Source organism: Lolium rigidum, chromosome 6 (genome assembly GCF_022539505.1).
Source record: "Lolium rigidum isolate FL_2022 chromosome 6, APGP_CSIRO_Lrig_0.1, whole genome shotgun sequence".
Taxonomy (NCBI): Eukaryota; Viridiplantae; Streptophyta; class Magnoliopsida; order Poales; family Poaceae; genus Lolium; species Lolium rigidum.
The window spans coordinates 265,666,828-265,811,006 of NC_061513.1; the positions used below are offsets into that span (position 1 = coordinate 265,666,828).

General features: G+C 44.3%; 1 protein-coding gene, 1 long non-coding RNA gene, 7 other non-coding genes and 2 pseudogenes across 9 annotated transcripts in view; 1 reads left to right on the forward strand and 10 right to left on the reverse strand.

Moving 5' to 3' along the window:
- Positions 1–21,496: 21,496 nt before the first annotated feature.
- Positions 21,497–21,592, reverse strand: LOC124668833. The gene has a single exon (XR_006991910.1). It is a non-coding gene; the product is annotated as a small nucleolar RNA Z101 (small nucleolar RNA).
- A 94-nt stretch (positions 21,593–21,686) lies between these two features.
- On the reverse strand, positions 21,687–21,762 carry LOC124668859 (annotated as a pseudogene).
- A 72-nt stretch (positions 21,763–21,834) lies between these two features.
- Positions 21,835–21,932, reverse strand: LOC124668834. Its single transcript, XR_006991911.1, has one exon. It is a non-coding gene; the product is annotated as a small nucleolar RNA Z101 (small nucleolar RNA).
- Positions 21,933–31,392: 9,460 nt separating this feature from the next.
- Positions 31,393–98,043, forward strand: LOC124668071. Its single transcript, XR_006991547.1, has 5 exons — positions 31,393–31,446; positions 32,115–32,195; positions 96,665–96,791; positions 97,764–97,844; positions 97,935–98,043. It is a non-coding gene; the product is annotated as an uncharacterized LOC124668071 (long non-coding RNA).
- Positions 80,419–80,514, reverse strand: LOC124668839. The gene has a single exon (XR_006991915.1). It is a non-coding gene; the product is annotated as a small nucleolar RNA Z101 (small nucleolar RNA).
- Positions 80,759–80,856, reverse strand: LOC124668835. The gene has a single exon (XR_006991912.1). It is a non-coding gene; the product is annotated as a small nucleolar RNA Z101 (small nucleolar RNA).
- A 15,050-nt stretch (positions 98,044–113,093) lies between the features above and the next one.
- On the reverse strand, positions 113,094–113,187 carry LOC124668842 (annotated as a pseudogene).
- A 1,641-nt stretch (positions 113,188–114,828) lies between these two features.
- On the reverse strand, positions 114,829–114,926 carry LOC124668837. Its single transcript, XR_006991914.1, has one exon. It is a non-coding gene; the product is annotated as a small nucleolar RNA Z101 (small nucleolar RNA).
- Positions 114,927–116,547: 1,621 nt separating this feature from the next.
- Positions 116,548–116,643, reverse strand: LOC124668840. Its single transcript, XR_006991916.1, has one exon. It is a non-coding gene; the product is annotated as a small nucleolar RNA Z101 (small nucleolar RNA).
- Positions 116,644–116,876: 233 nt separating this feature from the next.
- On the reverse strand, positions 116,877–116,974 carry LOC124668836. The gene has a single exon (XR_006991913.1). It is a non-coding gene; the product is annotated as a small nucleolar RNA Z101 (small nucleolar RNA).
- A 26,564-nt stretch (positions 116,975–143,538) lies between these two features.
- The window catches only part of LOC124664079 (protein REVEILLE 6-like), a 1,621-nt gene continuing 980 nt past the window's right edge, over positions 143,539–144,179 (reverse strand). Inside the window, exons 5-8 of the mRNA XM_047201681.1 lie at positions 144,058–144,179; positions 143,840–143,961; positions 143,670–143,729; positions 143,539–143,592 (exon numbers count right to left, since the gene is read on the reverse strand). The exon at positions 144,058–144,179 is cut by the window's right edge and continues 13 nt beyond it. Of these exons, the coding sequence (XP_047057637.1) occupies positions 143,539–143,592; positions 143,670–143,729; positions 143,840–143,961; positions 144,058–144,179 (358 nt within the window). The remainder of the gene's footprint in view (positions 143,593–143,669; positions 143,730–143,839; positions 143,962–144,057) is intronic.

Consider the following 144,179-nt stretch of genomic DNA (forward strand, 5'->3'; position numbering starts at 1 on the left):
AGGTTTATTTGACATTCCAGATCATTGTGTGCTAACTTGCAGTAACTTGATTTGGGTAATTTTTACTATTTACTTACTAGTACCAAGATATACGCTGTTGCAACCTAAAGTCAAAGTTCAATTAGCAGTTTTAACACCGATCACGGTCGTGAATTAGTAGTAGCATATTCACCACACATTTGTTTTTATTACCAGCAGCTTATTTCCTATTAACACTATGCAAGTCATTGGTGATTTTTTTTTGAAAAATAGGCAAAATCTTTTTCTTATCCATTAATTAAGAAAATGATGCCTAATTAATTAGCGAAAAATCGGACTAAAACCATACAACAATACCAACAATCACAGGGGCATGTCCATACTCACCACATGGGAAAGCCCACCCAAGATCCAAGAAACACTGGACTATGCTAAAACACCACTCGGCAAGATCAGATGGCCTTCCACCAAATAGAAGATGTTGTGAGTGCTATGAGAGGAGCAAACATAGAACACTCCGATAAGATGAGAGAGCCATCTCACCTAGGATCTGCGCCAACACGACACCAACGACCAGCATCAAGAGTAACCTCATCGTCTGCACGATACGATGTCGACGCCCTCATCACTGCCAAACTATTGGAGCAGCCGCCCCCATATCCAACTGCTCCGCTAAGCAGAGCAGACCGCCAGCACCACCTTCCGGGGCTCCGCCCCAACATACCACTGCTCTCTCTCTCGAGCCACGATGTCGCATGACCCAATCGCCTGCAGGCAAGGCATCGAAAAACTTAAAAAGGAGGCCGAGCTACGCGTAGCCTTTTATTTGTAAACTTTTAAATTTCATATTTCAAAGTTTCCAAAAATCCGAAACAAAATTTTAGAGATAGTCAATGATGTATACTACAATTACAGTTGGGCATGGGCAGCCGGGCCCGGACGACCTGGTACGAAAATCCCGGGCCGGGCCAGGTCGGGTTTGACTTTTGAGCCCGAACATCGGGCCGGGCCGGGCTCGGGCTTGCAGTTTTTACGATTTAGGCAAGGTTTGGGCCGGGCTTGTCGGGTCGGGCCGGGCTTTTGCCAGTTCGGGTCGGGTTCGGGCTCGTTTTATAGGCCCGACGGTCGGGCCGGGTTCGGGCTTGCCATTTTAGCTTCAGGCTTTTTCGGGCTTGGCCCGAAACCCGGCCCCGCCCGAGTTTTGCCCAGGTGTAACTACAATGGTGTAAAATCTCAATACAAACTACTTTATATTCTGGGCTACACAAAAATGACAAATTTTAATAAATTTTATAGTGAATACTGCATATTTCAAGACTATAAAATTTATCAGATTTTGTCAATTTCGTATAACCCAAAATACAAATCTTATACAAATCAGTTTACTTGAGATTTACACTGCATTTGCAGCAAAGAGGAGGTCAGGGGACCACCGCATTTGCAGCTGCAGGTAGCCGCACCGCACGGGCACGATGCTACGGCCGGTGGTCGAGCACTGCTACGACCAAATTGAGCCTTCAGTCGCGTCCCCCAAACCGTCCCCAAACGGATTTGGGGGGCGCCGGACAAAAATACGTTCCCAGCCGCGTCCCCTAAAGACTCTTTTTGTCCGGCGCGGCCCGATACGGTGTTCGGCGCCCCGAGCCCGTCCCCGCTACATAGGAGACGCTCGGGAACGCCGGACACATTGAAATGCGAGGCGAGGCGTGGTGGGACCGACGCGTCAGCGACTCACGGAAGGACGCTTAACCGCCGCCTACCTAGGGACGATGCAGTTGCCGGGAAGTGGAACCCTCGCATTGGCAACCGCGTTGATCGACGCGCGAACCTGCGGAAGAGCAAACGCCGGTCTCTTCGATATCTGTGCCGCCGTTCATCCGCGCTCAATAAGACCCGTACGTAGGCGCTTTCGGATCTTCAACCGGCTGCCATTCATCCAAGCTTCACGATGAGCGACCTCTCCTGGCTTCCATCAGACACCTCCAGCGAGGGCAAGCCTGCAGGATGACGCCATTGGTGGAACAGAGTCCGGACGCCCAGCAGCGGTGATGATTCCCTGCCGTCGGACATCGGCGAGGAATGGGAGTCCGAGGAGGAGGAAGAGGCTGAGGAGGCGGCGGCGGTCCGGACGAAGGCGGAGGCGAAAGCGAAGCGGAAGGCGTAGCCTGTGAGCTCCGTCGACGACGAGGAGGACACAAGTTCCTCCGATGCGTCGGACGACACCGCCTCTTCGAAAGAGGTGACGAGCAGGAAGCGCCACCGTGAGGACGACGAGGCGGGGCCATCAAAGAAGAAGTAGTTTAAATTTTTATATGTAAATCTGTTTATATTTTTCAAAGTTTTTATATGTAATTTGTGTATGTTGCACCGCTTTGAATATTAGCAGTGTTATTTAACCTACACATTTCTTCTATGTACTAAATAAAAAAGTATTTTAAAGTTTGGAGGTGGCGTTTGGGAGACGCGGCTAGGGAGCGACGTCCCAAACACGGCACGAATGAAACACGTCCCCCAAATGTTCGATCCGGATACTTTTGGAGAACGCTTTGGGGGACGCGGCCGGAAATGCTCTTACTCTTCTCCAATTTCTCTGCCCAGGTAGTCCTTTCTTTTCCCAAATTATTTGTTAGAAATTTGATAGAATGGAGGACGTTTACCAAATTTGTTCTTCAATTTTGCAATTGACCTGTGTTTTCGTTTAGCCTGGCCCGCCCAAGATTTGTTGCCAAGCTCCACCATGTACTGGAAGCACAATCCATTTTATTTTGAGATTTAGATAAAATGTGGAGAAAGAAAGAGCTATTTTTTCATCTACCATATCAAGCGAAAATTTCATGTAATAATTAATAAATCAAGGATCCACAACATGCCGCTTATGCGTGTGTTCAAAATCCATACTACACTTTTTTGCTCACGAGATGCCCTTCCGAACTTCCAATCTTTGACCGCGGGGTCATTTCACTTCTCACCAGGCAGGCGCGTAAATAATTTTTTTTCCAGGGAGGCCGGGTAAATAGTTTGTTACGAATCGTGGATATTGTGCAAATAATATCTTTATGGGGCCCATGGCGCCAGCTGGTTATTCCTTCTCTCTCTCGTCTCTCCCAACACTCGACTCTTCTTCAACCTCTCCTCGCAAGAAAGAGAACTAGAGAAGGAGAGAGAGGGACCAATGGCGGACGACTGGAAGATTCTGGGTCGGGAGGTTCCGGCTGGTCTGCTCCGCATCGCCACCTCGGAGCAGGCGCTCGCGTCCCTCGACGAGGCGCTAGCTGAGCTTGACGTCCGCGTGGTGATGGCGCGCGAGCTGTGCCTCGGACCGATGGCCCGAGCTCTCGCGGTGCGCGCCCGCGGCCCACGGCCGGACGGGATCACCCCGGCGAACTTGCTCCAGGAGGCCCTCACCGAGGTCCGCAGACTCAGCGCGACGCACGGCGAGGTGGCACGCGCCTTCGACCTGTACCGCGCCAACGTCGCCGACGCCGGGGAGCAGCACGCGCTCGGGGACGTCATCGACGCGCGCCGGTCCGAGACCATGCGCGCCGCCAAGGAGGCGCTGGACCACCTCCTCGCCGCGGCTACGAATTCGGAGGCGGCGGCCGACTCGTACGCCGTGGCCCAGGGCGTGCCCTACGAGTCACCGCTCTGGGGCGGCCGTACCTCTTCCGCGGAGAATCTCGCGCGCCTTGCGCTCCAAGACGCCACCACCGCCCACGGAGCGGTGACCAGGATGCTGGATGTGCTCACCCTCGAGTTCTTCGACACCTTGATGCTGCTCAAGGCCGCGGAGAAGCAGCGGTGGAAGAGGCTCGCGTGGAGCGTGCCAGGATCCCTCGAGCTCGCCGCTAGATTGGACGGAGTCGTCCAAGACCTCCGGTCCCTGCACAGCCACCTCCGCAAGCTCTCTGATCAGCTTCGCGTCAAGACCAGCAACATGCCGGCCGCCGGCGCGTCGGGGTCCTCTGCTCCCAGTGTGATAGCCGACCTCGAGGCGGCCCATCGTGAGATCACGCGAGTCATGGCGCTCCACGCGGCCGCCGGACACATCCTGACGGTCTGCGCTCCCTACCTGGACGTGGAAGGCGACACGGTGCGGACGTGGAACAGGCACCGCACCGACGCCCTCTGTGCCGGCCGCGAGACCATGCGGCGCATGGGATGCGCGGCGTCTGCCTGCATGGCGCTCGACACAATGCTCAGCGGTGCCAAGCTCCGGCGAGCGGACGCCGAGCAGCTTCTGTGCCAAGCCGTGCATCAGGTCGGCTACGCGCGCGACGCCCTGCGACGGATGCGTGACGCGGTCACCATGCAGAACTCATCTGAGGATTCATGGAGACCCGAGCCCGCTGCCCGCGCCTGATGTGCGAGCGAATTGCAGTTCCACAGTCGAGTATTCCAGAGCTACTCTATGAACTTCGTCAGTATCTTCGTCTACTTATCCTCGAACTTGCTTTGCTGCGAATTTGCACTCTGCATTTGTTCCTTTACCGTTGATACTGTAACTGTCCGTGATTCTGGTACTGTTCGTTCGTGTTTACAGTATGTTCCTGTTACTGTCAGTTGAATGTTTGAACCGTCCAGTGAATCAGTGAGCTTCTTTCATGATGTGTGTTGATTGTTCTTAACGAAAATACCAAGCACATTTCAAAACATCTCTAACCGTTCCCTTTAATTTAGAGGACTTGCCCTCCCGCTTTCACATAAATTCTCTTTTTTTTTTTTTTTTTTTCAAATCAAATCATTTGAGCCAAAGTATCGATATTAGAAATCAAAATAACTGTAATAAATCAAATAATTCATTATTACAAACCAAATTAAATGAAATAAACCATTTCTTGAAATCTTCGTTCAAAATCATAACCATGGCCATCTCCAAATCTTCATCTTCGTTGCCTTCCTTCTCCGACGAAGAATCGTCCAAGATCATCACTCTCAACTGCTTCAACTAAAGCCGGAGCGCCTTTTGGTCAAGCTCGGTGCCGAACAAAACGAAAATGAAAATGGAAACTCAATGCGGCATTGCCTCAAGTACCTCGGGTGCGCCGGAGATATGCGCAACAGACGGCGCAGTATAGTGAGCGAGAAGCGGCGAGACGACCGGCGAGACAGCGCGACGACTAGGCTACCACGCAGCGGCTGCCCAAGGCCATCGCTCCACGATGACCTTGAAACAAATCCTCCGCTAGGAGAATTCATCGGGAAGAGGTGTAGCTACCATCGATTCTGGCCACGAACTGGTCGTCGGCGGTCGATCTACACCATGCAATGCTCCGACGGCCTTTTTGCCGAAGAAATCAACCTCGCCGCAGCCGGGAATGAGCTTGAATCGACGGCGGGGTCGATCTCAATGTGCTGGCTCTCGTGCTCAATTCCGACCACGGCTAGCTCTGGCGAGTGGGGTGAAGGAGGGTAATAAGTCGCCGGTGTTTTCGGTTGGCGGCGGAGGCTACTGGTGGTCGATGGTGAGAATGTTGGTCGGAATATGGCGGCGGAGGTGTGAGGCTTTGCAACGGAGGGGACGAGAATAATGTTGGTCGGGGCCGCCGCGAGCGAGCAAATTTGGGAGTCGCGGACCCGATTCCTAAAATAATAAAGTCCTCTAAGAGCATCTCTAGCAGAGCCCGTAAAAACGCGAACTGAAAAAGTGGAGTTCAGTTCACCGAACTCGTGTTTTCGGATCGTAAAATGGTTGGCGCAGAACGGAGCCCGTAAATCAAAACTGTAAAACACCGAACCCGTAAAAACAGGGTTTATGAAAAACTTTGCATATGATCGAACAAACGACACAATCAAATGCAAACAATTCATGCATAGTTCATTGTGCAGACATCAAATGACACAATCAAAGCAAACAATTCATAGTTCACCATCTCCTCTCACCGTCGGCATCAAACCGAGGTTGGCCCGCCGTGACCATCATCACCAGCACCTCCTGGAGTCACATCGCCACCACCAGTTGCCTCTTGACGAGCTAGTCTTCGTCTTTCCATGATCTCCGCCGAGGCCTCCTTCCACCACTCTAGTTGTTGCTCATTCATGTCCTTGGTGTTCATCATCATGATCTCCCTCTCTTCAGCCAATAGTTGCTTCATTGCTTTGGCCTTCTTTACATTGATCCTCATCTCCTCCAACTTGGCCTTGTTCCTTGCTTCCTCTCGGTTGGCTTCAAGCTTTGCAAGGCTCACCTCCTTCTTCGTCTCGATGATGACAAGCTTGGTCTCCAAAGTCTTGGACGCTATAACCTCCTTGGACTTCATCATTTGATCAAACTTGTCCCTCAACAATGAAACCTCCCCCCTCGAGCCCGAGCCTTTCCTTCACCTTCTTGTTCCCCTCCGGCTTGTCAGCGTTCCGGCCCTCCTTCTCATCCTCGGTGTCGTCGAGCGCAACCATTGCAGCTTTCTTCGGTGCTACTTCTTCATCCCTCAATTTCCACTTGGGGAGGTGCTGAAGCACATCAAAGCAATGACGCATGGTGAATCTCTTGCCCTTTCTGTCGGCCATGTCCCTGTACCTCGCATCGGCAATGGGGTTCTACATTTGCAAAACCAACCAAGAAATCGTCAATATGTCACCAAAGCGAAACTACAATTATACAAACCAAATATGCACTCACATATTCGTCCACAGTTGCACCGCTAGGCGGAGACGCCGGCTCCTTCTTGACGCGCACCGGCGTCGAAGGCGACGTCGCCTCCTCCCTCTTCACCGGCGCCAAGGATGACCTTGACGCCGATCCGGAAGACGACGAGCTGGCAGCCATGCGCCGTGGCTGCCAGACGCTTCCCCGACGGCGGCTCGCCGATGCTCTCGATGCCGATAGAGGGGCATCGTGAGCACCGGGAAGTTGCCGCCCTCGATGTGCGCGAGGACGTTCGCCAACGTCCTTTCCGGCGCGCTCCACCACCGTCGGCGGCCCGCGGCGTTGTTGCGCGCAGGCGGAGGCGGCGGGCCGTCGTAGGCCGCCAGCTCCCGCTCCCACCGCCGGAGGAAGTACGAGTTCCACCGCGTGTAGTTCTCGGGGTGGTGGCGCGGGTCGGCGCGCTCCTCGTCGGTCATCGTCATCCTCGCCTCCTCGATGGCGACGTCGAGGGCATGGCCCCGCGGCGGCGGCGGGATTGGAACGCCGCCGGCACTTAGCCGCCTCCGGGAGGCCTCGTGTCCGGCGGGCGGGGTACCCCGCCCGGTGGAGGAGGTGCCCCTCCCACGCGTGGAGCGACCGGCGGGGGAAGCCGTTGTTGGCTGCGCCGTCGTCGTCGTAGAACGCCATCTTGAGAGTAGAGGGAGAGTGGAGGGAGAGTGGAGCACGGGGTGCGCCTCGCGGCGAGCGGACCGGCGTATATAGGCGTGGCTGGCGCGGGGATTAAATGCCGCGTGGATTGCGACGCGTCCGCGGCGAGCTGACCGGCGGCAGCCTTTAGTGCGCGCGGAAGACGATGCGTGCGCGGAAGACGACGACATTAACTCGCCGCGTGGCCGGCGAATGCAGACCGGCGGCAGGCTTTTACAGCGCGCGGAAGACGATGCGATGAGGACGACGATCGGTTTCTCTCGCCGACAAGTTGGGGCCACCAGACGCGCGGGAAGTTTCCTCGCCGTTTCGCGCGCTTTCGTTTCGTCCGGAGTCCCCGAGCGCTCCCCGGGGGGCCGGGGATGTCGTGGGATCGCCGGATGAATTTAGGCCCAAATCCGGACGAAAACGAGGAACCGGGGGCGCGACTGGGCCGAATTACGCCGTCCGGATGGAAAAAACGCTCGCCGGGGGCCTGTTCGGGGACGAGTGGAGATGCTCTAATGTGTAAAGGCAGGGAACAAACCGCTCCTTCATATAAGTTCCTAAATGGTTCAGCTCCTCAGGTAAATAAAAAACAAGACTCGTACATAGCCTAACAGCGAAAGGTCACCATGCTATGGTTCCTGGGTTTAAAACTCAACTAACGCCCTCTATACTGGTTTGTTATCATCCTAATAATTTTGTACTAACAAATTCAGAATACACAAAAAAGAGATGAACAAAGAAATTCGACGACCCGTCCCATGTATATATGTTTTCCAATCTACTGTCTAGTTACATTATATAACTCATGTATAATAATGCTATGGCAAAATTTCCTACTTTTCAATCTTCTTCACAAAAATAAACGATTGTAAAGCGTGTATAAAATTTGGGGTACTACAGTGTGGGTGTGTGGTTCCATTCTGTAAGCTGAGTTCAGCACTATGTATCGTTTTCGCCGTTGGTGGCTTTGTTAATTCAAAGTTGGTCACTTGAGTGCCTTTTATCTAAAAAAGTATAAGTTTCATCGATATTTCACATTTTGGAAGTATGTAAAATGAAGCCTATGTACAACTGTTACGTGATTTTTGAAAAAATGTACAACTATTACGGTTTGCTCTATGGTGAGCATAGCTAGCTAGTATACGACCAGGTTTGCTCTAAGATGTCTCGAATTAGAATGAGGACATCTCCAGCGGCGCGACGCAAACGGACGCTGAGTGACCGTTTGTGTCCGCCGTGACCGAAAATGCGTCGTGCACCACCTCCAGCGGCGCGACGCAAAGTGATCGGGCCGTCCGCAGAGATGCAAACCTGGCCCAAATATGCGCCAGGTTTGCGTCTCGGCGGACGCTGCGCGGACGCGCAAAGTGTCCGCTCGGTCCTCGCACGGGCCCGCCTGGCAGCGGCACAACTGCTTCGTCTTCCGCAGCATTACTTCCGGGCGGCGCGCTGCAGCCTTCGCAGGGCCGCGTTAATGGCGTGCCTCGGCTTCCGCGAGCGTGCGCAGCTAGTAGACGTTGCACTGGCAGGTCATTGAAGGCGATATGGCGTCAGAGCCTTTTAAATGGATGCTGCCGGCGTGGTTGGTGGAGCGACGGAAGCTCCGGCGACCACGGGAGAGGGTGGCGGCGCCTGCGAGGTAGCAACGGTGGCCGGCTGGGTCGATTCGAGACTCATCGAGGAGAAACCGGACGAAGGCGGCGCAGAGGAAGGTGAGGGCGCACAGATCGGCGGCGGTGGCGGTGGTTGGGAGGAGCTAAAAGTTCCCTCGCGCGCAAACTAGGGATTGTGTTCAGGCTGCTTTCGGTTCGCTCCGTCGGCCCCTCGTCGATCGCCTGCCTTTGCCGCACGTAAGTGCTGTGCTGATTGATCTCTCCTGTAGCTAGCGTTCGTGGACCTTAATTGGGTTCTGTATAATTCGTGGAACTATGAGTCTATGATCCTTCATTCCTTATCCTGTAATCACTTGTTGCGGTTATCTCTAGATGCTACTGAAACTATGATCCTTATCCTGTAATCACTTGTTGCGGTTATCTAAAACTGCAATCGCGTACGGTGCAGCTAGTAATTCCTTGATTTGGAATTTTGGATGTCTGTTGATTGGTCCTAGATAGCAGCAGCTTATTTCCTGTCGACAGAATGCTTCCCATGAATGGATGATATGCAGAATGCTTTCCATGCTTGTATCATGTGGCTGGTTTATCTGACATAATCCCAGTGTTAACTGTGCTAACTTGCAGTAACTTGATTTGGGTGCTAACTACTCCTACCATGATACGTCGTTGAAACCTGGAGTCAAAATGCAGTTTGCAGTTTTAATTGCGATCAGGAGGCGATACAATCGTGAATTAGTGCCATGTCCATGGTTTTAACCACACATTTGGTTCTGATTTGCGCTGCCAATTATGTTGTTCCTGTACCGCTAATTGCAGCTAGCAGCGAGACGGCCATTGAGGCATCGTTGAATGACATCCCGCCGATGCCGCATAGGACAAAATTGCTTGATTTAGATTGCAAAATCTTGCAGCGCACGAGACGCATACTATTCCAACAGCAAAAAAAGAAAAGCAGAGAAAGACGGACCGCGATTAATTGGTTGGCTCGCTCGCTGGACGACGTACGGCATCCATCGATCCATTTTGTAATCTCCTCTCTTTCTTTTCCCACCTGCTCGCGCCAAGCCGGACTCGATCTGCAGCTCCATCGATTCTGTGCAAACAAGATAAAAATCAATCCACTACGTTATTAACTGATAATAATCAAGTGCACGCGCGAGCGATGGACAATCCAGACTAACCACCCAAATAACGGACGGACGGTTAGAATGAATGAAACCGGCTATGATCCATGGATCGGGCGAGAAGAATGAAATCGGCAGCATGGACGGACGGACCAGCGGTGGAGCAGAGTCTCCTCTCCTCTCCTCTCCTCTCCTCACCTCACCTCACCTCCCCTCCCCTCGCCGAGCAAGAGTCAAAGTCTAAGTCACACGCGACGCACGCGTTAACTCGACCTCATCTCATATTTATAGACGCTGAGGCTAAAGTTATGGGCTCATATTTCGTTCGAAATTTCGGGGCTCCCCTCCGCGCCAGTTCTTTTCCATCTTTGCCTCCCCTAATTTTGTTTCCAATTAGCCGCCCTTGATCACATGGAAGCACACCCGGCCGTTTAGATGCAGCGTGCCCCGGATTGGTAACATGGAACCGTGGAGGGTAGGAGCCAATTCTCCTTCACCGTAATTAATTACCTTATTTTTCTTTCTCCTAATACATGCATTGTCCGTGAATCATGTACCTTCTTTTTTTATGGAAAGAGCTACCCATAATCAGTTCCGGTGATTTTGTTTGAAATTTTAAGACTCCTCTCGGCTCCACTATTTTCCATCTTCCTCCCGCTAATTTTGTTTCCAATCAGCCGTCCTTGGTCGAAACACAGCCGATCCGTGACGGGTATGCGCTCATTCTACTTCACCGTAACTAATTGCCCATCCTTTTTCTTTCTGATACGGAAAGACCTAGCACTGTACAATGAACGAATGAAAAGCCACTTCCTGTGCTATCGGAAGGACGGAAGCAGACACAACCAATTATGAAAGAGTTGTATCTATTCCGCCGCAAATGCTGAAAAGAAATTCAATGAGCGTCCTGGCCTGTGATATCCTCATATCCATACACTACAGTGACAACCTAGGACTTCACTTAGGGGTATGCCACACAATTTATTTTTTGACACGCATCAATATTTTGCATGGAAAAACATAGCTCGCTATTTCGGCGCTAATAGCATGCTATAGTGTTTTTAGACAGCTCACGCTACATCATTTCGGCGCTATAGCACGCTAACATCGTATTTTCGGTCGACGCTATTTTGTTATAGCGCGCTATTTTTTCCTTGATATTTTGAGATAAATGACTCGTATATTTGCCTTGACGGTGTGTGAGGATATATATCTGTTGAGCTATCAATAGTAGCTTCACTAGACCTTGATCGACTAAGTTTTTATGTATTAATGAATTTTCTCATAACTCAAAAGTCACAAAAGAAAACTTTATCTATTAGTTGATCATGAGCCAGGTTCTTCAACCAATTTGACTCGTGTGTAAAAGTTGCTAGTTGGATTAATAGATTTTGAATGACACATTAAAAAGAATAAAGTGCTAGAGGATACCCTTTAGATCGATTTGAGTATTGAGGAGTCAAATATGGCTTCTATAGTGATGGCCTATTCCATTTGAGGCTTAGGCACAGATACACAAATAGAGCTAGAAGATTATGATTCGTCGGTACATTGGCTGCCCTGAGGATGCGGAAGAAGCTGAGGCGAGAGCTGCCCTGACTAACTATCTTCGGCCATTAGAGCAGCTACAGTAGTACTAGTAGAGCCAGGAGATTAGATACATGCACACAAATAAAGCAGGAGAATATATATGGGCCTTAAGTACGTATAATTATCTCCAGCCATTAACCATCTACAGTACATACTAGTAGTACAGCCGGCCATCCATCATCTACTTATCAGACGAGCCGTGGACGTCTTCCTTTCTCCCGCTACAGTAGAGCAAGGGCGATTTGTGCGACCCCTCCGTTCTTCCCACCTCGCCGCCGGGGGATCGGTGGATTCCTCGCCCCCGTATGCTGCTTCGGCGGCTGGGGGGTGGGGAATCCCCGATTCCCGGTGTGTATATAGTGTAGGGCTAGGAAGGCGGCCTGCCGGCGGCGTCGTGGAGGCGGTGGCGCGGCCGGAGTGGCCTTTTGCGGCGGAGCCTGTCCCCTCTGGTGGTGGTGCTCTTCGGGGTGCTGCGACGAGGCGTCCGCCTTCTCCGCGTCTGCAGGTCTCTGGATCTGGCCGGCGCGGCATCTCCTCACCGGATCTCGCGTGGCGGCGGATCTGGAGTTCGAGTTTGGAGAAGAAGCTTGCAGGTTGGTGCATCGCGGCGGTGTCGGCGGCTCAGGGTGTCCGTTCTTCGGTAGTCCGGCGACTTCCCAGCTGCAGAGGAGCTGTCTCCCATCCATGGCGTCGAGTGGAGCAGGTGCAGTGGCGCGCCACCGGGCCGCTCTGGTCATCGACGAAGCTGGGTTCTAGAGAAGGACTTCCTTGTAATTTCTTTGTTTCTCTAGATGTTTCTGTAATGAACGGTGCATCAATATAAGTTTCTTTTCTTCGCAAAAAAAAAAAGTACAGCCGGCCATCCAGATGCGGCGTGCCCCGGATTGGTAGGAGCCGATTCTCCTTGACTGTAATTATATTTTTCTTTCTCCTAATACATGCATTGTCTGTGAATCACTTACCTTGTTTTTTACGGAAAGAGGTAGCACTGCATAATCAGTTCCGGTGATATTGAAAGAATGGAAGCAAAAGCAACCAATTATCGAAAGGGCGGAAGCCAAGGTTAGGGACTCAGATTTCGTTTGGAATTTCAAAACTCCCCTCGGCGTCACGTTTTCCATCTCCCTCCCGCTAATTTTGTTTCCAGTCAGCCGCCCTTGATCACAGGGAAGCACAACCAGCTGTACATATGTGACGTGCCCCGGATTGGTAACATGGAACCGTAGAGGGTAGGTGCCGATTCTATTTCTCCTAATACATGCCTTATCCGCGAATCTCGTACCTTGTTTTTTACGGAAAGAGCTAGCACTACATAATCAGTTCTGGTGATATCGAAAGGACGGAAGCAAACACAACCAATTATCGAACGGGCGGAAGCCAAAGTTAGGCGCTTAGATTTCGTTTGAAATTTCAAGACTCCCCTCGGCGCCACTTTTTTCCATCTCACTTTCGCTAATTTTGTTTCCAGTCAGCCGCCCTTGATCACAGGGAAGCACAACTGACCATCCAAACTGAGGCACGACCAGGATTGATAACGTGGATCCGTGGAGGGTGTGCTGATTTTACTTTACCGTAATTAATTGCCCATCCTTTTCTTTTCCATAATAAGTGCCTTCTCCGCATATCACGTCCGTCTTTCTACGGAAAGAGCTAGCGCTGTATAATCAACGAATGAAGCCACTTCCGGTGCTATCAGAAGGTTGAAAGAGACACAACCAATTATGAAAGAGTTGTATCGATTTCATGGCCAATGATGAAAAGAAATTCAATGAGCGTCCTGGCCTGTGATATACATACACAATGTATGTGCTCTATCCTTCCTAAAATAGGATGCCTATTATATTTTTACAAAGTTGAACTTCTCAAAGTGCCACTATATAGAAAAAAAATCAACAATTATAATATCGAATCAATATCGTTAGAACCATCATGAAATATATTTTTGTATTTTGTCCATATCAAGTTGTAGATGTTGATTTTTTATAGTTCCTTAAACCTTAAAAAAATTAACTTTAATAAAAAAGTTGGGGATCCTAGCTAACTTGGGTAGGAGAAAGTACTAGCAATCATTACTGATTTTCATGTACCTCTAATTTCCCAGACTAGACGAATCAATCAATTGGGTACTTTTTTATTAGGAGAAATAGAATCGGCACCAGGCAGGACAAAACGCCATCGCTTGAGCTAACAACATCACTTGAAGAAATAAATAAATGTGGAGATCATCGCTGCAACTATAACACATGCATGTGAATTCAGTCTACAGCTCTACATAGCTGCTCCAGACAGTCACGGCAATCAAATATACAACGAACATCACAAGGATCAATGAAGCTTAAATAAGCTAGCTAGTAAATAAGAAACGGGTGATTCATCTTAAAAACTCAAATACAAGAAAATCGAAGAAGCTATCTCAAACTTGTTCTCAACGGCCCAAGTTGGGAAGAGAATACAACTTTGATCGATATACACATATGTATGACAGACATAAATACTTGTAGTATTGTTTTGCTATCCCTGCTAATAATTGCTTAATCGAGCAAGTCTCAACCAGCTGGAAGCAAACACAGTATTGGCCTCGTCTAACAAGTAGACAGAGACAACTCCAATATCTACATGTGAGGCTTCAAAATCAAGGAAAATACATCATCTACTATCAACTGGAACATAGCGACTAGCAACAAATGAAAGCCATCCATCCACGGGGACACAGTGAGACACCATACAATCAACAAACATAAAAGGCAGCTGCTGCAAGGAGGTGGATGTTGGGACGACATGCCCACAAGTTAGCACCACTGAGCGAAGGAGTTGTCCATGTACGATCATCTGCACAACAACAAACAAAGACAGACCCAACTACATGGTACAAGAAACTATTATTCGACACAAACAAGATATACCAGGCAATGCCCAACATCAACACGGGTACAAAGTATGTTCAGTAAGTGACAATCATGATTGTTCATAACTCGTAAACTAGCATTCGATGACTGGAAGGTGTTCCAGTGAAATAATAGTACCACTCCTGTATAGAATGAGCTTACTAGTATTCCTTCATCTTACCAAAAATGGAAAGGGCTTCCTCAGTTTTGATAAGCATCAATCTGTTTGCTGATGACTTAGGAGTACAAGCATGTTATTGTCAAGAGCATATACTAAATTTACAAACTCATAGCTTTTAAATCTAGAGTAGATATTCAGAAACAGCAAATGAGAGATAAATCTGCACCTAAATATTGTAAACTGGTAGTACTAGACTTCACAACTTGGCTTTAATAGTAAAGCTGGCTCACACTAGTCATAGCAACAAATTTGATACTTCCAATCACCTAGTATTAAGTAGAAAGAAATTGCACAGCAACCACAAATTATAAGTTTCACAAGTTTCATTTGCATAAATTTCTTTCAGCTGAAAATGTTTGGGTGTGTAGGTGTTATTCAGAAAATTATTTATATTGGTATTTGTAGCAATTTCATATGTATCACTCGGTAGTTACATACACATACTAAGAATAAAGCAGATGGCTTCAAGAAAAGACACTCATTACCTCTATCTGACTGCTGATAGCATTTTCATATGCCTTTTGTAGTGCATTTTCAGTGTCCCTGCTGCTTGTTGTTGAACCAACTAGGCCATATGAAAGAAAAGGCGGAGGTTCTAAACGATGGGCCACTAGAAGTACTTGCTCCTCCTGATTGTGAAGTTATTGGTGTAGAATGCAGAGGTCCTAAATGCCTGGCGATTGAACAAAACGTAATTATCAGCATTAGAATGTATGGGACAAATTAAATACCTTGTTTCATAGTCTATCAACAAAATAGACAAACTTATCACTGAAGTGAATAGAAACACTACATTATTCAGTGTTTCGGAGCATAAAATGAACATGAGAAACCTCACAAAAGATAAATAACTAGATTCATTTTCAGTTCACCAAAATTTTATAACAGAGCACCACCTAGTAGAACTAAAAAATTGGGATGAAATAAGCAAAACTGACACACATGCTGACAAAATTCCACTAAAGATGTCATGTTATCAACATCAACAACGAGCTGTTGTTGAAGAAATTGATAATGAAATGCTAGCTCCAGGACCTAAATACATGTCGACTCATGCATTTATGTAGATAGAAAAAAGAAAACCTTTAGCACAATGCTTCACAGGTATAACTATATGTTTTCCTTTGTAGCAACTACAAATAGCAATCAAAATGCACTCAAGACCCTGAATTGCGCTCAGTACTGTAGAGAACAAAACACTGCTATCGCTGTTGAATCAGAGCAGTGCGTTCCCCTCATATAAGCCCACCACTCAATTTTTCCCACGCCAAAATTTAATCTAATCAGAGCAGGGGATGCACAGAAAGTGGAGGGGTTGTGGAAAGAGTAGTATGCGCGGACCTTGGAGGTCATCCTCGTCGAGACTGAAGTCAGAATCGCCCAACCCAGTGCCAACCCAGAATCACCCTGTGCTACAGCTTCCAGCAGTACACGCCGCAGCAGCACAACATCATCTCCACCCAGCTCCTCATCACCTCCTTCGCGGCACAAGCAGAACAAAAACATCACCAAACTGATCTGATGAAGAGAATTTCTACTGAAATCACATAGAACTACCTCCTGATATGGTGATGACACTGCATTTAAGACACAAAAATTACATTCTAGAAATGGAAAATAGTGCATAAGTTCTTCTATTTAATAAATGTAGATGTAGCTCATTTCTCACTGAATATATACACTGGATTCAAACAAGAAGCTCATGATTCAATCTTTTGATATAATTTACAAGGAAACTTGATCAAGCTGAACCACATCAATAAATCTTTTGATATAAAAGAATGGCAACCCTTCTGATTACACATGATTTTCTTTATTTTTACATAGCGTGATTTTATCTTTACCAGTCAAACGAGGGTTTTGTAACTAGATGCCAAAGTAACACAAATGTTTCCCTTTATTTATTTAATTTTATAAGTGGGAACATACCTAATTATTTTCTATGCTCCACGAGAATACCATTCCCTCGTAGACAAATTGTAAAGTTCACTCGGCGTTGTTGGGTTCAGGAGATATCCCTAGATCTCCCTAATTAGCCCATGAGGAATAGAAACAAGACCCTTAGATGTATGATGAGCAATAATAGAATGTACTGCCATAATATGAGGAAAACCAATATATACACAACAAAGAAGGTAAGTTGGGGCTGCATCAGCTATTAAATCCTTTCGACATGCCTGGAATTTTTTTCGGTTTGCAGAGCTGAACTCGTAGCAGTTCTTCCGCATGTTACCACAATAGCAAGTAAATCTAAGTCAGACCCTCAAGTCTTCCAAGGCCGTACTGATCAAGCAGCAATCTCAAATTTAATTGATTCCAGACTTATTTAATACAAAGAATACCAATTTATAGAATGTTCCACTTATTTCATTAATTTAGTGAACAAATGAAAACATTAATTGCAAGGCAAGTATTCAGTCACAAAATTTCTCCGCACATTTCCATGCAAATGCTAGTCATATCTCTCTCTGTCCAAATTAATTTACTATGAAACTGGGAACTTGAGAAATATTGCTCAAGACTCAAGAAGCAATAGATGCCTCGACAATGACATCTACGGATTAATGCATAAATCCAGGCAATGCTAGTACTGAAATCAGTTGGCTCTCCTAGCAGTGTTTATTCATTCAGAGCCCACATTAAGCACTCAGTATTACGTGTCCATGTCGATTCATGCAGCAACTCGGATCTTGATTCCTCGCTGAACACAAGTATTAAATGCAGCTAGTATAAACTGTTAATCCCCACTGGACACAAGTGTAGACGTATAAAACCTCCATTCCAAAGAGATGGAATGTATTTCAGCAGAGCAAAACTGATCCAGCGGCAAGTATGAACTACAAATCATCTGATAGTATCAACTATGTGTGTGGTTAAAGGAGAGTGCTTTACAGCAACCACATGTCGGCTTTGAAACTTTGAACAAAAAAATGAGATAAACATGCAGCAATAGCTCTCAAAGCATGTCTGGCTGCAAGATCTGAAATTACAGGCACTCATCATCATTGTATTTCAGCCTTCGCCTCTTTAGCATAAAATTCAGATATCTAACAAAAATAGCTGCATAGAAGATTGAAAATACTCTCTAGATCTAACACTGATATGATTAGTGATGATTGAATCATCTCTATCTACTATGTATTTTCCACTCCCTTCTCTTTTTTGGTAGAGTATGAAGACGAGTGTAAGAAAAGCTCTAAAACACAAGGACAGAATAGTAATCAGCAAATGACTAACAACGAAAACTACCAAGTTTTTTCTCCTAGATACAAATTGTATCTCATGATACTGCTTGCCATACTACTACATAAGAACAATTAATTCATCAACTAAGTAACATGAAAATCCACAAAAGAGAAGTTTAAAACAAATGAAATGAGATTCAGCGGGACCATAGAAGCAAATACATCCACTATATCGAAGAAAGCAATTCAAACTTCACGTATATTTGAGGTATAAATACCGAGAAGAGTCCATCCATTTGGTGCTGACCTAAAACCTTAGAAATGAAAGCTCAAATGAAGACAAAAACTTGAGAAATGACAACACACAACAACTAATACAGTGAAGGCTACCTTAGCTGCAGTTATGGATTTTGCAGTGAATGCCCCAAACAAACTACGTTCAAAGTTCAGCTCTAGAATAAAGAGCCACAAAAAAATCCAATTGAGGACTAGCATCTCTTTCGTTCATTTTTTCCAACGAACCAATCTACTGTATTTACACTCATTCATGGATTAAACCCATGGAAGAAAAGATGATAAACCCAAGAACTTGTATTTTTTCCAATGAACCAATCTACTGTATTTACACTCTACTGTATTTACACTCATTCATGGGTTAAGGTGTGCACTTGTGGTATCAATAAAACACATTGAAGAAAAGATGATAAACCCAAGAACTTTACCTAAACCACAGAGACGGGGAAGAAGGCCACCACTATCATCGCATGGCAGGCACCATCACACAACACCGAGGGCAGAGGTGAAGGAGGAAGTAGTCAAAGCTAAGGGCCAACCGGGCCTGCATAAAAACTGGAAAGGCTTAAATCATGACCATTCATAGGCAACAGAAGGAGAATTGATAAACAGCGGCTTAGGGGTACAAATCTATCTTTCGAGATAAACAGCAGCACATGCAGAAAGATAAGTCATATTAAGCAAACATATATTGTGTGTAATAAAAAAAAGCATTCAACTACATATCAAATATGCTAGCTACCTGAGGAAATTAGTACAAGGTAAATAATACACGTCCTGTACATAATTCATCATTGAGAGTTACACATGCATATACAATACACCTAAGTACGGCATGAAGGTTATTCTACCATAGGATTTGTTCATGAGAAACAACACGAGATCCCATCAAACTTAAGAGGCACTAAAGCACTAAAAACATAGACAATATGATTTATAAACTAGTCAATCTGCTACTAAATCATGTGTACTGCCATGTGAAATTAACCCAGCCAACAAAGCCACTTGGCATAACAAAATAAAGCCCACATTTGGTGCAACATTCTTATAAGATCATATACAACCAGTAGCTTATAAGATCACTGTCAAGGATATGAAGGCAGCAACCTATCTTACCATACAAGACAAAAACATCAACTGAAGAAGGATGCTAACGCAAGATAAATGTGCACATAAAATTTATAACAGTAACAAATTTGTCAATATAATGCGGAACATAGAAGTCAGGGTCCGTGATGGAACAATGAACACAAACTAGAACAACGTCGAATTATGGAGCTATTCTCCCAAAACAAGACCTGATCAAGACCACAGTACTAAATATTAGAATCGAGAACTATATAACAACAAGCTGGGGCAACTAACAAAAAATCATTAAGTTAATTGGCTAAACAAGAATACTAGCATCAAGACCTCAAATAACCAGGCATAGATATTAGATTTCTAGCAATAGAATTTATAAAGCTAGATGGCAAGATAGCCATCACAACCATAATTCGAAATACAGGTGATGGACGGAGCATAACATAGCGCGAACGCAAGGGAGCTGGAGATCAAAGGGGTGAACCTAGAGCTCACCATAAAGGTTTTACCTAGGCCGCCCTCAACGCAAAGCTGAATCACCTCCACCTGCACCAGAAGAAGTGGAACCTGCTGCTAATAGAAACGACATCAGTAAAATGTTCATTACCAATGATTGCACACGGAAAAAACTAAGCAACTAAGCACCATATCAAAAGGCAGCATATTTAGTGGCCAATAGCATCCAACCATCAACAACTAAGCAACCATTAACCCCTCTAAACAAAAAAAAGCTCAAGACTACAAAAAAGAAACACTTACGAAAAGAATTAAGGTTTAGCTTTCATATTGGAATCCAACTAAACAATGTTATGCCATTTCCTGCGAATGTGCACAAACAGCCCAGCCACAAGGCAATAATGCCATTTCATGCGAATCATCATGTGAAATCTACCCAGCCAACAAAAACACTTGGTATACCAAAATAAAGCCACTAGCAGCTAAAATATGATACCCAACTACACTATCAACCAAGTTTTGGAATAAATAAAATGATCCGTAAAGACATGGAAAGAAAAGCCTCAAAGCAAACATAAGAAGAAAGCCTATAGTTTGAGGAAGCCGCTTAAAGATACAGATACTGCCGGCATATAATGTAGGAAAAAAGTATAATATATTATTAACAGGAAAAAAGGTGCAACGGGAGATCTAATGCAAAACATGAGCACTCAACAACTTCATGTGTTTCTAACAAAGAGAAAGGCACGATAAAGTAATGTCAATTAATCCATTATGACATAGGGTGGAGATGGTTCAACATCATAGTGTTAGGGACCTAGACCTTAACCCCTAAATTATTCACTACTTACCATGATAAACTGTAATAGTAAATCAATGGCACACTCCAAAATTTGATAGCATGAATGATGCAATAAGACAAACACCAAATCTTGTATCTCACTTTGCCAAAGTGGCTCATTGTCCCTTGTAGCAGTTTTCCCCTTTCCATTAAGATTATAGCCACCTCAAAGAGTTCCCAAAAGGAAAAAAAAATTGAGGGAAAGGCAAAAAAGACAATGCAATGCATTTCGAATAAATGCACGTGCGACTTTTAATGTTTGTCACTTACAAATACATGATGAAGTGTCTTGTGAAAGATAAATAGCCAAACTAAAAACTATTGACGAAATTTAACAACCAACCATTAATACAGCAGATAATTTAAGAAAAATGGAGATTTGCTGACTACTGATAAAAGAATAGCTCAGCTAATATAACATTCAGACCGAAATGATACACAAGATAAGACATCAAATAACTAATACAAATTCGATTAGCCATCATCAAGCTACCAGCATACAGAGCTGATGAAGCAATTTTTTAAGAGAGAAGAGAAGGCGCCAGGAGTCACCTAGTGGTCCATAGGCGCTCTCGTCCCTGGTGTCGTCTGAGCTAAGCAAGAGCAAGTTGTTGTCCACCCTAAACCCGTCGCTCACCGCCTATCACCCCTGCCGCCTCAGGTTAGCAGCATCCCTTCGAAGCTGCTATAACATAAGCAAGCACCACATCAGTACTAAACTTCAGAAATCTGAACATGTACATTTCCTATGTAGTTGGACATTAGTAGTAGTAGCTTCATTAATTAACATCAATGCACATGAACATTCATCCACTTGATGATGTGCTATCAATGTTTAGAAATAATTCAGATGGTAACCAAGAAAGAGGGAAATTTAGCTACACACAATAACTAAATAATCCGAGAACTTTGAGATCCTAAAGTGAACAGCTTAATCACGGATAATTCTCAATAAAAGTTTTTAAAGAAAGTACTCCTCAATCCTCATGCATAAGATCTCCAAGGTGAAAAGAGTGACATCACAGAGATGCCTCGGACGCGAATTACCCATAAAACTTGTGTCACCTCATCTACATCAACAATGCTCCTCTAAAAACAACAAGACACAATTTACATAGGCAAAGACATAGAAGGAAAGAAAAAAAAACATCTGTTTTTTTCCTCGTGGAAATGGCATGATAAGATTTCTTTAGTATTTAGGCCATCATATCAGCCAATCAATCAAATAGGGAAATTAATCATTTCATCCGTAGCCCATTAAACCACAAATAAAAACATTTATGTAAGGAAAGTACTAAGAACACAAATGGCATCATCCAGAGGGAGGCATCAGATCTCCAAGGTGAAAAAGAGAATGACATCACAGAAATGCCTCAGACGCAAATTACATAGAAACTGGTGTCTCCTCATCTGCATGACACCACTTTCATCCAAAAAAAAAACAAACCATCAAATTCAAGGAGACAATCTAATTAACCAGCGAATTTTTTTTCATGCAAAATAAAGAATTGAACTAATTGGGGGATGTGGTCAAATAAAGATAATACATGATCATTGGACATCATACCCTCCATCGACAAAATAATGTCATCTTCATCTTGCCCAAACAAATCAAACAAGGAAAGAAAATAACACAAAAGAATAAAATATTATCAAGGATGCATTGCAACTCCAAGGTGAAAAGAGTGAGATCATAGACACAACTCGTGCATGCCAGAAACAACTCTAGTTTGCCCTACAGGGTCCCGTGATGTAAACTATAGAAGCAAGAATTTGGGTTAGTAAGCAAGATAGCATCTAGTTTACCGTTGCCTGAACTACATTAGAATAAAGTGGTTCTTGATTCCCAATTCCATAAATGTTGGAGAGAAACAAAATACCAAAAACATTATGTACTCTTAAAATCAGTACACGGGCCAAGTCCTCAACAGAATTATCCATCAGAGTACAAGCACTAACCTGATTGTGGCATTGCCGTCTCTCAACTTCTCTACGCATATGCCAACCTCTGGGATCATCACAACCCATTCTGCAAACAAGGAAACAATAGTCAAATTAGATCATCAATAACAATATGCACATGAAGCAAAGCACATAGAAGCTCTCGAAAGATGCATTGTAGGTTTCAGCACTTCTTCAGTTGCATTCACTATCCAAGAATGGAGAACGCGTACCCACTATCCAACAGGACCACGTATATCCACTATCCAAGAAAGCAATTCAAACTTCTCGTATATTTGAGGTCTAAATATCGAGAAGTATCCATCCATTTGGTGCTGAACAAAAATCCGAGAAATGGTAGCTCAAAAGATGAAGAAAATACTTGAGAAATGACAACCCATCAACAACTAATACAGTGAAGGCTACCTCATCTGCAGTTACGAATTTTGCACAGAACACTTAAAACAAACTGCGTACAAAGTTCAGCTCCAGCATAAAGAACCAAAATGAAAATATTTTCTAGTTGAGAAGGATCTCTTTCGTTCATTTTTACCAACGAACCAATCTGCTGTATTTAAACTCATTCATAGATTATATTAATTCAAATATTTGTCTATTGCAATCTAGCTCCAATCTCAGCTAGCATTGGGTCAAAATAACTACACATGCTAGAATGCCAATCGATGTGACACAATCACTCTGCAACCGCCGTTTCAAACTGTCAATCAACTTAGGTAGCTACTGAACATACATAGGCAATTAAGCATCACATGATCATCAAGTCCTCGAAAATTCAATTCCAGCAAAAGACACTACTATACAAACCACATTGCTAGGCACAAGTAACCAGGTTCACAGCCAGCACAACAACAACAAGACATGCCCAAGATGCAACAGCTGATCATATTTTATTACTAGAACTACTGGCCGGATCAATGTGAGCCCAAAAAGGCATACCCTGAAATCTATATACAAAAGCAACATCATATTTGCCAGAACAACAACAAAAATAGACACAAAAAAGACGAAAACCACAAGGATAGCTGCTACCTTCTAGTATGGTGGTGGTCTTGCTCTCGCTGGAAAAGAACCAGAGTCAAGGGGGTGGCTGTGACATGAAGGTTGAAGACGTAGATGGCACCTAAACAGGCTGTAGCGGACGCAGAGCATCACCACCACCGTGGTTGGGGTGCGGTGGCGAGAGGCGAGGTAATCGAAGCCCAAGGCCGGTTTGGCCTAAAACCGCGCACGAGACACATTAGGCTGCAGCTTTCACAACATCAATAGCCGGAGCCAGAACGGTCACGCCAGATCTGGCAGCCATGTGTACCTCCTGGCCAGCTACAAACCAACTTCTTAGCTGATGCCCTGCAAAGGATGGAGGAACATAACCATTGATTAATCGCGAGAATCGCAAGAGTGCCAGATAATAACAAAGTTTCAAGTTCTATTCACGTCCATCCAAAGTATAAGATAACTCTATAGTTTATGCTTCTACATCTGAGGCCAGCCATATGGGGGTAGTTATTCTATTTCTGTGAGAAACCATGACAGATTTCTACCGACGGAAGAAGACAAGTAAAAATGATGCATGCTAACAAAACAATAGTAGATGTGCAAAAAAACAATAGTACAAATGCAATCCGTGAAGTAGAAATAGCCATGCTCTACAGAGCAGCATGTAGGAAGTGTCAATCTAGGCCAGCAACACGAAACCGCCAATTGCTGAGGAAAAAAAAGTATCAACATAAGAGTCTCTAATAATCAGCCGTAGGTGTCCATTTAAGCACTTGATAGCTCTTTGAGAACAGATTACTTTTTGTTTTGTCGGAGGCAAAGTTTAATAAGGTGAAATGTCTGATGATCCAAAACAACAAGATACACAATATCTAGGTTGAATACAACGCCATTTTCAGACTGAAAAAACCTACAGAGAAACTTTTCATGAAACGAAAGGAACTTGGTCATGCTCTAACATGGACTCCTGGAAGAGGAAACACATAGTCCACAAAAAAAAGGCTGAGGGTACAGAAACATAACACCTGCAACCTACTAGTGCCATAGTTGATAAAAATGGCATGGAAGAAAAGAGAGAAAAATGTGTATTAAAACAAACGCATTCATTGCAGAGATATCAGCACCAAGTGGAATTTAGTCATAGCAAGATTGTTCTGCTAGGCAACAAGACCATTCAGCATATAAAAGAATAGATCCTCATGTCAACAAAGTTATATTTACATGTTGGAAACATTAGTGAACATTAAGTATTATGATTTGATTCACCACGTGATGATGAGATAGCAAAGATAATGGCTGCAAGGAGGAGATATTAGAACATATCTTCAGGAATATTTGTGAAGTTGATTTGGTATTTACTACCCCAAGGTAAAAACTCTGACAACTACTTCAAAACTTATTATCTCATCTTAGTACATTCTTGCTTCTATTGGAAAAAGGAATAACTATTAGCCAGTGTGGTTAAAGTTTTTGCATGAAAGATAATAAGATTTAGGTAGGCAGGTGTTCTTTATCTACATAGATACCCTCGTATCTTCATGCTAGTTTGGTCAAATGAAAATACAGGCTTCCATCGAGTAAGTAGCAAACCTTTCCTGCAACTTAGTTCTACATTTGCGCTTGATTAATTCTGATTATGTGGAGACACTGTTTATTTTGATGAAAATAAGTAAGTAGCAATCACTTTCCTGCAACTTAGCTCTACTGCTCATGGTCCAATGTAGGCCATGTTATTGGGCTTAGTTCAAGACTACAATCATGTTTAACTCATTATTTATTTCTCGTTCATTTGTCCATACCAATTTAGTAGTTACTAGACATTCTCATATTTCCATTACCATATACTTGAAAATTTCTTCGATGCTTGAATTACTTTAAACGGTAAAGGATAAATTAACCAAGTATATAAAAACACTTGATCAAGCCGTGTATACTGAGAAAAAATAGAAGTATATCATGGTGTGTAAATCTGTAGTGTTAAAAAGGTGGATATGCGAGGCATGTTTGGGACACCCCTTGCCTTATTTGTCTCAGTGTGGTCATTCCTCCAAAGCGATATGTACATATTTGTCCTCTACAAATTTGGGGCATGTTTCGAGGCAAAACGCAAAACGAGTCTTAAAACTAGTCGCAAAATTCAGCATGGGCGAATACATGGAAGTTGTCATCACATGACAAAGCAATGCGAACATACACGGCGTCGGAGTTAGGGAGGCAATGAGAGGTAAAGAGAGACCTTCTGAGTCAAAGAAGACAAGGGCAGCATGCTGTAGTGGAAGCTCGAAGCAGCTCAGGTGCACAGTACCACCACCAAAACACAACCGGAGGGCACCACACCACCACCAGTAAAGCTACATACCCTGAGCAAAATAGAATCAAAGCATGCATTAAAACGTAGATTGAAGCCAAGAGGCTAAACTAGCAAACCATTATAAGAGAAGAACTAAAAACGTAGAAAATCTAAACTGTCAAACAATTATAAGAGAAGCCCTAAAAATGCAGAAAATCTAAGCCTTAAAAGTACATGCGGAGTTATTACATTTCCAAGACATGATTATATAAAGCCACTCTTCAGTCCATTAATAATTTCCAAGAAAACAAATGAATGCTAAGAATTGGGCATTGATGTGCATTACAATTACAGAACATTTAAAGTTCTAGAAAACACCACATGAATGCATCCATATTTCTTGCAGAAGCCATAAATCCCAGTGGCAAACTATCAGAACATTTTAGACTCAATGAATTGTGCCTATTTTCTGTAAAAAGAGGTAATTACCTAGGTACAAATAGTTCCACAATTCACATATGAAGGTACAGATGGAAAAAATTATGATGTTGTTTTTCATGGAAAAAAAAACAAGAAACATACAAGTTTGGGATATTAGTATACATCTAGAGGCACAGCATAATATAATTTAAAACAAAAACTGAAATATTAAAAGAGCAACCATGCGCATGCAACAATTCTGTCAAAGCCTGAAAGTATAAGTACAGTAATTGGTTATTTCAAGGAAAAACAAGATTGCATCAAGCCACTCTTCAATTTCATTCATCCATGGTCGCGAGAGCAACACATACACTTGAACAAAACGTGCATGGCAATAGTATGTCGTGAACCAAATTAGAATAGAATAGGGGCACCGGTAACCTTGTAGGGTAGGGCCTCGGAGAAGTGTGAATGGCAGCTGCCGGAGTGCCTCTATGTGCTACGACACTTGCAGCTCGCCACCGTGCCTCCTCCCGGTTCGCCTCCGACACCACATCCCTCTTCATGTCTCTTCTTATATGCTTCAAACCTGAAAATACATTTTATTAAACACAAAAAACAAGTAAATTAGCCATATACACATCATGCATACAATAGCTCACACTATTGCTGGTATAAATTATTTTCATATAATGGAAGATAACAACTTGCTTGTAAATCCGTTGTAATGCAAATCAGTTTGAGCAAAGGAATAGCTTCAGTCCAAGCAAGCATTTTAAGAAATAAATCATAATAATCCACTTGCTCCGGTAGCAGAGGACATATAGCAAGAAGGGTATACATATTCATGTCCAGAATTTTTCAGTCGATAGCAAAGTTAGAAAGTTTTATAATGCCAACATATTCACAAAAATGTTGAATCAAGTACTCATAAGCACACGAATCCTACAGCTGAGTTGCAAATATTAATCCTGTAGCTTTTTGAACGTGATGACTACAAATGAAAAATAAAATATGGGTAGGCAGAAGAGATAGCATTACATCCACAGTGCCTCAAGAGATAAAGTTTTAGTAGCGAAAAATTCCAACTCTACTATGAACCTATTTTCTTGCATTTGGCAAGAAGATAATGCACACAAAGTGATGAGCATGTGCAGCAAGCATATCACTACCAAAGCACTAGGGGTGGAGATCACATCGACCCCACCGTACTTGATGGTGATGCCGTTCCTGTCGTAGGAAGTCCTGGTCATCCAGGGCTTAGCAGCAGGACGTTGATGTCTCTGACATCATTGCGGAACTCGTGGCAGAGGTGGTGCGAGCAGCCACAGAAGCCCTTCCTGCTGGTGATGCCAAATTGGATATCATTTTAGCAAGTACATAGAAAAAGGGATTTGAGTGGAGCGGAATTGGGAAAGGCAAAAGATAGTACCTTCAGACACCAACGTCTACGAGGTCCTGAACATCGGCGGGCGTGGTGGGCCTGACCTTTTGCACGACGCCACCCAAAACATGTCCAGACCCTACAAGAATGGAACCAGGAAGACGAACTCAAAGGCAAAGGACATAAGAGGAATATTTACATGTTGGAAACATTAGAAAACATTGGGTGTTATGATCTGGTTCATCATATGATGATCAGATCAGATCAGATCAGATCAGATCAGATTGTTAAATGGACAACAAGGAAGAACAAATAAAATAACTTATTATGGTGTCGTACAAGTACACCATATATGTGAATTGTTTGAAAACGGAAATTGTTAACCATGATGAAAATTTATGCTATATATAATCTGGGAGGCCCTAAATATGATCAGACACTAGTGAAGCGTGATCAAATCCTAAGATCTGGGAGGCAACATATCAGCTTTTTTATACAAAAGCTTATTCTGTAGATAAAACTTCCAATGTTTTGGCAGCATACATGCATTAGCAGCTATACATGGTTAGAACAAAGCAACTCTGAAATGTCGAATCTAAACAATAACAATAATACCGTAGCACATCCAGGAAAACTCCTGAACTTACAACCGGCAGGCAACACTCGGGATCCAATTGCGAAACAGCGCAATAACGATTTTGTCTGCAACCGGACAGAGTTGTGCGAGATGTAGCGGTTCTTGGGCTGGGGAGGGAAGACGAGAGGAGTGGTTTCTCACCAGCGGCAGCGGGGGCGGTCTGCAGACGACCGGAACCGAGGCGATGGTGCGTTGGAGCGGCCTCTCGTACGAGGAAAGGAGGGCGCCGTATCGATCTCCTGGCAATCAAGCCCGCCGGGGCTCCTGGGCGCGGTGTGGATCGACGGCCGCGCAAGGCCAGGACTGTCGTCCTCGACGCCGGCTGCTAGCTAGGGTTAGAGATTGGAGACGCGGGTGATGCAGCGTTGGCGAGGGGAGGAGGAGATGAGAGGATTCAGCCGGGAGGAGGTGCGTCGGCGGGTGTGGAGCTAGGCTGGGCGGAGCGACGGCGACGGAGGAACGGGATCGAGGAGCCGGGAGCCTTTTTTGTTGATTGATGAGATGAAATTGCGGGAGCCAATTAAGGCGTTGGGTGAGGGCGTGATTTACGTTTTCCTTTTTCTTTGTCACATCACATGTGTGTCTCTAGGGCGTTGGATTACCAGTGGATGGCCAGATCGGGGAATATTTAAAGTACTACCACTGTCCAAAAAAAAGATGTCTCAACATTTTCAAATTTTGGATGTATCTATATACTAAATTGGGTCTAGATACATCTAAATTTTAACTAAGTTGAGACATACTTTTATGGGCGGAGGAGTAGTTTAAAATATTAATTTGAGCACGAGTACGGCGATTGATTGTTAGAAGAAGAAAATAACTCGGTGAGATGGTCATGGTCATCACCGGGGTCGAGGATGAAGAACCATGCCTGATGCCAACACTCGACACCTGCGGTTGTCGTGAACATTCCAACGTCGCGGGCAAGAAGAAGCTACAAGCCCACATCCTAGTCATAGTGATGCTAGAGAGGCATCCGCAACTATCTTGATCAAAGACATCGTCAATACCACTATTGCTTTTGTCGTAATCATCAACATGGTCATCTCCACCATCTTCTTCATCTAGACCAGTTTGGCATTGTTTTTGTGGCCGTCATGGTGTGCAACTCCCCTCCACCGCGCTGAGGTTGATCTACCCAACAAGCTAGCTCACACGCTAGTTTGCTACAACAGCAATACCACCGACATTTCCAACTTGCCACACCCATCCGTATTCCTCAGCGCGATAATGATTTTTAAACCGGTAACCCTACCAAAGATCTAGACCAGCTTGATGAACTCGGAACTTGTTGTGAAAATTGAGTTTACTAGTTCCACCAATTAATCAGCTATCAACTCCGTTACAAAAAATAGCATAGTAGACTGTTCCACTCAATTTGGTAGGATCACAAAACATAGTATATTAATTTTTACAATCGTAAATCTTAGATTCTACTTAGTAAACAGCTTCACTCAATTTGGCTCGTAAAGTCGTAGAATCATGATTCACTAGTCTTTCATTGTTGTTTGTGTTAGAATAAGTCATAAGAACATGGAAAGAGTCCAAATTCTTTACAAATGTTTGCTCGGTGGCCCTCAAAGTGGGAGTTTAGTTCAAAATCATTCCATGAGATAGATTGTTGGAGTGATTTCATGTGTTCCTTGTTCTAAGGCTCTCCGATAAAAAAATACGCCAAAGTTTCATCCAAAGAGGTGATTTATGTCCTTCGGTCTCTGTTAGTTGTAAAATAATGCCAATTATATGGTGAGAGAAAGTTGTGGAAAAGTGGTGGCGGTAAAGAGAGAGTCGGAGAGAGAGAGATAGAAGGGAGAGAGAGAAAAGATAGAGAGAAAAATATGTCAATAGAAAGTGGTGGGTAAGAGAGATATATGATGAACTCAAAAGGTGTTGATTTACATAACAGTTCACACAAAATAGGAAAAAGACATATAAAAACAACTTTCCGAGTGACATACAGGGACACTTGGCAAATACTTATCTATGGAGAGGTTTGCCGAATGTCAACTCCCTCGCCAGCGGTACCGAGCTAGAACACGGGTGCAATATTGCAAGTGCAATTAAGGTGTAGTGATATCCCTGGAAGACACGGTACAGACATAGCAAGATTAGTATTAGCGGTATCAACACCTTCTTTCGGGCAGGAACCAGGCCGAGCCCGATGGGTGGGCATCCCCTGCTACACAGGCATCATTGTTTACCACCACCCGAGAAGCAAAAGAATAGAGAGTCAGGGCAGAAAAGACAAGCATATAGTAGTATAATGACAAGGGCCGGCGACGGAAGCTCGGGGAGGACGCCACTGTTTCCATGCATGCATGATTGCACTTTCCTCGACCAATCTCATCATAATTCGGTAAAGAAAATGGTATGATGAGCGAATCGTGTATCATGGTAAAGCACAAGAAGATCTCAAGCACAAACTAGTGGTAGCGGTAACTAACTAAACTTGAGCACATATAATATCGACGCCGTTGTCTGATGGCTTTGACGGTTCTTTCGATCTTTCTTTCTTTCCAAACTGGTGAGAGACATCACTCACCGAACCTTTTAACATGAACAATCTATATGGAACATTGCTAGCTAGTTGCGTAACATGTGGAATTTTTGTTGACCTGAATTTGCATTCACACTTCTTTGTACTAGTGCTAAAAAAAGTAGAGGTTCATTATTTCCTGTGGTGAAACGTAGGTGCTACAACAGCAAAGTTATATCGCACATGGCGCGGAAGACGCGAAGACATGCAAATTAATTTCCATTGAGCGGGAGAACTCTAGCAGCAAAAAACTCAGTCGAAACTTTTTCGAGCGGAGAAGGAGTCCAACTGCAGGCCCAGTAGCCCAGCAGCCCGTTTTGCAGCACCCAAACCCTACCGCCGCATTTCTCCCAGTTCCTTCCACTCCAGCGACGAGAGAGCCGGCGGCGGCGCGGCGCAGCGCGGCTGGGCTTGGTCGCCGGAGCGCGCGTACGTGCATCGAAGTGCGCGGCTCCGTCGACCTAGCCTTCCCCGCGTCGGGGGTGGCTGCTGCACGCCGGCAAGGGTGCGCCGGCCACCAAGACGCGAGCCTTGGAGTGCCGTATTCTCCCATGCGGAGCGCGGGGAGCCTTCCGTCTTCGCATCCTCTGCAGCAGGCCGGCGCGGCGTCTAGCCGATGGTGTGAGTTGCCTCCTCCTACTCCGGCTGTACTACCCCATAGCGCAACCGGCGACCTCGTCCGCATCCATCGACCCGCTTGCCGTGCAGGTGAGGACACCTGTTTCTGTCACCTCTGATTCGCTGCACACTGTTCGCCGATCTGAATTTGGTCGTAGTGGACCTGCTGCAAAGACCTGGGATTCTTATTTAGGACTTATAATCTGTGTCTGCTAGGAAGTCTAGATCAGTAGATAATTGTTTGCCGACAAATTGGGACTTCTGGGTGCCCTTTTGTGAGTTAGATGCACATCACATGAACATGAACGTGATGTGAAAAAATAGCTAGGTTCAGTACGTGTTGGTTCAGTATTTGTTGGTTGAGTCCAAAAGATCATACGTGTATAGTTAGACAGCATTGCGTAGCATCTGGACATAAATCACACCTATTTTTCTGTCAGTTTTGTAGATTAAATCAATACAAGTTTCTTTATTTTCGTAGCTATACTTGGCAGTATCGTAGATTAAATCGGTACCACATCAGTATTGCAGCCTTGTAGAAGCTCTGGGCAGGAGGTTTTGCATTGCCGATTGCATTGTTTCTATTCACATAAATGGATGCTCCATTTTGATAGGCTAGGGCATTCTGTTCTCTGAGAACAGATGCTGCGAACTGGGGAAAGCAGTAGTGTTATTGCTCTCTAGTATATAGGTTATTTGTGTAGTTGTTTATTCTTGTTTTTTAGATCAAGAACTTGCCAAGCATATACATCCGACAGGTTCATCATCGGGAGCTGCAGCTCGTATGGGTTGCAGCGATGCTCATCGCCTGCAAGTACGGGGAGATCTAGGCACTGAAGGTATGGGCACAAAAGCCTTTTCATCTCCTCGTCTTTGTTTGTGAACGATCTTTCCACTCTGAACCTCATCTGCATGTGTGTGTTTGGCAGGTCAATGATGCGCCCCTGGAGCCCACCACTGTTCTCAGTCCGGTCTTAAACTGGGGGTGGTCTTGCACAGCGCATCTCCACGCAACCCTGGCCTACCGAGATCATGATCGGCTACAGTCTGTCTCAGGTGGGCTCTTCTCCTATGCGCCGAGCTATTTCCATCGTGTCATGGCATTCTAGGGATATGGTTTGCATAGCTAGGATCAGGGCTTCGTCCCGATGCGTGTATGGCGTTGCATTATGTGAAGTATTTGATTTGCTTGTCCCTGTATTTAGATGATCGTAAATTTAGGTGTTTGGAGGTTCGTTTGTTGAAAGTCTGCATTTTTACAAAGCAGCAGGCTTTAGTGATTGGCAGTCTAGTGACTTCTGGTTAAGGATCATGGCTCATGGATATATCGTGTTAAGGATCATGGATTCCATGATTTCTTATCTTGTATTAAGCATGATCTAGTGTTAGACATGAACTTCTAGTTGTATGATTATTTTTCTCCTATTATTAGATGAGCCACTGTTTTTAGTGGTTTTGGTTAAATCATGAGTTGCTCTGGTTGTGTATATAGACTTGTTGTTTCCATGCCTGCAATGGCCACCAAGAGCACTGGGATATCAGAGAAGAGCTGCAAGCTAGGGAAGGATGTAGTGTTATTCCGCTCTAGCCTAGATTATATGTGTAGTGGTTTTTTTTTTAAGATAACTCACCCAGCACAAACACAATCGATAGGATCCTCGATAGGAGCTGCAGCTCGCCGGGGTCGCAGCGATGCACATCGCCTGCTAGTGCAAGGAGATCTAGGCGCCTGAGGAATGGACACCGAAGCCTTTTCATCTACTTAGCTCATTGATAAAGTGTGTGTTTTTTCCATAGTAGCTTTAATTGTACTCGTTTATTTTATAATATGCAAATCTTCTTCTAATATGTGAGGTGCATAAGAGTGTGCGGTGCGGCTGCTGCTGGGCAGGCCGTGGCATCAAGTCCACTGGCGCCGCAACCACGGTGGTGGTGCTATCTTGGATTCGGCCACAATTCTCTCAGGTGATTCATTGAGTTGATGCCCTGTGTGTGGCCGTCAAGTCATTCAACATTTAATTAGGTACTAATTGCATCTCCTGGTACTGCTGAAGCTATGCCACTGGAGAGGTGCAGCCAGTTTCTTGTACTGGTGTATTCATGTTGCCATTAGCTTTGCTTTTGGAGTTGCATTTAGTAGAGCTGATAGATGGTTAAGGATTTAACCTTTTCTATTGTGAAGTGCTAATGCTTACTCAATGGGATTGTTGTTCTCCAGCTGGATTGTTTCTGGCATTTGTGACGGACAAAAAATAGAGCTTCAATCTGTCTATCCTTCTTTCCTTTTGCTCTAGGGACTGTTTCTTAAGGTGTCTAGTTGGGTTTCTTTTGTGGTTAGTCTTCTGGGAGTCCTTTAAGCCTTTGGTTATGTTTCCTGATGTTAAGCTTGGGTTCTCCAGTGTTTTAGATTAAAAGCATAATGTTTTCTTGATGTAAAACACTTTGGAAATATTATCATTGTTATTATGTTTGTTGTTGTCTTTCAATTACGGTGACCTGCATGTTTATTGTTTTTGTGCCAATTTCCAATGTGTGTTGCAGCTCATGCTTATGTTCCGTGCTATTTCCAAAATTGAAAGGTTCGAATATTGGAAGTTGTACTGAAGATCCTGCACATTCTGACCTTGTTTTCATTTGCTGGCAGGATAACTTGGGTGCCTTCCTCCATAGGAGATGCTGCTGCGGTGACACCGCTTGTTCTGGCCCCGGCGATGCTGCTGCCTATAGAAGACGACACAGTTGTAGCGCCTGTAGTATTCATTGGCTTGAAGTTGTAATGATCCAGATCGACCACTATTTGCTTTATGATGTGAATTGAAGGTGTGTGCGCTTGAGTTGACATGTCTATGAGCGGAATGCTGTATTTAAATGGCTTATGATCTGCATGCGTGCTCTCTATGTATCAATTCTGTTTGAGGATAATGTCCAAGAAGGAAGTTGATTCATGCCGAAAATTTCTAGCAATTCATTGATTGATTGATGAGGTAAGCTAGGTTTTGTTGACTAGATGTTTTACTCGTCCAATACGAATCTGACAGAGCTCCAGGAGGCAGCTTGTCAAATCTGGATCGATCCAATTATCGCATTTACACTTTGGGAACCAAAAACTAGAAGAAAAGAAGGTAGAAAAATGTATTTTGGCTTGTTCCGTGCATACTTTGTCTGAAAATTTACACTGAAGAAGCTAAATTGAACTATAAGTGGGACCCACCTGGCACACTAGAGAGCCCAGCACAGCACTTGCCGGTTTTAGTGAGAAGGAAGTCCGTGTCGTGCGCGGCAGACCGCGGAAGAGGAATCCTTCTCATCAGTGGTTGTGAATGACTGACTTTTTCAATCCTTTCGACCTTGGTTCTATAGCGATCGAACAAAATCCGCTCCATCACAAAAAGACTGAACTAATAGCGAGTAATTATTATAATAATAATAATAAGTAATACAACAAGGTTAGTCGACGTCACCTCAATCGCGGGTTGAAAATGAAAGGGAAACTTTTCTTCTGTTTCCGAAGAAAAAGAAAAGGAAAGGCCAAATACGGAAAAGAAGCGACATTTGGAGGACATTTGGAGGAAAAGAAACGAAAAAGGCAAAATCATAAACGGAAACGGAAAAGAAAACGAGGGAGCCCTTTCCGACGGAAAGGGAAACGGCAGAGGAAATTCCGGAAACATAAATAAGGAAAGTTTCCGGAAATACAACCTAGAGAGGCCTGTGCATTTAGTAGGCCTACATTTACACGTAAAACTAGGCTTGGCCACGTATCAAGTTCACTAATTAATCTAACCGTAATCACTTTGTATAATTACGTGTGCATGCAGCCGTTAAACAATGTGTGTTACTTTATGTTGAATTGCCGCTTGTCGAAATTAAGTGATATATCTTGTCTTATTATTATTTTTATTTATGTGTGTCTTTTAGTCTACAAATCAAGGTATTATGCCGCATTTTGTTTTGGCAAATATCCGATGATTTCCGTTTTCATATTCGTTTCCGGGGTTTCCGATTCCGGCAAGATAGAGGGAAACAAAAACGATAAAACATGTTTCCGTCCGTTTCCGTTTCATTTTCAACCCTACCTCAATCGATCTCCTTGGTCAGACTTGACCCTGCAAAGAAATAAATCTGATTATTGATCAGAACGTCAAGATTAAGAGAAATTACTGGAACATACCAATTTTGGGATACATACCTTATTTTTGTTTTAGCTGCAAAGTAAATTGGCTGATTCATGTTTGAAACAATCATGCTAAGGTGAAATCTGGGAAGAGGTACTTTAGGCCAGGAAAAACCGCGTCCCTCTCCTCGTCGCTCCCGCGGGCGACAGGAGAGGACCCCCGCGCCGCCGCCCCTCTCGTCCCCACCCAACCCCCCTCCTTCCCTCGCCGCCGCCCGGAAGGCGACGCCGGCCAAAGGCTGGTCGTGGGCGGCGGCGGGGCCTCTCCTCCCCCGCGCGTGGTGAGATCGGCGCGGGCCGAAATCGCCAGGCCAGGGCGTCTCGCGGGCTGGGGCGCGGCGGCGCTGTTGCTGCGGCGACGGCGTGGCGACCAGCGGCGGCGGCTGCGGGTCCTGGCGGCTCCAGGGGCGGCGGCGGGCGGGACCTGGCTCCCGGGCTCGGCGGGTTGGCGGGCTCGATCTGGGCCCGCATGGGCCAGCTGGGGCGCCTCTCTCTGCGAGCGGCGTGTGGCGGCAGCTGGTCCCTTGTCGGTGGTGGTGGCTGTGTGGAGGTGCTCGGGGCCGTTTGCTCCGATGCTTGGTGATGGCCGGCGGGTGTCGGCGTCGTCCCTCCTCTCCCCGTCTCGTCCATCAGCCTTTTGCGGTGTCTCCGCGGAGGCTGGCATCTTCTCGGCTTGCAGATGGCAGCCATGAAGGCGGCTCGCTCCCTACGTGGGGGGCGGCCGGGGATGGGCGGGGACCTCTGGCTGCGAGAGTCGTCCGCCTCTTTACTCGGCCATCATCTCGCGAGCGGGTTGTCCGGCTGGGGCTGGCGGATGCCATGGCTTCGCGGATGGCGGCCATGGTGGTGACGCGCTCCCCACCCCCGGGAGCCGTCGTGGCTGGGTGTTGAGCCCCTCCGTCTTGCCGTCGGTGGCGGCGGACGCCGCTTCCGTCCGTTCCGATGTGCCCCATGGTGATGCGGATGGCGGCCATGGGTGCGGTCTCTTCTCCGATGTGAGGTGAGCCGTGGCGATGGTGGTGGTGGCTTCTTTTGCCGGTTGCTAGGCTCCGGTTTCGGGTTCTTGTCGGAGCTCTATGGCATGTTCGGCGCAGGTGGTCTATGTGCGTGCTCTCGGCTGGCCTACCCTTCGGGTATATCGGACCCGAGTGGGGTTGGGGTTGCCCTCGGTGGTGCTTTGTCTTTCGACTACGGCGGTGACCCCTGCGTGCGGTGTGGGTGCTCCATGCCCTTCGGCTCCATCCGGCGGCACACGAGGCATCGTGGCGTCGTCTCGGCTACGCGCGACCTTTCGGCCACACCCTCGACACAGGTGGTGTCGGTGCGTAGTGTGGTCTCGGATGCGCGCCGCCCTTCGATTACGTCGATGGTGCAGTGTCGTTGTTGGGTCCCTCCGCCGTGTCCGTCAGGCTCTTCCTTGTGATCGCCGAGCTTGGGTCGCGATGAGTCTTCTCCTCAATCAACCGTCCCCCAAGGTTTTGCGGGGTGGCCTTTCCTTCTCCCCGTTCTTGTGTTTTGTTGGTGTGTGTGTGTTTTCCTTTTCTTCTCCTCTCTGTAACCCCCGTGTATTCTGTTCATTTGAACCTATCTTGTAGAGGCTGAAAAGCCTCATGGGCAACTTTGGAATATATTCAGGTGGGGATTCGTTCCCCCCCGGTGAAAATTCGAAAAAAAAAACAATCATGCTAAGAAAGAACCATTGTCCGTATACTAAGGTAGTCTGTATACCAAATCGGATTGTATTAATTCAGCGCATGTATATGAACTTTACATGATGAGTAGGAGTCCAAAAGGTGGGAAGCTTATTTCTCTGTTTTGTTTGGTTAGGTATTACTGATATGATCAGCTGCCGAACGAACTGAATTCATCTGCAAAAATTCTAAAATTGGAAAGAAAAGAGACACGATCCCATCTAGCTATGGGCTTCGATCCGTCCGCGCACGTGCAGGTCGAAGCGGCGAAATGGAGGGCACGCACGAGCACAATCCGCCGCTGACGTCACGAACGCGCGCCGCACAAGGCAATTAAGATTGAACGTTTCCGTGCGCTTGATCGACCGACGTCACCTCAATCCAGCTCCTGGAGGCTCTTGGTGGAGCAGGAGCGCACGCCCCGCCAGACCGTGGACGCACCGTTTCACTGGCCACGATGATGTTCAACCATACGCAGTTTCACTTTTCACTCTGGCCGTGGCCCGTGGGTGAATTGGCCGTTACAGCCAGGCTGGCCGGCGGGTATTTAACCAGCGCCGGAGCACCGGGACGCGATCGAGAAGCCGGCCGGCCGCCGGAAAAGTGCAATCAGACCCACCGTCGCAACGCAGCGTACAGCAACGACCACCGCGCGCGCGAGAGAGAGAGAGATGGCGGCGGCAGCGGCGGCTGCGGCGACGGCGGCGTGGAGGGCGCGGTTCGTGCAGCGCGTGGAGAGCGCGCACGAGCACCTCCGCGACCTCAACGAGCGCCTCGTGACCCTGGACGCCTTCTTCCTCCACCCGCTCTCCGAGGAGGGCACGGAGCCGGACCCGGAGGCGGAGATGGCCGCCCTGCGCGTCAAGCTCGACCTGCTGATGGGGTCTCTCAGGGCGGCGGCGCAGGTCCTCAACGCCGCCATCGTCCACATGCAGGCGGCCACCATCCTGGCGATCCACGGAGGCAACACGGCCAGCCCGTGGGTGCCCATCACCTCCATCCACAGCCTCGGCCCGCACGACGCCGCGGTCAAGGCCGCCATGGCCATCCTCGAGACCTCCCACGACCTCATGACGCTCAGCGCTTGGAAGCTCCTCGAGTGGAGCCGCGGCCACCTGTCCATGGCCATCGCCCTGGTCGGCAGCCATGGCATCCCGGACGGGATGGGCGACTTCGCCAAGTGGGAGTACGACACCGCCCACAACGTCCTCCGACACGCCATGCACAGCACGCAGCCTGCGTTAGCTCACGCCGCAAACGCCCTGCAGCTACTTACTCCTTAGATCGCCATTGGCCCCTCGTCGATCGCCTGCATTTGCCGCACCCAAGTGCTCATCTCTCCTAAGCCAGCGGTGTCGGCATCGTTTTCGTCAATCTGCCGGTGTCGGCATTAGTTTCTTTTTCGTTTCTTTTTCTTGTCGTTTGGGCTTGGTTGTGCTGCGGCCCCAGCGGTTTCGTTGTATCGGATGGTTGCTATATTAATATAGCGGGGTGAAAGCCTATTTCGAGGAACCATGATACGTCGTTGAAACCTGGAGTCAAAATGCAGTTTGCAGTTTTAGTTGCGACCAGGGGGCGATACAACCGTGAATTAGTGCCATGTCCATGGTTTTAACCACACATTTGGTTCTGATTACCGCTACCAATTCTGTTGTTCTTGCAGCTAGCAGCGATTCGTTTCTGTAACTAGTTTCCTGACGGGAAATTTCCCTAACTCTGTTGTTGGTTTATCTTACATCCCAGAGTTTCATTGTTCTAACTTTATGTATCATCTTTACTAGAGTATTTTTTGTTGGAATTTTTTTTTTTTTTAGTTCTGAACTACCATCGATCAGAGATGGAGATACAATTGTGTTCACGCACATGTCTGTTGCTGATTAGGAGCAGTTTACTAACAGCATCCATGCGTGGGTGATAATATAAATTTTAGACGTCCCGATCCTCTGCGATCCGAGATGTTATTTTCTGTCTGAATGAAGTAGGAAGTACTACTCTTCTGAACTATGGTGACTAGCACCACAACTTCACCGAAGCACTCCAAAATATGGGCCAACACCTACAAATATTATTTAAAAGTTGTGACAAATTGCCGCATCGCCGGCATAAACGGAGGTGTGAATCATTGGACTGCGACCTTTAGGACAATAAAGGTTTATATTTTCCTTGGTCATGTTGAGGAGCTGCTGCAACATGTAAATAATATGGTCGAATGGAAGCGGGTACCCTTGTCGTAGCCCCCTCCCATGCGCTATAGGGTCCCCCGGCACCCCATTGAGGAGCACATGAGAGGAGGCGGCGATAAGGAAGGTTGCAACCCAATTTCGATATCTAGCGGGGAAACCACACCTTTGCATGAGGTCAAGCAAGAAGAAATATGGTGCTCATTACAAAGCTATTGTATTGGTAATCACTTGTCATGGGGAAAGGGCCTCCGCGACAAAAACACTTGTCCTCGACAATGGTGCTCATTACAAAGTTTTTTCACGCAAATGGCAATGCTCGTAGGAGGAAGAATTTCTTGCATACACTAACAGGCCACACGCTCTGGCCTCTGGGACATGCCGTACCAGATGAGCGGGGCATGGTCAAGCGCCGAGTATACCTTTCTTGTTGAGATAGAAAATAAACGATTTTGACTACTGGCGGCTTTTCCACGCTACGTGCCAATATGGCGAGGTTTGGATCAATCCATGCATACTATTCCAACAGCAAAAAAGAAAAACAGAGAAAGACGGACCGGGATTAATTGGTTGGCTCGCTCGCTGGACGACGTACGGCATCCATCGATCCATTTTCTAAACTCCTCTCTTTCTTTTCCCATCTGCGCCAAGCCGGCCTCGATCTGCAGCTCCATCGATTCTGTGCAAACAAAATAAAAATCAATCCACTACGTAATTAACTGATAATAATCAAGTGTGCGTGCGCGAGCGAGGGACCATCGAGACCTAACCACATGAATAACGACAACTTAAAAATACTTGCCTGCTGGATGCATCGGAATGAAAATGCTGGCTCGCCTTCTTTGCCTGAGCGACGACCGGTTATAATGAAACCGGCTATGATCCATGAATCGACGATGGATCAGCAGGCGAGAAGAATGAAATCGGCAGCATGGATGGACGGACCATCGGCGGAGCAGAGCGTCCTCTCCTCTCCTCTCCTCTCCTCTCCGAGCAAGAGTCAAAGTCTAAGTCACACGCGACGCACGCGTTAGCTCCACTTCATCTCATATTTATAGACGCAGAGGCTAAAGTTATGGGCTCATATTTCGTTCGAAATTTTGGGGCTCCGCTCGGCGCTATTTCTTTTCCATCTTTGCCTCCCGCTAATTTTGTTTCCAATCAGCCACCCTTGTTCACATGGAAGCACACCCGGCCGTCCAGATGATGCGGCGTGCCCCAGATTTGGTAACATGGAACCGTGGAGGGTAGGAGCCAATTCTCCTTCACCGTAATTAATTACCTTATTTTTCTTTCTCCTAATACATGCATTGTCCGTGAATCATGTACCTTCTTTTTTATGGAAAGAGCTACCCATAATCAGTTCCGGTTATTTTGTTTGAAATTTCAAGACTCCCATCGGGCTCCACTTTTTTCCATCTTCCTCCTACTAATTTTGTTTCCAATCAGTCGCCCTTGGTCAAAGCACAGCCAATCCATGGAGGGCATGCGCTGATTGTACTTCACCGTAGTTAATTACAAATCCTTTTCTTTCCGATACGGAAAGACCTAGCACTGTACAATCAACGAATGAAGCCACTTCCTGTGCTATCGGAAGGACGGAAGCAGACACAGCCAATTATGAAAGAGTTGTATCAATTCTGCCAAAAGAAATTGAATGAGCGTCCTGGCCTGTGATATCCTCATATCCATACACTACAGTGACAGACCTAGGACTTTACTAAGGGGAATCCCACACAATTTATTTTTTGACACGCATCAATATTTTGAGATAAATGGCACATATATTCGCCTTGACGATGTATGAGGATACATATCTGTTGAGCTATCAATGGTAGCTTCACTATACATTGATCGACTAAATTTTGATGTATTAATGAAATTTCTCATAACTCAAAAGTCACAAAAGAAAACTTTATGTATTGGTTGATCAAGCATGAGCCAAGTTCTTCAACCAATATGATGTCCATTGACTCATGTGTAAAAGTTGCTAGTTGGATTAATAGATTTTGAACGACACATTGAAAAGAATAAAGTGCTAGAGGATACCGTTGAACGCATATAAATCTGCCTTTAGATCGATTTGAGTATTGAGGAGTCAAATATGGCTTCTATAGTGATGGCCTAAACCATTTGAGGCTTGGGCACAGATACACAAATATAGCTAGAAGATTATGATTCGTCGGTACATTGGCAGCCCTGAGGATGCGGAAGAAGCTGAGGCGAGAGCTGCCCTGACTAACTATCTTCGGCCATTAGAGCAGCTACAGTAGTACTAGTAGTACAGTCTTAGATACACACACAAATAGAGCCAGGAGATTAGATACATGCACACAAATAAAGCAGGACAATATATATGGGCCTTAAGTACATGTGCTAATTAATCATATAATTATCTCCAGCCATTAGCGCATCTACAGTACATAGTGTACTAGTAGTACAGCCGGCCGTCCAGATGCGGCGTTCCCGGGATTGGTAACGTGGAACCGTGGAGGGTAGGAGCCGATTCTCCTTCACTGTGATTATATTTTTCTTTCTCCTAATACATGCGTTGTCCGCGAATCACTTACCTTGTTTTTTACGGAAAGAGCTAGCATTGCATAATCAGTTCCGGTGATATCGAAAGAATGGAAGCAAACGCAGCCAATTATCGAAATGATGGAAGCCAAAGTTATGGGCTCAGATTTTGTTTGAAATTTCAAGACTCCCCTCGGCGTCAAGTTTTCCATCTTCCTCCCGCTAATTTGGAGATCATCGCTGCAACTACAACACATGCATGTGAATTCAGTCTACAGCTCTACATAGCTGCTAAAGAGAGTCACGGCAATCAAATATACAACCAACCGAGAGAAATACACAGATCGTGGAAATAAAAAGGCAAGTTCGTGCATGCATATAGATACATACCTCCTGTGATGAAATGGCTCCCTGAGATCCATCCTCCGCCGACGCCATCGACAGGCCACAACTGCTCGACAACCATTGCGCATGTGGACGGACGACCACAGCTTGGACTTGTACGGAGAGAAGAAAAGCAAATCGACCGGATGGCCAGCCTCTCCTCTCCTCTCCTCTTCTCTCCTCGACGAGTAAAGAGTCAAAGTCTAAGTCGTCACACACGACGCACGCGTTAGGACTACACTCCTCCTTGTATATATAGGCACCACACCGCTAAGGCTAAGTCTCTGTTTTCGTCCAAAATATGGCGCCGACTTTGCATCTCCCGCCCTACTTTTCGTTTCCCTGGCCATCCAAAGCGCAAAACAAAGTGATGATCAATCCAGCCAAAGGGATGGACGGCTAACGTGCATGCGCAACAACGGATCGGTGACGTGGCCTGCCAAACCGAAAAATTAACAGCTCATCCGTAAAATTAGGCATTCATTGCCGATTGATTTGGTCGTCCTAATATAGCGTAGCTGCTTCCAAAAATTACTGCCTTTCCCTATCTGTTCTCTGCGTTTTTTCCCTCGCGTCTTAACTTTTCTGTTTCCTGAAGATGCGGCGCACGTGACGCACGCGTTAGCTTCACTTCATCTCATATTTATAGACGTGGAGGCTAAAATTATTGGCTCAGATTTCGTTCGAAATCCCGGAGCTCCCCTCGGCGTCATTTTGTTTCCATCCGTCTCCCGCTAATTTTGCCTTGATCACAGGAAAGCGTAGCCAGCCGTCCAGATGCGTAGCATGCCCCGGATTGGTAATGTCGAACCATGGAGGGTAGGAGCCGATTCTCCTTCATGTAATTAATAACCTATATTTTTCTTTCTCCTAATACATGCCTTGTTCGCGAATCACTTACCTTGTTTTTTACTGAAAAGACTAGCATTGCATAAGGGCATGTGCAGTAGTTTAGGCGGTAGTTGTCCGCAAACCTTTTCCACGTCACTTTTAGACATTACAACAGACACCTTATACAGACTAGTTGAATGCCCGTGCGTTGCTACGGTCTCTAAATTTTTCTTTTGGTCGTCGCACATCTGACACATGTACATGAAACATCCTCTTTTTTACAGATATGAAACATACCCACATAGTATTTCAGAAACATCAAAATTTTCACTTCTCATAATTCTACATCATATGCACCACCATTTAACATCATATGGGCAGAAAACTATAGAAAAGATACATGCATTTTTATATTTCTGAAAACAATAAATCAAGAGTGACATGCACCAAACTTCATTTCAGACCAATGATCGATGACGATCGACTTCTTCCTTCTTTCTTCCTGCATGACAGTAGGTGTCATCGTCCTCATTTCTTACTTCCTTTCCACATACTTATCGTCACCGGGCGGGCAGTCCTATTTTCTCAGCAAGTCCGTTATTAGATATTAATAAGTAGTATGTAGACCCTAAATTCATATATAAAATAGAACAAACTGCTCTAGAGCACCACCGCTATAATATATCTTTTTTTTTGTGACTGCTCTTGTGAGTCCAATAACAGTTTTGAACAAAATGACAATTATTTGCATATGCTTACTTCCAAGAATAAGCGAAAATTTTCATACATTGAACAAATAACAACTTTCCAGTTTTCATACCTTTGAAGGTGTGAGTTAGTATCTCAGTACGAGAAATGCTAGCCCTTAACCTGAAATTTTATATACAAGGAAGTAGTCTGACACTAACACTAATGCGAAAGTTTCGATGAATTTATACATGTCTATATTTTGAAAAATAATTTCCACCATACTTCTTTCCGTGTCCATTTCATAAGCACATTGTTGTGTTGGCTACTCATCCTAATAGACAGCTGGCCTCTTCACGGAGACTGATGTAATAAGATCAATCAAAGGAAAAACATTTATTTGAATTAGCTTTTATGCAACACTGTTCTCAACTTTTGTGTCAGTCTAGCAACAAAAATTAGGCACTGAACACTTCCTAATCCAAAAACCAGTGAATGATACTACAAATATCAGGAAAGGTACAAGAAGACTAAAATTTGCCCTCTCAAAAAGACTAAATCTTTTGTTTTTTCACTCCCAGTATCACAGCAAGATAGATGCTTCCCACAATTTTTCAAGCTAAATAAGGTAATAGAAAATTTTGCATACATGAAAACTAAACTCCCTGGTAAGATTATTGTAGAGATTTATGTGGGGCAAGAAAAAAGGATATTTGGTGCTACTACCCAAGGGGAGAAGCGATATACACCATCCCTCTAGCAGTAAATATATGTTATTCATCTTGAAATCTAAAGTGTAATCTAAAGGGTGTTTAAAAACATGCAAATACATTTTTACATAAATCACAATTTACGACATACATGGAGCAGCCATGTGAAAACTCTAGTGTAAAATTTCAACTGAAAAATATCAAGCAATTTAAGTGTACCTTCGATGGATTGCATTGGCATTAGATTAGTACTGCCTCTGACCACTTTTAATCGACGTGGCCACCGTCCTACCTACGTGTATGCAACCTCCGTGTGGATTAAAAGCAACCGGAGGGAGTGTCAAGTAAGTTGCATAAATATGATCTTTGACTCCGTTGGCTGGAATAAATCGTCGGCGCTGAGCAAGAAATTATTTTTCAGTGTAGGTAATCTGCGAGCACTTCGGAGTAATTTCGCCCTGCTAGGAAGAGTCAAATTCTTTTAGTCAAATGAAGCTGTTAACCACGTCAAGTATGATGAGAAGAAGGAAGATGTGATGGATAATACTACAGCTTTAGGAAATATTAGTCCAGCAACCATCGGTACAGAGAAATTATATCTATGAGGCCTCTATTTGCATGTAATGTAGCGATTGACAACTAATCGTTCATAAATAACTACAGACAGATTATTGAATCACCTGAGGTAATTATCGTCTACCAATGGATTGATCATGTCATTGCTAGAGAAAATGCAGCTGCTAGCTTTGTTCAATTCCCCGCAAGACTGCATCAGGCATTAGTGCATGTGGCCATCACGGATAAATTTATAACTCTTTAGGCTGAACACGTGAGTTTCGTACCAGGCTGAACATTCGTAAATCTGAAGTGAAAGGAAGAGAGCACATAAAATGTATTCTTGAAACAGAAAAACGGCATAAATCAGTATCTTCATCCTTGAACTTCCAATCTCCGTCATAGGCGTTTCTGAAAATAAAATGCAAATTCCATTACCTCTGCTTCTAGAAATGAAACCTCAACATCAAACACATCAGCAGTCAAACTGCTAGCTGCAAACAAAAAGAAGAATGAAATGTACCTGTATTATACGTGGGCAGCTATTAAAACTAAAGGAGTTACTTTTGGAATGAGAAATCAGAGCATTAATAAAGTCCACGGTCAAGGCTTTTATTTGAGCCGGCTATTGGATCCACCATCTGAACAAATTTCCAGGTATCTAATCTACAATAGGAGCATTCAGAATTTCAGATCAACACTGCTATGAGTACCGAAGAGATGACCAGAAACAGAGCACCACTTTTAGCCTTTTCTTAGAACGTCCCAGTAGCTTTTTGCATCAGCGTTGTTTGCAATCAAATGGAAATAAATCAAAAAGAACGCATGAGAAGTACAGGAAAAGATGAACGATGGTCCAGTAATCAAGGAGCATCAAAGGTTGAAGATAGAGAACATACCAAGAGAATGATCTATCGCCCGCCCCGTGAAGGCCTATCATGCCTTTCTTTCTGACGCATCCGGCAGCTCTGTAGCTCGCCGTCGTTGAGGCGGTCCAGGCATGCAGGATGAACGTCCAATGACTGGAGCCGGCAGCTCGCCGTTGTTGAGGCGCGCAAGAATAAGAGGCGGTAGAAAAGCAACGGCGTCATCACGTGACACCAGGACTCCAGGAGGAGGGAGACGTACGTAATCCTCAATCGCAGACACAGTCACAAAGAGAAGATGAGTGCATCGATGCTCATGCTCGGAGGTCCGCCACCGTTGCCCCATCTTGGTCGTCCCCGTTGGCCACCAGGGCCACGCTCGGTGGTTCGCTACCTACCCTGCCCTTCGCTCTCTGTCCCCGCCCTCGGCTTGAACCCCCTGCCTTGGCTGCTCTCCGTGGCGAGGTCGTTGTCCCGGCCGGCCACGGGAACGAGCGCAACCATGCGTGTATGCTCCCGCATCCCTTGTCCGTGATGTGCTCTGAGGTCACCGGGAGGAGGGGCACCGGAGCGTCGGAAGACCGGCCGGAGGTGGGAAGGGCGCTCTCTGGATAGGGATAGACGGGAGAAAGGCGCACACGAGAGAGATCTGAGGAGATTTCCTCGGAAGGGGGAGTGATGGTTGTGAGAATTGTTTTCTTTAGGTAAGGAAAGATATTTCTTAATTAATTTCTGTTAATTACTGTGATTGATGATTGATACTACAAAGGAAAGCCAGGATGACTTACCATGAAATTGGATCGCGTGAATAGAAAAGTAGATTGGATGGATGGATTTTGAGCGGAAAGGTGAGATTATATTGGATGGACAGGATGCTCCGAATCTCCTACACCAAACGCGTTGTACGACCTACGACCAACTCCAATATAATAGTAAAGATTATGCGCGGTTACCAACACATTCTTGGACGAGTACTCATGACCCACCACAATCTGGGGTACTAGTCGAGGGCATCTGTACAACAGGATGAAGAGACAATCTACACGGGAACATACCTTCTATAATCGGACTCGTGCGGTTTTCCTTTCTCTCCCTTCCACGTCGTACAAACTCCTATGTGGCACATGTCATAGACAACTGAGTAGAAGTTGTTGTACATGCCCTAATCAGTTCCGCTGATATCCGAAGCAAACGCAACCAATTATCGAAAGGACGGAAGCCAAAGTTAGGGGCTCGGATTTTGTCTGAAATTTCAGGACTCCTTCTACACTTTTTTCCATCTCTTTTGTTCCAATCCGTCGCCCTTGATCACAGGGAAGCACAACCAACCGTCCAGGTGGAGGCGCTAAGTTAGGGGCTCGGATTTTGTCTGAAATTTCAGGACTCCCTCTACACTTTTTTCCATCTCTTTTGTTCCAATCCGTCGCCCTTGATCACAGGGAAGCACAACCAACCGTCCAGGTGGAGGCGCTATCGGGAATGGTAACGTGGATCCGTGGAGGGTATGCGCCGGGAACCAGATCCTCTGACGTAGCCCCTAAAACTGCAGAGGGACGTTCACGGCTGCAGTCCGTCCGATCCCACCCTAGTATAATCGTATAATCAACAACCGATCCCACCCTAGTATAATCGTATAATCAACGAATGAAGCCACTTCCGGTGCTACCAGAAGGACAGAAGCACACATAACCAATTTTGAAAGAGTTGTATCTATTCCGCCGCAAATGGTGAAAAGAAATTCAATGAGCGTCCTGGCCTGTGATATCCATACACTACGAATGCGCTAGTATCTTCTTCCTAAAATAGGATGTCTATTAGATTTTTACAAAGTAAAACTTCTCAAAGTGCCACTATATAGAAAAATAAAGTCAACAATTGAAACATCGAATCAATATTGTTAGAATCACCATGAAATATATTTCTATATTATGTCCATATGAAATTGTAGATGTTGATTTTTTTTATAGTTCCTTAAACCGTAAAAAGTTTTAACTTTGATAAAAAAAAGTTTGGGATCCCGGTTAACTTGGGTAGGAGGAAGTATTAGCAATCATTACTGATTTTCCTGTACCTCTAATTTCCCAGACTAGACAAATCAATCGAATGGGTACTTAGAAGTTAGAAATCAGCTAGCAACACCAGGCCAAGGCAAAACGTCAACGCTTGAGCTAACAACTTCACTTGAAGACATAAATAAATATGGAGATCATCGCTGCAACTACAACACATGCATGTAAATTCAGTCTACGGCTCTACATAGCTGTTCCAGACAGTCACGGGAATCACAGATACAACCAACATCACAAGGATCAAGGAAGCTTTATAAATAAGCTAGCTAGTAAATAAGAAATGGGTGATTCATCTTAAAAGCTCAAGTACAAGAAAATCAAAGAAGCTATCTCAAACTTGTTCTTAACAGCCACAGTTGGGAAGAGAATACAACTTTGATCGATATACACATATGTATGACGGACATAAATACTTGTATTGTTTTGCTATCCCTGCTAAAAATTACTCCATCGAGCAAGTCTCAACCAGCTGGAAGCAAACGCACAGTATTGGCCTTGTCTAAGACGTAGACAGAGACAACTCCAGTATCTACATGTGAGGCTCTAAATCAAGGAAAATACATCATCTCATATCAACTGGAACATAGCGACTAGAAAAACATGAAAGCCAACCATCAATGGGGACACAGTGAGACGGCACACAATCAACAAACATAACAGGCAGCTGCTGCAAGGAGGTGGATGTTGGGACAACATGCCCACAGGTTAGCTATAGCCCAGCTGTGACCAGGGCCCGAGTGCTGGAGGCACCGTGGCTGCTGCACAACTGGCACAACCTCAACTCGTCCATCACCTGCACAACAACAAACAAAGACACACCCAACTACATGGTACAATAAACTATTATTCGACACACAAACAAGATATACCAGGCAATGCCCAGCATCAACACAGGTAGAAAGTATGCTCAGTAAGTGACAATCATGATTGTTCATAACTCGTAAACTAGCACTCGATGACTGGAAGGTGTTCCAGTGAAATAATAGTACCACACCTGTATAGAATGAGCTTACTAGTATTCCTTCATCTTACAAAAACAGAAAGGGCTTCCTCAGTTTTGACAAGCATCAATCTGTTTGCTTATGACTTAGGAGTACAAGCATGTTATTGTCAAGAGCATATACTAAATTTACAAACTCATAGCTTTTAAATCTAGAGTAGACATTTAGAAACAGCAAACCAGGGATAAATCTGCACCTAAATATTGTAATTTGACTAGACTTCACAACTTGGCTTTAATAGTAAAGCTGGCTCACACTAGTCATAGCACCAAATTTTATATTTCAAATCACCTAGTATTAAGTAGAAAGAAATTGCACAGCAGCCACAAATGATAAGTTTCATTTGCATAAATTTCTTTCAGCTGAAAATGGTTGGGCGTGTAGGTGTTATTCAGAAAATTATTTATATTGGTATTTGTAGCAATTTCATATGTATCACTCGGCAGTTACATACAAATACTAAGAATAAAGCAGATGGCTTCAAGAAAGACAGTCATTACCTCTGTCTATAGCGTTTTCATATGCCTTTTGTAGTGCATTTTCAGTGTCTCTGCTGCTTGTTGTTGAACCAACTAGGCCATATGAAAGAAAAGATTGAGGTTCTAAACGATGGGCCACTAGAAATACTTGATCCTCCTGATTGTGAAGTTATTGGTGCAGAATGCAGAGGTCCTGAATGCCTGTTGATTGAACAAAATGTAATTATCAGCATTAGAGTGTATGGGACAAATTAAATACCTTGTTTCATAGTCTATCAATAAAATAAACAAACGTAAATACAATGAAAGACACTATCTCACTGAATAGAAACACTCCAGTATTCAGTGTTTGGGAGCATAAAATAAACATGAGAACCTCCCAAAAAACAAATAACTAGATTCATTTTCCATTCACCAAAATTTTAGTACAGAGCACCACCTAGTTGAACTAAAAAATTGGGATGAAATAAGCAAAACTGACACAGGCTGACAAAATTCCACTAAAGATGTCATGTTATCAACATCAACAACGATATGTCCTTGTTGAAGCAATTCAAAATGAAAAGTTAGCTCATTTATGTAGATAGAAAAAGAAAACCTTTAGCGCAGTGCTTCACAGGTACAACTATATGTTTTCCTTTGTAGCAAGTACAAATAGCAATCAAAATGCACTCAAGACCCTGAATTGCGCTCAGTACTGTAGAGAACAAAACACTGCTATCGCTATTGAATCGGAGCAGTGCGTTCCCCTCATATAAGCCCACCACTCAATTTTTTCCCACGCCAAAATCTAATCTAATCAGAGCAGGGGATGCACAGAAAGTGGAGGGGTTGCATGGGCAGACCTTGGTGGTCGTCCTCATCGAGACTAAAGTCAGAATCGCCCAACCCTGAATCACCCTTTGCTACAGCTGCCCGCAGTCCACGCTGCAGCGGCACAACATCATCTTCGCCCAGCTCCTCATCACCTCCTACGTGGCACAAGCAAAAAAAGAACATCACCAAACTGATCTGATGAAGAGAATCCTACTGAAATCACATAGAACTACATCCTGATATGGTGATGACACTACATTAAAGACACAAAAATTACATTCTAGTAATGGAAAATAGTGCATAAGTTCCTCTATTTAATAACGTAGATGTAGCTCATTTTTCACTGAATATATACGCTGGATTCAAACAAGAAGCTCAAAATTCAATCTTTTGATGTAATTTACAAGGAAACTTGATCAAGCTGAGCCACTCATTAAATATTTTGATATAAAAGAATGGCAACCCACCTGATTACACATGATGTTGTTCTTTATTTTTACATAGCGTGATTTTATCTTTACCAGTCGAACGAGGGTTTTGAAACTAGATGCCAAAGTAGCACACATGTTTCCTTTTATTTATTTAATTTTATAAGTGGGAACATACCTAATTATTTTCTATGCTCCACGAGAATACCATTCCCTCGGAGACAAATTGTAAAGTTCTTGTTGGATTCAGGAGATAGCCACAGATCTCCCTAATTAGCCCATGAGGAACAGAAACAAGACCCTAAGATGTATCATGAGCAATAATAGAATGTACTGCCATAATATGAGGAAAAGCCAATCAGCATATATACACAACAAGAAGGTAAGTTGGGGCTGCATCAGCTATTAAATCCTTTCAACAGGCCTAGAATTTTATTCCGTTTGCAGTTCTTCCGCATGTTACCACAAATAGCACAAGTAAAACTAAGTCAGACCCTCGAGTCTTCCAAGGCCGCACCGATCAAGGAGCAATCTCAAATTTAATTGATTCCAGACTTATTTAGTACAAAGAATACCAATTTATAGAATGATCCACTTATTTCATTAATTTCATGAACAAATGAAAACATTAATTGCAAGGCAGGTATTGAATCACAAAATTTCTCCCCACATTTTCATACAAATGCTAGTCATATCTCTCTCTGCCCAAATTAATTTACTATGAAACTGGGAACTTGAGAAATATTACTCAAGACTCAAGAAGCGATAGATGCCTGGACAATGACATCTACAGATTAATGCATAAATCCAGGCAATGCTAGTACTGAAATCAGTTGGCTCTCCTAGCACTGTTTATTCATTCAGAGCCCACTTTAAGCACTCTTAGTATTACATGTTTATGACGATTCATGTAGCAACTAGGTTCTTGATTCCTCGCTGAACATAAGTGTTAAATGCAGCTAGTATAACTGTTAAACAAAGCTCTAAAACACAAGGACATAATAGTAATCAGCAAACGAATCACAACGAAAACTACCAAGTTTTTTCTCCTAGATACAGATTGTATTTCATGATACTGCTTGCCATACTACTACATATGAACAATTAATTCATGAACTAAGTAACTTGAAAAATCCACAAAAGAGAAGTTTAAAACAAATGAAATTAGATTCAGCGGGACCACAGAAGCAATTACATCCACTATATCGAAGAAAGCAATTCAAACTTCACGTATATTTGAGGTATAAATACCGAGAAGAGTCCATACATTTGGTGCTGACCTAAAACCTTAGAAATGAAAGCTTAAATGAAGACAAAAACTTGAGAAATGACAACACACAACAACTAATACAGTGAAGGCTACCTTGGCTGCAGTTATGGATTTTGCACTGAATGCCCCAAACAAACTGTGTTCGAAGTTTAGTTCTAGAATAAAGAGCCAAAAAGAAGAAAAAAAATCCAAATGAGGACTAGCAGATCTCTTTCATTCATTTTTTCCAACGAACCAATCTACTGTATTTACACTCATTCGTAGATTAATGGTTCCTTGTGTATGGATCAATTAGACGTTCAGAGCACTAACCATCGATGGATGAACATATGGCTCCTCACTAATTCCAACAAGAGCACTTGGGTTAAGGTGTGCACTTGGGTTGAGTTGTGGTACCAATAAAGCACATAGAAGAAAAGGTGATAAACCCAAGAACTTTACCTAAACCACAGAGATGGAGAAGAAGACCACCGCTATCATCGCATGGCACGCTAAACTCGGCACCATCACACATCACCGAGGGCAGAGGTGAAGGAGGAAGTAGTCAAATCTAAGGGCCAACCAGGCCTGCATCAAAACTGGAAAGGCTTAAATCAAGATCATTCATAGGCAACACAAGGTGAATTGATAAACAGCAGTTTAGGGGTACAAATCTATCTTTCGAGATAAACAGCAGCACAGGCGCACAGGCAGAAAGATAAGTCATATTAAGCAAACATATATTGTGTGTAATAAAAAAAGCATTCAGCTACATATCAATATGCTAACTACCTGAGGAAATTAATACAAGGTAAATAATACACCTCCTGTACATAATTCATCATTGAGAGTTACACATTCATATGCAATACACCTAAGTACGGTATAAAGGATATTCTACCATAGGATTTATTCATGGGAAACAACACAAGATCCCATCAAACTTAAGAGGCACTACAGCACTGAAAACATACACAATATGATTTATAAGCTAGTCAATCTGCTACTAAATCATGTGTACTGTCATGTGAAATTAACCCAGCCAACAAAGCCACTTGGCATAACAAAATAAAGCCCACATGTGGCGCAACATTCTTATCCCCATCAATACAACCAGTAGCTTATAAGAGCATCTCTAACAGAGCCCGTAAATCCCGCCGGAACCAAACTTTTCCGGCGGATTTACGGGTTCGGGCTGAAATGCGCGCAGATCAGAGCCCGTAAACATGGGCTGGCCCGAATAGAAAGTTCGGGGGCCCGAGAAATCCCCCGCACGGCCGCTATTAAAAGGGATCGCGGAGGGGAGTTCGGTTCGCAAACCCTACTCCCCTCCGCCGCCGCCAGTCCCCCGCTCCGACGAGCAATCCACCCGCACCTAGCCACCTATTCGACCGCCGCCACCGCGTGATGGCCTCGCGTGGAGGTGCAGGCAGCCGAGCCGCGGGATTGGGCGGCGGCGATTCGCCGCCGCGTCCGCCAGTCTTCCGCAGCGAGGCGGAGCGGCGGAAGTGGAACTGCAGCGAGGGCGCGCGCAAGCGGAGCGCTCGCCGGTTGACCAACCGGGGGCTCACGCCCCCAGGGAAGCTCGCCCGCTACAGCAACCAGGCCGAGAGCTCCTCCTCCGGGCAGTCGAGCCGCGCACCGCGGCTGCCCGTGGCGGCGAGCTTCGAGGAGGACGAGCTCGTCCCCGCGCGCTCTCCAACCTTCTCCGCCGGGGACTACGTCCACGGTAGCGACGAGGAGGAGGCGGTGATGGCGCAGACGTTCGCCATCAGCGAGGCGGAGGCGAGGGCCCGCTTCCGCCGGGAAGAAGCCGACGCCGTCCGCCAGGTGCGGGAGTACGAGGCGGCCCGCCGGGAGGCCCGCGTCCGCAAGGTCAAGCTCGAAATAGTCGAGCTTGACAAGGACGACGCGTAAAGGCCGACGCCGTCCGACGATCTTTGCCAGCAACGGCACCGCCGCACGCGCCATAGCTAGGCCGCATTTTGCTAATTTACCTAGGTTATTAGGTTGCCGGTGACAAACAATGATCATCGCTAATAGTAATTTGAATTCCCCGCACTATGTACTATCAATTTCATCTATGAACTATGATCATCGCGAAAATTTACCCGCGCCAATTCGAATTCCAGTTTTCAGTTTCATTTTTACGGGTTCTAATCTGCGTCGGAGCAAATTTCGTCAGATCTTGCGTTTTCGGTGAACTGAACTCGCACTTTTCGGTTTGCATTTTCTCGGTCTCTGTTAGAGATGCTCTAAGATAACTGTCAAGGAAATGAAGGCAGCAACCTATCTTACCATACAAGACAAACACATAAATTGAAGAAGGATGGTCGCCGGCAATGGGCGTATGGTAGATTCTGGGAGGACAGATGGATCGCTGTCACTCCGTAAGCCAAATTGTCCCCAAGCTATACGCGTGCATCCCTAAAAGACGAAGAAAGGCAACCTCCATCAGAGAGGGGCTGCTCGACCACAGCTGGGCGCGTGACATCCACGGCGTGCTTGGCATTCAAGAGCTGGCCAGTATCTATTACTCTGGACAAGGGTGGAGTCAACTATCCTCACGGACCAGCCTGATCAGCTCGTCTGGCGATGGAGCGCAAACGGTGCCTACTCCGCAAAATCCTGCTACCTAAGCACATTCCAGGGCTCCAGTTCTTGCCACGCTTGCAAGCTACTGTGGAAAACTTGGAAGCCTCCGCGCGTCAAGTTCTTCCACTGGGCGGAACGGCTGCGACGGCGTGGGCTACAACACCATCCTCGGTGCCTACTTTGCGACTAGGAGCCTGAGTCAATGCAGCACCTTACCTTGGCTTGCCCCTTCTCGAGGCAGGTACGGTATGATACATTGTCCTGGCTACGGCTCGCCTGTAGGCCACCTGACAACGAGCTGTCCCTCAACGACTGGTGGATCGCCGCGAGACAGAACACGCCGAAGCCAATGCGAAAGGCCTTGCAACTGCAACGCTGCTCGTGCCTTGGTTGATCTGTAAGCATCGCAAGTCGTGTGTCTTCGACGGAGAGCGACCATCAGTCCAGAGCGTCAACAACAAGATCAAGGCAGAGGCGGCGCTTTGGGCCAGGGCTGGGGCACTTGGCCTTCGCGCCATTTTGCCTGTAGACTGGGATGTGCACTAATTTTCTGTTAGCGGCACATTGTAACTCACCTACATATCAATATGCTAGCTACCTGAGGAAATTAATACAAGGTAAATAATACACCTCCTGTACATAATTCATCATCGAGAGTTACACATGCATATACAATACACCTAAGTACGACATAAAGGATATTCTACCATAGGATTTGTTCATGGGAAACAACACAAGATCCCAAGAGGCACTAAAGCACTAAAAAGTAAAAACATACACAATATGATTTATAAACTAGTCAACCTGCTACTAAATCATGTGTACTGTTATGTGAAATTAACCCAGCCAACAAAGCCACTTGGCATAACAAAATAAAGCCCACATGTGGTGCAACATTCTTATCCCCATCAATACAACCAATAGCTTATTAAATCACTGTCAAGGATACAAGACAAACACATCAACTGAAGAAGGATGCTAACGCAAATAAATGTGCACATAAAATTTATAACACCAACAAAATTTGTCAATATAATGCGGAAAATAGAAGCCAGGGTCCGGGATGGAACAATGAACACAAAGTAGAACAACGTCGAATGATGGAGCTATTCTCCCAAAACAAGACCTGATCAAGACCACAATAAAATCATTAAGTACATTGGCTAAAGAGCATCAAGACCTCAAATAACCAAGCATAGATATTAGATTTCTAGGAACAGCATTTAGAAAGCTAGATGGAAAGATAGCCATCACAACCATAATTGGAAATACAGGTGATGGCCAGAGCATAACATAGCGCGAACACAACGGAGCTGGAGATCAAAGGGGTGAACCTGGAGCTCACCATAAGGGTTTTACCTAGGCCAGGCCACAACGTCCTCAACGCAAAGTTGAATCACCTCCACCTGCACCAGAAGAAGCAGAACCTGCTGCTAATAGAAACGACATCAGTATAATGTTAATTACCAATGATTGCACATAGAAAAAACTAAGCAACTAAGCACCATATCAAAAGGCAACATATTTAGTAGCCAATAGCATCCAACCATCAACTAAGCAACCATTAACCCCTCTAAACTAAAAACAAAGCTCAAGATTACAAAAAAAAGAAACACTTAAGAAAAGAAGTAAGGTTTAGCTTTCATATTGGAATCCAACACTAGTAGGAAAACCCTTATAGGCGAAGCTTAGTTCTGTGGCGCACCGTTTTTGGTGCGCCACAGAAACTTATTTTGTGGCGCACGAAGCTCGGTGCGCCACAGAAATAGCTTAATTTTGTGGCGCACTGCTAAACCGTGCGCCACAAAAACTTGGTGGGCCCCACACCCTGTCACCCCCAATCATTGGTTTTACAATTTCTATGGCGCACAAACCTCGGTGCGCCACAGAAATTACTTCTTCTGTGGCGCACGGCGACAGTGCGCCACAAAAATAAGGTATTCTGTGGCGCACTGTATTCTGTGGCGCACTGTATTCTGTGCGCCACAGAAATAAGTTATTCTGTGGCGCACTGCGGTCGGTGCGCCATAGAAATAAGCTATTCTGTGGCGCACTGTGGTTGGTGCGCCACGAATTAGCGAACCAGATCTACAAAAGTGAGCAACCTCCCACCTACCACACTACACAAGCCATTCTTCTTCCTCCATCTAGCTCGTCCCCCCTTCTCTCTCATACCATTTTGACTCCACTTTTCACTTGCTTGGGTATTTATTACACTTACTTTGGTTGATACTTAATTGGAGTTGAGGAGAAGGCTCTCCATACTCTCTCCTCCTCTCGAAGTCATCGATCGCGGTCTCGTCTCGGTATCGAATCTAGAAGGTGAGTAGTTGGAGGAGACATACATATGCTTGGAGGAGACATGCATATGCTTGTAGATCTTGTGTGGCCGTCGTGTGTATGGATGCTTGTTGCAGGTGAAGCGCTTGTGTGTGTGCCGGTGTGGTGCATGGATGTTTGCCGAAATGTTGATTCATTTCCGTTTCGGCAAGTTTTGCACTACCCATATGTCCTACTTTGAGGAGAGGTCATGCCGAATTTTTCCACTCCATGTAATACCTTGAGGAGAGGTACGGCCCATGCATGTGTGTGCATTTGGTGCGGTTCTAATTTCCTGTTCTATGTATACCATTTGCGAGGCAAGCATGGTCCTCTCGATGAGTTCCGCTCGAATCTCTAGATACAAGATAGACGCGAAGGAGGACATGATTCGGAACAATAGGCGCCGGATAAGATGTCCGTGTCGATCATGCAAACTCGAGCGCTGGATCAACCCCGATTCCGGACAACCGGAGGAGCACTCGCCGAGGCGCGGTTTCATGCAAGACAACCAGGCGCGGCCGGCCCCATCAAATGGTGCGCATGAAGACCATGTCGAGCGAGACGACTATCATCATGAAGAAGACTATCATCATGCCGACGGGGACTATCATCATGAAGAAGAAGTCGACGGAGAAGATCATCATGAAGAAGAAGATGCCGGCGGAGAACATCATCATGATGAAGAAGAAGATTCCGGCGCGACCACGCTAATTTCGGCCTTGCGGGACTCTCATGTTCAAGATCTGCTCCTCCAGGAGACGAGCAACGATAGAGTTGCAGCTAGAGAGAGAGCCAAGCTGTCGCAAATGGAGAAAGACGGGATGACTCCGATCTTTCCTGGGTGTCGTCCGCAGGATACGCGCTTGCATGTAACGCTTGATTACCCGCAGATGAAGACGCAGAACAAGTGGACCGATTCCAGCTTCAGCAAGAGCTTAAAATTCTGGCACGATCGTCTCCCGGAGGGGAACACATTGCCAAGTAGTACCGAGGAGGCCAAGAAAGTCGTGTGTCCCTTGACCTACCGCACGAAAAATACCACGCCTGCATTAATGATTGTGTGATTTATAGGTGCGAGTACAAGGACAGAACCACATGTCCGGTGTGTGGCCACGGACGGTACAAGGTTGGGAACAAGAAGGTACCTCGAAAGGTGGTATGGTACTTTCCTATCACTCCCCGTCTGCAGCGGTATTTCGTGGACCCTAAGGAAGCAAAGCTCATGCAATGGCACGAGGAAAGGCAGAAGCCCGAAGAAGATCCGGAGATGGGCTATATGCTGACACACCCTTCAGACGCTGGACAGTGGCAAACATTGGACATCGCCTTCCCTAGGTTCGGGGGCGACGCAAGGAACATCAGGCTGGGTATGAGCACCGATGGACTCAATCCGTTCGGCAACCAGAGTAGCACGCATAGCACCTGGCCTGTGTTTGTATGGCCTTACAACCTACCCCCGTGGCCGTGCACCAAGCAAAGGTACATACACCTGAGTATTCTCATTCAGGGGCCGAAACAACCAGGTGTCGACATGCATTTGTATCTCGGGCTGCTGAAAGAGGAGTTAGACACGTTGTGGAAGACGCCACCCCGTACGTGGGACGCCTACACTAGAACTTATTTCGATATGAGAGCCGCGTTGATCACGACGGTCACGGACTATCCCGGTTACGCATATGTATCTGCCCGTGTGGGCCACGGATTCAACGGCTGTGTGAAGTGCATGGACGATACCCCGCATCTACAACTACCAAGGGATCCCGGGTCCTCGAAAACCGTCTACCTGTGTGCTCGAAGGTGGCTTCGCTTGGATCACCCGTGGAGAAAACGCGGTGATCTCGTTCAATGGTAAAGATGAGCCCGATGGACCCCCACGCCCGAGGAGTGGCGCAGAAATCGATGATCTTCTCGAAAAATTGGAAGGAGTGCCCAGCGCCGGGAAAGAAGCGGCCGAAGCCGTAGCCGCTGCTCGGTGTATGGAAAGCGAGGTCTCGTTTTCCACGACTTGGAGTACCGGAAGGTCCTCCACACGCCCCACAGCCTCGATGTCATGCACATTACGAAGAACGTTACCGAGAGTCTCGCTTGGCACTCTTTGCAACTCGGAGAAGTCCAAGGATGGACCGAAAGCAAGATACGATCTTAAACATTTTGGCATCGGGAAAGATCTTCAAGCCCCGATATCGACGATGATGATGATGATGATGATGATGATGATCGACGGAAGGGACTCAACGTCTCCGTAAAAGGGCTAAGAAGAACGCGGTGCAGCTTCCCGCTGCTCGCTTCACAACGAGTCCGGAGGAGCTCGAGCAGTTTTTCAGTGCCTCCTAGGAGTGAAAGTTCCTCACGGCTACTCGGGGAATATAAGCAGATACCTCGGACGTAGCGAAGAAGAGGTTCACCGGGATGAAGTCTCACGATTGCCACGTGCTAATGACGCAGATACTTCCCGTTGCGATCCGAGGCATAATGGACGAGCACGTCCGTGATACGCTGTTTGGCCTATGCAACTTTTTTGACGTTATCACCAGGAAGTCGATCGGCGTGAGGCAGCTCAAGATGCTACAGGATGAGATCGTGGTGATACTATGTGAGCTCGAGATTTACTTCCCGCCCGCATTCCGTGATATATGCGTCCATCTCCTTCTCCATGTCGTTGAAGACATCAAGCAGCTCGGCCCAACGTTCCTCCACAACATGATGCCTTTCGAAAGGCGTAACGGTGTCATGAAAGGATACGTTCGCAATAGGGCCCGTCCGTACGCAAGCATGGCCAAGGGGTTTCTAACCTACGAGTGCATCTCCTTCTGCCGAATTATCTAAGCACCGAGGACGACGAGGATCATGTTGGTCTACCACCCGAGACGCACCTCGGGAGGCTCGCCGGAGTCTGGCCACCGCGAGGGCTACCGCTCAGTCCATGTCGGCATTGAAAATCGACGCGACGACTTTGACAGGGCTCACCGGGTCGCGCTACAACACTTAAAACTGACCGAACCTTTCGTGCAAGAGCACAAAAGCATGGTCGAGCAGAATTACATCGATATGGGCCGGCCGAGGAAGATGGGAGACGTAACCAAAAAGCACAACTCCAGCCTTCACGCGTTGGTTCAAGCAAACTCAACCGGTTGAAGCACGTAGAAATACGCCTTCTACCGAAGATGAAAAACTCATATACACCTTATCACAGGGACCCGCGCATAACGTAAGGACCTATCGTGGGTACGACATCAACGGTTACGTATTCTACACCGAGGAAAAGGACAGAAATAGTGAAAATCAAAACTCAGGAGTAACTATGCTGTCATACGCCGATGACGAGACTAATGTCAAGGAAAGATTTTTTGGAAGGATCGAGGAGATATGGGAGCTCAATTACCGTGGAGAGACGGTGCCAATGTTTCGTGTGAGATGGGCCAAGAAGGTCGAAAAAGAAGGCCGATATTTCACAACCATGGTTATACCCGATGCAAAATCGAAGAACGCATCCGCGAAAAATGAGCCATGGGTACTCGGTAGCCAAGTTGACCAATGCTTCTTCATCACCGATCCGTCGAGGCCTAGCCGTGTTGTCGTGAGGAGGGGCAAGAGGACCATCATAGGAATGCAAGGAGACGCCAACGAGGAAGACTTGGACAAGAACGGTGACCCGAAGATGGAGGAGGAATTCGACGTGCACTTCGACATGCCTACTACTAGTAAAGTAAGAAGGAAGACCTCCCTACCCTCTAAAGGTTGTCCATTCACGCGAAGAAATCTCAAGGTGGCCGGTATAAAGTATTCAACCGCCAACAACCGAAAGGGCAAGAAGATTGCGAAGAGACGCTAGAGCTCGGAGCCGGGACGAAGAAGATCTTTTTTTGGTGTATGTGTGTGTGACAAGTACATGCATGTGTGTGTGAGAGAGACAAGAACATGTGTGTGTGAGACAAGTAATTTGTAATTGAAAATCTCTAGTAATTATTATTAAATGTTGTGTTGTTTCTTGAAAATGTAACAAAAACATTTTTAAAAAGGGAAAAAAGTAGGGGCAACCAGGGTTCGAACCTTGGTTACCCAAGCCTACCAGTGGGCTTAACCACTGGGCTAATGTTGTGTTTCTGACAGAACACAGCATTAGCCCTGTTTGTTTACCAAGTCAGTAAATTCTGTGGCGCACCTAGTATCGCATGCGCCATAGAATTCCTTAATTCCGTGGCGCATGTCCCGCTTGGTGCGCCACAGAATTAAGGAATTCTATGGCGCATGCACAACTAGGTGCGCCACGTATTCCATCGACTTGGTGAAATGAGCGGCTTCGCTCTTCCCCCATCTCTCTCTTCCCCATTCGTATCCGCGTGACGAACCCTAGCTTCCACCGCCGCCTAGCACTCGCCACCGCCGCCTAGAACCACCGAGCAGGAGGAAGAGGAGGAGGAGGAGGACCACCCCGCCCACGCCGCGAGCAGGAGGAGGAGGACCACCCCGCACACGCCGCGAGCAGGAGGAGGAGGACCACCCCGCCCGCGCCGCGAGCAGCAGGAGGAGGAGGAGGAGGACCATCGCCTGCGCTCGCCATCACCGCCTAGCGCCGCCGTCGGTGAGATCCCTCCCTCTCCCCTCGTGCCTCCCTCCCTCTCCCTTGTGCCTCCCTCCCTCTCCCCTGTGCCCCGGCCCCTCCCTCTCCCCTGTGCCCCGGCCCCTCCCTGCCTCTCAATTTGGTTCTCAATTTGCTTAATTTCTTGCCGGTGATGTAGTTAATTTTGATTGAGCAATTGACAATGTTGCATATACATATAGTCAAATAGAATTTTGATGGTCAGTATGAATTTTGATGTAGTGCTGCTATAGCTTATGTGGACATTCAATTTATGAATTTTGATGTGTTAGTCAAATAGAAATTTGATGGTCAGTATGAATTTTGATTTAGACAGATGATAAGAATTTTGAAAATGTTTAAAAGAGGGTTAACAGATATATTGGCAGTAGCTACTGGTCACATGTCAAATGTTTAAACCTATGAATGCCTATGATCCTATAGCACCCCAATTTTGCTTCCCCCAAATAATGCATTGGATGATGCTTTCATGAATATATTGGCGTAGCTACCGGTCACATGTCATGATATACCGTTATCGCTTGGGGTTTCAAGATAATAATGCTACTAGTACATGAAATGCTGCTGTTTGAATTTAGAGATAAAAAAGCTACCGCCTACTATTTGAATGAACAAGCTACAACCTACTATTTGGGAATAAAAATAAAAATGAACAAGCTAATGTTGTTGTTGTTTCTCTCGTCTCGTAAATGATGCTCATGCTCACATGTTGGCAGTAGCTACCGGTTGGCTTGCTCTTGGTTATGAAGAAGCATATACTCGCCTTTTAAATTTAAGCTTGTATTCTTGGTTATGAAGAAGCATATACTCGCCTTTTTAAATTTAAGTAATTATCTACCAAAAATTTAAGTAATTATGAGTAATAGCATTTTCATTTGAAGACACTAGCATTTCCATATGATGCTCAAGCTTCTGCTATTTAATTATCTCTGGAATTTTATATGTTGATGTTCTTTATTGCTACTGCTAGCTAGGATTTGTTAGGTTTTTTAATACAAATGAAAAAATGAACAAGCTAATCATGAAATGATACTCGCCTAGTTGATTTTGAATGAAATGCTACCGCCTACTATTGAAGTCATTTTTCTAAGTCATTAGCTACCGCCTTGGCTGCACTAAATATGCTAACAGTTGGTTAAAAAGATGCTCCAGGTTTGTTGTAGTGCTCCAGGTGATTGCTCCAGGTTTTGTTTGATGTATTGTAGATTCTCCAGTTAATTTGTTGTAGATGCTCCAGGTTAATAATATTTGTTGTATTGATGCTCTAGGTTAATAATGCCAGCTGTATTGATGCACCAGGTTTTGTTTGATGTATTGTAGATGCTTCAAGTTAATTTGTTGTAGTGCTCCAGTGTTAAAAAAATAGGAACTATATATGTCCAGCAATATATGTCCAGGTTTTCTCGGTTTATGGTGGATATGGTGGATATATGGTGTATATGGTGGATATTTTTGCAGGGATTTCATTGAGTTGCCCATTTCTCCCGAAGCGTTGATTAACTTCCGTTTCGGTTGAGAAATGGGCACTCCTACGTAGAAAAATTAGCAAAAGTCATGCCGAATTTTCTGGTTGACTTTTGTACTAACTTGTTGCCTCTTTTTAATGAAGTGCAAATAAACATGTCGGGCAACACTTCTAAGCCCAGGAGCCGTAACGATGAAGCGAGAGAGGCCAACAAGGACTTCCGGGAGGGCTACGAGCAGCCCCGGAAGGCCGCCGCCGAGTCGCCCGACGATGAGGAAGAGGGCCGGGACGCCGCCTCCGAGGGAGAGGGCCGGGACACCGCCTCCGAGGGAGAGGGCCGGGGGGCCGCCGCCGACACCGGCGACGATGACGATACCTGGGACGACGCCGCCCAGACCGGTGAAGAGACGGCCGGTGAAGAGAACGCGGCCAACCGCACGGAAGGTGATAGCGGCGGCAACCCTCAGGAGGGTAAGAAGAAGAGGACGGCGAGGAGGGCAAGGAGGGATCGGAGGCCGCAAGTGCTCGCCAACGTCACCGATCATTTCACGGTAGTCTCCGAAAGTGGCCTACCCTTGGAGCCTTCGTGGGTTGCCAAAGGGTACGGCATGCAACTAGGGTGCATCGTCCGTGAAACCGTGCCGATCCTAACTCAGGACCTCAGAAGCAAGGAGAACGAGGCTATCGTCCAATCCCTCCTCCATAAGCTTCACCAACGATACACGTTCCCGGAGCCGTTAAATAAGAAGGTGGACTCTTTAGCTCTCACGAAGATGAGCACCGCCTTGAGCAGCTGGAAGAACCGGCTGAAGGGAAAGATCGAGGCCGGTGAAAGCTGGGAGAGGATAAGTAGCAAAGACCCGTCGCTCTCCTTAGAAGACTTTAATGCATTCAAGTCTTACTTACGCAGTGACGCTGTTAAAAAATGGACCGCCCGGGGGAAGAAAATGCGGGATTTGAACTTAGGGACCCACCATTGCGGAAGCGGCGGTTACCGAGGAAAACAGCCCACTTGGGACAAGGAGGATGCCGAGATGGTACGTCCGGGGAAAGAAAACCCCTGGCACAAAATCCAGGATGAACAGAGCTAGGAACTTTGTCCGCTCCCGCTACTACTTAGACCGGAAGACGGGGAATTTATTACGGATCACGAAGACGTGAAGGGTTTCGAGAAGTACCTGGTAAGGATAGTTCTATATTATTTCGCTCATCTTATTAGGCAATGAAGCCAAATGGGCTAACCTTAAGTTCCTTTGTCTAAAGGATGAAGAGTTGACGAAGGCTGGCCCGTCGTCCCAGGGGTCGACGGAACCGTGGGACACGCCTTTCAACAGGGCGATGAACAAGTACAAGGAGAGGGAGCCAGACAAGCCACCGACGTCGGCTGGCCGTGTGTCCGGCTTTGGCACAAGTATGAAGCTATCCGAGTACTACGGATCGGATGCCAAGACGAGAAAGTTGGAGAGGAGGTCATCGGCTAAGGATAAATCCGAGGTTCGAGGAGCTGAAGAAGAAGGTGGAGTCACTAGAGAAGCTGGTGGCCGAAAAGCCTCGTGGAGAACACGGAGATGATGAACAAGTTATTGGACGAGAAGATCCGGCAGATCATCCCCCCTGGGTTGATTGAGGGGTTAGCTGCTTGGAATGCGGGAGGTCAAGTGGGGCCGATACATGTGCCCAGCCTTAGCGGCAGCAACTCAAGCTTCCACGTGTCGCCGACGGTGCCGCTCCACCCGACGCCGGTCGGGGCTCCACCAGACGCCGCCGCAGCTCCAACCGCCGCCGCAGCTCCAACTGGTCGCATCGATGCCCCCAACCGCCGCCCTTGTATCGACAGTAGCCGAGATCGACGCCATCAAGGAGGTAAACTCATTAGTTACTCCTTCGCGTCATCTTCTTTAACTATATATGCCTTTCGTGATCGCCATCTCACGATGCCCAACATGGCGCCCCGACTCGTGATGAACAATGCATACTTCGCAAACGGTGGAGCCCGGCGGCAAGTTGGTGGAAGTTGCTAGCGGCTTTGTCATGGCTTCCCGCGTTATGCACGGCGCTACATTGACGGAAGACGTGGCGAAGGTCAAGTTGGTAATGGTAGTGCCGGAGTACCGCTACGCCATCCCCCCTTTCAACCTCCGGCACAGTAAGAAGGCGAGGTTTTGTCCCTTGGGGATTGCACCTCATGGCTTATGAAATGGCCGAAGAACCGATTCGTCCGGGGGGGTCTTCCGAGTTGTAAGAGAAGCACCGGCGCCACCTCCCCTATCATCCGGCCCAAGATCGCCAACGCCGACGACACCCTTAAGGAAACGGCGGTCGCCGCCCCCACTACCCCGAAGGAACCGACGGTCGCCGCCGCCACCCGGAAGGAACCGACGATCGCCGTCACCACCGGACGCCACAAACAAGTTGTTGGGAGCGCTACCGCAACGACCGCCTACTAGACGCACGGTACGCCAAGCGGCGGCATCGCAACCGCCACCACCTAAGGTCCAGGACATGGCGCCACTTGATGGCAATGATGTAGATGATGATGATGACATCGATGCCTACATCAACACCGGCGCCCGCAGCCAAGATATGTACATGCCTCCTATGGATGAACAAGCCTTCCGCACACACGGCGATCAACTTAGTCGTCCCCTACAGTCACGAAGCAGCGCCTCGGTCTTCACGGGTCTTTCTCAAGACACTCCTCCGGAGGCTGGCAATCCAGCTCAAGTCAAGCCTCGCTACCGTTTTCAGCCCTAACACGCTGCGTAAGACGATCATCGGGGATCCACCCAAATCAACCCCAGCAACCTCGGAAGCACCACCAAGCACCCGAAGCACCACCATCAGCACCACAAGCACCCCCGAGAGGTCAAGTGAAGAAGGGAAGGAAGAGAGGAGCCAAGAAGGGCGCATCTTCGAGCCAGCCTCGCTCCTAAGAGGATCCGGGCCGACGACATGGTACCACCTACACCGGATGGCTTGCCCCGGTGTCATGAAGCTGGTAAACCTATACCGCCTCCGGACATGGAACACCTCGCAAGTGGACAAATGCTCCCTTTGCAGCACTCTATTCATTATCAAGAGAGCGTCCTTCTTAAAGAAAAGGATCCAAATTACCCGGTGTTCTCGGTCAAGGTGCCGTCCAACCAGAACTTCGTCAATGAAGACCCCGCGGATATCTTCTTCATAGCGTTCGAGGACGTCTTCAATCTATTTCACTCGAAACGGCTCGACTATAACTTGGTCCGCCTATACGCGATTAATCTTCGGATGAAGATCAACAGAGAGAGACCCCGCCACATCGCGGTAGCGGATCCCTACTACATGCGCGATAGCCAGCTCCAGGACGGATCAAGGACACGGACCAAGGCGGTGCGGTACCTCCGAACTTCATGCTCATGCACAAAGAGAGCAACACCATTCTTCTCGCCCGTCTTTCCCGAGTAAGTACACATCCGCTCACGGCCGTCGTAACTTATGCTTTCTTATATATTTCTTCCATTGCCGATCATTTCCAACATTCCATTTCAATTGCATGTGTTGAGCAGGGACAAATACTGCACACTCATCATCCTAGATCCAAAGTGGTCACTAGCCCAGGATTTCGACTCGTCGAGTACGACGACGAAGAAAGACTACACGAGAATAAGGGGTGTTCTCGATGAGGCTATCCTTGGCTACTCCAAAAGTGGAGGCACCTTCGACAAGAATGGGCAACATATCAGGCCGGACACTAAAAAGATCGGGTTCAAGCACGTGATCAACTTCCCTTGTATCAAGCAGCCAGCTGGCAGCATTAAGGAGGCCTTCTATGTCCTCCATCACCTTAAAGGGTTTGTCGAGGATGCAGAGATGATGTCTCCGCCACCTAGTAAGCGAGACCCCATTAAAATGTCGAGGGAAATCAGTGATGATGATCTTAGAGAAGACTTCCATCGCATCCAAGTAAAGCTCTGGAAATTATCTTACAAGATGTATCCAACGGATCGGGCCTCTTACACGTAGCCAGAGCGTTGCCTAAGAGGGATATCGAAGAACGCCTACATAAGCAGGGTGATGGAAGGACGTGGACGACGAAGGACTTGTACAAGCCGTTCCCGGAGCCGCTCAAGAAGACGTCTCGTTGACCGAGGCCGAGTGTGCCTAGCATTACTTTGAATCGATAGACAATTTGCACCGTGTTGTAAACTAAACTTGCTTAATTTGCTCGAAACGGTGGTCGTCGTTGTTGGACTTCAGTTACTATTGTAGTCGTTATCGTTGAACCATATTACTTATGTGATACCGATGCTATATTTCTTTTAGGTTTATTATTATTTCCTTGCTTTAATTCTTGTGAATATGTATGCATGTGAACCCTCTAACTCTTTCCATTGCGTTATATACTAATATGCCTTGTGTCCATAGAGATGACGTAGTACGTCGTGTTCGAGGGGAGGGTTCCAGGAGTGTACGAGGAGTGGGAGGAGTGCAAGAAACAGGTGCACAAGTTCAGCGGCAACTGCTACAAAGGGTACCCGACTAGACACGAGGCGGTTGCCAAGTGGAGGGCGCACCAAGCTAACAAGAGCAAGATGAAGACCTTCCTTGTGCTCTCGCTCTTGCTCACCATCGTCGCGGCGGTACTCTATTTCATCCTAGTGTAGGCGGCGGCCGGTGTCACTTCGTTTGTATCTAGAGATGATGAGAACTTTCTTAATTTGCATGGATTATGAGTTGTATGGAGCTATATGTATAACTCGATCGGGCTCTAAGTAATGTGATGATGATGTGATGATTATATATGTCCATATTATATCTGTCTATATTATATCAGTATATAACCTGTATACGGTGTATAAAACCAGTATAAAACCTGTATAATACACCAGGGAGCACAAAATCGAGTATACCCGTACATAGTTCTGTGGCGCACCAAAAAATAATTCCGTGGCGCACCTGTTTCTGTGGCGCAGCTACACCACATGCGCCACGGTAACTACTTATTTCTGTGGCGCACCTGGCCCGGTGCGCCACGGAAACCTTATTTCTGTGGCGCACGACCAGGTGCGCCACAGAAAGCTTATTTTTGTGGCGACGTTTCTGTGGCGCACCTCCCATGCGCCACAGAAGCCATTTTTGGTGCGCCACTGATGAGGCTTTTCCTACTAGTGCAACTAAACGAAGCTATGCCATTTCCTGTGAATTTGCACAAACAGCCCAGCCACAAGGCAATAATGCCATTACTGTGAATCATCATGTGAAATCTACCCAGCCAACAAAACCACTTGGCATACCAAAATAAAGCCATTAGCATCTAAAATATGATACCCAACTAGACTATCAACCAAGTTTTGGAGTAGATAAAACGATCCATAAAGACAACATGGAAAGAAAAACCTCAAAGCAAACATAAGAAGAAAGCCTATAGGTACAGGAAGCCGCTTAAAGATACAGATACTACCGGCATATAATGTAGGAAAAAGAGTATAATATATTATTAACAGGAAAAAAGGTGCAACGGGAGATCTAATGCAAAACCTGAGCAGTAAACAATTTCAATGTTTTGATGTGTTTCTAACAAAGAGAAAGGCACGATAAAGTAATGTCAATTAATCCACTATGACATATGGTGGAGATGGTTCAACATCATGGTGTTAGGGACCTGGACCTTAACCGCTTTTATTCACTGCTTACCATGATAAACTGTAAGAGTAGTAAATCAATGGCACAATCCATGATTATGCATTTGATAGTATGCATGATGCAATAAGCAAACACCAAATCTTGTATCTCACTTTGCCAAAGTGGCTCATTGTCCCTTGTAGCAGTTTTCCCCTTTTCCCTTAGATGATAGCCACCTCAAAGAGTTCCCAAAAGGGGAAAGAGAATTGAGGGAAAGGCAAAAAAGACTAAGTCACACGCGACGCACGCGTTAACTCCACCCCATCTCATATTTATAGACGACGCTGAGGCTAAAGTTATGGGCTCATATTTCGTTCGAAATTTCGGGGCTCCCCTCCGCGCCAGTTCTTTTCCATCTTTGCCTCCCGCTAATTTTGTTTCCAATCAGCCACCCTTGATCACAGGGAAGTACACCCGGCCGTCCAGATGCGGCGTGTTCCGGATTGGTAACATGGAACCGTGGAGGGTAGGTGCCTATTCTCCTTCACCGTAATTAATTACCTTATTTTTCTTTCTCCTAATACATGCCTTGTCCGTGAATCATGTACCTTCTTTTTTTATGGAAAGAGCTACCCATAATCAGTTCCGGTGATTTTGTTTGAAATTTTAAGACTCCTCTCGGCTCCACTATTTTCCATCTTCCTCCCGCTAATTTTGTTTCCAATCAGCCGTCCTTGGTCGAAGCACAGCCGATCCGTGGCGGGTATGCGCTCATTCTACTTCACCGTAACTAATTGCCCATCCTTTTTCTTTCTCGAGCACTGTACAATGAACGAATGAAAAGCCACTTCCTGTGCTATCGGAAGGACGGAAGCAGACACAACCAATTATGAAAGAGTTGTATCTATTCCGCCGCAAATGCTGAAAAGAAATTCAATGAGCGTCCTGGCCTGTGATATCCTCATATCCATACACTACAGTGACAACCTAGGACTTCACTTAGGGGTATGCCACACAATTTATTTTTTGACGCGCATCAATATTTTGCATGGAAAAACATAGCGCGCTATTTTGCCGCTAATAGCACGCTATAGTGTTTTTAGACAGCTCACGCTACATCATTTCGGCGCTATAGCACACTAACATCGTATTTTCAGTCGACGCTATTTTGTTATAGCGCGCTATTTTTTCCTTGATATTTTGAGATAAATGACTCGTATATTTGCCTTGACGGTGTATGAGGATATATATCTGTTGAGCTATCAATAGTAGCTTCACTAAACCTTGATCGACTAAGTTTTTATGTATTAATGAAATTTTTCATAACTCAAAAGTCACAAAAGAAAACTTTATGTATTAGTTGATCATGAGCCAAGTTCTTCAACCAATTTGACTCGTGTGTAAAAGTTGCTAGTTGGATTAATAGATTTTGAATGACACATTAAAAAGAATAAAGTGCTAGAGGATACCCTTTAGATCGATTTGAGTATTGAGGAGTCAAATATGGCTTTTATAGTGATTTGAGTATTGAGTATTGAGGACACCAATAGAGCTAGAAGATTATGATTCGTCGGTACATTGGCTGCCCTGAGGATGCGGAAGAAGCTGAGTCGAGAGCTGCCCTGACTAACTATCTTCGGCCATTAGAGCAGCTACAGTAGTACTAGTAGTACAATCTTAGATACACACACAAATAGAGCCAGGAGATTAGATACATGCACACAAATAAAGCAGGAGAATATATATGGGCCTTAAGTACGTATAATTATCTCCAGCCATTAACCATCTACGGTACATACTAGTAGTAGTACAGCCGGCCATCCAGATGCGGCGTGCCCCAGATTGGTAACGTGAACCGTGGAAGGTAGGAGCCGATTCTCCTTGACTGTAATTATATTTTTCTTTCTCCTAATACATGCATTGTCCGTGAATCACTTACCTTGTCTTTTACGGAAAGAGCTAGCACTGCATAATCAGTTTCGGTGATATTGGAAGAATGGAAGCAAACGCAACCAATTATCGAAAGGGCGGAAGCCAAAGTTAGGGACTCAGATTTCGTTTGAAATTTCAAGACTCCCCTCGGTGTCACGTTTTCCATCTCCCTCCCGCTAATTTTGTTTCCAGTCAGCCGATCTTGATCACAGGGAAGCACAACCGGCTGTACAGATGCGGCGTGCCCCGGATTGGTAACGTGGAACCGTGGAGGGTGGATGCCGATTCTGTTTCTCCTAATACATGCCTTATCCGCGAATCGCGTACCTTGTTTTTTACGGAAAGAGCGCACTACATAATCAGTTCTGGTGATATCGAAAGGACAGAAGCAAACACAACCAATTATCGAACGGGCGGAAGCCAAAGTTAGGGGCTCAGATTTCGTTTGAAATTTCAAATCTCCCCTTGGCGCCACTTTTTTTCATCTCACTTTCGCTAATTTTGTTTCCAGTCAGCCGCCCTTGATCACAGGGAAGCACAACCGACCATCCAAATTGAGGCACGACCAGGTATGCTGATTTTACTTTACCGTAATTAATTGCCCATCCTTTTCTTTCCCCTAATAAGTGCCTTCTCCGCACGTCCGTCTTTCTACGGAAAGAGCTAGCACTGTATAATCAACGAATGAATCCACTTACTGTGCTATCGGAAGGACGGAAGAGACGCAACCAATTATGAAAGAGTTGTATGATTCCGCGGCGAATGATGAAAATAAATTCAATGAGCGTCCTGGCCTGTGATATACATACACTATGTATGTGCTCCATCCTTCCTAAAATAGGATGCCTATTATCTTTTTACAAAGTTGAACTTCTCAAAGTGCCACTATATAGAAAAAAATAGACAATTATAATATCAAATCAATATCGTTAGAACCGTCATGAAATATATATTTGTATTATTTCCGTATCAAGTTGTAGATGTTGATTTTTTTATAGTTCCATAAACCTTTAAAAAATTAACTTTAATAAAAAAAAAGTTGGGGATCCTAGCTAACTTGGGTAGGAGAAAGTACTAGCAATCATTACTGATTTTCCTGTACCTCTAATTTCCCAGACTAGACGAATCAATCGGTTGGGTACTTAGAAATTAGCTAGCTACACCAGGCAGGACAAAACGCCATCGCTTGAGCTAACAACATCACTTGAAGAAATAAATAAATATGGAGATCATCGCTGCAACTACAACACATGCATGTCCATTCAGTCTACAGCTCTACATAGCTGCTCGAGACAGTCACGGCAATCACAGATACAACCAACATCACAAGGATCAAGGAAGCTTTATAAATAAGCTAGCTAGTAAATAAGAAACGTTTGATTCATCTTAAAAGCTCAAGTACAAGAAAAGCAAAGAAGCTATCTCAAACTTGTTCTCAACGGCCCAAGTTGGGAAGAGAATATAACTTTGATCGATACACACATGTATGACAGACATAAATACTTCTATTGTTTTGCTATCCCTGCTAAAAAATTGTTTCATCGAGCAAGTCTCAACCAGCTGGAATCAAACACACAGTATTGGCCTCGTCTAACAAGTAGACAGAGACAACTCCAATATCTACATGTGAGGCTTCAAAATCAAGGAAAATACATCATCTACTATCAACTGGAACATCGCGACTAGCAACACATAAAGCCAGCCATCCATGGGGACACAGTGAGACGCCATACAATCAATAAACATAACAGGCAGCTCTGCAAGGAGGTGGATGTTGGGACAACATGCCCACAAGTTAGCACCACCGAGCGAAGGAGTTGCGCGACTCCTAGCTATAGCCCAGCTGTGACCAGGGTCCGAGTGCTGGAGGCACCATGGCTGCTGCACAACTGGCACAACCTCGACTCGTCCATCACCTGCACAACAACAAACAAAGACAGACCCAACTACATGGTACAAGAAACTATTATTCAACACACAAACAAGATATACCAGGCAATGCCCAGCATCAACACGAGTACAAAGTATAATCAGTAAGTGACAATCAAGATTGTTCATAACTAGTAAACTAGCATTCGATGAGTGGAAGGTGTTCCAGTGAAATAATAGTACCACTCCTGTATAGAACTATAGATTGAGCTTACTAGTATTCCGTCATCTTACCAAAACGGAAAGGGCTTCCTCAGTTTTGACAAGCATCAATCTGTTTGATGATGACTTAGGAGTGCATCAATGTTATTGTCAAGAGCATATAATAAATTTACAAACGCATAGCTTTTAAATCTAGAGTAGACATTCAGAATCAACAAATGAAGGATAAATCTGCACCTAAATATTGTAAACTGGTAGTACTAGACTTCACAAGTTGGCTTTAATAGTAATGCTGGCTCACACTAGTCATAGCACCAAATTTGATATTTCGAATCACGTAGTATTAAGTAGAAAGAAATTGCAAAGCAGCCACAAATTATAAGTTTCACAAGTTTCATTTGCATAAATTTCTTTCAGCTGAAAATGGTTGGGCGTGTAGGTGTTATTCAGAAAATTATTTATATTGGTATTTGTAGCAATTTCATATGCATCACTCAGCAGTTACATAAAAATACCAAGAATAAAGCAGATGGCTTCAAGAAAAGACACTCATTACCTCTATCTGTCTGCTGATAGCATTTTCATATGCCTTTTGTAGTGCATTTTCAGTGTCTCTGCTGCTTGTTGTTCAACCAACTAGGCCATATGAAAGAAAATGCTGAGGTTCTAAACGATGGGCCACTAGAAGTACTTGCTCCTCCTAATTGTGAAGTTATTGGTGTAGAATGCAGAGGTACTGAATGCCTGGTGATTGAACAAAACGTAATTATCAGCATTAGAGTGCATGGGACAAATTAAATACTCCCTGCAGTTCATATTAATGGACTCTACTTTGTCTAGATTCGTATGAATCTAGTTAAGTTTGTGGACTAGATGCATGTGTATCTAGACAAAGTTGAGTCATTTAATATGAACTCAAGGGAGTACCTTGTTTCATAGTCTATCTCACTGAATAGAAACACTCCAGTATTCAGTGTTTGGGAGCATAAAATAAACATGAGAAACCTCCCAAAAAACAAATAACTACCAAAATTTTAGAACAGAGCACACCTAGTAGAACTAAAAAATTGGGATGAAATAAGCAAAACTGACACACATGCTGACAAAATTCCACTAAAGATGTCATGTTATCAACATCAACAACGAGCTGTCGTTGTTGAAGCAATTGATAATGAAAAGCTAGCTCTAGGACCTAAATACATATCGGCTCAGGCATTTATGTAGATAGAAAAAAGAAAACCTTTAGTGCAGTGCTTCACAGGTATAACTATATGTTTTCCTTTGTAGCAAGTACAAATGGCAATCAAAATGCACTCAAGACCCTGAATTGCGCTCAGTACTGTAGAGAACAAAACACTGCTATTGCTATTGAATCAGAGCAGTGCGTTCCCCTCATATAAGCCCACCACTCAATTTTTTCCCACGCCAAAATCTAATCTAATCACAGCAGGGGATGCCCAGAAAGTGGAGGGGTTGTGGAAAGAGTAGTATGGGCGTACCTTGGTGGTCATCCTCGTCGAGACTCAAGTCAGAATCGCCCAACCCACAGAGCATGAATCACCTTGTGCTACAGCTTCCCGCAGTCCATGCCGCAGCAGCAGAACATCATCTCCGCCCAGCTCCTCATCACCTCCTTCGCGGCACAAGCAGAAAAAGAACATCACCAAATTGATCTGATGAAGAGGATCCTACTAAAATCACATAGAACTACCTCCTGATATGGTGATGACACTGCATTTAAGACACAAAAATTACATTCTAGTAATGGAAAATAGTGCATAAGTTCCTCTATATAATAATGTAGATGTAGCTCATTTTTCACTGAATTCAAACAAGAAGCTCACGATTCAATCTTTTGATATAGTTTACAAGGAAAGTTAAGCCACATCATTAAATCTTTTGATATAAAAGAATGACAACCCTCCTGATTACACATGATGTTGTTCTTTATTTTTACATAGCGTGATTTTAGCTTTACCAGTCAAACGAGGGTTTTGAAACTAGATGCCAAAGTAACACACATGTTTCCCTTTATTTATTTAATTTTATAAGTGGGAACATACCTAATTATTTTCTATGCTCCACGAGAATACCCATTCCCTCGGAGACAAATTGTAAAATTCACTCGGCGTTGTTGGATTCAGGAGATAGCCCCAGATCTCCCAAATTAGCCCATGAGGAACAGAAACAAGAACCTAAGATGTATCATGAGCAATAATAGAATGTACTGCCATAATATGAGGAAAGGCCAATCAGCATATATACACAACAAGAAGGTAAGTTGGGGCTGCATCAACTATTAAATCCTTTCGACAGGCATGAAATTTTATTCCATTTGTAGAGCTGAACTCGTAGCAGTTCTTCCACATGTTACCACAATAGCAAGTAAAAGTAAGTCAGACCCTCAAGTCTTCCAAGGCCGTACTGATCAAGCAGCAATCTCAAATTTAATTGATTCCAGACTTATTTAATACAAAGAATGCTCCACTTATTTCATTAATTTAATGAACAAATGAAAACATTAATTGCAAGGAAAGTATTCAATCACAAAATTTCTCCGCACATTTCCATGCAAATGCTAGTCATATTGCTCTGTCCAAATTAATTTACTATGAAACTGGGAACTTGAGAAATATTGCTCAAGACTCAAGAAGCAATAGATGACTCGAGGATTAATGCATAAATCCAGGCAATGCTAGTACTGAAATCAGTTGGCACTCCTAGCAGTGTTTATTCATTCAGAGCCCACGTTAAGCACTCTCAGTATTACGTGTTTATGACGATTCATGCAGAAACTCGGTTCTTGATTCCTTGGTAAACACAAGTGTTAAATGCAACTAGTATAAACTATTAATCCCCACTGGATACAAGTGTACACGTATAAACCCTCCATTCCAAAGAGTTGGAATGTATTTCAGCAGAGCAAAACTGATCCAGCGGCAAGTATAAACTACAAATCATCTGCCAGTATCAACTATGTGTGTGGTTGCAAAACAAAGGAGGGTGCTTTACAACAACCACATGTCGGCTTTGAAATTTTGAACAAAAAAATGAGGTAAACATGCAGCAGTAGTTCTCGAAGCATGTCTGGCTGCAAGATCTGAAATTATAGGCACTCGTCATACTGTATTTCCCCCTCCGCCTATTTAGCATAAAGTTCAGATATCTAACAAAATAGCTGCATAGAAGGTTGAAAATATTCTCTAGATCTAACACTGATATTATTAGTGATGATTGAATCATCTCTATCTACTCTGTATTTTCCACTCCCTTCTCTTTTTTGGGGGAGTATGAAGACGAGTGTAAGCAAAGCTCTAAAACACAAGGACAGAATAGTAATCAGCAAATGACTAACAACGAAAACTACCAAGTTTTTTCTCCTAGATACAAATTGTATTTCATGATACTGCTTGCCATACTACTACATAAGAACAATTAATTCATCAACTAAGTAACTAGAAAAATCCACAAAAGAGAAGTTTAAAACAAATGAAATGAGATTCAGCGGGACCACAGAAGCAAATACATCCACTATATCCAAGAAAGAAATTCAAACTCCACGTATATTTGAGGTATAAATACCGAGAAGAGTCCATCCATTTGGTGCTGACCTAAAACCTTAGAAATGAAAGCTCAAATGAAGACAAAAACTTGAGAAATGACAACACACAACAACTAATGCAGTGAAGGCTACCTTAGCTGCAGTTATGGATTTTGCACTGAATGCCCCAAACAAACTGCGTTCAAAGTTTAGTTCTAGAATAAAGAGCCACAAAAAAATCCAATTGAGGACTAGCATATCTCTTTCATTCATTTTTTCAAACTAACCAATCTACTGTATTTACACTCAATCATAGATTAATGGTTCCTTGTGCATGGTTCAATTAGACGTTCAGAGCACTAACCATCGATGGACGAACATATGGCTCCTCACTAATTCCAACAAGAACACTTGGGTTAAGGTGTGCACTTGAGTTGAGTTGTGGTATCAATAAAGCACATAGAAGAAAAGATGATAAACCCAAAAACTTTACCTAAACCACAGAGACGGGAAAGGAAACCACCACTATCATCGCATGGCACGCTGAACTCGGCACCATCACACAACAACGAGGGCAGAGGTGAAGGAGGAAGAAGTCAAAGCTAAGGGCCAACCAGGCCTGCATCAAAACTGGAAAGGCTTAAATCAAGATCATTCATAGGCAACACAAGGCGAATTGATAAACAGCGGCTTAGGGGTACAAATCTATCTTTCGAGATAAACAGCAGCACATGCAGAAAGATAAGTCATATCAAGCAAAAATATATTGTGTGTAATAAAAAAAAGCATTCAACTACATATCAATATGCTAGCTACCCGAGGAAATTAATACAAGGTAAATAATACACGTCCTGTACATAATTCATCATTTAGAGTTACACATGCATATACAATACACCTAAGTACGGCATAAAGGATATTCTACCATAGGATTTGTTCATGGGAAACAACACAACATCCCATCAAACTTAAGAGGCACTAAAGCACTAAAAACATACACAATATGATTTATAAGCTAGTCAATCTGCTACTAAATCATGTGTACTGTCATGTGAAATTAACCCAGCCAACAAAGAAACTTGGCATAACAAAATAAAGCCCACAGGTGGCGCAACATTCTTATCCCCATCAATACAACCAGTAGCTTATAAGATCACTGTCAAGGAAATGAAGGCAGCAACCTATCTTACCATACAAGACAAACACATAAACTGAAGAAGGATGGTCGCCGGCGTTGGGCGTACGGTAGATTCTGCAAGGACAGATGGATCGCTGGTCACTCCGTCAGCCAAATTGCCCCCGAGCTATACGCGTGCATCCCTAAAAGACGAAGAAAGGCAGCCTCCATCAGAGAGGGGCTGCTCGACCACAGCTGGGACGTGACATCCACGGCGTGCTTGGCATTCAAGAGCTGGCCAGACAAGGGTGGAGTCGACTATCCTCACGGACCATCCTGATCAGCTCGTCTGGCGATGGAGCGCAAACGGTGAGTACTCCGCAAAATCCTGCTACCTGAGCACATTCCAGGGCTCCAGTTCTTGCCACGCTTGGAAAACTTGGGCACCTCCGCGCGTGAAGTTCTTCCAATGGTTGGCAAACAAAGTCCGGTGCTGGACGGCTGCGACGACGTGGGCTACAACACCATCCTCGGTGCCTACTTTGCGACCAGGAGCCTGAGTCAATGTAACACCTTACCTTGGCTTGCCCCTTCTCGAGGCAGGTATGGTATGATACATTAGCTCGCCTGTAGGTCACCTGACAACGAGCCGTCCCTCAACGACTGGTGGATCGCCGCGAGACAGAACACGCCGAAGCTAATGCGAAAGGCCTTGCAACTGCAACGCTGCTCGTGCCTTGGTTGAACTGGAAGCATCGCAACTCGTGTGTCTTCGAAGGACAGCGACCGTCAGTCCAGAGCGTCAACAACAAGATCAAGGCAGAGGCGGCGCTTTGGGCCAGGGCTGGGGCACTTGGCCTTCGCGCCATTTTGCCTGTAGACTGGGATGTGCACTAATTTTCTGTTAGCGGCACGTTGTAACTCACCCTCCATGGAGGCGTGACCTTGTAACAAACTCTTCTTCTTTGCAATGAAAAGAAACGCAATGTCATTGCGTTTTCTCGAAAAAACAACAACAACAACATCAAAGCCTTTTTCCCAAGCAAGTTGGGGTAGGTTATATATGAAACCCAGAAGAAATAAAAGGAACATAAAATTTATAACACCAACAAAATTTGGCAATATAATGCGGAACATAAATTCAGGGTCCGTGATGGAACAATGAACACAAACTAGAACAACGTCGAATGATGGAGCTATTCTCCCAAAACAAGACCTCAAATAACCTATAGCAATAAGCTAGGGCCACTAAAAAAATTAATTAAGTTCATTGGCTGAACCAGAATACGTACTAGCATCAAGACCTCAAATAACCAGGCATAGATATTAGATTTCTAGGAATAGAATTTAGAAAGCTAGGTGGCAAGATAGCCATCACAACCATAATTCAAAATACAGGTGATGACCAGAATTAAGGTTTAGCTTTCATATTGGAATTCAACTAAACCATGCTATGCCATTTCCTGCGAATTTGCACAAACAGCCCAGCCACAAGGCAATAATGCCATTTCCTGCGAATCATCATGTAAAATCTACCTAGCCAACAAAACCACTTGGCATACCAAAATAAATCCATTAGCAGCTAAAATATGATACCCAACTAGACTATCAACCAAGTTTTGGAATAAATGAAACAATCCGTAAAGACAACATGGAAAGAAAAACCTCAAAGCAAACATAAGAAAGCCTATAGTTAGAGGAAGCCGCTTAAATATACAGATACTGCTGGAATATAATGTAGGAAAAAAGTATAATATATTATTAACAGCAAAAAAGGTGCAACAGGAGATCTAATGCAAAACCTGAGCACTCAACAACTTCAAAGTTTTGATGTGTTTCTAACAAAGAGAAAGGAACGGTAAAGTAATGTCAATTAATCCACTATGACATAGGGTGGAGATGGTTCAACATCATGGTGTTAGGGACCGCCCGTGGGCTTCGCCAACTTCTCCCCTAGATTAGGTCTTTTGGGTTGAGTTGTACGGCGTGGTGTGGTCCTCTCTTGGACTTGTACATATAAACCTTCTTTTTCTATCAATGCATCGAAACACAAGGCTTTTGCGTTTTTGCGAAAAATGGTGTTAGGGACCTGGACCTTAACTGCTAAATTATTCACTGCTTACCATGATAAACTGTAAGAGTAGTAAATCAATGGCACACTCCAAAATTTGAAATGTTAGCAACATCCCATGGTTACTACTGATTATGCGTTTGATAGTATGCATGATGCAATAAGACAAACACCAAATCTTGTATCTCACTTTGCCAAAGTGGCTCATTGTCCCTTGTAGCAGTTTTCCCCTTTTCCTTTAGATGATAGCCACCTCAAAGAGTTCCCAAAAGGGAAAAAATTAATGGAAAGGCAAAAAAGACAATGCAATGCATTTCGATTAAATGCATGTGCGACTTTTAATGTTTGTCAATTGTCACTTACAAATACATGATGACATCTTTTCAAAGATAAACAGCCAAACTTGAAAGTAATGACGAAATTTAACAAGCGACCATTATTACAGCAGATAAATTAAGAAAAATGGAGATTTGCTGACTAGTGGTAAAAGAACAGCTCAGCTAATATAGCATTCATACGGAACTGATACACAAGATAAGACATTAAATAACTAATACAAATTAGAGTAGCCATCATCAAGCTACCAGCATACAAAGCTGATGAAGCAATTTTTCAACAGATAAGAGAAGGCGCCAGGAGTCACCTAGTGGTCCATAGGCGCTCTTGTCCCTGGTGTCGTCTGAGTTGAGTAAGAGCAAGTTGTTGTCCATCCTAAAGCCGCCGCTCACCGCCTATCACCCCTGCCGCCTCTGGTTGTAGGAGCATCCCTTCGAAGCTGCTATAACATAAGCAAGCACCACATCAGTACTAAACTTCAGAAATCTGAACATGTACATTTCCTAAGTAGTTGGACATTAGTAGTAGTAGCTTCATTAATTAACAACAATGCATATGAACAGTAGAAATATGCATTCATCCACTTGATGTGCTATCAATGTTTCGAAATAATTCAGATGGTAACCATAAAAGAGGGAAATTTAGCTACACACAATAATAACTAAATAATCAGAGAACTTTTAGATCCTAAAGTGAACAACTCAATCATGGATAATTCTCAACAAAAGTTTTTTAAAGAAAGTACTCCTCAATCCTCATGCATAAGATCTACAAGGTGAAAAGAGTGACATCACAGAGATGCCTCGGACGCGAATTAACCATAAAACTTGTGTCACCTCATCTACATCAACAATGCTCCTCCAAAAACATACAAAGAAAGCAATTTACATTGGCAAAGACATACAAGGAAAGCAAAAAAAACATCTGTTTTTTTCTTATGGAAATGACATGATAAGATTCGTTTAGTAATTAGACCATCATATCAGCCAACAAATCAAATAGGGAAATTAATCATCTCATTCCTAGGCCATTAAACCACAAATAAAAACATTTATGGAAGGAAAGTACTAAGAACGCAAATGGCATCATCGAGAGGGAGGCATCAGATCTCCAAGGTGAAAAACAGAATGACATCACAGAAATGCCTCAGACACAAATTACATAGAAACTAATGTCTCCTCATCTGCATGACACCACTTTCATCCAAATAAAAAAAACCATCAAATTCAAGGAAACAAAATAATTAACCAGCAATTTTTTTAATGCAAAATAAAGAATTGAACTAAGTGGGGGATGTGATCAAACAAAGGTAATACATGATCATTGGACATCATACCCTCCATCAACAAAATAATGTCATCCCCATCTTGCCCAAACAAATCAAACAAGGAAAGAAAAGAACCCAAAAGATTAAATATTATCAAGGATGCATTGCAACTCCAAAGAGAAAAGAGTGAGATCATAGACACAACTCGTGCATGCCAGAAACAGCTCCAGCTTGCCCTACAGGATACCGTGATGTAAACTGTAGAAGCAAGAATTTGGGATAGTAAGCAAGCTAGCATCCAGTTTACCGTTGTCTGAACTACATAAGAGTAAAGTGGTTCTTGATTCCCAATTCCATAAATGCTGGAGAGAAACAAAATACCAAAAACATTATTTACTCTTAAAATCAGTACACGGGCCAAGTCCTCAACAGAAATATCCATCAGAGAACAAGCACTAACCTGATTGTGGCATTTTCATCTCTCAACTTCTCTATGTATATAGTTATATGCCGACCTCTGGGATCATCACAACCCATTCTGCAAACAAGGGAAAAATAGTCAAATTAGATCATCAATAACAATATGCACATGAAGCTAAGCACATAGAAGCTCTCGAAAGATGCATTGTAGGTTTGAGCACTTCTTCAATTGCATCCACTATCCAAGAATGGAGAACACATACCCACTATCCAACAGGACCACGTATATCCACTATCCAAGAAAGCAATTCAAACTTCTCGTATATTTGAGGTTTAAAATACTTGAGAAATGACAACGCATCAATAACTAATACAGTAAAGGCTACCTCATCTGCAGTTACGAATTTTGCACAGAACACTCCAAACAAACTGCGTACAAAGTTCAGTTCCAGCATAAAGAACCAAATTGAAAATATTTTCTAGTTGAGAAGGATCTCTTTCGTTCATTTTTTCCAACGAACCAATCTACTGTATTTAAACTAATTCGTAGATTATATTAATTCAAGTTTTTGTCTATTGCAGTCTAGCTCCAATCTCAGCAACATTGGGTCAAAATAACTACACATGCTATATCGATGTGACACAATCACTCTACAACCGCCGTTTCAAACTGTCAAACAACTTGATCATCACATGATCATCAAGTCCTCGAAAATTAAATTCCAGCAAAAGACACTACTATACTAACCACATTGCTAGGCACTAGTAACCAGGTTCACAGCCAGCACAACAACAACAAGACATGCCCAAGATGCAACAGCTGATCATATTTTATTACTAGAACTAGTGGCCGGATCAATGTGAGCCCAAAAATGCATACCCTGAAATCTATATACAAAAGCAGCATCATATTTGCCAGAACAACAACAAAAATGGACACAAAAAAGATGAGAACCACAAGGATAGCTGCTACCTTCTAGTATGGTGGTGGTCTCGCTCTCGCTGGAAAAGAACCAGAGTCGAGGGGGTCACTGTGACATGACGGTTGAAGACGTAGATGGCACCTGAACAGGTTGTAGCGGATGCAGAGCATCACCACCACCGTGGTTGGGGTGCGGTGGCGAGAGGTGAGGTAATCGAAGACCAGGGCCGGTTTGTCCTAAAACCGCGCACGAGACGCTGCAGCTTTCACAGCATCAACACAGCCAGAGCCAGAATGGCCATGCTAGATCTGGCAGCCATGGGTACCTCCTGGCCAGCTACAAACCCAATTCTTAGCAGATGCCCTGCAAAGGATGGAGGAACATAACCATTGATTAATCCCGAGAATTACAAGAGTGTCAGATACTAAAAAAGTTTCAAGTTCTATTCACGGCCATCCAAAGTATAAGACAACTCTGTAGTTTATGCTTCTATATCTGAGGCCAACCATATGGGGGTAGTTATTCTATTTCTGTGAGAAACCATGTTAGATTTCTACCGACGGAACAAGACAAGTAAATATGATACATGCTAACAAAACTGAACAATAGTAGATGTGAAAAAAAAAGTGCAAATGCAATCCGTTTATCCGTGAAGTCAATATAGCTATGCTCTACAGAGCAGCATGTAGGAAGTGTCAATCTAGGCCTGCGCATCTTGCTACCGACGACCTGGGATGTACATTAAGTCCCTGTTCATGTATTCTGCCTCTTAGGAGGATTGTAAAACTTCTATCTTTCCAATGAAATGAAATGCAAAGAGTCCTTTGCGTTTTCTCGAAAAAAAAGGAAGTGTCAATCTAGGCCAGCAACACGAAACCACCAATTGCTGAGGAAAAAAAAAGAAGTATTAGCATAAGAGTCGCTAATAATCAGCCCTAGGTTTCCATTTAAGCACTTGATAGCTCTTTGAGAACATATTACTTTTTGTTTTGTCAGAGGCAAAGTTTAACAAGGTGAAATGCCTTATGTCTGATGATCCAAAACAACAAGATACACAATATCTAGGTTGAATACAACGCCATTTTCAGACTGAAAAAATCTACAAAGAAACTTGTCAAGAAACGAAAGGAACTTGGTCATGCTCCAACATGTACTCCTGGAATAGGAAACACATAGTCCACTAAAAAGGCTGAGGGTACAGAAACATAAGACCTGCAACCTAGTAGTGCCATAGTTGATAAAAAAATGTCATGGAAGAAAAGAGAGACAAATATGTATTAAAACAAACGCATTCATTGCGCAGATATCAGCACCAAGTGGAATGTATTCACTGTTACAAAAATCGGCCGATTAACCAGTTAACTGGCCGATTAATCCCTACTCGGAGGGCCACCGAGTAGCCAATAAACTGATTAATCGGCCGATAAATTGATTAACTGGCCGATTAAGTGGCCGATTAGTCCATTAATCCCCAACTCGCCAGCTGACCGATAAGTTACCAGTTAACGATTTCCCCAAACAATGAATGTATTCATAGCAAGATTGTTCTGCTAGGCAACAAAACCATTCAACATATAAAAGAATAGATTCTCATGTCAACAAAGTTATATTTACATGTTGGAAACATTAGTGAACATTAAGTAGTATGATTTGATTCACCATGTGATGATGAGATAGCAAAGATAATGGCTGCAAGGAGGAGATACTAGAACATATCTTCAGGAATATTTGTGAAGTTGATTTGGTATTTAACTACCCCAAGGTATAAACTCTGACAACTACTTCAAAACTTATTATCTCGTCTCAGTACATTCTTGCTTCTATTGGAAAAAGGAATAACTATTAGCCAGTGTGGTTAAATTTTTGCATGAAAGATAATAAGATTGAGGTAGGCAAGTGTTCTTTATGACTTTATCTAGATAGATACCCTTGTATCTTCATGCTAGTCTGGTCAAATGAAAATATAGGCTTCCATCGAGTAAGTAGCAACCCTTTCCAGCAACTTAGTTCTACATTTGCGCTTGATTAATTCTGATTATGTGGAGAAACTGTTTATTTTGATGAAAATGAGTAAGTAGCAATCCCTTTCCTGCAACTTAGCTCTATTGCTCATGATCCAGTGTAGGCCATGTTATTGGGCTTAGTTCAAGACTACAATCATGTTTAACTCTATATTTATTTCTCGTTCATTTGTCCATGCCAATTTAGTAGTTACTAGACATTCTCATATTTCCATTACCATATATTTGAAAATTTCTTCGACGCTTGAATTACTTCAAACGGTAAAGGATAAATTAACCAAGTATATAAAAACACTTGACAGAGCCGAGTATATTGAAAAAATATAGATGTATATCATGGTGTGTAAATCTGCAGTGTTAAAAGGTGGATTATGCGAGGCATGTTTGGGACTCCCCTTGCCTTATTTGTCTCAGTGTGGTCATTCCTGCAAAGCCATATGTACATACTGTCCTCTACAAATTCTGGGCATGTTTCGAGGAAAAACGCGGAACTAGAGTCTTAAAACTAGTTGCAAAATTCAGACGGGGCTAATACATGGAAGTTGTCATCACATGACAAAGCACCAAGCAGAAAGATTAGTTCATCTGTCACACTCAATGCGAACATACACGGCGTCGGAAATTAGGAAGGCAATGAAAGGTAAAGAGATACCTTCTGAGACAGGGGCAGCATGTCGTAGTGGAAACTCGAAGCAACTCAGGTGGACAGTACCACCACCAAAACACAACCGGAGGGCACCACACCACCACCAGTACAGCTACATACCCTAAGCAAAATAGAATCTAAGCATGCATTAAAACATAGATTGAAGCCAAGCGGCTAAACTATCAAACAATTATAAGAGAAGCCCTGAAAATGCAGAAAATCTAAGCCTTAAAAGTACATACGGAGTTATTATATTTCCAAGACGATATTGTATAAAGCCACTCTTAAGTCCATTAATAATTTCCAAGAAAACAAAGGAATGCTAAGAATTGGGCATTGATGTGCATTACAATTACAGAACATGTAAAGTTCTAGGAAACACCACATGAATGCATCCATATTTCTTGAGGAAGCCATAAATCCCAATGGCAAACTATCAGAACATTTTATACTCAATGAATTGAGCCTATTTTCTGCAAAAAGAGGTAATTACCTAGGTACAAATAGATCCACAATTCACATAGATGGAAAAAATTATGATGTTGTTTTTCATGGAAAAAAAAACAAGAAACATACAAGTTTGAGATATAGTATACATCTAGAGACACAACATAATAACATTTCAAACAAAAACTGAAATATTAAAAGAGCAACCCTGCGCATGCAACAATTCTGTCAAAGCCTGAAAGTACAAGTACATCAATTGGTTATTTCAAAGAAAAAAATATTGCATCAAGCCACTCTTCAATTTCATTCATCCATGGTCGCGAGAGCAACACATACACTTGAACGAAACATGCATGGCAATAGTATGTAGTGAACCAAATTAAAATAAAATAGGGGCGTCGGTAACCTTGTAGGGTAGGTCCTCGGAGAAGTGTGAATGGCAGCTGCCGGAGTGCCTATCTGTGCTACGACACTTGAAGCTCGCCACCGTGCCTCCTCCCAGTTCGCCTCCAATACACATCCTGCTTCATGCCTCTTCCTATATGCTTCAAACCTGAAAATACATTTTATTAAAAACAAAAAACAAGTAAAATAGTCATATACACATCATGCATACAATAGCTCACACTATTGCTGGTATAAATTATTTTCATATAATGGAAGATGACAACTTGCTTGTAAATCCTTTGTAATGCAAATAAGTTTGAGCAAAGGAATAGCTTCAGTCCAAGAAAGCATTTTAAGAAATAAATCATAATAATCCACTTGCTCCGGTAGCAGAGGACATATAGCAAGAAGTATACATATTCATGTCCAGAATTTTTCAGTCCATAGCAAAGTTAGAAAGGTTTTATTATGACAACATATTTACAAACATGTTGAATCAAGTACTCATAAGCACACAAATCCTATATAGCTGTGTTGCAAATAATAATCCTGTAGCTTTTGAACATGATGACTACAAATGAAAAATAAAATCTGGATAGGCAGAAGAGATAGCATTACATCCAGTGCTTCAAGAGATAAGGTTTTAGTAGCAAAAATTCCAACTCTATTATGAACCTATTTACTCGCATTTGGCAAGAAGATGATGCACACAAAGTGATGAGCATGTGCAGCAAGCATATCACTACCAAAGCACTAGGGGTGGAGATCATGTCGACCCCACCGTACTTGATGGTGATGCCGTTCCTGTCGTAGGAAGTCCTGGTCATCCAGGGCTTAGCAGCAGGACGTTGATGTCTCTGACATCATTGCGGAACTCGTTGGAGAGGTAGTGCGAGCAGCCACAGAAGCCCGATGCCAAGTTTGATATCATTTTAGCAAGTACATAGAAAGAGGGATTTGAATGGAGCGGAATTTGGCAAGGCAAAAGAGAGTACCTTCAGACACCGACGTCGACGAGGTCCTGAACATCGGCGGGCGTGGTGGGCCTGACCTTTGCACGACGCCACCCAAAACATGTCCAGACCCTACAGGAATGGAACCAGGAAGACGAACTCAAAGGCGAAGAACATAAGAGGAATATTTACATGTTGGAAACATTAGAAAACATTGAGTGTTATGATCTGATTCATCAGATGATGATCAGATCAGATCAGATCAGATTGTTAAATGGACAACAAGGAAGAACAAATAAAATAACTTATTATGGTGTCGGACAAGTACACCATATATGTTGAATTCTTAAAAAAGGGAAATTGTTAAGCATGATGAAAATTTATGCGATATATAATCTGGGAGGCCCTAAATATGATCAGACACTAGTGAAGCGTGATCAAATCCTAAGATCTGGGAGGCAAGACATCAACTTTTTATACAAAAGCTTATTCTGCAGATAAAAAATTACAATGTTTTGGCAGTATACATGCATTAGCATCTATACATGGTTAGAACAAAACAACTCTGAACAATAACAATAATACCGTACTCTTATAGCACATCCAGGAAAACTCCTGAACCTACAACCGGCAGGCAACACTCTGGGATCCAACTGCGAACAACCGGACAGAGTTGTGCAAGATGTAGCGGTTCTTGGGGTGGGGAAGGAAGACGAGAGGAGTGGAGTGGTTTCTCACCAGCGCGCGGGGGCGGTCTGCAGACGACCGGAACCGAGGCGATGGTGCGTTGGAGCGGCCTGTCGTACGAGGAGGACGCGATGGAAGGAGGGCGCCGTATCTCCTGGCAATCAGGCCCGCCGGGGCTCCTGGGCGCGGTGTGGATCGACGGCCGCGCAAGGCCAGGACCGTCGTCCTCAACGCTGGCTGCTAGCTAGGGTTAGCGATTGGAGGCGCGAGGTGATGCGGCGTTGGCGAGGGGAGGAGGAGATGAGAGGATTCAGCCGGGAGGAGGTGCGTCGGCGACGGCGACGGAGGAACGGGATCGAGGAGCCGGGAGCCTTTTTTGTTGATTAAGGCGTTGGGTGAGGGCGTGATTTACGTTTTTTCTTTTTTTTTTTGTCACATCACATGTGTGTCTCTAGGGCGTTGGATTACCAGGACGGCCAGATCGGGGAATATTTAAAGTACTACCTCTGTCAAAAAAAAGATGTCTCAACTTTTTTAAATTTTGGATGTATCTATATACTAAATTGGGTTTAGATACATCTAAATTTTAACTAAGTTGAGACATCCTTTTATGGACGGAGGAGTAGTTTAAAATATTAATTTGAGCACGAGTACGGTAATTGATTGTTAGAAGAAGAAATAACTCGGTGAGATGGTCATGGTCATCACCGGGATCGATGAATAAGAACAATGCCTGACGCCAACACTCGACACCTGCGGTTGTCGTGAACATTCCCACGTCGCGGGCAAGAAGAAGCTACAAGCCCACATCCTAGTCATAGTGATGCTAGAGAGGCATCTGCCACTATCTTGATCAAAGACATCGTCAATACCACTATTGCTATTGTCGTAGCCGTCGGCATGGTCATCTCCACCATCTCCTTCATCTACACCAGTTTGGCATTGTTACTGCGGCTATCATGATGTGCAACTCCCCTCCACCGCGCTGAGGTTGATCTACCCAACAAGCTAGCACACACGCTAGTTTGCTACAATACCAATACCACCAACATTTCCAACTAGCCACGTTCGTCCATCCGTATTCCTCGGCGCGATAATGATCTTTAAACCAGTAACCCTACCAAAGATATAGAACAGCTTGATGAACTCGGAACTTGTTGTGCAAACTGAGTTAACTAGTTCCACCAATTAATTATCTACGAGATCCGTTAAATAAATAGCATATTAGACTGTTCCACTCAATTTGGTAGCATTGCAAAACATAGGATCTCAACTTTTAGAATCGTATATCTTCAATTCTACTTAGTAGATCATTCCACTCAATTTGGCTCGTAAAGTCGTAGAATCATGATTCACTAGTCTTTCATTGTTGTTTGTGTTAGAATAAGTCGTAAGAACAAGGAACGAGTACAAATTCTTTACAAATGTTTGCTTGGTGGTCCTCAAAGTGGGAGTTTAGTTCAAAATCATTCCATGAGACCGATTGTTGGAGTGATTTCATGTGTTCCTTGTTCTAAAGCTCTCTGGTAAAAAAATACGCCAAAGTTTCATCCAAAGAGGTGATTTATGTCCTACCGTCTCTGTTAGTTGTAAAATAATGCTAATTATATGGTGAGAGAAAGTTGTGGAAAAGTGGTGGCGGTAAAGAGAGAGTGTGAGAGAGAGATAGAAGGGAGAGAGAAAAGATAGAAAGAAAATATGTCAATAGAAAGTGGCGGGTAAGAGAGATATATGATGAACTCAAAAGGTGTTGGTTTACATAACGGTTCGCATAAAATAGGAAAAACATATAAAAACAAGTTTCCGAGTGCCATACAGGGACACTTGGTAAATACTTATCTACGGAGAGGTTGCCAAATGTTTTGGGGCGGTACTTGGCAAAGTGACACCGTTGTCAACTCCACCGCTAGCATTGCCAAGCTAGAATAGGGGTGAAATATTGCAAGCGCAGTTAAGGTGTAGTGATATCTCTCGAAGACATGGTACTAACATAGCAATATTAGTATTAGCAGTATCAACACCTTCTTTCGGGCAGGAACCAGACCGAGCCCGATGGGTGGGCATCCCTAGCTACGCAGGCATCATTGTTTACCACCACCCGAGGAGCAAAAGATTAGAGAGTCAAGGTAGAAAAGACAAGCATATAGTAGTCTAATGACAAGGGCCAGCGACGGAAGCTCGGGGAGGACACCATTATTTCCATGCATGCATGATTGCACTTTCCCTCGACCAATCTCATCATAATTCGGTAAAGCAAATGGTATGATGAGCGAATCGTGTATCATGGTAAAGCACAAGAAGATCTCAAGCACAAACTAGTGGTAGCGGTAACTAACTAGACTTGAGCACATATAATATCGGCGCCGTTGTTTGATGGCTTTGACGGTTCTTTCTTCTTTTCAAACGGGTGAGAGACATCACTCACCAAACCTTTTAACATGAACCATGTATATGGAACATTGCTAGTTAGTTGCCTAGGAGACGCTACCATCTAGTCAACTGGCTGGCGGTGTGTAGGTTAAAGGAGTGTGGAGGGATGGGCTCCTCAACTCTAAAAAAATGAATATTGATCTGATGCTTAAGTGGGTATGGATATACCAGCCTGAAAATCCGACATGGGCGCGGATTATTAGGGCCAGGTACGACTCGACTAACAACATCTTCGCGGGATCGGGACAGGGTGGTTCCCAATTCTGGCGTAGCCTTAACAAGATCAAACACCTGTTCAAGCTCGGGGGCAGACACAAAACATTCGAGATGGGAACCGCGCACAGTTTTGGATGGACAAGTGGGCTGGCGAGGTGGTTCTCAAAGACAGATTTTCCGAGCTGTTTAACATATCGAATATGCAAATGATCACGGTGGCTCAGGTCTGCGGGAATGGGGGTAATTTGACCTTCCGCGGAACTCTTGACCAATAAGGTATAGGGGCTTGGCACCAACTAAGAACCATCATTGAGCAAACCAACCTAACGCATGGCCAAGATAGGGTGTCTTGGAGTTTGGAGCCAACGGGGTGTTTCTCGGTCCGATCCATGTACTTGAAACTGGTGCAAGGCGCTTCCATTGCGCATTTCCGAGATGTCTTGGCAGCGCGTATCCCGCTTAAGAACAAGATCTTCTCATGACAGCTAGTGCTTAACAAACTACCCACGAGCTTGAACATTGCTACCTGGCAGGGGCCAGGTAATGGATGTTGCAAATTGTGTGGTAGACCGGAAGACGCTGCTCATGTCTTCTTCACGTGCTCAACGGCGGTTTTTTTCTTGGAGTGTAACCCGTTAGCTGTTGGGATGCAGCTGGTGCCCCGCTAACTTTGCTCAATTGTTTGCTATCATCTCTAGTCTTTCGGGTAGATTTAGAAGATGTGTTTGGTTGCTTTTCATTACGCGGTCTTGGGCACTTTGGCTCTTTAGAAACAAGATGATCATCGAATCCAAATTTATGAAACACCGTGCTAATATTATCTTTAAAACAATGTTGTTTCTACAGCTGTGGAAGCCCCTAGCAAAGCCACCGGATCGGCCCTGGATAGAGCACGCGATCGCCAAGCTCAAGCTTCTTCACGACGCAACCGCAGTAAGGGGGAATGAGCAAGCCGCGTGAGTTGCTTTTGTCGTGCCATCTGAGATCATGTGGAGTTGGTAGCTCTTAGCTAGTTCGTTTCATTTGGCGAAGCTGTATGCCGTAGCATGTAATGATACCTTTATGTTGTCGAACCTGAGCGCTTTATTAATTAAAAGTCGGGCATATCATGCCTTTTATCTAAAACAAAGTTAGTTGCGTAACATGTGGAATTTTTGTTGACCTGAATTTGCATTCACACTTCTTTGCACTAGTGTAAAAAAAAAAGTAGAGGTCCATTATTTCCTTTGGTGAAACGTAGATGCTACAACAGCAAAGTTATATCGCACATGTGTTTAGGGTACGTATATAGTAGGTGTTGCCGCGGAAGACGCGCGAAGACATGCAAATTAATTTGCATTGGGCGGATCTCAAAAAAAATTGTTTTTGCATTGGGCGGGAGAACTCTAGCAGCAAAAACTCATGTTTCGAGCGGAGAAGGAGTCCAAGTGCTGGCCCAGTAGCCCAGCAGCCCGTTTTGCAGCAATCAAACCCTACCGCCGCATTTCTCCCTGTTCCTTCCGCTCCAGCGACGAGATAGTCGGCGGCGGCGGCGCGGCTGGGCTTGGTCGCCGGAGCGCGCGTACGTGCCTCGACGTGCGCGACTCCGTCGACCTAGCCTTCCCCGCGTCGGGGGTGGCTGCTGTAAGAAAATTAGGGTTACGGGAGCTATTCGGTCTACCTCTATTCCTCTGCCTTATCGGTGGTGCCGCTCACAATGCATATTGAGGCTAGAGGGTGGGACCTTTATATAGACTCCAAATTCCAGATATTACAATCTGTTTCCAGCTAGGACTCGTGACATGTTAAACCAACCACTATCATTAACAGCCGCTTACCGAGCCTAATACCGTTAATTAATTAGGTCCCAAACACGCACGTGTGAGTCGTGCGCCGAGTTTGAATTCAGATTCAAACTCGCAGGCTTTAACAATCTATAGAGCCAATCCTATAGACAACCTGGCATTCCACTCTATAATGTTCCCGGGTATAATTCCAGCATATTCTTATACACTCGTGTTCCATTATAGATGTACCGGCTTCCTTAAGTATATTTCCTTAAGTACAATTGCACATCAATTGTTCCCTGTTGTTTCCATGAATATACTTCCACGTTGAGGTTTTGATTCCGGGAGTATAACAATGTAGTTAACATGTAAAATATTAAAGCCACAAATTCCTACATCTCCCACTTGGCTGAAAATATTTATCCAACAAGATGAATTCCCATGCTATTAACATGGTAAACAAATTCCCTCAATGCATTCATGTTGCATACAAACTCTGTGACTTTTGGAGTCATATTATCATCACAAAGTAACAGGTAATGATGCACATTCCACAACCATAGTTATATAAAATAATTCCTTAGCTACACGCCTTCCTTTGATGCTTTAAGCATATCAAAGTTTTCATCATTTATAATGAAAGAACATTCAAATCTTATTTTCTTTCTTCACCATAAATACCTACAACAATAAATATTAAAAACATAACATAAAAATAATATTACCTTGTATGGAGATTGTCTTGCCAAATAATAACATCAATATATCCATGTAATGTAGGTTGTGACAATCAGCCAATGATAAATAATCCTTGATTCCTTGAAATTACGCCATAAGAATTTCCATTTATTCCAGGATCCTTTCAGGATTCACCTTCCACTTGCTAATAATTCCAACAAGTGTGAGTTAACATGCTAATCAAAATAGCAATAATTCCAGCAGCATGGCTAAGATTAGGTCGCACGAATAATGTCCCAAAATAACTATGGGATACCAATTATTCGTCCCTTTTCCTCGAGAGTTCAAACTTAATTCCTCACAGAGTATCATTCCCTTTATCAAAGGTACTTGACAGGTTTGCAATTTTCCATAGAAAAAATATTTCAAAACATTCTCTATGTATTTCCACTCCCACAATAATGGAAGATTCGACATACCTTTCATACGAAAGTTAGAACCAAACCAAGCTTTCACTTCCATCAATGTGATATTTATAAAAAATGAGAACATTGTTAGCACATATAGTAATAACAAAAATAATTCACACTAACCTTTGCATATGATCATCTACCATCATTCAGAAAACCATATGATCTGAAATACCATTGACGTGAAGCTTGTTCCAAGAACATGTAATAATAATAACTAGCAAACCCTGTCTGTCTTCCCACTTTCTCTAAATTCCAGAGAAGCAATAATATTCCATAGGAGAAAAGAGTTTCCACAAAGTATAAATATTTCCTTTGTGTGAAGCATTTAGCAACAAGCCTAGAATTGTGATTTCCACTAAGCATGTTGCATTAAACATTTTGTAAATAAATTCATTTAGAACCTATAGGCATGCGGATGTTTGGTTAGATAAAAATTTACCAAACTTCTGTTCTTCCTCATAGAGTTTATTCCTTCCTGCAATGCTCAAATGTCGCAATTAAAGAATAGAATCCATAACTGATAGTCCTCCCACTTAAGTATATAATTCCACAATGAATTAGTCACTTATTGTTTTCCTTGGTTTGCAACCAAGTCATAAATATCTTCAATAATAAATTTCCAAGCATGTGTCTTAGTATTCCTCCATATGGAGTTATCTTCACCAAGAAATTAACTTGTCCAACTTGCAAACGTTGAGTAAAGGTTGAATTTCCTTTCCTTCAGAGTAATATGATCTTCCTCTAGAAGTAAATGATGCCCGGTAATAAATATCCTTTCCAGGTTAAGCATAAATTCTACGCAATCTGTTTATTCCCATATTCAATCTTTGTGAGCATGTTTATTCCCCCTTTCTTCAAGAGTGGGAACTTCGTGAAAAAAATTCGACTGCGACGTGTGTCTGGACATATATATGTCGGCTCGACAAATAGAAAACCGGGAGGATCAAATCACAATCCATGTCTTCAAGTATGCAAATTAATTGCCTGTTTCCCGGTGATGTCCGTGATGGCACGAAAACCAAAGCAGATGGCAGTCCTTTCCGTACTTGTGCTAGCAAGAAAGTACCAGTAAAGCAATGTTCTCAGCAGAAAATAAATAAATGTGACTGATCGGTTGAACGGCCGAAGCGGAGAGGTGATCCTCAGACGTGAACGGATTAAGTAATTCCTTGCAGTTCCATGACCATGTGCGTAAGAATTACAGCCCGTGATTCCTCCGTCACGCGAGTTTCTTTCCAGATCGTCTATGGTAGATATTCTGACCCATGAACCAAATAACTAGTACTAGCAGCATTTCCTCCATCCGTGCGTGCAAGTGCAAAAGAGTCAAACAGCAATCACCAGCTTTTCCTAGTATGAACCAGAGATAACATGAACGTGGCTGGCTTGCTGCTTGAGTTCCTTCCTCAGCCCACGCGTAAACAAAAAAATTCTCCCGCGGCTGGCGAGATTGAATCCACTTAGCCAGTAGCAAAATCAGAATTCACATGCACGCACAGCACCGTACCCTTGCGTGCTTGAAGAGGCGGAGCGAAGGTCGACTTGTCCGAGCGGGAGTTGCGGCCGGGACGGCGAGCCGCTCCATACACTTGGATGGCGATTTCATGGACTTCGATCGGCAATCGAACTAGAGGCCAGGCGCGGCCTCGATTTGACGTTCTTCCTTGATCCGCGGCTCGCGGATTCCAGGCTGGAGGCCATACTTTTCCATCCGTGCGTGCAGAGCAACGAGGGAACCTGATCTACTTTCCAGATCGAACGAGGCCTTCAGGCTAGGTCTCACTCGTTGGAGGCAGACACGCGTAGGCCGGAACGCGCAGCGCCGGGCAATCTTGATCGGCGGCCAACTGATTCGACGGGGGAGCGGAGGCGACATGGCGCAACGGACATCGGTAACCAATCGGCAATAATTCACAGTAGAAACCGGAGACGACCGGCGGCAGAGCTCGGACTGGCGGAACACCAGTAGGCAGCAGATCTTATCTAAATTCCGTCCCCGACAATGCAATCTGGCGCAGCAAGGCATAGACGTGATACGTAGCGGCAAATCAGAAGCGGCGGCAGATTGCAGAGGCGATCACCACGGCAGAGTAGGACGATGGGCGGCGACGGGATCACCTTCGGCTCTGATACCAATGTAAGAAAATTAGGGTTACGGGAGCTATTCGGTCTACCTCTATTCCTCTGCCTTATCGGTGGTGCCGCTCACAATGCATATTGAGGCTAGAGGGTGGGACCTTTATATAGACTCCAAATTCCAGATATTACAATCTGTTTCCAGTTAGGACTCGTGACATGTTAAACCAACCACTATCATTAACAGCCAGTTACCGAGCCTAATACTGTTAATTAATTAGGTCCCAAACACGCACGTGTGAGTCGTGCGCCGAGTTTGAATTCAGATTCAAACTCGCAGGCTTTAACAATCTATAGAGCCAATCCTATAGACAACCTGGCATTCCACTCTATAATGTTCCCGGGTATAATTCCAGCATATTCTTATACACTGTGTTCCATTATAGATGTACCGGCTTCCTTAAGTATATTTCCTTAAGTACAATTGCACATCAATTGTTCCCTGTTGTTTCCATGAATATACTTCCACGTTGAGGTTTTGATTCCGGGAGTATAACAATGTAGTTAACATGTAAAATATTAAAGCCACAAATTCCTACAGCTGCTGCACGCCGGCCACCAAGACGCGAGCCTTGGAGTGCCGTATTCTTCCATGCGCAGCGCGGGGAGCCTTCCGTCTTCGCATCCTCTGCAGCCGGCGCGGCGTCTAGCCGATGGTATGAGTTGCCTCGTCGTACTCCGGCTGTACTACCACATAGCGCAACCGACCACCTCGTCCGCATCCATCGACCGGCTTGCCGTGCAGTTGAGGACCCCTGTTTCTGTCACCTCTGATTCGCTGCACTGTTCGCCGATCTGAATTTGGTCGTAGTGGACCTGCTGCAAAGACCTGGGATTCTTATTTAGGACTTATAATCTGTGTCTGCTAGGAAGTCTAGATCAGTAGATAATTGTTTGCCGACAAATTGGGACTTCTGGGTGCCCTTTTGTGAGTGAGATGCACATCGCATGAACATGAACGTGATGTGAAAAAATAGCTAGGTTCAGTATGTGTTTGTTCAGTCCAAAAGATCATACGTGTATAGTTAGATAGCGTTGCGTAGCATCTGGACATGAATCACACCTATTTTTCGGTCAGTTTTGTAGATTAAATCAGTACAAGTTTCTTTATTTTCGTAGCTATACTTGGCAGTATCGTAGATTAAATCAGTACCACATCAGTATTGCAGCCTTGTAGAAGCTCTGGGCAGGAGGTTTTGCATTGCCGATTCACGTAAATGGATGCTCCATTTTGATAGGCTAGGGCATTCCGTTCTCTGAGAATAGACGCTGCAAGCTGGGAAAGCAGTAGTGCTATTGCTCTCTAGTATAGGTTATTTGTGTAGTTGTTTATTCTTGTTTTTTAGATCAAGAACTTACCAAGCATATACATCCGACAGGTTCATCATCGGGAGCTGCAGCTCGTATGGGTTGCAGCGATGCTCATCGCCTGCAACTACGGGGAGATATAGGCACTGAAGGTATGGGCACAAAAGCCTTTTCATCTCCTCGTCTCTGTTTGTGAACGATCTTTCCACTCTAAACCTCATCTGCATGTGTGTGTTTGGCAGGTCAATGATGCGCCCCTGGAGCCTAACACTGTTCTCAGTCTGGTCTTAAACTGGGGGTGGTCTTGGACAGCGCATCTCCACGCAACCCTGGCCCACCGAGATCATGATCGGCTACAGTCTGTCTCAGGTGGGCTCTTCTCCTATGTGCCGAGCTATTTCCATCGTGTCATGGCATTCTAGGGATATGGTTTGCATAGCTAGGATTATGGCCTCGTCCCAATGCGTGTATGGCATTCTAGGGATATCGTTTGTTGAAAGTCTGCATCTTTACAATGCAGCAGGCTTTAGTGATTGGCAGTCTAGTGTTAGACATGAACTTCTGGTTAAGGATCATGGCTCATGGATATATCGCGTTAAGGATCATGGATTCCATGATTTCTTATCTTGTATTAAGCATGATCTAGTGTTAGGCATGAACTTCTGGTTGTGTGATTATTTTTCTCCTATTATTAGATGAGCCACTAGTTTTAGTGGTTTTGGTTAAATCATGAGTTGATCTGGTTGTGTATATACACTAGTTGTTTCCATGCCTGCAATGGCCACCAAGAGCACTGGGATATCAGAGAAGAGCTGCAAGCTAGGGAAGTCTAGATCAGTAGATAATTGTTTGCCGACAAATTGGGAGTTAGATGCACATCGCATGAACATGAACGTGATGTGAAAAAATAGCTAGGTTCAGTATGTGTTGGTTCAGTATTTGTTGGTTGAGTCCAAAAGATCATATGTGTATAGTTAGACAGCGTTGCGTAGCATCTGGACATAAATCACACATATTTTTCTGTCAGTTTTGTAGATTAAATCAGTACAAGTTTCTTTGTTTTCGTAGCTATACTTGGCAGTATCGTAGATTAAATCAGTACCACATCAGTATTGCAGCCTTGTAGAAGCTCTGGGCAGGAGGTTTGCATTGCCGATTGCCTTGTTTTTTTTTCACATAAATGGATGCTCCATTTTGATATGCTAGGGCATTCCGTTCTCTGAGAACTGACGCTGCGAGCTGGGAAAGCGGTAGTGTTATTGCTCTCTAGCATAGGTTATTTGTGTAGTTGTTTATTCTTGTTTTTAGATCAAAAACTTACCAAGCATATACATCCGACAGGTTCATCATCGGGAGCTGCAGCTCGTATGGGTTGCAGCGATGCTCATCGCCTGCAAGTACAGGGAGATCTAGGCACTGAAGGTATGGGCACAAAAGCCTTTTCATCTCCTCGTCTCTGTTTGTGAACGATCTTTCCACTCTGAACCTCATCTGCATGTGTGTGTTTGGCAGGTCGATGATGCGCCCCTGGAGCCCACCACTGTTCTCAGTCCGGTCTTAAACTAGGGGTGGTCTTGCACGGCGCATCTCCATGCAACCCTGGCCCACCGAGATCATGACCGGCTACAGTCTGTATCAGGTGGGCTCTTCTCCTATGCGGCGAGCTATTTCCATCGTGTCATGACATTCTAGGGATATGGTTTGCATAGCTAGGATCAGGGCTTCGTCCCGATGTGTGTATGACGCTGCATTATGTGAAGTATTTAATTTGCTTGTCCCTGTATTTAGATGATCGTAAATTTAGGTGTTTGGAGGTTCGTTTGTTGAAAGTCTGCATTTTTACAATGCAGCAGGCTTTAGTGAATGGCAGGCTAGTGTTAGACATGAACTTCTGGTTAAGGATCATGGCTCATGGATATATTGTGTTAAGGATCATGGATTCCATGATTTCTTATCTTGTATTAAGCATGATCTAGTGTTAGACATGAACTTCTGGTTGTATGATTATTTTTCTCCTATTATTAGAGGAAAGTTGTAGTGTTATTGTGCTCTAGTCTAGATTATATGTGTAGTGGTTTATTATTAAATTTTTTTTAAGATACAAACTCACCCAGCACACACACAATCGATAGGATCCTCGACGGGAGCTGCAGCTCGTGGGGGTCGCAGCAATGCCCATCGCCTGCTAGTGCAAGGAGATCTAGGCGCCCGAGGTATGGACACCGAAGCCTTTTCATCTGCTTAGCTCATTGATAAAGTGTGTGTTTTTTCCATAGTAGCTTTAATTGTACTTGTTTCTTTTCTAATATGCAAATCTTCTTCTAATATGTGAGGTGCATAAGAGTGTGGGGTGCGGCTGCTGCTGGGCAGGCCGTGGCATCAAGTCCACTGGCGCCGCAACCACGGTGGTGGTCCTATCTTGGATTCGGCTACAATTCTCTCAGGTGATTCATTGAGTCGATGCCCTGTGTGTGGCCGTCAGGTCATTCAACATTTAATTAGATACTAATTGCATCTCCTGGTACTGCTATGCTACTGGAGAGGTGCAGCCAGTTTCTTGTACTGGTGTATTCATGTTGCCATTATCTTTGCTTTTGGAGTTGCATTTAGTAGAGCTGATAGATGGTTAAATATTTAGCCTTTTCTATTGTGAAGTGCTAATGCTTACTCAATGGGATTGTTGTTCTCCCAGCTGGATTGTTTCTGGAATTTGTGACGGACAAAAAATAGAGCTTCAATCTGTCTATCCTTCTTTCCTTTTGCTCTAGGGACTGTTTCTTAAGGTGTCTAGTTGGGTTTCTTTTGTGGTTAGTCTTCCTGGAGTCCTTTAAGCCTTTGGTTATGTTTCCTGATGTTAAGCTTGGGTTCTCCAGTGTTTTAGATTAAAAGCGTAATGTTTTCTTGATGTAAAACGCTTTGGAAATATCATCATTGTTATTATGTGCGTTGTTGTCTTTCAGTTACGGTGACCTGCATGTTTACTGTTTTTGTGCCAATTTCCAATGTGTGTTGCAGCTCGTGCTTATGTTTTCGTGCTATTTCCAAAATTCACAGTTTGAATATTGGAAGTTGTACTAAAGATCCTCCGCATTCTGACCTATTTTCATTTCCTGGCAGGATAACTTGGGTGCATTCCTCCATAGGAGATGCTGATGCGGTGACACGGCTTGTTCTGGCCCCGGCGGTGCTGCTGCCTATAGAAGACGACACAGTTGTAGCTCCTGTAGTATTCATTGGCTTGAATTTGTAATGATCCAGATCGACCACTATTTGCTTTATGATGTGAATTGAAGGTGTGTGCGCTTGAGTTGACATGTCTATGAGCGGAATGTTGTATTTAAATGGCTTATGATCCGCATGCCTGCTCTCTATGTATCAATTGTGTTTGAGGATAATATCCAAAAAGGAAGTTGAGCCATGCCGAAAATTTCGAGTAATTCATTGATTGATTGAAGAGCTAAGCTTTTATTGGCTACCTGGAAAGCTTACTCAACACAGATAACGTTTCGTCCTGGGCTCCCGTGAGTCCTAGGGCGAAACCCTAGTTCGCCCAGCCACGTCCTCCTCCTCTCCTGCCTCGCTGCCGCCAGGAGGCGCCACCGGGCGAAGCTCGGTCGGCGTCGGTGGTGGCAGGGCGGCTTCTCTCCTCCTCGCGGTGATGGCGGCGCGGGCGGCATCGGTGCTTGGAGGCGCGGCGCTGGGCAGGGGGCGTGGCGGCGCGGCCGTTCGCTAGTGTTGGCCGGTCTTCTTGGCCGTGTGGACGGTGAGGAGTCGGCGGAAGGCTGGTTGCGGCGTAGTAGTGCTCCGGCGCTTTCTTCGTCTGTTCGTTGGCGTCTACAGTGCTCGGTCTCTCTGCGCCAGATACGGCATGGTTTGTCCTCGGATTGCCTGTTCTGCGTCCGTGCGAGTTCTGTGGGGAGTTGCCGGGGGGAACTCTTGGCTGGCTCAGTGCCAGCCACATCGGCAACAACGATACTATTGCCGTTCTCCTTCTTGAAGGGATGGTGAGGTAACCCTCCCCCTATTCCTCTTCTTCCCAGGTGAAAACTCAGGCTACGGCTGACCGACGATGGCGCATTGCGTCGTTCTCCTCCTTGGAGGTGCCGCTTTGGGTTGAGGGGACAGAGGGCTATCGATGTGGTGACAATGACGGTGGTGCGGTTTGGGTGTGTCTTTGGTGAGGTTTGTGGCGGCTGTCAGCAAGTTCAAGGCTTTTTTGGGCGCTCAACCGCCTCTATGTTCTGTGCTGGCCGGTGAGGAGGGAAGGGTCCCTCCTTCGGCAGCAGCAAGGTGAGGCGGTCTCGGAGCCGGATCTTCATCTCTTTGACGCTGGTGCTTCTCATCTTCGCTTGCCACGTCTCTTTCCGTCCGCGGCAGTTCTCCGTAGCTTGTACTTGTGGGCTTTTTGGTGGCGCTGCCGAGTGGAGTTCTCTGTAGTTCCTCTAGGGTTTTCGCCTCTTTCTTTTCCCTTGTTCAAGTTTGTGTAATCAGCACCGTTGTATCCTAGCCGGGTGAGGGCTTTATTAATTTAAAGCTATGTTTAAAAAGGTTTTATTTGCTAGTTGCTTTATTTGTCCAGCACATCAGTTGCCGGTTTTGGTGAGAAGGAAAGATATCCGTGTGGTGCGCGGCAGACCGCGGAAGCTATAGCGGTCGAACAAAATCCCCGCCATCACAAAAAGACCGAACTAAGAGCAAGGTTAATGGATCCGATCAGCTGGGAAGCGAAAACGAAAGAATTTCTGCTTTGTGTGGTTAGATACGATGAGCTGCCGAACGAACTGAATTCCTCCGCATGTTCAAAAAAAAGAAAAACTGAATTCCTCTGCAATTCGAAAATTGAAACGGAAAAAGCTATGGGCTTCCGTCCGCACACGTGCAGTGCAGGTCGAAGCGCACGACTCCACAATCCGGTGCTGACGTCACGAACGCCGCACAAGGACATCTCGTACCAATTAAAGACTGGACCCCGCATTCGCATTTCCGTGCGGTTGATTAGGCAAACCGATCGACGTCACCTCAATCCATCTCCTCATTGGTCAAACTTGAGTTGCGACCGCGGCGCGCTGCTGGCCGAACGACGAGCAGCGGCAGGTTGCACCCTACGGTCACGCGTGTTGGATGTACAGAGGACCAAGTGAAATTCGCGTAACCTTTGGGAAAAAAAATAGCAAAGGAATTAATCGTTCCCCACCGGACTCAGATGTTCAACCGTGCGCGGGTCGTTTCACTTTTCACTTTGGCCGTGGGTGAATTGGCCGTTACAGCCAGGCTGGCCGCCTTGTATTTAACCAGCGCCGGAGCACCGGGACGCGATCGAGAAGCCGGCCGCCGGAAAAGTTCAATCAGCCCCACCGTCGCAACGCAGCTAGCGTACAGCAACGACCACCGCGCGCGCGAGAGAGAGGGATGGCTGCGGCGGCGGCGGCGGCGGCGACGGCGGCGTGGAGGGCGCGGTTCGTGCAGCGCGTGGAGAGCGCGCACGAGCACCTCCGCGACCTCAACGAGCGCCTCGTGGCCCTGGATGCCTTCTTCCTCCTCCCGCTCTCCGAGCTGGGCGCGGAGCCGGACCCGGAGGCGGAGATGGCCGCCCTGCGCGTCAAGCTCGGCCTGCTGATGGGGTCGCTCGGGGCGGCGGCGCAGGTCCTCAACTCCGCCATCGTCCACATGCAGGCGGCCACCATCCTGGCGATCCACGGAGGCAACACCGCCAGCCCGTGGGTGCCCATCACCTCCATCCACAGCCTCGGCCCGCACGACGCCGCGGTCAAGGCCGCCATGGCCATCCTCGAGACCTCCCACGACCTCATGACGCTCAGCGCTTGGAAGCTCATCGAGTGGAGCCGCGGCCACCTGTCCATGGCCATCGCCCTGGTCGGCAGCCATGGCATCCCCGACGGGATGGGCGACTTCGCCAAGTGGGAGTACGACACCGCCCACAACGTCCTACGACACGCCATGCACAGCACGCAGCCTGCGTTAGCTCACGCCGCAAACGCCCTGCAGCTACTTACTCCTTAGATCGCCATTGGCACCTCGTCGCCTGCATTTGCCGCACTCAAGTGCTGATCCCGTCCTGGATCGTTCCCTAGCATGCTACTGAAACTATGATCCCTATCCTGTAATGACTTGTTGCTGTTATCTGGAACTGCAATGTGTGTGTTGAACTGTTGATTGCTCCTAATTAGCAGCAGCTTATTTCCTGTCGACATGATGCTTCCCATGAATCGATGATATGCAGCTGCGATTTCGTGTCTCTATGACTTGTTTCTTGGATAGAATGCTTTTGTTATCTTGTGGCTGGTTTATCTGACATCCCACAGTTAATTGTTCTAACTTGCAGTAACTTGATTTGGGCAATTTTTACTTACTATACCATGATTTAGTTGTTGCAATCTGGAGCCAAAGTGCAAATTATCTGCGATCAGAGGCCGATACAGTCGTGAACTAGTGGTGTATCCATGGGGGAGGGTTCACTTCACCCACACATTTGTTTCTGATTCATTAGCACTACATTTGTTGTTTCTGTACCCTTATTTGCAGCTAGCAGCGATTCGTTTCTGACTATCTGTAACTAGTTTCCTGACGGGAAGTTTCCGTAAGACCGTAACTCTGCTGTTGGTTTATCTGACATCCTAGAGTTCATCGTTCTAACTGTCGGCAAGAGCTTTACAATTTTGGTCTCAGCTTGATTGACACTTTTCAGTTTTGCACTACGATCAATCAGAGGGAGATACAATTTTCAGTTTTGTAACTTGTGGTTGGTTTATTTGACATTCCAGATCATTGTGCTAACTTGCAGTAACTTAATTTGGGTAATTGTTACTACTTAGAGCATCTCTAGCAGACCCCCCATCGGACGCCATCTGCATAATAACCGATGTTTTCCGGTTCGGAGGGAAAAAATAGACGGTTCAGACACCCCATCGGACCCCTATATCAAAAAAAAAATCGGGCTATCCCGTTTCGCGCCGCGGAAACCACAAGTTCCTGGGTTGGGGAGGTTGTGCGAGCACGAATCCCATCTTCTCTCCCGCGTTGGCGCGAAGGAAGTTTCAGCTCACCCTTTCCCGCTTCTGCCCACCTAGTGCTCCCGATTCCACCGCCCCCACTCCTCTCCGGCCACCGCAGCCGCGCGCTCGCACAGACATGGACGCCATCAACCAGCCGTTGCTCCCAGGTGAGACCGCGCCGCACGGACCGGCTCCAATGACCGCATTTGGATCTAGCGCCGCCGTGGCAGCCGCCATCGAGGGCCTCGTGGTCGATGCGTCTCTCGCTGCTGTCGCTCTCGAAAAGCGGAAGCGGCTGGGGTAGCACGTCGTCCCCGCGCCTCCTGCTGCAGTTGCCCCTCCCGCACCGGCTGCCCCTCCCGCGCCGGCCAAGCGGGTGAAGCGTCCGGGCAACAAGGCGCCGACACAGAAGAAGAAGGCTGCGAAGAAGCCAGCCGCAGCCAAGATGGAGTCGTTGACTGCTTTGACGGCAGCGATGGTGAAGGGCCCGCCGGCATCGGCTGCTGCGCGCAAGGTGGTCGACGAAAGTCCCGCCGTTGATGTCACGTCGGAGTTGTACGTTGACATGCTTGACGAGGCTTCCGTCGACATCTACTCGCTGTTGTTTGCGGATTACGGTGACTACAATGACGGTTTGGAGGAGGGACTCGAGGGCGAGGAGTTTGAGGAAGAAGACACCGGCGGCAAGGAGGAAGATGAGTTGGAAGAGATCGAAGAGGGGGTGTTCGATGGGATGGTGGCCATGGCGAAGGGGAGAGCGATCCGGTCCGGCAACTACACCAAATTTGAAGATGTTGCTGCATTGAGAATTAGCAGATGATATGCATAAACACTTTGTTTTCGATTTTTGGTCGCGGGCTGAAAAACGGCCGCGCTGTCCAGATGCGCCAATAACAGCCCGCATATTCACATTGTTGCAACCTGAAGTCAAAGTTCAATTAGCAGTTTTAACACCGATCACAATCGTGAATTAGTAGTAGCATATTCACCACACATTTGTTTTTATTACCAGCAGTTTATTTCCTATTAAGAGCATGCAAGTCATTGGTGATTTTTTTTTTAAAAAAAAGTAGACAAAATCTTTTTCTTAACCATCAATTAAGAAAAAGATGCCTAATTTATTAGCGAAAAACCGGACAAAAATCATACAACAATACCAATAATCACATGGGCATGTCCATACTCGCGACATGGGGCCACATGGGAAAGCCCACCCAAGATCCAAGAAACACTAGGACTATGCTCAAAACACCACTCCACAAGATCAGATGGTCTCCCACCAAAGGGAGAAGAGAGAAGACGGTGTGACTGCTATGAGAGGAGCAAACATAGAACCCTCCAATAAGATGAGATAGCCATCCCTCCTAGGATCTGCGCCAACACGACGCCAACCACAAACATCAAGAGTAACCTCATCGTCTACACGATACGATGTCGACACCCTCATCACTGCCAAACTGTCGGAGCAGCCGCCCCATATCCAAGTCTAAGTCACACGCGACGCACGCGTTAACTCCACCCCATCTCATATTTATAGACGCTGAGGCTAAAGTTATGGGCTCATATTTCGTTCGAAATTTCGGGGCTTCCCTCCGCGCCAGTTCTTTTCCATCTTTGCCTCCCGCTAATTTTGTTTCCAATCAGCCACCCTTGATCACAGGGAAGTACACCCGGCCGTCCAGATGCGGCGTGTTCCGGATTGGTAACATGGAACCGTGGAGGGTAGGAGCCTATTCTCCTTCACCGTAATTAATTACCTTATTTTTCTTTCTCCTAATACATGCCTTGTCCGTGAATCATGTACCTTCTTTTTTTATGGAAAGAGCTACCCATAATCAGTTCCGGTGATTTTGTTTGAAATTTTAAGACTCCTCTCGGCTCCACTATTTTCCATCTTCCTCCCGCTAATTTTGTTTCCAATCAGCCGTCCTTGGTCGAAGCACAGCCGATCCGTGGCGGGTATGCGCTCATTCTACTTCACCGTAACTAATTGCCCATCCTTTTTCTTTCTGAGCACTGTACAATGAACGAATGAAAAGCCACTTCCTGTGCTATCGGAAGGACGGAAGCAGACACAACCAATTATGAAAGAGTTGTATCTATTCCGCCGCAAATGCTGAAAAGAAATTCAATGAGCGTCCTGGCCTGTGATATCCTCAAATCCATACACTACAGTGACAACCTAGGACTTCACTTAGGGGTATACCACACAATTTATTTTTTGACACGCATCAATATTTTGCATGGAAAAACATAGCGCGCTATTTCGGCGCTAATAGCACGCTATAGTGTTTTTAGACAGCTCACGCTACATCATTTCGGCGCTATAGCACACTAACATCGTATTTTCGGTCGACGCTATTTTGTTATAGCGCGCTATTTTTTCCTTGATATTTTGAGATAAATGACTCGTATATTTGCCTTGACGGTGTATGAGGATATATATCTGTTGAGCTATCAATAGTAGCTTCACTAAACCTTGATCGACTAAGTTTTTATGTATTAATGAAATTTTTCATAACTCAAAAGTCACAAAAGAAAACTTTATGTATTAGTTGATCATGAGCCAAGTTCTTCAACCAATTTGACTCGTGTGTAAAAGTTGCTAGTTGGATTAATAGATTTTGAATGACACATTAAAAAGAATAAAGTGCTAGAGGATACCCTTTAGATCGATTTGAGTATTGAGGAGTCAAATATGGCTTTTATAGTGATTTGAGTATTGAGTATTGAGGACACCAATAGAGCTAGAAGATTATGATTCGTCGGTACATTGGCTGCCCTGAGGATGCGGAAGAAGCTGAGTCGAGAGCTGCCCTGACTAACTATCTTCGGCCATTAGAGCAGCTACAGTAGTACTAGTAGTACAGTCTTAGATACACACACAAATAGAGCCAGGAGATTAGATACATGCACACAAATAAAGCAGGAGAATATATATGGGCCTTAAGTACGTATAATTATCTCCAGCCATTAACCATCTACGGTACATACTAGTAGTAGTACAGCCGGCCATCCAGATGCGGCGTGCCCCAGATTGGTAACGTGAACCGTGGAAGGTAGGAGCCGATTCTCCTTGACTGTAATTATATTTTTCTTTCTCCTAATACATGCATTGTCCGTGAATCACTTACCTTGTCTTTTACGGAAAGAGCTAGCACTGCATAATCAGTTTCGGTGATATTGGAAGAATGGAAGCAAACGCAACCAATTATCGAAAGGGCGGAAGCCAAAGTTAGGGACTCAGATTTCGTTTGAAATTTCAAGACTCCCCTCGGTGTCACGTTTTCCATCTCCCCCGCTAATTTTGTTTCCAGTCAGCCGATCTTGATCACAGGGAAGCACAACCGGCTGTACAGATGCGGCGTGCCCCGGATTGGTAACGTGGAACCGTGGAGGGTGGATGCCGATTCTGTTTCTCCTAATACATGCCTTATCCGCGTATCGCGTACCTTGTTTTTTACGGAAAGAGCGCACTACATAATCAGTTCTGGTGATATCGAAAGGACAGAAGCAAACACAACCAATTATCGAACGGGCGGAAGCCAAAGTTAGGGGCTCGGATTTCGTTTGAAATTTCAAGTCTCCCCTTGGCGCCACTTTTTTTCGTCTCACTTTCGCTAATTTTGTTTCCAGTCAGCCGCCCTTGATCACAGGGAAGCACAACCGATCATCCAAATTGAGGCACTTTACCGTAATTAATTGCCCATCCTTTTCTTTCCCCTAATAAGTGCCTTCTCCGCATATCACGTCCGTCTTTCTACGGAAAGAGCTAGCACTGTATAATCAACGAATGAATCCACTTACTGTGCTATCGGAAGGACGGAAGAGACGCAACCAATTATGAAAGAGTTGTATGATTCCGCGGCGAATGATGAAAATAAATTCAATGAGCGTCCTGGCCTGTGATATACATACACTATGTATGTGCTCCATCCTTCCTAAAATAGGATGCCTATTATCTTTTTACAAAGTTGAACTTCTCAAAGTGCCACTATATATAAAAAAAATCAACAATTATAATATCAAATCAATGTCGTTAGAACCGTCATGAAATATATTTTTGTATTATGTCCATATCAAGTTGTATATGTTGATTTTTTTATAGTTCCTTAAACCTTTAAAAAATTAACTTTAATAAAAAAAAAGTTGGGGATCCTAGCTAACTTGGGTAGGAGAAAGTACTAGCAATCATTATTGATTTTCCTGTACCTCTAATTTCCCAGACTAGACGAATCAATCGATTGGGTGCTTAGAAATCAGCCAGCAACACCAGGCAGGACAAAACGCCATCGGCTCAGGCATTTCTGTAGATAGAAAAAAGAAAACCTTTAGCGCAGTGCTTCACAGGTATAACTATATGTTTTCCTTTGTAGCAATTACAAATGGCAATCAAAATGCACTCAAGACCCTGAATTACTGTAGAGAACAAAACACTCATATAAGCCCACCACTCAATTTTTTCCCACGCCAAAATCTAATGTAATCACAGCAGGGGATGCATAGAAAGTGGAGGGGTTGTGGAAAGAGTAGTATGGGCGTACCTTGGTGGTCGTCCTAGTCGAGACTCAAGTCAGAATCGCCCAACCCACAGAGCATGAATCACCCTGTGCTACAGCTTCCCGCAGTCCACGCCGCAGCAGCACAACATCATCTCCACCCAGCTCCTCATCACCTCCTTTGCGGCACAAGCAGAAAAAGAACATCACCAAATTGATATGATGAAGAGAATCCTACTAAAATCACATAGAACTACCTCCTGATATGGTGATGACACTGCATTTAAGACACAAAAAATACATTCTAGTGATGGAAAATAGTGCATAAGTTCCTCTATTTAATAATGTAGATGTAGCTCATTTTTCACTGAATTCAAACAAGAAGCTCACGATTATTTACCAGTCAAACGAGGGTTTTGAAACTAGATGCCAAAGTAACACACATGTTTCCCTTTATTTATTTAATTTTATAAGTGGGAACATACCTAATTATTTTCTATGCTCCACGAGAATACCCATTCCCTCGGAGACAAATTGTAAAGTTCACTCGGCGTTGTTGGATTCAGGAGATAGCCCCAGATCTCCCTAATTAGCCCATGAGGAACAGAAACAAGACCCTAAGATGTATCATGAGCAATAATAGAATGTACTGCCATAATATGAGGAAAGGCCAATCAGCATATATACACAACAAGAAGGTAAGTTGGGCTGCATCAGCTATTAAATCCTTTCAACAGGCATGGAATTTTATTCCGTTTGTAGAGATGAACTCGTAGCAGTTCTTCCGCATGTTACCACAATAGCAAGTAAAACTAAGTCAGACCTCAAGTCTCCCAAGGCCGTACTGATCAAGCAGCTATCTCAAATTTAATTGATTCCAGACTTATTTAATACAAAGAATACCAATTTATAGAATGATCCACTTATTTCATTAATTTAATGAACAAATGATAACATTAATTGCAAGGAAAGTATTCAATCACAAATTTTCTCCGCACATTTCCATGCAAATGCTAGTCATATCTCTCTCTGTCCAAATTAATTTACTATGAAACTGGGAACTTGAGAAATATTGCTCAAGACTCAAGAAGCAATAGATGACTCGAGGATTAATGCATAAATCCAGGCAATGCTAGTGCTGAAATCAGTTGGCACTCCTAGCTGTGTTTATTCATTCAGAGCCCACGTTAAGCACTCTCAGGATTACGTGTTTATGACGATTCATGCAGCAACTCGGTTCTTGATTCCTCGCTGAACACAAGTGTTAAATGCAGCTAGTATAAACTATTAATCCCCACTGGACACAAGTGTACACGTATAAACCCTCCATTCCAAAGAGTTGGAATGTATTTCAGCAGAGCAAAACTGATCCAGCGGCAAGTATGAACTACAAATCATCTGCCAGTATCAACTATGTGTGTGGTTGCAAAACAAAGGAGGGTGCTTTACAGCAACCACATGTCAGCTTTGAAACTTTGAACAAAAAAATGAGGTAAACATGCAGCGGTAGTTCTTGAAGCATGTCTGGCTGCAAGATCTGAAATTACAGGCACTCGTCATATTGTATTTCCGGCTCCGCCTATTTAGCATAAAGTTCAGATATCTAACAAAAATAGCTGCATAGAAGGTTGAAAATATTCTCTATATCTAACACTGATATGATTAGTGATGATTGAATCATCTCTATCTACTATGTATTTTTCACTCCCTTCTCTTTTTTGGGGGAGTATAAAGACGAGTGTAAGCAAAGCTCTAAAACACAAGGACATAATAGTAATCAGCAAATGACTAACAACGAAAACTACCAAGTTTTTTCTCCTAGATACAAATTGTATTGCATGATACTGCTTGCCATACTACTAAGAACAATTAATTCATCAACGAAGTAACTTGAAAAATCCACAAAAGAGAAGTTTAAAACAAATGAAATGAGATTCAGCGGGACCACAGAGGCAAATACATCCACTATATCCAAGAAAGCAATTCAAACTTCACGTATATTTGAGGTATAAATACCGAGAAGAGTCCATCCATTTGGTGCTGACCTAAAACCTTAAAAATGAAAGCTCAAATGAAGACAAAAACTTGAGAAATGACAACACACAACAACTAATACAGTGAAGGCTACCTTAGCTGCAGTTATGGATTTTGCACTGAATGCCCCAAACAAACTGCATTCAAAGTTTAGTTCTAGAATAAAGAGCCACACAAAAATCCAATTGAGGACTAGCTATTTACACTCATTCATAGATTAATTAATGGTTCCTTGTGTATGGTTCAATTAGACGTTCAGAGCACTAACCATCGATGGACGAACATATGGCTCCTCACTAATTCCAACAAGAGCACTTGGTTAAGGTGTGCACTTGAGTTGAGTTGTGGTATCAATAAAGCACATAGAAGAAAAGATGATAAACCCAAGAACTTTACCTAAACCACAGAGACGGGGAAGAAGACCACCACTATCATCGCATGGCACGCTAAACTCGGCACCATCACACAACACCGAGGGCAGAGGTGAAGGAGGAAGTAGTCAAAGCTAAGGGCCAACCGGGCCTGCATCAAAACTCGAAAGGCTTAAATCAAGATCATTCATAGGCAACACAAGGCGAATTGATAAACAACGGCTTAGGGGTACAAATCTATCTTTCGAGATAAACAGCAGCACAGGTAGAAAGATAAGTCATATTAAGCAAACATATATTATGTGTAATAAAAAAAGCATTCAACTACATATCAATATGCTAGCTAACTGAGGATATTAATACAAGGTAAATAATACACGTCCTGTACATAATTCATCATTGAGAGTTACACATGCATATACAATACACCTAAGTACGGCATAAAGGATATTCTACCATAGGATTTGTTCATGGGAAACAACACAAGATCCCATCAAACTTAAGAGGCACTAAAGCACTAAAAACATACACAATATGATTTATAAGCTAGTCAATCTGCTACTAAATCATGTGTACTGCCATGTGAAATTAACCCAGCCAACAAAGCCACTTGGCATAACAAAATAAAGACCACATGTGGTGCAACGTTCTTATCCCCATCAATACAACCAGTAGCTTATAAGATCATTGTCAAGGATATGAAGGCAGCAACCTATCTTACCATACAAGACAAAAACATCAACTGAAGAAGGATGCTAACGCAAGATAAATGTGCACATAAAATTTATAACAGTAACAAGTTTGTCAATATAATGCGGAACATAGGATTCAGGGTCCGTGATGGAACAATGAACACAAACTAGAACAACGTCGAATAATGGAGCTATTCTCCCAAAACAAGACATGATCAAGACCACATTACTAATTATTAGAATCGAGAACTATATAGCAACAAGCTGGGGCAACTAACAAAAAATCATTAAGTTAATTGGCTAAACAAGAATACTAGCATCAAGACCTCAAATAACCAGGCATAGATATTAGATTTCTAGCAATAGAATTTAGAAAGCTAGATGGCAAGATAGCCATCACAACCATAATTCGAAATACAGGTGATAGACATAGCATAACATAGCGCGAACGCAAGGGAACTGGAGATCAAAGGGGTGAACCTGGAGCTCATCATAAGGGTTTTACCTAGGCCGTCCTCAACGCAAAGCTGAATCACCTCCACCTGCACCAGAAGAAGTGGAACCTGCTGCTAATAGAAACGACATCAGTAAAATGTTCATTACCAATGATTGCACACGGAAAAAAACTAAGCAACTAAGCACCATATCAAAAGGCAGCATATTTAGTGGCCAATAGCATCCAACCATCAACAACTAAGCAACCATTAACCCCTCTAATCTAAAAAAAAAGCTCAAGATTACAAAAAAGAAACACTTAAGAAAAGAATTAAGGTTTAGCATTCATATTGGAATCCAACTAAACCATGTTATGCCATTTCCTGCAAATGTGCACAAACAGCCCAACCACAAGGCAATATGCCATTTCATGCGAAGCATCATGTGAAATCTACCCAGCCAACAAAACCACTTGTTAAAACCCTGAGCACTCAACAACTTCAAAGTTTTGATGTGTTTCTAACAAAGAGAAATGCACGATAAAGTAATGTCAATTAATTCACTATGACATAGGGAGGAGATGCTTCAACATCACAGTGTTAGGGACCTGGACCTTAACCGCTAAATTATTCACTGCTTACCATGATAAAATGTAATAGTAAATCAATGGCACACTCCACAATTTGATAGCTTGCATGATGCAATAAGACAAACACCAAATCTTGTATGTCACTTTGCCAAAGTGGCTCATTGCCCTTTGTAGCAGTTTTCCCCTTTCCATTAAGATGATAGCCACCTCAAAGATTTCCCAAAAGGAAAAAAAAAATTGAGGGAAAGGCAAAAAAGACAATGCAATGCATTTCGAATAAATGCACGTGCGACTTTTAATGTTTGTCACTTACAAATACATGATGAAGTGTCTTCTGAAATATAAATAGCCAAACTAAAAACTATTGACGAAATTTAACAACCAACCATTAATACAGCAGATAAATTAAGAAAAATGGAGGTTTGCTGACTACTGATAAAAGAACAGCTCAGCTAATATAATATTCAGACGGAAATGATACACAAGATAAGACATCAAATAACTAATACAAATTCGATTAGCCATCATCAAGCTACCAGCATACAGAGCTGATGAAGCAATTTTTGAAGAGAGAAGAGAAGGCGCCAGGAGTCACATAGTGGTCCATAGGCGCTCTCGTCCCTGGTGTCGTCTGAGCTAAGTAAGAGCAAGTTTTTGTCCACCCTAAACCCGTCGCTCACCGCCTATCACCCCTGCCGCCTCAGGTTGTAGCAGCATCCCTTCGAAGCTGCTATAACATAAGCAAGCACCACATCAGTACTAAACTTCCGAAATCTGAACATGTACATTTCCTATGTAGTTGGACATTAGTAGTAGTAGCTTCATTAATTAAAATCAATGCATATGAACAGCAGAAATATGCATTCATCCACTTGATGATGTGCTATCAATGTTTAGAAATAATTCAGATGGTAACCAAGAAAGAGGGAAATTTAGCTACACACAATAACTAAATAATCCGAGAACTTTCAGATCCTAAAGAGAACAACTCAATCATGGATAATTCTCAATAAAAGTTTTTTAAAGTACTCCTCAATCCTCATGCATAAGATCCTCAAGGTGAAAAGAGTGACATCAGAGATGCCTCGGACGTGAATTACCCATAAAACTTGAGTCACCTCATCTACGTCAACAATGCTCCTCCAAAAACAACAAGAAGACACAATTTACATTGGCAAAGACATACAAGGAAAGCAACGCTCACCATCCGCAAGCCCACAAGTGCACAACTGCAGCCGATGGTGGACAAGGTGGCGAGCAGGTTACCCACCTGGAAGGCCGGCCTCATGGGCAAAGCTGGCCGCCTCGCCATGGTGAAGTCCGTCCTTGGTGCGATCCCAATCCACCAACTGCTTGTCCTGGCGCCGTCCAAAAAGATCCTCAAGCTCATCGTCAAGATTGAGCGAGGCTTTCTTTGGTCGGGACGCGCGGCCGCCAACGGCGGGCACTGTCATGTCAATTGGCAGCGCGTCGCCCGCCCCATCGCCTACGGTGGCCTGGGTGTCCACGACCTGGACCGAACCAGCCTGTCCCTACGCTTACGTTGGCTTTGGCTGAGCAGAACGGACAATCGGCGCGCCTGGCAGGGCTTGGAGCTCCAATTCTCCGAACAGGAGCAGGCCTTGTTCTTCGCTTCCACGACAATGATCCTCGGCAACGGCCGCGACGCCATGTTCTGGGACGATCGATGGATTGAGGGCCGCTCGGTTCGTGAGATTGTGCCGTCACTATTCAGGTGCATACCAAAGAGGCGCCGCAAATCTCGCACCGTCGCTGATGGGCTGCATGGAAACGCTTGGGCTTCAGACATACATGGCAACCTGGGTATCCAAGAGATCGGTGACTACCTGCTTCTTTGGAGGAGGATTGAGGGCACGTTGCTCAGTCAAGAACCGGACCGGCTCAACTGGAAGTGGACCGCCTCGGGAGCATATTCAGCCAAGTCCGCCTACATGGCCACGTTCCTCGGGTCCACGGCGTGCCCTGCAGCCAAGCACGTCTGGCGCACATGGGCGCCCCAGAAGGTCAAGTTCTTCCTCTGGCTGGCTCTCCAAGATCGCTGCTGGACCGCGGAAAGGCTAGCACGACGAGGGCTGCAGCACCACCCTCGATGTCTGCTCTGCGACCAGCAGCCCGAGACCATGCGCCACCTACTGCTGGAGTGCCCGTTTGCCAAGCAAGTTTGGCATGAGGTGCTCTCGTGGCTTAGGATGACATGTAGGATCCCTAGTGCCGAGGATGCTTCGCTATGTGACTGGATCGCAAAGGTCAAGCCAGCGCTCCCAAAGCCGCTACGGAAAGGGTTCGCATCGGCTTCCTTGCTCATACCATGGATGCTCTGGAAGCACAGAAACGACTGCGTGTTCGACAGGGCTCAGCCATCGACGCGCACGTTGTTGGCCAACATCAGGGAAGAAGCTTCTCTCTGTGCAAGGGCCGGAGCTCTGGGGCTAAGGGCCGTCCTCCCAGCCAGCTGGGATGTGCACTAGGCAAACCATCCCCTACCTTGTACCACCGTCTCCTAGGAGGCTTGTAATTATAACTCTTTCTTTTCAATGAAATGAAGCGCAAAGGTCCTTTGCGTTTTCTCGAGAAAAAAAAACATCTGTTTTTTCTCATGGAAATGACATGATAAGATTCGTTTAGTAATTAGACCATCATATCAGCCAACCAATCAAATAGGGAAATTAATCATTTCATCCCTAGCCCATTAAACCACAAATAAAACATTTATTTAAGGAAAGTACTAAGAACACAAATGGCATCATCGAGAGGGAGGCATCAGATCTCCAAGGTGAAAAAGAGAATGACATCATAGAAATGCCTCAGACACAAATTACAAAGAAACTGGTGTCTCCTCATCTGCATGACACCACTTTCATCCAAAAAAAAACCATCAAATTCAAGGAGACAATCTAATTAACCAGCGAAATTTTTCATGCAAAATAAAGAATTGAACTAAGTGGGGGATGTGATCAAATAAAGGTAATACATGATCATTGGACATCATACCCTCCATCGAAAAAATTATGTCATCTTCATCTTGCCCAAACAAATCAAACAAGGAAAGAAAAGAACACAAAAGAATAAAATATTATCAAGGATGCATTGCAACTCCAAGCTGAAAAGAGTGAGATCATAGACACAACTCATGCATGCCAGAAACAATTCTAGCTTGCCCTACAGGATCCCGTGATGTAAACTATAGAAGCAAGAATTTGGGTTAGTAAGCTAGCTAGCATCCATTTTACCGTTGCCTGAATTACATTAGAGTAAAGTGGTTCTTGATTCCCAATTCCATAAATGCTGGAGAGAAACAAAATACCAAAAACATTATGTACTCTTAAAATCAGTACATGGGCCAAGTCCTCAACAGAAATATCCATCAAAGTACAAGCACTAACCTGATTGTGGCATTGTCGTCTCTCAACTTCTCTACGTATATAGTTATATGCCGACCTCTGGGATCATCACAACCCATTCTACAAACAAGGGAAAAATATTCAAATTAGATCATCAATAACAATATGCACATGAAGCGAAGCACATAGAAGCTCTCGAAAGATGCATTGTAGGTTTGAGCACTTCTTCAGTTGCATCCACTATCAAAAAATGGAGAACACATACCCACTATCCAACAGGACCACGTATATCCACTATCCAAGAAAGCAATTCAAACTTCACTTACAAATACATGATGATGTGTCTTTTGAAAGATAAATAGCCAAACTAAAAACTAATGACGGAATTTAACAAGCGACCATTATTACAGCAGATAAATTAAGAAAAATGGAGATTTGCTGACTAGTGGTAAAAGAACAGCTCAGCTAATATAGCATTCATACGGAACTGATACACAAGATAAGACATCAAATAACTTATACAAATTAGAGTAGCCATCATCAAGCTACCAGCATGCAGAGCTGATGAAGCAATTTTTGAACAGATAAGAGAAGGCGCCAGGAATCACCTAGTGGTCCGTAGGCGCTCTTGTCCCCGGTGTCGTCTGAGTTGAGTAAGAGCAAGTTGTTGTCCATCCTAAACCCGCCGCTCACCGCCTATCACCCCTGCCGCCTCTGGTTGTAGGAGCATCCCTTCGAAGCTGCTATAACATAAGCAAGCACCACATCAGTACTAAGCTTCATAAATCAGAACATGTACATTTCCTAAGTAGCTAGACATTAGTAGTAGTAGCTTCATTAATTAACATCAATAAACTTCAGAAATCTGAACATGTACATTTCCTAAGTAGCTGGACATTAGTAGTAGTAGCTTCATTAATTAACATCAATGCATATGAACAGTAGAAATATGCATTCATCCACTTGATGTGCTATCAATGTTTCGAAATAATTCCGATGGTAACCATGAAAGAGGGAAATTTAGCTACACACAATAACTAAATAATCAGAGAACTTTCAGATCCGAAACTGAACAACTCAATCATGGATAATTCTCAACAAAAGTTTTTTAAAGAAAGTACTCCTCAATCCTCATGTATAAGATCTCCAAGGTGAAAAGAGTGACATCACAGAGATGCCCCCGACGCGAATTACCCATAATACTCGTGTCGCCTCATCTACATCAACAATGCTCCTCCAAAAACAACAAGACACAATTTACATTGGCAAAGACATAGAAGGAAAGCAAAAAAACATCTGTTTTTTTCTCATGGAAATGACATGATAAGATTCGTTTAGACCATCATATCAGCCAACCAATCAAATAGGGAAATTAATCATCTCATCCCTAGCCCATTAAACCACAAATAAAAACATTTATGGAAGGAAAGTACTAAGAACGCAAATGGCAACATCGAGAGGGAGGCATCAGATCTCCAAGGTGAAAAAGAGAATGACATCACAGAAATGCCTCAGACACAAATTACAAAGAAACTCGTGTCTCCTCATCTGCATGACACCACTTTCATCCAAATTAAAAAAACAAGCCATCAAATTCAGGGAAAAAATATAATTAACCATCAATTTTTTTAATGCAAAATAAAGAATTGAACTAAGTGGGGGATGTGATCAAATAAAGGTAATACATGATCATTGGACATCATACCCTCCATCAACAAAATAATGTCATCCTCATCTTGCCCAAACAAATCAAACAAGGAAAGAAAAGAACCCAAAAGAATAAAATATTAGCAAGGATGCATTGGAACTCCAAGGTGAAAAGAGTGAGATCATAGACACAACTCGTGCATGCCAGAAACAATTCTAGCTTGGCCTACAGGATCCTGTGATGTAAACTATAGAAGCAAGAATTTGGGTTAGTAAGCAAGCTAGCATCCAGTTTACCGTTGCCTGAACTACATTAGAGTAAAGTGGTTCTTGATTCCCAATTCCATAAATGCTGGAGAGAAACAAAATACCAAAAACATTATGTACTCTTAAAATCAGTACACGGGCCAAGTCCTCAACAGAAATATCCATCAGAGAACAAGCACTAACCTGATTGTGGCATTGTCATCTCTCAACTTTTCTATGTATATAGTTATATGCCGACCTCTGGGATCATCACAACCCAATCTGCAAACAAGGGAAAAATAGTCAAATTAGATCATCAATAACAATATGCACATGAAGCTAAGCACATAGAAGCTCTCGAAAGATGCATTGTAGGTTTGAGCACTTCTTCAATTGCATCCACTATCCAAGAATGGAGGACACATACCCACTATCCAACAGGACCCCATATATCCACTATCCAAGAAAGCAAGTCAAACTTCTCGTATATTTGAGGTTTAAAATACTTGAGAAACGACAACACATCAACAACTAATACAGTAAAGGCTACCTCATCTGCAGTTATGAATTTTGCACAGAACACTCCAAACAAACTGCGTACAAAGTTCATTTCCAGCATAAAGAACCAAATTGAAAATATTTTCTAGTTGAGAAGGATCTCTTTCATTCATTTTTTCCAACGAACCAATCTGATGTATTTAAACTAATTCGTAGATTATATTAATTCAAGTTTTTGTCTATTGCAGTCTAGCAACATTGGGTCAAAATAACTACACATGCTAGAATGTCAATCGATGTGACACAATCACTCTACAACCACCGTTTCAAACTGTCAATCAACTTACGCAGCTACTGAACATACATAGGCAACTAAGCATCACATGATCATCAAGTCCTCGAAAATTAAATTCCAGAAAAAGACACTACTATACAAACCACATTGCTAGGCACTAGTAACCAGGTTCACAGCCAGCACAACAACAACAAGACATGCCCAAGATGCAACAGCTGATCATATTTTATTACTAGAACTAGTGGCCGGATCAATGTGAGCACAAAAAGGCATACCCTGAAATCTATATACAAAAGCAGCATCATATTTGCCAGAACAACAACAAAAATAGACACAAAAAAGATGAGAACCACAAGGATAGCTGCTACCTTCTAGCATGGTGGTGGTCTTGCTCTCACTGGAAAAGAACCAGAGTCGAGGCGGTCACTGTGACATGACGGTTGAAGACGTAGATGGCACCTGAACAGGTTGTAGCGGACGCAGAGCATCACCACCACCGTGGTTGGGGTGCGGTGGCGAGAGGTGAGGTAATCGAAACCCAGGGCTGGTTTGGGCTAAAACCGCGCACGAGACGCTGCAGCTTTCACAGCATCAACACAGCCGGAGCCAGAATGGTCACGCCAGATCTGGTAGCCATGGGTACCTCCTGGCCAGCTACAAACCCACTTCTTAGCTGATGCCCTGCAAAGGATGGAGGAACATAACCATTGATTAATCCCGAGAATTACAAGAGTGCCAGATACTAAAAAAGTTTCAAGTTCTATTCACGGCCATCCAAAGTATAAGACAACTCTGTAGTTTATGCTTCTACATCTGAGGCCAGCCATATTGGGGTAGTTATTCTATTTCTGTGAGAAACCATGTTAGATTTCTACCGACGGAACAAGACAAGTAAAAATGATACATGCTAACAAAACTGAACAATAGTAGATGTGAAAGAAAAAGTACAAATGCAATCCGTTTATCCGTGAAGTCAAAATAGCAATGCTCTACAGAGCAGCATGTAGGAAGTGTCAATCTAGGCCAGCAACACGAAACCACCAATTGCTGAGGAAAAAAAGAAGTATCAGCATAAGAGTCGCTAATAATCAGCCTTAGGTGTCCATTTAAGCACTTGATAGCTCTTTGAGAACATATTACTTTTTGTTTTTTCAGAGTCGAAGTTTAATAAGGTGAAATGACTTATGTCTGATGATCCAAAACAACAAGATACACAATATCTAGGTTGAATACAACGCCATTTTCAGACTGAAAAAATCTACAAAGAAACTTGTCAAGAAACGAAAGGAACTTGGTCATGCTCTAACATGTACTCCTGGAATAGGAAAAACATAGTCCACTAAAAAGGCTGAGGGTACAGAAACATAAGACCTGCAACCTACTAGTGCCATAGTTGATAAAAAAATGTAATGGAAGAAAAGAGAGAAAAATATGTAGTAAAACAAATGCATTCATTGCGCAGATATCAGCACCAAGTGGAATGTATTCATAGCAAGATTGTTCTGTTAGGCAACAAAACCATTCAACATATAAAAGAATAGATTCTCATGTCAACAAAGTTATATTTACATGTTGGAAACACTAGTGAACATTAAGTAGTATGATTTGATTCACCATGTGATGATGAGATAGCAAAGATAATGGCTGCAAGGAGGAGATACTAGAACATATCTTCAGGAATATTTATGAAGTTGATTTGGTATTTAACTACCCCAAGGTAAAAACTCTGACAACTACTTCAAAACTTATTATCTCATCTCAGTACATTCTTGCTTCTTGGAAAAAAGGAATAACTATTAGCCAGTGTGGTTAAATTTTTGCATGAAAGAATAAGATTGAGGTAGGCAAGTGTTCTTTATGACTTTATCTAGATAGATACCCTTGTATCTTCATGCTAGTCTGGTCAAAGGAAAATATAGGCTGCCATCAAGTAAGTAGCAACCCTTTCCTGCAACTTAGTTCTACATTTGCGCTTGATTAATTCTGATTATGTGGAGAAATTGTTTATTTTGATGAAAATGAGTAAGTAGCAATCCCTTTCCTGCAACTTAGCTCTATTGCTCATGGTCCAGTGTAGGCCATGTTATTGGGCTTAGTTCAAGACTACAATCATGTTTAACTCTATATTTATTTCTCGTTCATTTGTCCATACCAATTTAGTAATTACTAGACATTCTCATATTTCCATTACCATATATTTGAAAATTTCTTCGACGCTTGAATTACTTCAAACGGAAAAGGATAAATTAACCAAGTATATAAAAACACTTGATAGAGCCAAGTATATTGAAAAAATATAGATGTATATCATGATGTGTAAATCTGCAGTGTTAAAAATGTGGATATGCGAGGCATGTTTGGGACTCCCCTTGCATTATTTGTCTCAGTGTGGCCATTCCTCCAAAGCCATATGTACATACTGTCCTCTACAAATTCTGGGCATGTTTCGAGGCAAAACGCGGAATTAGAGTCTTAAAACTAGTTGCAAAATTCAGCATGGGCTAATACATGGAAGTTGTCATCACATGACAAAGCACCTAGCAGAAAGATTAATTCATCTGTCACACTCAATGCGAACATACACGGCGTCAGAAATTAGGGAGGCAATGAAAGGTAAAGAGAGACCTTCTGAGTCAAAAAGACAGGGGAAGCATGTCGTAGTGGAACTATGGAAGCTCGAAGCAACTCAGGTGGACCACCAAAACACAACCGGAGGGCACCACACCACCACCAGTACAGCTACAGACCCTGACCAAAATAGAATCTAAGCATGCATTAAAACATAGATTGAAGCCAAGCGGCTAAACTATCAAACAATTATAAGAGAAGCCCTAAAAATGCAGAAAATCTAAGCCTTAAAAGTACATGCAGAGTTATTATATTTCCAAGACAAGATTATATAAAGCCACTCTTCAGTCCATTAATAATTTCCAAGAAAACAAAGAAATGCTAAGAATTGGGCATTGATGTGCATTACAATTACAGAACATTTAAAGTTCTAGAAAACACCACATGAATGCATCCATATTTCTTGCGGAAGCCATAAATCCCAGTGGCAAACTATCAGAACATTTTAGACTCAATGAATTGAGCCTATTTTCTGTAAAAAGAGGTAATTACCTAGGTACAAATATTTCCACAATTCACATATGAAGGTATAGATGGAAAAAATTATGATGTTGTTTTTCATGGCAAAAAAAAACAAGAAACATACAAGTTTGGGATATTAGTATACATCTAGAGGCACAACATAATATAATTTAAAACAGAAACTGAAATATTAAAAGAGCAACCCTGCGCATGCAACAATTCTGTCAAAGCCTGAAAGTATAAGTACAGTAATTGGTTATTTCAAGGAAAAACAAGATTGCATCAAGCCACTCTTCAATTTCATTCATCCATGGTCATGAGAGCAACACATCCACTTGAACAAAACATGCATGGAAATAGTATGTCGTGAACCAAATTAAAATAGAATAGGGGTGCTGGTAACCTTGTAGGGTAGGGCCTCGGAGAAGTGTGAATGGCAGCTGCCGGAGTGCCTCTCTGTGCTACTACACTTGCAGCTCGCCACCGTGCCTCCTCCCGGTTCGCATCCGACACCACATCCCTCTTCATGTCTCTTCCTATATGCTTTAAACCTGAAAATACATTTTATTAAAAACAAAAAAACAAGTAAAATAGCCATGTACACATCATGCATACAATAGCTCACACTATTGCTGGTATAAATTATTTTCATATAATGGAAGATAACAACTTTCTTGTAAATCCTTTGTAATGCAAATCAGTTTGAGCAAAGGAATAGCTTCAGTCCAAGCAAGCATTTTAAGAAATAAATCATAATAATCCACTTGCTCTGGTAACAGAGGACATATAGCAAGAAGGGTATACATATTCATGTCCAGAATTTTTCAGTCGATAGCAAAGTTAGAAAGTTTTATAATGCCAACATATTCACAAAAATGTTGAATCAAGTACTCATAAGCACACGAATCCTATAGCTGAGTTGCAAATATTAATCCTGTAGCTTTTTGAACGTGATGACTACAAATGAAAAATAAAATATGGGTAGGCGGAAGAGATAGCATTACATCCACAGTGCCTCAAGAGATAAAGTTTTAGTAGCGAAAAATTCCAACTCTACTATGAACCTATTTTCTTGCATTTGGCAAGAAGATAATGCACACAAAGTGATGAGCATGTGCAACAAGCATATCACTACCAAAGCACTAGGGGTGGAAGATCACGTCGACCCCACCGTACTTGATGGTGATGCCGTTCCTGTCGTAGGAAGTCGTGGTCATCCAGGGCTTAGCAGCAGGACGTTGATGTCTCTGACATCATTGCGGAACTCGTTGGAGAGGTAGTGCGAGCAGCCACAGAAGCCCGATGCCAAGTTTGATATCATTTTAGCAAGTACATAGAAAGAGGGATTTGAATGGAGCGGAATTTGGCAAGGCAAAAGAGAGTACCTTCAGACACCGACGTCGACGAGGTCCTGAACATCGGCGGGCGTGGTGGGCCTGACCTTTTGCACGACGCCACCCAAAACATGTCCAGACCCTACAGGAATGGAACCAGGAAGACGAACTCAAAGGCGAAGGACATAAGAGGAATATTTACATGTTGGAAACATTAGAAAACATTGAGTGTTATGATCTGATTCATCAGATGATGATCAGATCAGATCAGATCAGATTGTTAAATGGACAACAAGGAAGAACAAATAAAATAACTTATTATGGTGTCGTACAAGTACACCATATATGTGAATTCTTTAAAAACGGAAATTGTTAAGCATGATGAAAATTTATGCGATATATAATCTGGGAGGCCCTAAATATGATCAGACACTAGTGAAGCGTGATCAAATCCTAAGATCTGGGAGGCAAGACATCAACTTTTTATACAAAAGCTTATTCTGCAGATAAAAAATTACAATGTTTTGGCAGTATACATGCATTAGCATCTATACATGGTTAGAACAAAACAACTCTGAACAATAACAATAATACCGTACTCTTATAGCACATCCAGGAAAACTCCTGAACCTACAACCGGCAGGCAACACTCTGGGATCCAACTGCGAACAACCGGACAGAGTTGTGCAAGATGTAGCGGTTCTTGGGGTGGGGAAGGAAGACGAGAGAGATGAGTGGTTTCTCACCAGCGCGCGGGGGCGGTCTGCAGACGACCGGAACCGAGGCGATGGTGCGTTGGAGCGGCCTCTCGTACGAGGAGGACGCGATGGAAGGAGGGCGCCGTATCTCCTGGCAATCAGGACCGCCGGGGCTCCTGGGCGTGGTGTGGATGGATCGACGGCCGCGCAAGGCTGGCCGGGACCGTCGTCCTCGACGCCGGCTGCTAGGGTTAGCGATTGGAGGCGCGGGGTGATGCGGCGTTGGCGAGGGGAGGAGGAGATGAGAGGATTCAGCCGGGAGTGGAGCTAGGCTGGGAGGAGCGATGGCGACGGCGACGGAGGAACGGGATCGAGGAGCCGGGAGCCATTTTTTGTTGATTGAGATGAAATGCGGGAGCCAATTAAGGCGTTGGGTGAGGGCGTGATTTACGTTTTCCTTTTTCTTTGTCACATCACATTTTTGTGGTTGTGTTTCTCTAGTGCGGACATTGGACGGCCAGATCGGCGACGCGTGGTGAGGCCGTGATCGATGCTGCACAATTAACTCGCCCATCAATTCAGGTTGTACGTGTGATCGATCCGTGTGTTGGTACTCATTTCAATAAGAGAGCTGCAATAATCAACAATACGAGAGTACTCATTTCAAACCTATTTAAAGTAGTTTAAAATATTAATTTGAGCACGACTACGGTAATTGATTGTTAGAAGAAGAATATAACTCGGTGACATGGTCATGGTCATCACCGGACCGGAGTCGATGATGAAGAACCATGCCTGACACCAACACTCGATACATGCGGTTGTCGTGAACATTCCCACGTCGTGGGCAAGAAGAAGCTACAAGCCCATATCCTAGTCATAGTGATGCTAGAGAGGCATTCGCCACTATCTTGATCAAAGACATCGTCAATACCACTATTTCTTTAATTTGTCGTAGCCATCAACATGGTCATCTCCTTCATCTAGACCAGTTTTGGCATTGTTACTGCGGCCGTCATGATGTGCAACTCCCCTCCACCGCGCTGAGGTTTGCAAGCTAGCACACAAGCTAGTTTGCTACAATACCAATACCACCAACATTTCCAACTGGCCACGCCCATCCGTATTCCTCGGCGCGATAATGATCTTTAAATCGGTAACCCTACCAAAGATCTAGACTAGCTTGATGAACTCGAAACTTGTTGTGCAAACCGAGTTAACTAGTTCCACCAATTAATCATCTACCAGATCCGTTAAATAAATAGCATAGTAGACTGTTCCACTCAATTTGGTAGCATTGCAAAACATAGGGTCTTAATTTTTAGAATCGTAAATCTTAAATTCTACTTAGTAGACCGTTCCACTCAATTTGGCTCGTAAAGTCGTAGAATCACGATTCACTAGTCTTTCATTGTTGTTTGTGTTAGAATAAGTCATAAGAACATGGAAAGAGTCCAAATTGTTTACAAATGTTTGCTCGGTGGCCCTCAAAGTGGGAGTTTTGAACTAAAGTTCAAAATATTTCCATGAGATCGATTGTTGGAGTGATTTCATGTGTTCCTTGTTCTAAGGCTCTCAGATAAAAAAAATACACCAAAGTTTCATCCAAAGAGGTGATTTACGTCCTTTTGTCTTTATTAGTTGTAAAATAATGCCAAGTCTATGGTGAGAGAAAGTTGTGGGAAAGTGGTGCCGATAAAGAGGGAGTGGGAGAGAGAGAGGGAGAAGGGAGAGAGAAAAGATAGAGAGAAAGATTTGTCAAGAGAAAGTGGTGGGTAAGAGAGATATATGATGAACTCAAAAGGTGTTGGTTTACATAACAGTTCACATAAAATAGGAAAAAAACATATAAAAACAAGTTTCCGAGTGCCATACAGGGACACTTGGCAAATACTTATCTACGGAGAGGTTGCCAAATGTTTCGGGGCGGTACTTGGCAAAGGGACACCGTTGTCAACTCCACCGCCAGCATTGCCAAGGTAGAACACGGGTGCAATACTGCAAGCGCAGTTAAGGTGTGGTGATATCTCTCGAAGACATGGTACTAACATAGCAAGATTAGTATTAGCACTATCAACACCTTCTTTGTGAAGGAACCAGGCCGAGCCTGATGGGTGGGCATCCCCTGTTACGCAGGCATCATTGTTTACCACCACCCGAGAAGCAAAAGAATAGAGAGTCAAGGTAGAAAAGACAAGCATATAGTAGTCTAATGACAAGGGCCGACGACGGAAGCTCGAGGAGGACGCCATTGTTTCCATGCATGCATGATTGCACTTCCCCGTGCTCGAACAATCTCATCATAATTTGGTAAAGCAAATGGTATGATGCGCGAATCGTGTATCATGGTAAAGTACAAGAAGATCTCAAGCACACACTAGTGGTAGCGGTAACTAACTAAACTTGAGCACATATAATATCGGTGTTGATGGCTGATGGCTTTGACGGTTCTTTCTTCTTTTCAAACTGGTGAGTGGGAGAACTGTAGCAGCAAAAACTCAGTTGAAACTGTTTCGAGCGGAGAAGGAGTCCAACTGATGGCCCAGTAGCCCAGCAACTTGTTTTATGATGAACTCAAAAGGTGTTGGTTTACATAACAGTTCACATAAAAAAGAAAAAAAACATATAAAAACAAGTTTCTGAGTGCCATACAGGGACACTTGGCAAATACTTATCTACGGAGAGGTTGCCAAATGTTTCGAGGGCGGTACTTGGCAAAGGGACACCATTGTCAACTCCACCGCCAGCATTGCCAAGCTAGAACACGGGTGCAATATTGCAAGCGCAGTTAAGGTGTAGTGATATCTCTCGAAGACATGGTACTAACATAGCAAGATTAGTATTAGCAGTATCAACACCTTCTTTCGGGCAGGAACCAGGCCGAGCCCGATAGGTGGGCATCCCCTGCTACGCAGGCATCATTGTTTACCACCACCCGAGAAGCAAAAGAATAGAGAGTCATGGCGGAAAATACAAGCATATAGTAGTCTAATGACGCCACTGTTTCCATGCATGCATGATTGCACTTCAATTCCCCTTGCTCGAATAATCTCATCATAATTCGGTAGAGCAATTTTCCAAAAAAAAAAATCAGCAAAGCAAATGGTATGACGACTTGTGTATCATGGTAAAGCACAAGAAGATCTTAAGCACAAACTAGTGGTAGCGGTAACTAACTAAACTTGAGCACATGTAATATCGATGCCGTTGTCTGATGGCTTTGACGGTTCTTTCTTCTTTTCAAACTGGTGAGAGACATCACTCGCCGAACCTTTTAACATGAACAATGTATATGGAACATTGCTAGCTAGTTGAGTAAGATGTGGAATTTTTGTTGACCTGAATTTGCATTCACATTTCTTTGCGCTAGTGCTAAAAAAAAGTAGAGGTCCATTATTTCCTTTGGTGAAACGTAGGTGCTACAACAGCAAAGTTATATCGCACATGTGTTTAGGGTACGTATATAGTAGGTGCTGGCGCGGAAGACGCGCGAAGACATGCAAATTAATTTGCATTGAGCGGGAGAACTGTAGCAGCAAAAACTGTTTCGAGCGGAGAAGGAGTCCAAGTGCTGGCCCAGTAGCCCAGCAGCCCGTTTTGCAGATTGGCAGCACCCAAACCCTACCGCCCCGTTCCTTCCGCTCCAGCGACGAGAGAGCCGGCGGCGGCGCGGCTGGGCTTGGTCGCCGGAGCGCGCGTACGTGCATCGACGTGCGCGGCTCCGTCGACCTAGCCTTCCCCGCGTCGGGGGTCGCTGCTGCACGCCGGCAAGGGCGCGCCGGCCACCAAGACGCGAGCCTTGGAGTGCCGTATTCTTCCATGCGCAGCGCGGGGAGCCTTCCGTCTTCGCATCCTCTGCAGCAGGCCGGCGCGGCGTCTAGCCGATGGTGTGAGTTGCCTCCTCCTACTCCGGCTGTACTACCCCATAGCGCAACCGACGACCTCGTCCGCATCCATCGACCCGCTTGCCGTGCAGGTGAGGACACCACCTCTGATTCGCTGCACTGTTCGCCGATCTGAATTTGGTCCTAGTGGACCTGCTGCAAAGACCTGGGATTCTTATTTAGGACTTATAATCTGTGTCTGCTAGGAAGTCTAGATCAGTAGATAATTGTTTGCCGACAAATTGGGACTTCTGGGTGCCCTTTTGTGAGTGAGATGCACATCGCAAGAACATGAACGTGATGAGAAAATATAGCTAGGTTCAGTACGTGTTGGTTCAGTCCAAAAGATCGTACGTATATAGTTAGACAGCGTTGCGTAGCATCTGGACATAAATCACACCTATTTTTCTGTCAGTTTTGTAGATTAAATCAGTACAAGTTTGTTTATTTTCGTGGCTATACTTGGCAGTGTTGTAGATTAAATCGGTACCACATCAGTATTGCAGCCTTGTAGAAGCTCTGGGAAGGAGGTTTGCATTGCCGATTGCATTGTTTTTTTTCACATAAATGGATGCTCCATTTTGATAGGCTAGGGCATTCCGTTCTCTGAGAACAGATACTGCGAGCTGGGGAAAGCAGTAGTGTTATTGCTCTCTAGTATAGGTTATTTGTGTAGTTGTTTATTCTTGTTTTTTAGATCAAAAACTTACCAAGCATATACATCCGACAGGTTCATCATCGGGAGCTGCAGCTCGTATGGGTTGCAGCGGTGCTCATCGCCTGCAACTACGGGGAGATCTAGGCACTGAAGGTATGGGCAAAAAAGCCTTTTCATCTCCTCGTCTCTGTTTGTGAACGATCTTTCCACTTTGAACCTCATGTGCATGTGTATGTTTGGCAGGTCAATGATGCGCCCTGGAGCCCACCACTGTTCTCAGTCCGGTCTTAAACTGGGGGTGGTCTTGCACAGGGCATCTCCATGCAACCCTGGCCCACCAAGATCATGATCGGCTACAGTCTGTCTCAGGTGGGCTCTTCTCCTATGCGCCGAGCTATTTCCATCGTGTCATGGCATTCTAGGGATATGGTTTGCATAGCTAGGATCAGGGCTTCTTCCCGATGCGTGTATGGCGCTGCATTATGTGAAGTATTTAATTTGCTTGTCCCTGTATTTGGATGATCGTAAATTTAGGTGTTTGGAGGTTTGTTTGTTGAAAGTCTGCATTTTTACAATGCAGCAGGCTTTAGTGATTGGCAGTCTAGTGTTAGACATGAACTTCTAGTTAAGGATCATGGCTCATGGATATATCATGTTAAGGATCATGGATTCCATGATTTCTTATCTTGTATTAAGCATCATGTAGTGTTAGGCATGAACTTCTGGTTGTATGATTATTTTTCTCCTTTTATTAGATGAGCCACTAGTTTTAGTGGTTTTGGTTAAATCATGAGTTGCTTTGGTTGTGTATATACACTAGTTGTTTCCATGCCTGCAATTGCCACCAAGAGCACTGGGATATCAGAGAAGAGCTGCAAGCTAGGGAAGGCTGTAGTGTTATTGCGCTCTAGTCTAGATTATATGTGTAGTGGTTTTTTTAAGATAAAAACTCGCACACACACACAATCGATAGGATCCTCGACGGGAGCTGCAGCTCGCAGGGGGTCGCAGCGATGCCCATCGCCTGCTAGTGCAAGGAGATCTAGGCACCTGAGGAATGGACACCGAAGCCTTTTCATCTGCTTAGCTCATTGATAAAGTGTGTGTTTTTTCCATAGTAGCTTTAATTGTACTCGTTTCTTTTATAATATGCAAATCTTCTTCTAATATGTGAGGTGCATAAGAGTGTGTGGTGCGGCTGCTGCTGGGCAGGCCGTGGCATCAAGTCCACTGGCGCCGCAACCACGGTGGTGGGGCTATCTCTGATTCGGCTGCAATTCTCTCAGGTGATTCATTGAGTCGATGCCCTGTGTGTGGCCGTCAAGTCATTCAACATTTAATTAGATACTAATTGCATCTCCTGGTACTGCAGCTATGCTACTGGAGAGGTGCAGCCAGTTTCTTGTACTGGTGTTTTCATGTTGCCATTAGCTTTGCTTTTCGAGTTGCATTTAGTAGAGCTGATAGATGGTTAAAGATTTAGCCTTTTCTATTGTGAAGTGCTAATGCTTACTCAATGGGATTGTTGTTCTCCAGCTGGATTGTTTCTGGCATTTGTGGCGGACAGAAAATAGAGCTTCAATCTGTCTATCCTTCTTTCCTTTTGCTCTAGGGACTGTTTCTTAAAAGCGAGGACTGTTCCTTTTCCAGATTTTTAGATTAAAAGCGTAATGTTTTCTTGATGTAAAACGCTTTGGAAATATTTATCATTGTTATTATGTTTGTTGTTGTCTTTTAATCACGGTGACCTGCATGTTTATTGTTTTTGTGCCAATTTCCAATGTGTGTTGCAGCTTGTGCTTATGTTTCCGTGCTATTTCCAAAATTGAAAGGTTCGGATATTGGAAGTTGTACTGAAGATCTTCCACATTCTGACCTTGTTTTCATTTGCTGGCAGGATAACTTGGGTGCCTTCCTCCATAGGAGATGCTGCTGCGGTGACACGGCTTGTTCTGGCCCCGGCGGTGCTGCTGCCTATAGAAGACGACACAGTTGTGGCTCCTGTAGTATTCATTGGCTTGAAGTTGTAATGATCCAGATCGACCACTATTTGCTTTATGATGTGAATTGAAGGTGTGTGCGCTTGAGTTGACATGTCTATGCGTGCTCTCTATGTGTCAATTCTGTTTGAGGATAATGTCCAAAAAGGAAGTTGAGCTCCAGGAGGCAGCTTGCCAAATCTGGATGGATCCATCGCATTTACACTTTGGGAACCAAAAACTAGAAGAAAAGATGGTAGAAAAATGTATTTAGGCTTGTTCCGTGCATATTTTGTATGAAAATTTACACTAAAGAAGCTAAATTGCACTATAAGTGGGACCCACCTGGCACAGCACTTGCCGGTTTTGGTGAGATCCAAGGAAGTCCGTGTCGTGCGCGGTAGACCGCGGAAGCTATAGCGATCGAACGAACAAATTCCCCTCCATCACAAAAAGACCGAACTAAGTGCGAGTAACTATTATAATAATACAGCAAGGTTAATCGAGGTCACCTCAATCGATCTCCTTGGTCAGACTTGACCCTGCAAAGAAATAAATCTGATTATTGATCAGAACGTCAAGATTAATAAGAGAAATTACTGGAACATACCACTTTTGGGATACATACCTTATTTTTCAAAAAACATAGCTGCAAAGTAATTGACTGATTCATCTTTGAAACAATCATGCTAAGAAAGAAGTATTGTCCGTATACTACAGTAGTCTGTATACCAAATCGGATTGTACTAATTCAGCGCATGTATATGAACTTTACATGATGAGTAGGAGTCCAAATTAAAGGTCGGAAGCTTATTTTTTCTGTTTTGTTTGTTTAGATATTAGATATGACTAGCACATTACCCGTGCTTCGCTACGGAAGCCCATTAAAAATAATATAAAACTAATTTGATATATGAATTTTTTTGTAAAATATTACCAGTGTTTCTTACGAATGCACATACTCTATTAAAGATGATTAAGATTTGAAGGTATTTTATGACAAATGTATTGTGATCACAAACAAATAAGAATGAAGTCATTATTTTCCAAAATTCGATGGCTCTTTTTTTTCAAGCAAAACAGATGGTAACACTTTTATCCTTTGAACCTTGTTTGTCCCTCTTTTGTAGAGATTATTTTAGGGTGTGCGTATAAGTAAGGTTACGTAATACCTTTGTTTATAAAAAGATATTGTAAGTTCATTTAATTTAGATTTATGTAGACACTTTTTTAGTATATAGATACATCCGAATTTCGATAAATCTTTAACATTTTTGGTAATGCTATCATCCTAAATTAGCTAAGGGCATCTCCAACGGGGCGACATATATCGAACGCCCAAAAATGGTCGAGCGCGTCCGTTTGTGTCGCCCGCGGACATATTTTGACCGCGCGTCTGGGTGTGTTCCCAGCGGGGCGGTTCATTTTTTGTTTTACAATAATATTTAAAAAGCAGGTACTACAAACTATACAAACTACAGTTGGTACAAACCTAGACTATTTGTTGCCCGATGGCCTGGCCCCGTCATTGCGTCCCTTCCTCGTCTGCTTCTCCACCGCCAGCCGTGCGGCCGGTAGAGCTCGGTGCGCCGCCGCGTTCTCTAGCAGGCACCGCCGCAGCGTCTCGTTCGCGGCATCCTCGGCCTTCCTGAGCGTCTCGAAGGAGTCTACCAAGGCCCTCTGCTTCGCCGCCTTCTCCTCCGGGGTAAGCGCATCAGGGTCATCAGGAGACCATGAGATGTCGGAGGAGTCGTCCTCTGCGGCGGCGGCCACCCTGCGACGTTCCGTCTCGGCGACGAATGCCGCGTGGGCCGCCCGCTCTTCCTCTGCTTCCTTCTCCACGTCAGCTAGGAACTTCGCGTCCCTAACCGGGTCGAGGAGGTCGTCGGTGTTGTCATCATCGTCGAGCTCCTCGTCGGAGCTCGAGACTGGGGGAGGTGGAGTCGGAGGTGGAGGCGCGGTAGCCTGACCGTGGTCAGCGCTGCTCATGGTGGCAACGGTGGAGGTTGTGCGGCAGCGACGCTACGGTGGAGGTTGTGCGGCGGCTAGGGTTTTGCGTGGGAGGAGATGAGATGCCCGCGCCCTTTATATAGGCCGGAGGCAGGCGACGGACGAGGCAAACATCGCCATTACTTCGTGCGCAGAGGTAGGCGATGGCCACGCGCCACGCGAGGCATCGCCATTACGCGGCCGGAGACTGCCAAAGCGACGCCTCGGCACCAGTATGCGACGCGTTTGAGAAGACGCATCGAGCCTGGGTCACTGCTAGGCGGGCCCGATGAAACATCCACCAGACGCGAGCGGACACTTTGCGCGTCCGCTCAGCGTCGGCAGATACGCATCCAAAACGCATATTTGGCCAGGTTTGCGTCGCTGCGGATGACCGGTCACTATGCGTCGCCCAGCTGGAGGAGGGCCTAGAGGCATTTCATCACCGCACAGACACAAACGGTCACTCAGCAGCCGTTTGCGTCGCCCTTTTGAAGATGTCCCAAGTCATGGTGTAGCTTGGGCGAGACCTACTCAAGCCGTGAAAAACATGATGAACTTTACATGATGAGTAGGAGTCCAAATTAAAGGTCGGAAGCTTATTTTTTCTGTTTTGTTTGTTTAGATATTAGATATGATGAGCTGCCGAACGAACAGAATTCATCTGCAAAAATTCCAAAATTGGAAAGAAAAGAGACACGATCCCATCTAGCTATGGGCTTCGATCCGTCCGCGCACGTGCAGGTCGAAGCGGTGAAATGGAGGGCACGCTCCACAATCCGCCGCTGACGTCACGAATGCCGCACAAGGCAATTAAGATTGGACCCCGGCCTGGCCGCACCGCACGTTTCCGTGCGCTTGGTCGACGTACCTCAATCCATCTCCTGGAGGCTCTTGGTGGAGCAGGAGTGCGATATCGTTGGCCCCGCCCTCAGCTACGCGAAGGAGCAGTATTGGGTTGCGCGGGATCAGGCCGCCGCCGCCCGGCAGTTGCTTACTGAAGCTCTTTAGGCCCGCCCGTACGTCGTCGACCGCCTGCGCGCGTTTGCCGCTTCTAAGTACGTACGTGCTGATCCATCTCTCCTACGGCGATCCACCATGGGTTCTAATTCCACCGCCTGCGCGCGCGCGTTTGCCGTTCCTCGTCCGCTAGTGCTAGTAGATGCCTACTGAAACTATGATTCTGGTACCGTTAGATGCATAATCTGGATTTTGTGTCGAATGTTGCTGATCGTCAGCAGAGGTTTCTTTGGTGGTAATAAATGTAGTTAGTAGGTCATCTATGCTTTGTGAATTGCGATCTGAAATGTTCTTTTCAGTCAGAACATGAACTGCTATATATCAAAGCCCTGCTGTTTTTCTCTTGTTGATCTTGTGAATGGATACTGCTGGAACACCATAGATATGGTCTATGGATGGTCTGTCGAATTTCAACTAGTACATATATTTCTTGTTTCTGTGCTCCTAGTTGCAAGGATCGATTAGCAGCAACGATGTGAATCTGCAACTTGTTGTTGGTTTATATGTGCTTGACATCCTAGAGTCAATTGTTCGAACTTGAATTGGGTAATTATTCATACGTATGCGCTGTTGCTATGATTTCCGCTGGATTTGCAGTTTGCAGTTTTGAACCGCGATCAGGGAAAGATATAATTGGGTTTTTTGAGGGCAACTACGGCAGTCAAAAAGCCTTCCTAAACCATTGTTTATTTTTAAACAAGTGTCAGAGAGTACAATTGTGTTCACACACACATTTGGTGCTCATTAGCAACAGTTTATCCCATACTATTAACAACATGCATGGGTGATAATGCAAATAATAGGCGTTGATGCTTTGCTATCTGAATTGCTCTTCTCAGCCAGAACGGAGTGCTAAGGAAGAAATACTCCCTCCGGTCCAAAATAAATGGCATGATTTTAATTCAAGTTCAATTTACACTAAAATCATGGCACTTATTATGGATCGGATGGATCGTATACTTTCCCTCACGCATCGCTGTAATATAGAGCATGTGTACATCACCGATGACAATCCAATGGCGCGGAGTCTGTCACACTGTAATGCGTTGCTACGCACCTATTATTTCTAGTGGTGTAAAAATGTTTGGGTTTAGAATGACAATGAGCGCATGTTGGTGTGTAATTATATGGAAACTCACTCTAGCGGAAAGGGATTTTTGCAGAGGAATGTGCGGCCCGTGTCCTCGGCTGTGCAGGCGGCGGGGTGGCGGCGAACGTGTGGTGCGGCGCTCGGGGCGCTCGGTCAGCCTGTGGCGTCAGATCTAGGGGCATCTCCGCCCCTGAACAGTGAAGCTCGCAGCTCTCGGCCCGATCTGCGCGATTGTGGCTGGGTGGTTGGTGGTGGGGTTGGTCGGGACCGGGGGAAACCCCTGGCCGGCGGTGGCCACGATGTTGATGGTGCTCCGGTGATGACGCCAGACAATCTTGGTGGTGGTTGTTGTGAAAACGGTTGAGAACCCCAAGAGGAAGGTGTGATGAGCACAACAGCAAGTTTTCCCTCAGTACGAAACCAAGGTTTCATCGACCGGTAGGAGAAATGCGTGACTTCCGAAGGTGTTGCTAGCTGACTAGTGGCAGGGCGCACTACCGGCGTAAGCAACAACGTGGAACCTGCACACAACACAACCAAAGTACTTAGCCCCAACTTACAGTGAGGTTATCAATCTCACCGGATTGCTGAACACAAAGGATTAGACGTATCGAGTGAAAGAAGATGTTTGCAGTAATTAAAGAGAACAAAACTTTGCAATAAGTAAAAGAGCAGGATTGAAGTGGTTGAATTTATCAGTGTAAAGGACATGACCAGGGTCCACAGTTCACTAGAGGTGTCTCTCCATAAACATAAATAGCATGCTGGGTGAACAAATTACAACTGAGAAATTGATAGAATATCGATCATACATGACAAGATGATTACTATGAGATTTGTTTGAACATTACAACATAATACATAGACCGTAATCCAACTGCGTCTATGACTAATAATCCACCTTCTGGTTATCGTCCGAACCCATTTCTGTATTAAGTTGCAAGCAACAGATTATCGCATGAAGTAATGTGTGTAAAGTAAACAATAGACTTACCCTTGGATAAAACATTGTTGTTTTCTCCCTAGTAGCAACAACACATCTACAATCTTAGAAGTTATTTTCACTCTTCCAGAAAACTAGAGGCATGAACCTACTATCGAGAATAAATACCCCCACCTGGAGTCACAAGCATCTACTTGGCAAGAGTATCTACTAGCAACGGAGAGCATGCAAGATCACAAATAACATATGACATGAATATATAACCGACCTCAACATAGTAGACAATATTCATCGGATCCCAGCAAACACAACATGCATGATTACATAAGGATGATCTTGATCATGTAGGGCAGCTCACAAGATCTAAACATGAAGCACAAATTGGTGATGACAACCATCTAGCTACTGCTATGGACCCATAGTACAGGGATGAACTACTCACGCATCACTTCGGATGTGGGCACGGCGATGTAGGTGCCTCCGGCGATGATTTCCCCCTCCGGCATGGTGCCGGGAAGAGCTTCAGAACCCCCCGAGATGGGTTCTGCGATGGCGGCCGTGACGGAACTTTTCGTGGATGGAGGCTCGGGTATTCAGGGTTTTCAAGGGATCGTGAATAAATAGGCGGAGGGACGATGTCGGTGGAGGCCAGGGTGGCTCACACCACCCCTAGGCGCGGGCCAGGGCCAGGGCTAGGCCGCGCCTAGGGCAGGTGTGGCCGCCCTGCTGCCACCTTCGACTCCCATATGGACTCTATCTTCGTTACGAAAAATATTGACTTCGGCTTTTGTTTCGTCCAATTCCGAGAATATTTCCTATACAACTTTTCGGAAATAGAAAATAGCAGAAAACAAGGAACTGGCACTATGGCATCTTGTTAATAGGTTAGTGCCAGAAATCATATAAAAGTGCAACGAAGTGTAAACAAAACATATATAAATTGGTGTAAAACAAGCATGGAGCATCAAAAATTATAGATACGTTTGAGACGTATCAAGCATCCCCAAGCTTAACTCCTGCTCGTCCTCGAGTAGGTAAGTGATAAGAAAATAAATTTTGAGGTGACATGAAGCCAACACAATCTTGATCAAGCATGTAAAGCATTGTGAGCTGGGATCTAAGTACTCTAAACATGGACATGATAGATACAATTCAATAGAACTTAGCAACTATGTTATAACATGAAGAGTAACTCAAACAAAGGATCATGAATATTAGTGCATTAAAAGCAACTGTTTGTTTATGAGCATAGAGTAAACATAACAAAGTGGTACTCAACATGTTCTTTATGGAATAGCAAAACATAAATGCTAGGACACCTTTAAAGTTCAAATGGTGACTAGATACAAGTAATTTAAGAACAATCAATAGCAAAATCATGAATCAATCAATAATAATTTTGGGACTATGCACATTTCTATTCTAAAAGGCTCCTAGGCTACCCGCCCACACGAGGCACCTGAAGGGGCAAAACAATCGTGAGCACTCATTTCACCCTGCACAGTAAAAATCGGATCCCACCTTTACCTCCAGCCGTTCGATGCGTCTTTTCTTTTTTCATCCGCTGTTGCTCCTTTTGCGTGCATGATGCATGGGCCCGAATGTGTGCGGAGCCACCAGCAAGAGGCAGCGACTGTGGCTCCTGTCCGTCGACTTCTTTTTCGTGTGCGTGGGCCAACACAGGCGAAAACCTAGATCGGTAAAAATCTGCTCCAATCCGCTTCCTCTCTCCTCCTCCCCAATCCCTGCGTCCTCCCTCCTCCCTCCTCCCAATCCCCATACCCCAAGTTCTCGCTCCTGCCAAATCCGACCAGCGTGTCGTCGAGAATGGTGGCTGCGCGGAGGGTAACCAGCGAGAAGAAGGAGCCGGTACGGATGACCACGGTGGTGGGCGACGGTAGGCGTTGATGAGCTCGTCTCGAAAGAGGCCGGCGACGCAGAAGGCTCCATTTTCCATCTCCCTTTCCATCTAGGATCTGGTGGCCGGATGAGGCAGAGGTGAGTGGAGGATTTGAGCGCACCCCACGTCTCTGCTCGTCTTCTTCACCTTCACCCACAACTTCCCTGGCAGCGGCGGTGTGGTGCCTGGTCTGCACACGGGCGACTTCTCCTCTCCTCTCACCAATAGGAGTTGACGGCGAAGCTGGGGACGGATCCGCGCGCTGCCCTACTGTCCTCCTTCATCAAGCTCTCGATCTGGAGGTGTACATGTCCATGATGGTCTTGACAGTGTTTCTGCTACGGGTATTCCTCTCTTCGCAAATCTCAATGTCTCCTGGTCTGTTTCTTGCTGTCTAGGCTTATTTATGTTGCTTCATATAGAAGAGCGCCATCGACTATTGGAAGCTGCAGATGATGTGGATTGATTCTAAATGAAAATTGCTAGCAATAAGGTAAATCGACTGCTTTCTTATGGCTCAACATGCTAACATGCCAACATGCCAACATGCCAACATGCCATTGTATATTGCACTATGCCAGAATATAGCAGCTAACTCCCTTGTCAGCGCTGCACCTCGCATTATTATTTTGCAAACTTTCGCTTCTTCATCATTATGAAAGCTCGGTCTATTTTCCTTCTTAGGTGGGTCTTGTTATTGGGAAGGGTGATGCGGCTATAAAATCAACGCATTTCCAATTCTGGAGCTCGTATGCAGGTTCCTACTCTTATGTATGCCCAGGGCAAGTAAAATCAAGTCCCATTTTGATTGTGCTAAATCGGAAGCATAACCCAAATTCCTGCTTTTGTAAGTTTCTCTGTTTCCTGTTCTTGTTTTATCGTTCCATTTGTGTTCTGTGACATGAGAGATATACCATTCGCTAATACCATCAAAACATCTCTATGTATGTTTGTTAGATTTTGGATTCCTTAAGCATGTGCATTTTAGTTTGTATTTTTTTTTATCATCATAGGCATCATCTTCATCTTCATTTTCAGACCATTCCTTGCCCCGGGTGATCCTGCAACTAGAAGGACACCGTATATTGATGCCACAGAAGAGCAAATTGAAATCGCAAAGCAGCTCGTTAGTGTGGTTACCACTGAACTCGCTTTCTTTTTCTTGTTATGTTACTTACAAGAAACGTGTGGCTGCCGCCGCCGCGAGGAGAGCACAGGGGTCACGAGACGGAAACGCGTGGCCGCAGACATGATGCTCTGTCACAACTCACAACGACACTAGACGGAAAACGCACGGCCGTCACATGTTGGCCCACCGTAGCATACGCGTATCCTCTTGTTCTACCAATTTCTGCAAGCCGTAGTGACTTAAAATGGCTGACAGGAGTTATCAAAAAAAAAAAAGCTGACACGAGCGGGTCCAAGACCAAATGGGTGGTCGAGAAAAGGAGCACATCTGAGCTCGGGATCAGTTATGGTTTTCCGCTCAAACTATACCATGATAAATAAAAAGTGAAACCATGGCCAGTCAAAGACGTGTGTGACAGCCACGTCACAGCACAAAGTTGCGTCACTTAATTTGAAACGGAGGAAATAATACTTTCCCGACATTCAGTCGGTGTTGGGCGTCCCTAGCTGGCGCTCGCGCGCCAGATTCTTAATGCGCGATCGGTTTCCGACAGCCTAATTAGGAAAAACCGTGTTTTCCTTCCTGACAGGTAGCTTTCACATAGTGCATGTCTCTCCTTTCATGTAATTAATGTTAATAATCAATGAATGCAAGTTAGCATGACAAAAAGTAGAAGGCATGCATGGGATGGACCACCTTTTCTTCTCTCTCCCCGCGTCACGTGCATTCCTAATTAGCATGGCTAATCACCGCATGCAAATTTAGGGTCACCTGTAGAATATATGTAGCGTAAAACCATTGTTTAAAATGATTTATCTTTCAAATGAACGCTTCGATTTAAGATTCGTTTTCACCAATAAATCCATCTCGACGAGATCTTCGAACTAGCACCAATATTAATATGTTTCGACAAACTTTTTTCTGGCTAAAAGTTATCAACCCTCTCTATTTGAATAATCAACCCCTCCGTACTTTAGTGATCAACGGTAAATGTATAAAATTATCAACCTGGTGCAGGCTATTTAGGGAAAGTTCTGCATTCATGCATAAATAGACGAATCTGCTGATGTCAACGGAATCTTTTCCAAATTTGAAAATTCAAAACGTTTTAACTTTTAAACGATAACTCCAAATTAAGATCCGCTTTCACCAAAAAATCCGTCTCGACGAGATCTTCAAAACTAGCACCCATGTTGATATGTTTCGAGAAACTTTTTTTCGGGCTAAAAGTTATCAACCCTCTCTATCTGAATAATCAACCCCTCCGTACTTGAGTGATCAACGGTAAATATATAAAATTATCAACCTGGTGTAGGCTATTGAGGGAAAGTTCTGCATGCATGCATAAATAGATGAATATGCTGATGTCAGCGGAATCTTTTCCAAATTTATAAATTCAAAACGTTTTAACTTTCAAACGACAACTCCAAATTAAGATTCGTTTTCACCAATAAATCCGTCTCGACGAGATCTTCAAAACTAGCACCCATGTTGATATGTTTCGAAAAACTTTTTTCGGGCTAAAAGTTATCAACCCTCTCTATCTGAATAATCAACCCCTCCGTACTTGAGTGATCAACGGTAAATATATAAAATTATCAACCTAGTGTAGGCTATTGAGGGAAAGTTCTGCATGCATGCAAAAATAGACGAATATGCTGATGTCAGCGGAATCTTTTTCAAATTTGTAAATTCAAAACGTTTTAACTTTCAAACGACAACTCCAAATTAAGATTCGCTTTCACTAATAAATCTATCTCGACGAGATCTTCAAAACTAGCACCCATGTTGATATGTTTCGAGAAACTTTTTTTCGGGCTAAAAGTTATCAACCCTCTCTATCTGAATAATCAACCCCTCCGTACTTGAGTGATCAACGATGAATATATAAAATTATCAACCCCAAAGTTAATTTTATTTGAAACAGTTTAGCGATTTTTTTTAGTTTAGAAGCTATCAACCCGGTGTCCTGTTATTTATCAACAGTAAATATAAATAACTACCAACCCTAAAAATCTAATTTTATTTTGAATATTTTGGCGACTCTTTTTAGTTTACAAGTTATCAACCCGATGCCCCGTTATTTATCAATGGTAATTATAAATAACTACCAACCATAAAAAGTATTTCATTTAGAATATTTTAGCAAATATTTTATTTATTTTACAAGCTATCAACCTGATGCCTCGTTATTTATCAACGGTAAATATAAATAAATAATAACCCTAAAACATATTTCATTTAGAAATATTTAGCGAGTCTCTTTTAATTTACAAGCTATCAACCCGGTGACCCGCTATTTATCAATGATAAAAATAAATAAATATCAACCCTAAAAATTTAATTTAATTTAAAATATGTAGGGACTCTTTTTTGTTTACAAGTTATCAACCCGGTGCCCCATTATTTATCAACGGCAAATTTAATTTAGAATATTTTAGCAACTTTTGTTAGCTTACAACTTAAATAATAGTACTTAATTTGAGTAGCAAGTGGTAGTTCATTTGAGTTGCAAGTTAATCTCCCCACCCGTTATTTCCCCCCTTAAAAACCACTAGCCCGAAAAGGGGAATTATAAAAATTAATCGAGAAAACATGAATTACCGTACGAAATAACAACACAAAGGGAATTGCAAAAAAAGAGAATTGTCAAAAGGGAATTGCAAAAAAAAAAGAATTGAGAGTCCGCCTTCTGCTGAAAAAAAGAACGTGCATGCATGCAGAAACTTGTGAGAGCTAGTGCTGAAAAGTTGGCTCATTAAATGCAAACCCATGAGATAGTTTATGCATGCATGTAGTGTGAACGCTCTTGGTTGTATGCAACATGCAAGTGTGAACATGAGCTGTTAGTGTGAACACACATATGCATGTGTACGTAATTAAACATATGAGCTGTTAGTGTGAACACACATCTGCATGTGAACGTAATTAAACATTATGAGACAAAAAAGGGAACTGATTCGCGCTTCCGCGCGAGCGCTCCGCGCTGACCGAAACTGATCGCTTGAGCGATCGATTGCCAAGGAGGGGATTCCGTCGGTGTTGTCTTTTCCACTCGTTCTTTGGGCTGGGTTGAACGTTTAGGTACGAGAGGTGGCATCATTCATCTGCCGGAAAGGGTAATATTGGCACTACACAAGACTGAGGTGAACCAACATCGTGCACATACTTGTGTTTGTACAACGTACTGATCAAACATGGTACGATTGTACAGTACGTCTCACACGTTTTTGAGTTCGGCCGGCAAACAAATAGAGCATATGTTCATTGTGAGGGACATGGGCAAGCAGAATTTAGGGGCACGTTTTTATTTGTTTCTTTCTTGCGCGAACGGCCACGCTTCTATCAAGTAGCAAGTGAAGAAGAGGGATACATGATATTAAAAAGAAGGTCGGATCAGTTACAAATTTCTGGTGAGCATAGACCAAATGACATTGCATGTGAAATATCTACATCTCGCAAGAATAAGGAATGTTAAATCATGCTTCCTTCGTTCCCATTAAATTGACACAGAGTGGAGGTGATCCGATCATGTACATTCATGGTGTACGGCATAGATTAAATTAGAACAGAGATAGTATTGAGTTAAATTGATTATCTCAAAACTAAATAAATGAAGTGTTTTTTACTCAATTTTTAATGCATTAATCTATTAGCCAGCGCTACCACTCGCGGTCATGGCTCTATCCAGCACATTGCAAGTTCACAATATTGCCCAAACACGAGGAAGGAAAATGCAGCCAGTGATGCCGCCTCGATCCTATTAAAATCTGATAATTTTACCATTCCCTACAATCTTCTTTACAATTTTAAATACATATCCCTAACACTCAACAAACCAGGCCAAGAATGAGAAAGATTGGGTTTCCATTTACATTGAGATAAAGATCTATGGCTGCTATCGCGAGGATGGTGGAGAGGAACTGTCGCATCGTTATCGACAAAAATCCTATTAGAATCTAGCAATTTCACCATTTCCTACAATCTTATTTACAAATTTAAACACATATCTCTAACAGTCAACAACCAGGTCAACGTGAGAACAAATTTGTTTCCGTTTACATTGAGATAAAGTAGTAGAATGTAAATATCTGGACCTAGTAAGTTTCTGCTATAGGCCATCCTATTTTCTAACTTCTGCATCCATTTGCATACTAAAAATGTATTCATAATTTTCAAATAACCATGCCCAAGCCACCGTGATCAATTAGTGCAAAAATTTCTGCCCATTTAACTAATATTTCTTTCCATTCAATTTTGTTTTTAAGAAACACGACATAGACACTGAATCTCTTCATAAAAATATTAATACATTTATATGGAATTTTATGAAGGAGGGGGGGGGGGGGGGCATGATTTAAGGGGAAAAAACTTTAGCCCCATAAGATTTATACTATATTGCAAAGTTCCAAGCTTTTTATCTTTCTTTTTTTTGTAGTTTTCGCTCAGAATTTCTTGGGCTCTTATCATGAGCAGGGAGTCCTAAATATCTAAGAGGAAGAGAGCCTTCTACACACGAGAAGATAGATTTATAATACTCAATTCTCAAACTAGCTTTAATAAAACAAAAAATCTCACTTTTATGATAATTAATTTTCAAACCAGAGTTCTAAAAGATGTAACAATTACCTTCAGTCCCTAGCACTCTCTAGATTATCTTGGAACATGAAAATCTAGGCAATAAAAGGAAAGTGCAAAAATCAAAAGAGAACTTTGTGTGCATGAACGAAACAAGTAGAACTGAATAGTGGATAGTGGAGGCGATTTACACAAAAATAACCCTTTTGGGTAAAGATTGCACAAAATGACCCTCCTGCCAAACTATTTCACGTCTCTAACCCTTTTGTGTGGCTCCCTTCGCAACAGCGTCACACATCCTGTCATACGTGGTGCGCTCGAGCCTGCCAGCCGACGATGTGTGGAGCCGCACCCACGGGCGCCACATAGACAGGTGTGGCGGTCTTGCGCCACACAAAAATGTTAGAGCCGTGAAATAGTTTGAACGGAGGGTCATTTCGTGCGTTCTTTTTCACAAAAGGTTATTTTTGCGTAAATAGTCGATACTAGTGGAGAGCCGACTTGCCGCCGAAAACTCCACAACACATGAAATTAGGCAAGCATGATAGTACACAAACTTCCACGTGATAGCCATGCGCATATTTGGTGTTGTCCTGGAACATGTGCAGCTAACACAGCCGTCGGATTAGTTTTATTCCATTTGCAAACATCTGTATTTTCTCTTAAAGTTAACTGAATATGTACTAGGTAAACTCATTTCTCAAGGAAAATTGACATGTGCCCATGTAATCGTCCTATGCTCGTAATTCAAAGCTCCAGACAGAGTAAGTTCAGTCATATATGGAGCCTTGTGAAATGCCAATATTAAAAGAATTTCGTATATTTACAGTAAAAGGCATTTTCTCCAAGTTGATCACGTGTTACAACACAAATTCAGTAGTACTAGGCAGTCTGAACTCTAAACACACGTTATGACGTCTGGGCAGGTCCCCTACAAACATATCTCTGTCCGTATCTACTAGTGCTTCAAAAGAATCATTCATTATCAGACTATATCTGTATGTCATATCTCTGACCGACCATATATATCGATTCCAACTTCCCAAATGCAATCGAATCTTCAGTCCTGCAGGCAGAGTTGGATTTTCTCTCGTTTTGCTATCCATGTTAGATACGGTTTTGTTTTCAGGTTGCGTGCACGCTCTATAACTGGCCAGACAGGCCTCGCCCCGGGTCATACCTCGATAGCAGCCTCCTCTGTGGAAACATCAGGGAACAAACTCAGCAATGCAAGTTTCAGAGAACTGATGGAGAGTTCAGGGAAGGCTACTCACGATAGGCTCAAACTGGGGGGCTGTCAGGTTGGTCTCGAGATTCCTCAGCACCAGCAAGATCTGTCCATGTAAACGTTGAGTCGCTTAATCAGGGAGCAGAGCAGGGGAGACTTTGACATGAATGATCATGCTGAAAAAAGTGATTAAAACAAGAGTACTGAAGCAATTACCGTCTTCACGGTGATACCGTCCATGTCCTTGAGCTTCTGCAGATGGGCTTCGATCTGGCAAGGCGTGGTCGGGTCGAATATGTCGCCGATGAACCGGTACACCTGCGCGAAGTGCATATCGTCTGCAAGAAAACAGCACCAGGCAAAATAAAAGATTAATTTCCAGTTTATTCGGAAAGAGTAAATCTGGCATTGTGAACACAAAGAAGATTTGCTACCTGGAGACAGCGGAAGTGGGATCGTCTCGTCCTGCGCATCGGCGACTGCTGGCGCTTCGTTTGTGCCCCCGCCGGTGCCAAGCCAGTCCATGGTCGTGTCGCTGAAGCTCGGCGTGCCCACG